This window comes from Equus asinus, chromosome 12 (assembly GCF_041296235.1).
Source record: "Equus asinus isolate D_3611 breed Donkey chromosome 12, EquAss-T2T_v2, whole genome shotgun sequence".
NCBI classification, from domain to species: domain Eukaryota; kingdom Metazoa; phylum Chordata; class Mammalia; order Perissodactyla; family Equidae; genus Equus; species Equus asinus.
Genome location: NC_091801.1, coordinates 43,009,371 through 43,153,185, shown reverse-complemented (window position 1 = coordinate 43,153,185; position 143,815 = coordinate 43,009,371). Strand labels below are relative to the sequence as shown.

The 143,815-nt window shown below is 46.0% G+C and overlaps 2 protein-coding genes, 1 long non-coding RNA gene and 1 pseudogene across 3 annotated transcripts; 3 read left to right on the top strand and 1 right to left on the bottom strand.

Annotated features, from left to right (window-relative positions):
- Positions 1 to 45,294: 45,294 nt before the first annotated feature.
- LOC139039848 (ral guanine nucleotide dissociation stimulator-like) lies at positions 45,295 to 48,077 on the top strand. The gene is made up of 6 exons (XM_070480943.1): positions 45,295 to 45,536; positions 45,955 to 46,029; positions 46,594 to 46,626; positions 46,995 to 47,116; positions 47,323 to 47,426; positions 47,752 to 48,077. Exons 1-6 carry the CDS (start codon positions 45,495 to 45,497, stop codon positions 47,907 to 47,909), a joined length of 534 nt encoding a protein of 177 aa, XP_070337044.1. The 5' UTR covers positions 45,295 to 45,494; the 3' UTR covers positions 47,910 to 48,077.
- Positions 48,078 to 67,616: 19,539 nt separating this feature from the next.
- LOC139039727 (ligand-dependent nuclear receptor corepressor-like protein pseudogene) lies at positions 67,617 to 124,161 on the top strand (annotated as a pseudogene).
- Positions 101,666 to 115,628, bottom strand: LOC123283988 (uncharacterized). The gene is made up of 2 exons (XR_006524813.2): positions 109,935 to 115,628; positions 101,666 to 109,556 (listed from the first exon to the last, which is right to left on the bottom strand). It is a non-coding gene; the product is annotated as an uncharacterized lncRNA (long non-coding RNA).
- LOC123283869 (large ribosomal subunit protein uL15m-like) lies at positions 123,720 to 131,244 on the top strand. Its single transcript, XM_070480900.1, has 6 exons — positions 123,720 to 123,797; positions 124,318 to 124,469; positions 125,226 to 125,384; positions 125,984 to 126,149; positions 128,672 to 128,795; positions 129,295 to 131,244. The coding sequence occupies exons 1-6, from the start codon at positions 123,720 to 123,722 to the stop codon at positions 129,630 to 129,632; spliced, it is 1,017 nt and encodes a 338-aa protein (XP_070337001.1). The 3' UTR covers positions 129,633 to 131,244.
- Positions 131,245 to 143,815: the final 12,571 nt, after the last annotated feature.

Sequence of the window (143,815 nt, the reverse complement as noted above, 5' to 3'; positions counted from 1 at the left end):
GCTGAATGCGGACACCTGAGTGAGCCCAACAGAGCTCGGCAGAGCCCGTCCGAGACCAGCGCAAGCAGCCAGCTACCCCCGAGACTGTGCAGAAATGGTCAGTAACAGGTTTTTTGTTCTACCCAAGTTATGTTTTGAAGTGGGTTTATTATGCTCGTTATTGTGACAACAGATGCCTAACATAGAGGGATGCATTCTTTGTTTTTGTTTTTATTAATGAAAGAAAGAAGAGGAAAAACAGCTAAGAATTAGGGAAATATGGGAAATGTAATAAAATGAGCCCTAAACTTCATAGACATTATTCAAATACTGTAGTGGGCTGCACGGTGGTCCCCAAAAGATATGTCCACCTCCTAACCCCTGAAATTGGTGACTGTTACCTTATTTGGAAAAAGGGCCTTTGCAGCTGTAGTTAAATTACGGATTTGAGATGAGATCATCCTGTAGGATCCAGGTGGGCCCTCAATCCAGTGACAGCTGTTCTTATAAGACACACACAAGAGAAGACAGACATAGAAGAGGGGGCGACGTGAGGACAGAGACACATTGGAGGGATGTGGCCACCAGCTGAGGAAGCTTCAGCCACCAGAAGCCACAGGGGCGTGAAGTGGATGCTCCCCGCAGTCTCTGCAGGGAACGCGGCCCTGCCGACAACTGGATCTGAGAATCTTGCCTCCAGAGCTGGAGGAGAGGACGTTTATGGTTTTTTTAGGCACCAAGTTTGTGGCAACTTGTTACAGTGACCCTAGGAAATTAATGCAGGTACCCAGAAGTAATTTGTAGTCAAAACATTTTAGATTCTGACCAAGCCGCTGCCTCAGAAACCACACGAGCCTCTTATTGTCTGTGATGGTCTCTAGGGAATGAGCTGGTCAGAGTCAGGAAGGAGGGGCTCGAGACCTTCCCATCTGTTCACCAGCAGCGATGCCCTGACACTCACCTGAGCAGGGGCCCTGGGGGGCCCAAGTCCAGGCCTGAAAATGACCAAGTGGTCCCTTGTGAGGGGGCTCAGAGTCTGGAGGAGAGAAGGACAAATGCACAAAAGCAGGGACATGTGAAAGAAAAGAACAAGTGCTAACCCGAAAATGAAGAGTGTGTGAGGGAGGGCTGGGCAGTCACTGGGTGGGAGAGTCTGAAAGGCCTCACTGAGGTGACATCTCCTGGGGCCAGGAAGAGAAGAGGGAGCCAACCCTGCCCAAGTCTGGGAGTAGCGTGGCGGGGAGGAGGCACCACTGGGCAGAGACTCACAGGCAGAAGTGAGTTTGATCAGAGGAGGCTAGAAAGGTGGCCAGTGTGGCTGGAGGGAGCCTGGGAAGAGCGAACAGCAGATGGGATGGATGGTAGGGCCAGGGCCTGGGGCCTGGTGGACTGTGTTGGCTATCTGCTCCTCTTTGGCAACATTACTCGAAAACTTAGCTCTTAGAAAGCACCATATCTAATAGCTCACAATTGCTGTGGGCCTGGACTCCAGGCACGGCTTAGCTGGGTGTCTGCCTCAAGGTCTCTATGGAGTTGGGGCTTTGGCCTCAGCTGAGGCTCCGCTGTGGTGGGATTTGCTCCAATGTTGCTCACATGACTATGGTTGGGATTCAGTTTGGACTGGGAGCCTGAGTTCCTTTCTGCCTGTCGGCATGGGCGCTCTCTAGGCTGCCGTTTTGCTGACCAGCACCTGATATTCGATTCCGTCTGCTCCGCTCCTTCTCCTCAACACACAGTCAAAAGGAGGAAATAATACTCTGCAGACAGCGCACTCAGCGTTCAAACTTGAACACGGGTTAACAACAGAGGGAAACTGGGTGGTTGTGAACAAGCGTGGTAAGGGATTGCTAAGAGAATTTCATCCTTTTTTGGAATCTTTCAAAGTTTTATGAAAACTTTAATGTGTTTGAAAGTGGAGAAAGTAAAGAAACGATTCCTCGTTGCTCCCTCTGGTCCAGCCCTCTCCGTGCTCCCAGCCCCATGCTGCACACCTTCCACCCCAGCGCCTGTCAGCCTGGGTTGGTTGAACTCACCTGGTGAAACATCTGGGTCCTCATGTGCTTCTGCTCTCACTCATGTCTGTGGCCTGTGTCCACCGCAGGCCTGAGCCCATTGCCTCCCGTGCACAGTTAGAGAGAGAATCCTCCCCACACCGAGACCAAGGGACGGAGGACAAAGCCACCATCTCCCACACTTCCTCTCTGCAAGAGCATCCTGAATGGAGAAGGGAATAAATGAATCAATTAGTGAAAATGTTGGGAAGGGGCTAGTTTCTTGACTCCCTGATCTGCCATGTGAGGACAGGGCACTAATATTTCCTGGTGCATTTAGAAGATCAAGGCCAAGAGGAGAAATCTGCCCAGCTGGCAAAGACGGACCAGCTCAGGAGTGTGAACAAGTACCTACTCACCTGTGTGTCGGTGTCAGGAGCTCAGCCCCACCTGTCTCCCTCTGTGTCCTCATCCAGGGACAGTCTGAAAACCAAGCAGATAAAGCAAAGAAAGAGAAACATGCCATGAGAATCCAGGCTTTAATAACATTGCTAGAACCAGCAGTCATGAATCCCCCCCCAGACATACACCTGCCAGTGACCCTGCCCAACCCATGCACCTGCAGGTGACCTGAGACAAACAGGACAGCCTTCTCCTCTCCCAGGGCTAGGGGTAAGAAGGCTTGGACACTGCTGCTCATAAGGAAGACAGTAATAGCCCCACTTGTAGGTAAGATGATATTCAGAGCCTTTTAAACTTGAATTAGACCTCCCATTTGGAAGTATTATTTAATTAATATTTAATGCCTGGGATTAACACCAAATCCTAGGAAACCCTCACAATTATCACTTGGGAATTCTTGTCTCTACAAGGACACCGCTCTGGAATTTCTGAGGCATTAATTCTTGGTTAGGTGCACACACGTTTCTTCTCCAGCACCCGCCCCAGCCCTCTCTAGCCCCCACCCTCCCTGCCGTACCCTGCCCCCTGCTCCCTGACACACCCATCCCCAACTATCTTGGCTCTCCTCCAGGTGGGATTCAGGCAACATGAGGACATTGACCCTGACTTGCCCGCCATGGCCTTGGACATGTGGCCAGGCCACTTTGGGATCTCCTAATGGTGGGTGAAACATGTCAAGGACTCACATCGTGTGAGAAGGTTCACTGACTCTCATTGTGCATATCAGGGACTAAAGAGCCCTCACACAGGAAAGAAGCAGGAGGACACACGTCATAAGTCTACTGGTGTGTGCCACGATCCCAACAGGGCAGATAGGCTCAGCAAATGCAGAGTGCAGGAATTTAATTTGGGGAGTAATTTAGTTGACTTCTTCCTGAAACTGAGGATGAAGAGGTTAAAAAATCTTTCCTGGACTAGAAGTAGAGAAAAAACCTTTGAGATAATCTTTGCTAACTGCAACTGTGCATACTCAGCGTAATCAACTGTTGTTCAAAGCTAACCAGATCTTTCTGTCCCTCCCTAGTATGTGAGCGAGCGAGTTGTCTTTCCCAGGAAGTAAAGGTCCAGACATCAAGATTCAGCCTCACAAGGCCAAATGCAGGCTGAAGATGAAAACTAACCAGAAAAGTCCGGAGAGTCAAAGGAAAAAAAATCTCAGCCTTCAAGGCCAAGTGCAGGCTGACGGGAAGGAACCAACCAGCAAGGCAACATGCTCCCCCTCCCCTGCCTAAAAGCCCAGCACAAGCTGCCTCCTCTGTCTAAAACCCCAGATAAAAACCCCTATCTTCTTCCCTTCGAGGAGGTGGATATGAGTTCTATCTCCCATCTCCTAGTCTGCTTGCCTTTTGATAATAAACCTCTTTCCTTGCCACAAGCCTGGCATTTCCAGTTTTGGGCCTTTCAGTGTAACAGGTAATGAACCTGTGTTTGCGTTCAGTAATATTCACATATCTTAGTGAAATGGTGTCTGGAGATCTGTCTTTGTAATTAACATCACCAGGATTATACCTTCTTCTCACAATTTATGTGTATTAAAGCATGTGTCACCTCCAAAGTACTACCCACATCAACGTTAATAATTCTAAATACGGCATGGACGAATAATGCAGTGTGTCAGGAACAGGGGTGGGGTACAACCTTTAGATCCCGAGCTCCTGAATAGAGAAACCATGTCTGGTAGTACGAATTGAAACCCAGTGAGTGGGAAATACACGTATTGGCTCATATAATATTTCCCTGAGGTTTCCGGAGGTGTTACCCCTTTGACAAGTGAGGTGACCTGCGCTCAGAAAGCTTTAGTGATACCCCAAAATTCCATGCTACAAAATGAAGAGCTAGAGTGTAAACCTACCTCTGTTGTCTCTGAATCTCAAACTTCGAAACGTGCTAGTCTTGAGGGAGTAGGTCCCAGACCCAAGTTGTACCTGGGTGTCCCCTCAGATGAACGATCAGACACTCTTCCCTCTCACCATGACTCTTCTCCTTTCAGCAAGTTCCCACAGTTACTCCCCATGTTAAGCTGCTCCTAATTCAGGGGAACTTTCAGTGCATTGACCCAAATTCCCAAATATCAGCCCTCTGCTCTCCTCTGTTTTACGGATGTTTCACCTCCACTTACTCATGTCAGCACATATGCACCAGGAACAAACGTGCTCACGGCCCTCCAACCTTTTACCGCATCTGATGATCCCAGCTGACTCCAAAAACTGGATCGCCCTTCTCGTGGCTGCATCTGCCGCAGCACGTGATTAAAGCACTGACCAGGTCTAATTGTGGCGTCACAAATCTCCCAGTGGCTTTCAAAATGATGAGACATCCTACGGTGCCTTGATAATTGACGGGTCCTTCCGTGCTTCATAAATATTTCAGACCTTCACCGAGCCTTTCGAATCTAAAAAGTTCTTGCCTTTCCTCTCACTTTCCACCAATGGGATCATCTCCTACTATGTTGATGAATTAGATCATTACAAGAAATACTTGAGCTCACTGCCACAAAGTCTACAAATATCCCACCATTCTTAACCATCAATGACTCCTCTCCTGATTCCATTGAAAATAACATCTTGATCCTTGGTTTAGCCTAATTGTCTCCCTTCTTCCTCTTCTCTAGAGAAGTTTTATTATTGATTCCAAACGTCATGTTCTCTGCTAGCAACCTCCCCTCCCCCATCGAATTCCTTTCACTCATTCAATCTCTTCATTATTGAAACAACAGCCTCTCCTGAACCCATTTCTCTCTAGTTCTCGCCCCACGTCTTCCTTCCCCTTCACAATGAACCTGAAGGATCAGTGTTCATGGAATTACCATCTCCTCACTCCCCCACACTTCAGACTTACTGAATCACCAATGGTCTGTGTATTAATCAATCTTGATAATATCACAGCTATCTCCCCATAATTAAATGCAAAGAGTGTTTCTGCATCTTTCTAATACTTGGAACAAAAGCAGAACTGGGCCACGATTGTCTTTTGGAATGATTCCCTGTCCTCGGTTTCTCGACATCTCAGGCTGCTGACTGCCTGTGAACCAGCTCACACTCCCTGGTGTCCTTCACAGGGTCCTTCTCACACAGCACTATTGCGAAAGCTCAGGACTCAATGTGAGCCCTATTCTCTCCATTGACCCTACTTTGTCTCAGTACTCTTGTGCATTTCTTCTATTGCTTCAATGCCTTCCACTGTTATCTCTATGATGACGATGTCTAAAAACCCCGTCCAGATCTTATTTCTGAGCTATAATGCTACAGGTGTATGTTATAGGCACCTTAAGCAAACATATTTCCAACGGAAGCTGTTAACTCCCCCTCGCCAACTAGACACCCCTTCACCTCTCGGTCTCCGATCTCGTCTGATGACTACAGTTGACATCCAGGGAGTGATGTTTAACGCAAACTCTCAGAACCACCTGACAGAACAAGCACTGCTGCTGCCAGCACACTGAGCAGTCACCCTTCATCTCCGCCCCAGGATCCACACACGTATTCCTACTCTATACTCCGTTTCAGTTCAAAACGTCAGGTCCTCCGAGATCCCTTTGTTCAAACTGCTGCTGAAGTAAGCCTTCCCTCCCCGCCTGTTGTCTGGTGACTTTCCCTTCAGGCCACTGTGGAACAAATTAGGACATTCTTTTCATTGCATATTGTGTAACCTTTGAAATTGTCTCAAATAATAGTAAAATGATTATAATCACAGTGGATATTTGACAACTGAGATATGAAAGTAGAGAGCAGAATCCTGATTTTATAAGAACAAATGCATGTTTACCTCTGCAGGGAAAGTTCATCCTCTATCGCACCAAACAGCATCCTCCCAGGGGATGAGACAGTGAAGCACGAGGCCTGTGCTCATTAAAGAACAAGGTTCCTGCCAGGAGGCCAGTAAGTTTGTTTTTCCATTGTTGCACCTCACAGTTAGACGCTTTGCGTGCCCTACGTGAGCAATTCATTTGATTTTTTTTGTTTCTTTTCCAGATTGGCGCCTGAACCAACATCTGTTGCCAATCTTTTTCTTCTTCTTCCCCTTCTTCTTCTCCCCAACCTCCCCTCCCCAGTTCATAGTTGTGTATCCTAGTTGTAGGACCTTCTGGTTGTGCCATGTGGGATGCCCTCTCAGCATGGCCTGATGAGCCGTGCCATGTCCCTGCCCAGGATCCCAACCCTGGGCTGCTGAAGCTGGGCACGGGAACTCCACCACGCGGCCGTGGGGCTGGCCCCCCAACTCATTGAATTTAACATGTGCTCTCTCTCTCTCTCTCTCTCTCTCTCTCTCTCTCTGGGTTGTCTTGTTTCAGTTTCGATGGGCTGGGGAGTAAGGTGAACATCCCTGAGGACTCCCCTTGCTGAGTGGACATGTGTGGTCCTGGTGAAAGCCCTCACCCAGTGGGGCTCCTAGAGATGTGACTCAGGGGCACTAATTCCCTTTTGGTGCCTGGCAAACTGGGACTCATCTTCCTCTGTCTGCTATTTGCTCTGTATTATGTCTGCTCCTTTGGAAGACAAAAATTTGTGTCCAAAGGGAAAGTTCCAGAAATGCTTCCAGGGATGATGATGGGACTTTGATTTCCAAGTGAGTATTTCTGGCATCTGATTCAATTCCGTTGTCATTAATCAAAAGCTGGCTCGTTCTGGATTGGTTCCATCCTTTCACAGCGATAGCACCATCTTCTACGGTCATTACCAAAAGTGATCATTTCGTTTGAAAGCTCTTCCCTTAGAAGCCACTGCTGTGTTAGTACTTTATCAAGTTAAAACACTTAATTTTACATGCCTGGGTTTCTGTTTTGGTTTTTTGGTTTTTGAAAGCAGCTGAGCATGTTTGAACTGAAAATGAAAAGTATTTATTATGGAAGTACCCATGCTACCTCATTAGGATAGAAGAGGACATACCATTTATTTGTTATAAGATGCGAAAATTCAGAAGTTTTCCCTTGATCGGTAAAATTGCCCCTCTCAAGAAAGTTTTTTTTCTTGATGTTCAGTAACTTATTTTGGAGACCCACGGGGTCATGTCCAGTGAGATAGTTCTGTTGGAGTGAGGATAGTGCTTCTACAACCTGTCCTTCATGCCACCTGCGACATGCCCTACTCTGCACCAAAGACCAAGGACGGTCCTTCTGAAGACAGGGCTATGTTTGCATTATGAGTTGAGAGATGCTGCAAAGACCTCCTATGGTTTCCCTTCTACCCTACACTACACAAATAGACACTTAGGCTTTTAAGTCTTGGCATTTCATCTCGAGTGTCTGTTAAAACGTGAGTATCTAGGATAGAAAGCGGCTGTCTTCCAGAATCTTACCAGGGTTTCCTGCTGGCCACTTTGGAGGACAGAGCAGAGTGACCCAGTAGGGGAGGGGCGCATGACTGCCGGGCCTTGGGGAAGAGCTGACCGGAAGCTGACTCACCAAGGACCGTCCATGCTTGTCTTGGTTGGCAGTGACAGCAGCTGAACGCAACTTAAAGGATTTTAATTTGCATGCAGCTTTGCACAACATCTTTCCATCTTACTTCATCCTCCTTGCTTCCTGTGACATTTGGGGATAGGATAGTTTCAGGGATTCACTGAACTTGTTTACAATGTTCAAATAGTCTTGTATGATGTGTGCGCTTGTTAATTGAGGCATAATTGACATATACTTTATATTAGTTTCATTTGTACAATATAATGATTTGCATGTATCGTGAAATAATCACCACGATAAGTCTAACTAACGTCTGTCCCCAGACGTAGTCAATATTCATTTTCTGGGTGAGGACATGTTGTGTTTTAAGGTGCAGAAGAATCAGTAATGATGTCATACTTTTCCGTATACAACTTGATGAATTTGAACATAAGTGTCCACCCATGAGACCATCACCACCATCGAGGCCATAAACATATCCATCATCTACCAAAGTTTTCTCCCACCCCCTTTACTATTATCATTATTTTGCTTTAAGAACACTTAACAGAATATATACTCTGTTAGAAATTTTAAGGACAAAACACAATACCGTGAGATTGCTACATTATACGCTAGGTTTAATTTTTAGAGGAACCTCCAGACTATTTTCCATCATTACAGTATTAGTTTACATTCCCATCAACAGTTGCAAGGCTTCCCTTTCCTCCACAACCTCACCAACATTTGTCACCTCTACTTTTTTTGATAATAGCCGCCCTAACCGGTGTCAAGTGATATCTCCTTGTGGTTTTGATTTGCATTTCCCTAAAGATTAGTGATGCTGAGCACCTTTTCATGTGGCTGTTGGCCATTTGTGTGTCTTCTTTGGAAAAATGGCTATTCTACTCCTTTGCCCATTTGTTAACTGAGTGCCTTGGTGTTTTTGCTATTGACCCGAGAGATGAAAAAAGAAAAAAAATGTCCAGGCATTATGGATGCTTCCCAGTTGATGCAGATGATTTTGTCTTTATGGTGATGACAAAATATCGTGTTGTGTGCTTTTTCTTCAGCAGTTATCATAAGACTAGCAGTAGAATGGCAAAGCAGATAATCAGGATCTCCCGGGTTTCCAGTTTTACAACACAAATAAGACGAGTGGTAAGGAATTTTTGATTATTTCAAGGAAATTATTGAGATCACAGTCCGTGGAATGTAGGACTGACAGGTCCACGAGGAAATTAAAGTGAGGACATGGTGGTCTGGCATCACTTCCGATCTGAAGGAACAGGTATCTTCTGTATGAATGTTTGAAGACATATTGGAAATCAGGAATTTGTGGTGGATGAATACATTTTCTGAAGGGTTTATTTCTTTATTTAGGAGGAAGATTACCCTGAGCTAACATCTGTGCCAGTCTTCCTCTCCTTTGTCCGTGGGATGCCTCCACAGCGTGGCCGATGAGTGGAGTAGGTCTGCACCTGGGATCTGAACCCGCAAACCTCAGGCCCCTGAAGCAGAACACACACAACTTTAACCACTCAGCCATGGGGCTGGACTCTAACTTATTTAGTTGTGAACATGACCGTTTGGGTTATGTAAATGTCAGGACCTGGGAGTGAGTCGCTAAGAGTGGGGTAGTTGATAATGTCACAATTGATTTAGACCCTAAAGAGGCTAAGAGCAACAACTGGCCAATGGGTTAACCAAAGGAATAGTCAGAAAACACAGAAAGGATGGGAATGGGGATCTATAGTAAGCTGGGGGATCACGTGTCCTCAGAGAGAGTGCCAGGACTTGCACAGAGGAGAATGGCAAGAGCAATAAAAGAGAATAAAATCACACTGAAACAAGGAGGGGGTGTTACGAGATGGGGGAGGAAAACTGATCTGGAGCAGTCCTGAGTTTTGACCTTGAGCTTTCTGTCCTTGACCCAAATCTGCTTGACGATGTCCTGGGACACAGGTCAGAAGAGCTCCAGAGGGAGAGAGGAAGGGTGGAAGTACAGGGAAACTGAGATAATTGTCCTAAGAAGCCATGCTTCATTTCTCATTTGGGTCCAGTTTCATGATTACTTTTACAGGATGAGAGGAAAAGAAGTGAGGATGGTCAAGTCTTCGCAGAGGAAGCTGCGTGATCGTGGGAATCAACCCAAACCAAAGCCCGGATTAAGAATTCCCATCTCTTTGAGGATGCGCAGTTACATATTCAGAAGGCCAGTTACTAGAATGCCATCCCACCCAGCAGTGAGGGGTCACTGGGAGAGCACGTGGCACCAGCCCCAACAGGTCTGCTGGCAGGAGAGAAGTGGCAAGCCCTTTGGAACTTGCCGTAGCCTTGCAAAATTGCACCTTGCAGCAGAGGTGAATTCCTGCGGGGTGCGCTCGCATGGGGAGCCCCGTCCAGTCCCATACACACCCCTGCCCTTCCTCAGATTTGGCAGAGATGATTCTGGGAACTGGTCTGGGCATCCCACAGCTCCACAGCCAACAATTGCTGGTGACTGTGGAAGATCTGAGGAAACAGGAGGGGACAGGGAAGAGGGCGGGAGAGAGCAATTGTGGACAGGCTCAGCAGCGAGGCAGAGAAAGTGAGCGCCCAAGAAGGATGTGCTGACAGCACCAGGAAAGAGAGGAGACGCTGGTGCCCCTGCGATGGAGCCCGGCACTTCACTGACGTTTCCTTGAAGGGTCCCACGTTTTCTTGCTTGAGCTCTTGCAACTTCAAGACATACCAATCCTTTTCTTTTATTAAACTCCTCTGTGGGACATAGGAAGCATAGACAGGGATTTCTTGTGGAGGAGAGACTGGATTTCAGCTGAGTAGAGCAAGGAGGGCTTTCCGTTTCACGGTGCTCTCGCATTTTCCTTTCCGAAGTATATTATTTATCTGCGCTTGAAAGTCACAGAGAGTTACCGATTCGCGGGATGATTCCGTTGTCGCCCTCACAGCGACACAGTAAAACCTACCTAGTCGGAATGGATCATTCCTTCTGTGTAATACTCCGGTAGATTCCAAAGATCATTTCAAAAGCGCTGGTCTATCTCTGTTCTCAAATAAGAGGTCTGCTTCCAGGTCTCCATTTTTCTGCTCTTTATTTGATGTTAATTCACAGTTGCAAGGAGGAAATACCACATTTGCCTCAATCTTTAGATCTCTATGTGCTGGAAATTGGATTCACAGAAATGGACAAGGCCTTTGGGGGATCGTGCTGTCAACAGAGACCTTTTCCGGTATCAGCAACGTGACGATAAACCGCTGCTTGTGAGGACTTGATTGTCTATTGGAGGGATGGAGCTTGCAGTATTATGGAAATCCTCTTTAGAATTGCTTACCTTCACGTGACAGATTTATCAGTTTCTGAGAGTGATGTGTTAAAAAATGACCTAGGGTGGCGCAGGGCTTAAACTGGCCCACTCCACTTTGGAGGCCCGGCACTGGCACGTTCGGGTCACGGTTGTGGACATTCACACCGCTTATCGGGCCATGCTGTGGCAGACATCCCACATGTTAAATAGAGGAAGAAGGGCACAGATCTTAGCCCAAGGCTGGTCTTCCTCAAGGGGGAAAAAAAAAAAACGAGGAAGGTTGGCAATGGATGTTAGCTCAGGGTGAATCTTAGCCCTTGGGCATCTTCAGCTGTGGTCATTTGCAAAATATGTAGACCATGCATGTACTGGGCAAGCCCAGGCAGGACAGCGCAACCGGCCTCCCGCCTGGATGCTTGGGGCTGCTTGTTGTGGAGCCTCTGCTGGAACCGTCTGGGTGGATTCAGTGCAGAGAATGATGACAACGGACTGCCTGGCTTCTCCCTCAGAGTTTCCCCTGAGTTTTCTCCATCTTGACATGCAAAGCAGACACTGTGTGGAGCCCTCGTGTTCCTCTGGGACTCGGGCTTCCCTCTGCTCCTCAGCCTGGAGAGGAGGAAGCCCACGTGTGGACTTCAGGAGATTCCTGACCGCGTTTTGTGGGCTAGCACGTCCTGGGCTTGAAGTCCCCAGGGAATGAGCAGAATCCAATCCAGGTAGGACTGCCATGACCCGGACCCTTCAGGAAGGCAGGTTATGGTCCCCTAACCAGGCAGAGCACCATGACCAGCCGCGGGGTTTGTGGAGGGCGAAGGGAAGATGAAATGGGTCCTGGAAGAAGGTGCTTATAAATACCAGCTACCGAGAGGGAACCAGCTGCAAAAGCGTGCATTTGAGGAGTATGAGTATTATTTCTTGATTCTGTTTGGAATAAGTTAGAGTGCATGATATATTTGTGTGTGAGTGAACATATATATATAGCTGTCTCTCTAAAATTTATATCAAAGTAACATAAAGACTGATGAGATACAGGTGCTGCACATGTGGGCCTCTTTTTGTTGGCGATCAGTTCATTTTTGGCCATTGGAAGCCCAAAGAGGCAACGAGTTATTGTCCTCTGCCGTCTGGTAGGCTCATGACAAACAAAGCGCTGCAACCAAAGGGTCGGCTCTCAGGAGCCTCACGGCCCTGTGAGGGAAACCCCTTGGACACGGTGTCTTCCTCCTGGGCCTGGACTAGCCTTGGGACTTGGCACTTCTCTTTCTCTGTGGCGGGAAGGTACAGCCGGCTCCGGCTTCCATTTAGAAAGTCACCTTCCTGGATGGCTGTGCCATACCAAGAAGGGCCTGGGCTGCTGGGAACCAGCATTCCTCCTCAGCTGCTGGCCGTACTGAGGAGGCCTCCCTGGCAGGGTTCACGCTGCTGTGTGTCTGGGTGACACTTGCAGCCATCAGAAAGGAGGGGAGAACTCAGAAGGGCCAAGCACTTCCTGTGGTCCTAGTCTTACAGGGGCTTTCCCGGGGTGGGTTGGGGGGGGGTGGGCGTTCAAAATGCCAGGTGGTAACCCTCTAGCTCCTGGTCACCGGGTGGGTTCTTGGAGTGAGCTCGGAGCAGTGTCTGCTCACCACCAGACTGGAACCATTTAAGTGTTTTAATTTTGTCAGGCTGTGTTTACCCGTCATCCGTTTGCTTGCGTTCCCTGCTGGACCCCTCAACCACCCTCCTCTCACGACTCATCTCTGAAAGCTTCCAACGGGAAAGATTCACACCCACACCATAAACGGAGCATAAGGCTGGGCAAGAGAACACAGCCCTCCGAGGGGCTGCATGGACCGAGGGGCTCAGGTCCTCCTGCCCCGTTAGGATGAGTCAGAAACAACATGCCTGAGTGTGTGAACAGGTCATTGCCTGAGACCACACACCTCAGAACCACAGGGGCCCAGATGTCACCCTGGGCAGCGAGGGAGAGTATAGGTCATTCTTTGGCCAGGATTAGGGTATCTAATGTTTGCAAAGCAGACTCCACCCGTGATCCGTCAGACCCTGCCAGGGAGGAGTGGCCACGAGGTACGGGACAGAGAGGCCGAGGCATTCGAGGGAATTTCTGCCCTTCCAAGAATTGTAGAAGGAAGTGCACGGAGGCAGGGAATCCTGGTGGACAAGGAGCAGTGATGCGTCGGGAAGGAAGCCCAGATGCAGCCTTCAAAGCGGCATCACAGATCTGTCCCCCTGGATACCAAACTTGCAGGGAAAGGAATTCAGAGCCGTGGACCGGGATCCCAGAGGATTCCATCCAGGTGAAGGGTGAACATGGAGCCCCCAGAGGGACCGGGGGAGGGAGGGTCCTGCCTGCCCTTAGTCCATCTGCACATGACCTTCTCCGGCCTTGACCCTCCACATGCACGTTTTGAGCTTTTACATCGTTCTCTGCACTTAGAGCTGCTGCTGTCCAGAGCCTGATTAGAAAACGACAAGTTCCTAACATCTGGTGAAGAGGAACCTCCACAAGAGAAGCCGAAAACGTGGCCTCTCCTCCAAAGGGGTGGAAAAGCAGCCACTGTCCTGGGGCAGGTCGTGGTGCTGGCCCGTGCCATTTGAAAGACACCCGCATTCCAGTGGTTGTTGCTCTGCCTGTGAAAGTACCTCCACCCTCTAAATGCCAGGAGTTCTGGGTGCTGTCTCTGCTCCTGGCCCACGTGAACCACACTGAAATGAACCCGTCCTCTGAGTAAGGGGGGGCGCGGAGGTGTCCTTCAGTATCCAGGGAGGGGCCTGGCCCTTCTCCCTTCTCTCACATACAATAAGCCGAGACCCTGCAAGATTTCTTCATTCCAGGAGGAACGCGAGAGTCTGTGTCTCCTTGACACGAGCACAGGAGGGGAAAGAACCAGACCGTGACTCGCAGGCTGGAACAGAAACAGGATTTTAACATCAAATTCAAAACTAGCACTAACTATTAACACGAAAGAAATACGGCCCCTTCCCAAGTGGTAAACAGGCGCTGGGGTGGAGATGCCAGGCCTGTGGGGTGGGGTCGTCCCCTCCCTCTTGGGCTCCAGGGGTCCCAGGAAAAGGCTTAGAATGTTCTTCTCCCCATCAGCATGGGAGGAGCCGGCCTGGGGCCCCGCGTGTTTCCCAGCTGTGTCCCCGCCGCTGAAGAGCAGGCTGCACTCGAGCTGTTGGAAGGACCGGGATCTGCCACTGTTGCTGGGTTCTGCGTCGGGGGTCTGGTGACTGAAGAGAAGACACTGATGACTGGGGGGGTCACACCAGTATCCCAGCCCAACACCTCAGCCCCACTGCATTCTGCTCCAAACCTTGTCCTGAGTGTTCAGTCAACACTACCCCATTGTCCCTGACATGGGAGCTGGCATTTCGCTTCACCCATTTCACAGAAGAGGAAGCTGAGTCCCACAAAGGTCAAGGGAATTGTCCCTCACAGGCCTGGGCAGCAGTGGAGCTGGGATCCCCGTGCCGGCTGTCCATCTCCCTAGGCCCGCGCTTAGCCCGAAGCTTTCCGGAGCCCCTGGCTTCAGTCCCTGCCTGTCTGGACACTCACCGAGCCCTGAGCTGAGAGATGCGCGGTTCTTCCTGGGCAGGAAAAACCGGCGCATCTTGCCGGCCCTCTCCTGTGGGGGCTCCAGGTGGCAGGACAGGCTGTAGCTAAAGGACAGAGTGGACTTTTCAGCTACCGGGAGCCACACCTCAGGTGACCCTCCCAGAGACGGCCAGCAGTTGGAGTCCCAGGGCCCCACGGGTGACCATGCGACAAGCCCCGGGACTGACCCGGAAGCCACGGGCACGGGCTCCCTGGAGCTGGCCATCAGAGAGAGTCCGCCTTGCCCTCACCAACTCCTGCCCCGCCTCACCTCTCATCCTCGCTGAGGGGCTCCATGGCCTCGAACCAGGCCCCAAATCGCTCCTCAGCCTCAATGTGGTAAAGATGGACTGCCTCCTGGAGCAGGAAGATCTGCTCAGTGACTTTGAATTCCTGGGAGAAAGGGCATGATGCAGACGGGGCCTGGGTGGGGGACCGTGCTGGGGACTCAGACAGGTTCTGAGAAGAGGGTCAAGGAGCTGGTCTGGGGTCTTGGCCCACATGGGAACCCTCCTTCCCTCCAATTCCGTGCAGGACTTGCTCGTTCTCACACTTGGCTTGAAATAGCTCCTCCTGCAGGAAGGTGTCCTTGGTGCCAGCCCCTTCCCCCACGCACCAGTGGGACGGCTTTCCCAGCTCTGGGTGCCGAACTCTCCCAAGAAAAGCAAGGCCCAAGGCATCGGGCCAGAGAAGGTCTTCCCCGGAGGAGTCTCTGATTGCCACAGCCCCACCCTCCGCACGGGGAGGCCACAGCTGCTCACCTCACTCCTTTTCTCATAATTGATCTCATTTCCCTGGAAGGCAGAGAGCCAAAGTCCATGAGCAACAGCCCCCTTAGCCCATAGCTAGCCCCCGTCTCCACCCTTTCTCAGGTTGCACTACCAGCAGGGTCGACCAGGGAGCAGGCGCTACCAGAAACAGGAATGGGTCCCGGGCAAGACTCTGAGCTCCAGAGCAAGGAGGCCACGGGGCTATGGCTCAGGGACATTCTAAGACAGCCCTCTCTGACAGACAGACAGACTGAGGCCTCAGGCAGGAAGGGATGCTCAGCCACTCGTGTGCTTCCTGCCTTGGAGGGGCCTGGCTTCACTCCCTGCAGGGGCGGGGCCTGAGGGAGAGGCTGAGTCCAGCTCAGACACACCCTCCAGCAGCTCCGCAGTCAGGCAGCCTGGACTGGCGGCTCACCTGGATCCTATATTCACTCATCACTAAGATGGGCATGACACCCAGCTCCCGGGGTGGCTGTGAGGCCCTCACGAGAGGACTCTGCCAAGGGTTGTGAGCTCAGGCCTCAGTGCAAGTCTCTCCTCCCAAATCTCCGAATCCTGATCCCCAGCCCCACCTCCAGGCTCACTCACCTCCAGGTAATCCTCCATGTTGGTGTCCAGCAGCAGCAGGTAATTGAGGAATGTGCCAAGGAAGGGGATGAGCCCCTGTGCCAGCGGGGTGGAGACGGTGATGAGATCCCGCTCTCAGGAGCCGTCAAAGACCTCTCCTCCACTCCTCACCCCAGCCTCCTGCCCAGCCCAAGCTACCCACCTAGGCGGCCTCCCCCCAGTTTCCTCCTCTTCTCTCCTCCAGGAACCCCAAACTCCTGCAGGCACCTCCCAGCAGCCGGCTCTGGCAAAACCCAGGGTACGTGGTCCCCGCCCCTCCCTGTCCCAAATCCGTTGTGCGCCCATCCGTTCCAGGCCTCCTCCTGGTCACTTCCAATGCAGGCATTTCAGGTCTGTGGCACCAGGAGCAGGGCTGGAGGAGAAAGGCTCCCTCTCTGCTGGTAGAGACCTCCGGCTAGGAAGGGGAGTCCCCTCTCCTGCGACTCCTGGGCCCCTCCTCCACAGGCACCCTTACCTTCTGGGCACCTATGGGGCCCGTCTCCAGGCTGGTCAACATAGAGGTCGCCTCCTGCCAGGGTGTTGACAGGGCCAGTGAGCCGATGCTCCCCTCCAAGTGTCCTCCCAGATCCCTCCCAGATCGGGGACCCTGGACATGTGGCCCCAGTCACCTGGTGCCCCTGCGGCTCCCACCTCCAGGGTGCTCTGCTTCCAGAGCCATCCCAGCTCCAACACTCACTCCTGTGTGACCTTGGGCCCGCCCAGGCCTCCCTGAACCTGTTACCTCGTCTGGAAGGTTTGACGAACTCTGTCTGCCTCCCACAGTCTCCTGAGGCCCAAGCGTCATCTGACCGTCATCACTGCTCTCCGCTCAAGCCTGCCTTTGGAGCCAGGTCCAAGCTCCCCACATTCCTCCCCACCCTTGAGCCTCGTCACCCACTGTGAGGCCTGCACCACGGCTCATCTCCCTCTGGCTCCCAGATGAGGAGACCAAGGCCCACACAGGGGCAGGGACTTGCTCAGGGGGCCCCAGAGGAGAGGCTGCTCCCCCTCCCAGCCACAGGCCCTGTCTCCTCTGCCCTTCACACCACCCTCTGCCCAGCCGCTGACCACAGTGCTGTCCTCGGGACTCTCAGGCTGTGTTCGGGCCCCCAGCTGGGCCGAGCCATGGATGGAGGGAGATGAGGTGTCTCAGGAGGCCTGGTCAAGTGGCTTCTGCCAGCCCCAACCCCCAGGAGTCTCTGATCCCAGGCCGAGGCCAAGGCCTTGCTAAAGCCCTCAGCTCCCTAGGATCCCCTCAGGGAGTTCCCCTGCACAGAATTCTTTCTTCATCCGCTCAGGATGGGGACCCCGAATGCCACGTCTGACTAGCAGGGGAGGGGGCGACCAGGGCACTGCGGGGTGGCATTTCCTTTCTGTTTTACGAGGAAACTTCTGACGTCTGGGCAGGAAGGATTCCTGAAGAAGCCATCAGTTCCCTGGGCACTTGCCCTTGCCCTCCGGGGCACATGTCATCGCCAACAAGGACCTGGGTGAGCATCCCACTGGGACTGTCTGCAGCGCCCACTTTAGGGGCCAGAGTGGGGAGTCACCGAGGGGACACAGATCTGTCCCAGGTCCAGTGTCCGTCCCAAGGCTGGGAAGCCCCTGAGTGCCCCCGGCCCGTGGGATCCGGCAGTGCCCATCCCTCAGGCAGGCAGGGTGCCCTTCTTGCGAGGCACAGTGAAGACAGAAGGAGCAGTGGGGCCCTGGCTTCCTGAGCACAGACTGGGCTGACTTCGGAAGAAAGGAAGCCCGCCCACTCGCTCCAGCCAGTGGCCAGGAGGAAGATGCAGGGCAGCTGATGGAGCAGCATGGAAGCCAGACACCGGCACCTTCTGCCAGGTCCTCAGCCTCCTGGAACAGTCCAGCCCGCACCATTCTATCCCATGCCCCTGGCCTCCTGTCCCAAGCTGCCCCCACCTGCCCATGGAGCTAGCACATCCCTCTTCCTGTCCATCTTTTCCTGACCAACTTCACGTGACAGGAGAACCAAAGCTCATCCTGCCGGGTCCCCTCCCCTCTCGCTCCCCCTCCTTCCAGATGTGCAGCCTCCGTCTTACCTTCACCAGCTGCCTCCTGCTCACCCACTGGTCTTTGATGAACCTCTTCAACTTTCGAGAGCTCTTCCTGAGGGGAGAGGAAAGGAGGAAAGGAAACCCGGGGCGGTTGAAGGGGAAATGCCTTTTGTTGAGAACCCGGAAGGTTCCAAGGGCCTGGGGCCTGGACGAGGGTTTTCCCTGGGTTCTTCGGAGCTCTGAGGTCACCGTGGGACTCGGGTGGAGGCTCTCCTGCGGTCACCTGGGGCCTCCATTCCCACTCCGACTGAGCACACTGTTTCTAACAGTGTTGGTTGCCGATGAGGGCTCCGTTGCTGCGAAGTACACCCTTGGAAATCTCCAGTGTGGCTCAATCCAGGATGTGACAAGGGGGGAACCTGACTCCTGAAGCAGAACCACTGCCTAGGGTCTCAGAGAGTCTCAGAGACCCGAGAAAGGAGGCCAGTCCCCATCCCTAGGGTCCGCTGCCTCCCAGATGGTCCTAGCTGAATGAGGGGTCCATGGCAGTCGTACGGGGGATGTCTGGTCCGCCCTGGTGGTGCTTGGATGGAGCACGGCCTACCCACCTGGCAACTCGTCCCCATGTCTTTTGCAGACGGCTGATGGAGGGGCTCTGCAGAGCAGACACGATGGCACGCAGGGACGCATAATTGCCAAGGACTCGGCACTCCTGAGGAAGGGAAGGGAATGAGCTGCGACGGCGGGCTGGAGCCCTGCTTCCTCTGGCTTGTGTCCCCTCATGGGCTTCTGCTGTCCTGGATGAGGCAGATGCCCAGGGAAGCGAGGGAGGGCACACCTGGGAGCTGATGAGTAATGCTCGCGGGCAGGAAGATTTTAGCTCAACCCAGGGCGGGAAGGGAGCTTCCCACCACTGGGACCAGCACTCAAGGTCAGCAGGCCCTTGGCAGCAAGGGGCCTAGGACTTTGCCGAGGCCCAGACCACCGACTTCAAGGCTGAAAGCTGCGAGAGGAGAAGGGGCAGTCCCCCTGACTCCAGGGAGGGGCTCCCTGGGCCCTGCCACTACTGACCTTGGCCACCTGAATCCACAGCTCGACGACTCTGGCCCTGTCCTGGGCCGTCATGCTGAGGTCCCCAAGGCACGTCGTGATGACGCAGCCGGACACGTGAAGAAACTGGTTGATAGTGGCCCGAACGGTGGGAGCCAGGTACTCCTGGCTCCCATTGGGCCGCTGGCACCACACAAAACCCAGGCAGTGGCGGGGCTCCACCTTCTTGAACAGCTCCTGGGGAGGATGGAGACTGTCACCTGACCCTGCCACACCCGAGCTCAGAGTCTGCAGGCCCCCGCAGCCCCAGGCAGGAGGCACTGGTCAGCTGCAGCTCAGGAACCTGAGGAGGTGGCCTGAAGCTTCTGGGAGTCTCTGGGTTTTGTCTGTGTCCGCTGAGGCCGCCCAGCGCAGGATGACCGAGGACCCAATAGGGGCGGGGAAGAGAAGTCCCATTGGCTCGCAGCCCAGTCTTGCTTCCCCCAAGCACCAGAACACGGCTCACACCTGCCCATCTCAAGGGGCATCTTCCACCCGTTCTCATCACCCCCTGGTCCCACTCCCCTTTCAGATGCACGTTCCCCCGAGGCAGCAACAACCATGGGCTTTGTTTGCCTGTTTTCCATGTAGGTAAGGACGCACTAGGTGTCTAATAAGTCCGGAGGCTGTTGAGGCCTCCTGGGCCGATGGGTGAGTGACCCAGGACTTGGCAGCACTCCAGTGAGCTTCCCTCCCCCACCAGAGGGCTATTCTCTGCCCCGCTTCCTCTCTGTTCGACCTCATCCATCTGCCCAGCAGGTGCCCGCCCTTGGTGTGCTCTCTACTGTCCATGTGGGGACAGCAAGGACTTGGGGGCCAGAAGGTGGCCCAGGTCACCCGGTGGGTAAGTGGGGGAGCTGTGACTTGCACCCACATCGTTGGATTGCGGCTGAGGGAACAGGAGGTCTGGGGCAGCTGATGGCCCACCAAGGCGGGCCCCACCTAGCCCAAGAGCCCCGCTGCTCACCGCATCCATCCGGGTCAGCTGCTCGGCCACCAGCTTCGGAGGGAAGTCCAGCAGCTTAGGCCTCTCCTCTCTCAGCTCGGCGCTCGCTTCTGCGGTGACTTCGGCAGCTGGAGGCAGAGATCGTCCAAAAGTCAATGGCGCATCTTGCTCCAGCTCGGAAGCTGGCACTGGGGCTGAAGCTGATGGCGCTCGCTCCGGCCCTGGAGAGGCCGATGGAGGTGAGGCTGCTGGAGGTGAGGCTGCTGGTGGTGAGGCTGCCTCCAGCTCCGGCGCGGACGGTGGAACTACAGCTGGAGCTGCCTCTGGCCCCGGAGCTGGCCCTTGCTCTGGCTCTAGAGCCGGCAGGAGCTCTGGAACTGGCGCTGCAGCAGGAGAAAGAGAAAGTTTCACCTACGTACCCGACTTTACAAGACAGGAGAGACTCCGCTGTCTTGAAGGGAACCCCCGCCCGTGAACCCCACCGCAGACAGTCTTCCCAGACTGCTGTCCCCTCACCTTCCAGCTCTGCCCTCCTGGGCCCCAGATGTTGCAGCTGGACCTGGGGAAGGTAGGCAGGGCCTCCCAGGTGCGACCCAGGCCAGATGACACGCAGAGAGGCCAGCCGCATCCTGAAAGAGGGAAAGGGCGTGGGCTCCCAGAAATCCTGCATTGGGTCCAGCCAGGTGCCCACCATAGAAGACGCGGTACTGGGCGGAAGCAGTTGGGCCACAGAGCCAGAGGCCTGGCCGTCACTTCCACACTGTCCTCCCAAGGCACCCTGCTTTGGGTCTGGGCCCTGTGCCTGCCCCTTTCCACCAGGGGGGAATCCCACCCCGGCGCTGACTCCTGTGTGGCCATCCTGGCAGTGGCAGGCCTGCTCATCCAGCAGGTGGAACACGGGGTTTGTGTGAGTCTCTTCTTCCCACTGCCACTCTTCTCGCAAAGAGGCTGGACACAGTCCAGCCCAGCCCTCCACGCCCTTGTGCAAGTGGACTGAGGACTGAGGCCGATGTGTGAGCGGCTCGCTAACACCCCTTCTCTTCTGGGCCTGCTGGTGGTGGTCAGAAGGGGTGGATATGGAGAAGGGGAAGCGGAGGGAGACGGGACTGTGGTGGGGATGGGTCGCCAGGGAACAGCTCAAGCCAGCCTCCCCTCTGGTTCCCAGGGGCTCTGGGACCCCACCCACAGCTCTCTTTCACTCCTATCCCCTTGCAGTAGAAGCCATCAGACCTCAGCCCTCCCAGAGGAATCAAAAGATGAGTGAGATCAGAGTTGTGCCGGGCCCGCCCCAGCCACAGTCCTCTGTCCTCTTGTTCTCCCCCAGCCCTGTTCTGTGGAGACAGGAGGCCCTCGTCTGGCACTCAAAGAACACTCAGGTCTTTAGTTGGCGCTGGGGTCCATCGTGCATGAGAACGTGGGAAGAGCCCTCCAGTCGTAAAGGAGCATAGGAGGGCATCCCCTGGGACAGGCGGGGGACAGGATCTGTGGATGATATGGTGTGTGACTATGTGAGTCTCAGGCTGCTGCGGGGGTCCAGGGGCTGTGTCTGCTTCATTCACTGCGTTGTGCCAAGTGTCTCTAAAGCTCCTCTAAAGCATGTCACAGGTGCTTAATATACAGTGTTCTCGAATGAACTCCAACCAGAAGCATCCCCGGTAGCTGAGTGGGCCTGGGGCCCCTCTGCGGCCCCGGAGACCCCTCCTTGGCTACTCCAAGGACCCTCCCCACGACCAGCTGGATGGAATCCCACACTCCCTGCCAGAGTGCTTTCCGTGTGCCTTTGCAAACTCAGAAAGGCCCCATCCCAGCGATGGGGGAGCAGACTGCTCTTCATCGGGGACAGGGAAAGAATAACCAGGAACAACCACGGCACGTCTCTCAGCCCCTTCTGTAGAGCCAGGCCCCAGGGAAGCACCTGCCGTGGCTCATCCCATTCGTGCCCACCAGAACCCGATGAAGTTTATCCTCTCCCACTCCACTTTGCAGAGGAGCAATCGAAGCTCAGAGAGAGGGAGGGCCGTTTCCAAGACACACAGCTGGCAGCGGGCAGAGTCACCACTGTGCTGAGGAGGGGCTGGGCACTCACGTAGCAAGTAGGTGGTCCAGGACCCCGTGGGAGGTGAGGACAGCCGCGCAGTCGAACATGATGGTGGTGACGTTGGCCACGTTTCGAGGCGCCAAGGCTGGTCCTATGGACGGTGGCAGCCTCTCCAGCAGGCCTGCCTGGAGGGCCCGCATCCTGCAGGCCTCATTCCGCTGCCCGAGTGACTCTCCGCGCTGGGTGAGATGAGGAAGGACACAGAGTCACCAGCACCAGCGTGAACCTCCAGGAAGTCAAGGTCTGGAGGTCCCCCAGGAACTGTGAGCCCCTCAGGGATGTGTGCAGAGGAGGGACAGGATTGCCCACAGCCAACCGGTTTCCAGGCTTGAAAAGTCCAATTTGAGTTTGGGCGGGGGGAGGATTATACGATGAGTTCCTCAGGACACTTGGCTGGCTTGGCAAGGACAGACCGCCCCGCACCAAAGCGTGCATTAAGAGCACTGACCAGCGAATCCAACACAAACATCCCCATTCTAGAGATGAGAGGATGGAAGCTTCGGGCTGCCAAGTGGCTGCTCAGGGTCCTGTGGGTCGGAACTGTGAACCGCCCTAAGCCAGGGCTGCAGGACTCCCCCGCTCCCCCACCTGAGGCTTCATGTGCTCCTGACATGAAGGGAAATGTCTGGTGGGAACCTCAGCCCTCCCCAGTCGGGAGACAGAGACGCTGTGAGGATCTGGCTGACTACAAGAAAGGACGCTGGTTTTTCTTTCTTTGACACGAAAGGGAGGTTTGAGACCCTCGTTACAGAGGTTTCAGATTCAGAAAATGGCAAATTTCAAAGATGCCCCTGGCCGAGTGTGAAGCGCAAACATCAGTGTTTTGTCTACTCCGCCTAGGGTTAGGAAAGAGCGACTTCCCACCCTCCTAGGTAGCTGGTGAGGAGGCGTGGAAGTCCAGATTCCTTTGGGACTGGGCCCTTGGGACACTCCAGTGGGAAAGCCCTGGGCGGGTCCAGGGGAGGGCTCCAGATTTGACTCTGGATTGTGGACACACCCCGGTGATCTCAGGGCCCCGGGTGTCACTCACTCTCCCCTCAGTCCAGCCCCGGGCAAGGTCGGTGGTCTGCTGCACTTGCCCCCTGTCCAGGGAGATGGAGCCGTAGGACCCATGCGCCAGCTCCTGGACCATCTCCTGGGTGGAGCTCTGCAAAGACAGCGTCCGGTGGCCGCGGCGGCAGGTAGCAGGGGCCTGCCTGCACTTGCCCACAGGGGGAAAACTCTCCCGCACACCGAGCACAGACAGAGGGGCATCCGCATAGACCTCCAGACAGGGAGCGAATGAGATGACACCTCACGGGCTTGGGATTCACCTACGGGTAGGGCAGCTTGACTCCCAGCACTCACCTTCCATCCTGCCAGCCACCACCTGGGATATGAACACGACATACCGCCAGGCTTCCAAGCCCTAACCGTCTGCTCCCGTCCAGGGTAGCTCCACGCTCATCCCTGCCTTCCGTCACTCCATGCCCGCCAACACACACACACAATAAGGGTCAAGGGGTGTGGGGCTGCCCGCGTGGGAGGGTGGGATCACACTTGTGGCCTGACCCGGAGTGGCCCGCCCTGGGCTGCCTTGTGTTACCTGAGGGTTCCTTCTTCCGAATGGCCTGAGGTCTTGGAGGTGCGGTCTCAGCCAATGTCGACAGCGACGGAAAAGACTGTCATTGTTGGCTTTCTGTGCGCCAGAGCCTCGCAAAGAGGGGATACATGAACACATCCTCCTGTGTCGAGCGTCTCTGGTCAAATGGGCTATGTGTACAAAATGGCTGCCTGGTGACCAGAGTTCTAAGCTCTGTTGGGGTCGGTCGCCAAGGAAGTGAGGTCATGTCTCCAAGGTTCCAGGATGGGGGGCCCTTCCCTCCATCAGACCCACCCAAAGCCCCCTCGGGGCTGTTGACCGCTCACCCTCCTTGCCCGTGTCATCTCCCGAGCTGTACAGAAAGTTCCATCACAGCCCTCCCCACAGCTCCTTGGGATCGGAACCAGCGCCCCAGCTTTGAAGAGAGAGCGCCCAGTTCGGATCGCCTTTTTCCTAGCAGTTCTGTGTCCTGGAAAAGCCACTGTGCCTCTCAGGGCCTCCCCAGTCTCCCAACCTGCACGATGGGATGGCGCTAGAAACACATTCCCAGGGACGTCTTCGGGTGGACATGTGATAACGCCTCCCATATCTGGGAGGTGGTGCCACCTGGGTCTGGTCCCCGAACTTAGAGGTGGAAGAATTACAAGAAGGGGTGGATGCAGTCGGGAATACCTCTCCAAACAGGCCTGGATGCCAGCCGTGTGATTTGGGAAAAGTCACTGCCCCTTGGGGGCTCATTGTCAGGTCTGCACCTTCAAGGGTTGGAAGTTCGAGGAAATTCAGATATTGTCATTCACTAGCATTCAACCTTTCCCAGTCTCCTGTTGGCCTTAGAACCAGACCCAAGCGCCTCATTGTCGGCCTATGTGGTGGGCAGCCTCCACCAAGGCTCCCAGCGCTCCCTCCCTCCTGCTGTGCACATCCTTGTGGAACCACTACATCCCGAGTAACTGGTTTCTGAGCAATAGAATACAGCCCAGCTGATGGAATGTCACATCCAAGTTTTAATTACCAAAACTCTGTCACTTCCCTCTTGCTTGCTTTCCTGAGTTCCCTCCCTTTATCTCCCCCTCTGTTTCCATCTCTTGCGCTCTCTCTCTGTCACATTTCTGGAAATGAGATAGCAAGTGGCGATGATTTCAGTTGCCCTATGTAGAGGCCAAGGGAGGCGAGATCTGAGGGAGCGCCCAGCCAACAGTCACACGGAAACTCAGACTCTCAGTCCCAATGACTCCTGACACCACCCGTGTGAGTGACTTGGGAGCAAATCCTCCCCTAGTCTAGCCTCAGTTGAGACTGAAGGTCCTGCTTCGCGGAGACCTGGAGGCAGAGGCTCCCAGCTAAGCCGTGCCCAATGCCTAGACCACGGAAACCGGGAGAAGTTCAATATTCGTACTTCAGAGGTGCAACTTTTGGGAGCAGTGTTGTGAGAGAGAAACCCAAATGAACGCAGACTCCCGGGTTCCCTGATCTGGCCCCATTAACCGCCGCCCCTGCCGCAGCTCCTGTTGCTTCTCAGGCTCCCTCCAGCCGCCTGGGCAGCTTTCTGACCTCCTCTGCTCACGCTCACTTCTGCCCCAGAGTCTCTGCACCAACAGCGCCTTTCCCCCTGACTCCCTGTTCCCGGACCTACGCAGGCGTGGCTCAGTCTTGTCCTTCTGGTCACAGCCTAGGTCACTTCAGTGAGGCCTTTCAGAATCTCCCAGGCACAGTCTCTGCCACCACACATCTCACATCTGGAAGCGTCTTCAATTGTTTCCTCCTTCTTGCTCCCATTTGGATAAAGCGAGCCCAGGACGAGGGGCTGTCTGCTTTGGCTGAAGGAGACGTAATTCCTTCTGGTTACCCCGGGCACACGGCTGTCTCCTCCAGGCTGAGTTTTTCCCACCACCAGTCCATCGGGAAGGCACACTAGCCTTCCCTCTCTCCCGTGGGGCTGGTGTCCCAGGAACACGGTGAGCCGTCCTCTCTCCCTGTCATGCAGCACCAGCCCCTCACCCCACGGCCAGAGAACTAGCACCCAGTCTGAGACTCCACCACATCCTGAATTCAGTTACTGCTGAGACCCTCCCATCCATTTGGGGATTCCCTGGTACCTCCTGAGGGCGTCTTTCCCTGAGACCCCACTCCCAGCCTGCCCTTGCTTATTCCAGTAACAATGGCCTTTCCTCAGAGCCCTCCCAGTCTGGAGAAGAAATGTGTTGAAAGGTTCTCTGTGTTAATTTTCAGGGCCAGGGGAAATTGGTAGAAGTAATTTGGGTGTTTCTGTGCAATAGTTCCCAGGAAGAAGATTCAGCCCTAAAAAGAAATGAACTTCTGACACATGGTACAACATGGATGAACCTCGCAAACCTTACGCTCAGTGAAATAAACGCAACCCAGAAAGACACCTATGATACGGTTCCCCTTACATGACGTGCCGAGCACAGGCAGATTCATCGAGATGGAAGGAAGAATAGAAGTTCACGGGGGCTGGAGCTGAGGGTCATGGGGAGGCAGTGTTTAATGGGGACAGAGTTTCTGTTTGAGATGATGAAAAGAAGTCTTGGAAATGAACACAGTGATGGTTGCACAGTATTGTGAATGCATTTGATGCCACTGAATTGTCCACGGAAAAATGGTTCAAATGGCCAAGTCTAGGTTATGCATACTTTGCCACAATCAAAAGGCACTTAAAAATGCAGCGGGGGGTCAAGATGCAGGTTCTGGGGCCCTCAAGTCAGCATATGGGCCAGGTAGGTGTCCAGGGTCTGAGATCTTGGACCCTGGTGAGGCTCTGGAGTGGTCCTGATTGATGCTACTTTACAAGTTCAAAGTAACAGGATTGGAACAATTTCACCGATTGGGGGATAAGAAAGGAAACAACTGCATTCAGTCCCATCCAACGTGGAAGAGACCTTTTTCTTAATGGGAAGCAAATGTCAGTCCTTCAAGGAAGTCACTTCTCAACGTCTCTACCCCTCCCCAACCCCACCCGCTACTCCCAGAAAGACGCCGCAGTGCAGAGCTCGGGTACCGTGGTTGTGGCCTCATCCGTGAGTCATGTTTGGGGTCAGATCCCCTGTTTTCCTTCCCCAGCCATGTGACCCTGGGCATGTCACTCAACATGACTGAGCCTCCATTTCTTCAACCATAAAATGGGGAGAATCATCCTGGTAGGGAAATTATGAAGGTCACAAGACTTTCTCAGAGGAGGTAGCACATGGCAGAGGCATTATGCTGAGAGCCGCGCCCCACAGGTCACACGTTTTCTGATTCTGTTGATACGACCTTCTCAAAACAACAGCATTATAAAGATGGAGAACAGACGAGTGAAGGCCAGGGGCTGGCCGGGCAGATGTGACTATGAAAGAGCAGCACGAGGGAGGGCCTGTGGGGATGGGACAGTTCTGTGTGTGGATTGCGGTGGTGGTGGCGCAAATCTGCCTGTGTCATAAAATGGCATAGAACCGCGCGCACACACACACGCACACACACACACACACCCCAGTGAGCTCATGTCAAACTAGCGACCTCAGAAGTCTGCGGTCTGTGGGTTTAACACTGTCGATTCATGTCCTGGTCGTGACGCTGTACTAGAGTCCCGCAAGATGTTAACCCCCGGCAGAAGCTGGTGGAAGGGTCCAAGGCACTCTGTACTATTTTTGTTGCAACTTCATGTGCTTTCATATTTATTCAAAGGGAAAAGTTAACAGTGAAAGACACAACAGGACACAGCCTGGCATGTAGTAAGTGGCAAACAACACGGTTCTCGGTGACAATTCTTTGCGATTGTAATTGCACGTTCATTTCCAGTCTCTCTCGATACACAGTGACCTTGGTGAGGGACGGACACACCTCACTAACGTCGTCTGCCCTCTGCCCAGCACAGAGCATGCGCCCACTCAATATTTGTCCACTAAATCCCCCGTGGTTCCTGCGCCAGGTGTTCTTACGTCCATGTTCACTGACCCTCCACGACAACCTTAGGCAGTGTTATTCTTCGTGCTTGGCAGGTGAGGAAACTGAGGCACAGACGGGAAAGTAAATTGTTCCAGGTCAACACACTGGACCGACGAGGAGGTGCCATGCCCTGCTCTGGAGGAGAGCAGAGGCTGTCCATGGCAGCTCCAGGGTCCCTCACGGCGGCTCCTCTCTGCGACTGCCAGGTCCTAACTTTGAGGCCAAATAGCTTGACTTCCTAGAGGGAGCTGGAGAGAGAAGTCACCTACCTGTGGCGCTGAGGGGGTCGGTGGCACCAGTGGGTTCTGTGGGAGGAGCATGGAGGTCACAGCAGCTGAGGAGAAATGGTCTGGAGTGAGACCGGGGACTCCGAGGGGGGCATGGAGGCCACCGCGTGCATCTTTCCTATCCAGCCTGAGCCACTGATTGCGGGTCCTCTGGCTTCTTCTCCCGTGGGTGCCCTGGGATGAGGAGATCAGTCGCTCTCCCTAAGGGGCCTGCAGCACACGGTCATCAGAGCCCTGAGGACTCACCGCGGGGAGTGAGGGCTGAGGTCCGATGTGTAACCTGCTGTGAGAAAAGGAGACAGAATTGGCATGCAAGAGGGGCACGAATGTCCAAAATACAGCCCGAGGACCACCAGCCCCACCCACAACTGACACTTCCAGTCTACACGCTTCCACATTATGATTTAGGAGCAACTATCTCTTATTCCTAAAAGGCTGACAAATCAAAGATCCAGTCCCTGTTTTCATGAGTTTGCAATTTATGTGTGAGATCAATGCACTAACCTTGCTCGAACATGGGTTTGCAAATTGTGCTCTTCAGGTTCCAGAGGTATTTAGAGGTGCTGGCAGGGAGAGAGAGGAATAGCCAGACTCTTGAATGCCCATTGGCTTCAGAGGGATACTCTCTTTCATCTGACTGGAGAAAGGCTTCTGTGCCTCAGGCAAGGGGACGAATCACAGCCCCAGAGTGCAGAGCTGCAAAGGGAAGAGAAGGATTCACAAAGTGCAGGGCCTTGGGGTCCCTGAGCCTTGTTGCTCAGCTGGAAGACTAGACACACAGGATGGCTCCTGAGGAACACTGGAGAGTGCACATCCTCCTGGGGCCCATCCTTAGCTTCAGTATGGGGTTACTAAATAGATGCTCCCCAACGACGTAGAGGCTGTCGCTGTCCAGGATGAAGGAGCCCAGCTGAGTGCCCCCACAGGTCTCATGTCTCAGCTTCCGTGACAGCCCCTCTTTTTCCAGCTTAAGGCCCACAGTGTCAGGATGGTGAGTGAGGACAGTATCATCTCCGCCGGCTGTTGCAGTTTTCTCAGGCCTGGAGCTGGAGGGACACAGGCATGGGGAGGTGGGGACTCCAGGCAGGGGCGTTGAAACGCCTCCCTGAGGGAGGGGACAGAGACAGCAGGAAGACTCATGGGCAGCTTGGAACAGCCTTGGTGCTGGGGGAGGGTTGTAAGTGAATAGGACAGCCAAGGTCCCTGAACACAGAGGACGTAGCACCTCCAAATGTTGATGTCGGTGCTCAACTCTGAAAGGACGTTCATGATACGGCAACGCACACCCTAACAACAAAGCATGCGGCAGCGAGCGGAGGAGGACTCTGGGCACAGGACCAGGTGAAGCAAGGCAACATCAAGTTGCTTAAATTGCAGCTCTGCCACTCACTTTCTGCATGCCTCTGGGTAAGTCTCCCAACCCCTCTGGCTCCTTTTCTTCATCTGTCCAGTGAGGTGAGAGTTCAGACCTCACAGCACTTAGCACTGGTAACTGTTCGATGAAAAGCGGCCATTTTCCTTAGGTATTAACAGGGCCCGCATTCTTGGTGTCAATGGACCTGGCAGGGAGAGAGACTGAGCCTTTTGAAGGCAACACTTAGGGCAAGCAGCCGTCCTGGGATGGAGGCGGCGATTGGGCTGTGTGGGATCTCAGAGCCAGAAACATCTCAGGGCCAGTGGAAAGGGAAGACACGCTGCATCACGGCTGCAGGACAATGGCGAGGACCTTTGGAGCTGGGTCATTTCATCCTCAGACAAACGGGTTCATGACTGGGAGGTTCACACGAGGGCTGAGGCCACCCAAGTGCTCATGCGGGGGTTCCCACGTTGAAACAATAGATAATGCTTCTAAAAGATTGATCAACATGCTCTTGTCCTGAGAAGAGTGGGGAGAGGCTCAGTAGCTGTGCACTGTTTCCTCATGAGATGCCTCTGTCCTTAGTAGTCCTTTTGGGGTTGCTTAACACTTGTCGTTTCAGCAGGTGCCCTTGCCCTGGAGGGAAGAGATAGCAGGGCTGCTGAGCGTTGGGCTAGAGTTTCAGTCTAGGGGGCCGGGCCCGTGGCCAAGTGGCTGAGTTTATGTGGTTTGCTTTAGTGGCCCAGGGTTTCACCCGTTTGGATCCTGGGTGCGGACCTGGCACCATTCATCAGGCCACGCTGAGGCCGTGTCTCACATAGTGCAACTAGAACGATCTGCAACTAGAATAGACAGCTATGTACTGGGAGGCACTGGGGAGAAGAAGAAGAGGAGGAAAGAAAACAACGTTTAGCAAAAGAATTTCAGTCTTGTCTCTCCTGTGTGTGAGGACCTCCACATTCCCAATCTTTGTTCCTCATAGCTGTCTCATTTCATCTTTTCTCTCGGTTTCTTTCTGTCGTTAACCACTTCAGACACTTGTCTGTTCTACTAATGTCCTAGCCTCTATCAGGCCTTTATCCTACCTCTTCCTGCAGAGCAGCTATGCCTGGCACCTCATTGCCGTTCAAATCTCAGCTCAACCATCAGCTGCTCTGAAAGACCTTGCCAGACCACCTTCTATGAAGTAGCACTTCTGAATACACACCTGGCCCTCAGGTTTTCTCTTCCCATATCACCCTGAGTATTTCTTTCATGGAATTTACTATCATTTGCTGTATTCAGTCTTTAGGCATTTGTCACCTTGGCGCCGAGTACCTAGTTGACACTCGCTTTATGCTGCTTGCTGGAATGAATGCATGAATGTAGCAATGTCTGTACGTGTCCACATTTGTGGGTTCTATTTGAACAGACAGAAAATCTTTCTGGATCTTAGTCATGACTTTGATTCTAGCCCTGTCTCCTCATCTGGCCCCAATGTGGATCTGAGAGCCCCTGAGTTTCCAGGAACCTGATATAGAGGCTTGATTGATGCCGTGGAACCTGTCGTACCCCAGCTCTGAAGATTCATTTTTAAAATTGAGTCCATGGGGGCTGGCCCGGTGGCGTAGCAGTTAAGTGTGCACACTCTGCTTCAGCGGTCTGTGGTTCCGGTGAACTGGCCCACTCAGCTCCCAGGCGTGGACCTATGTACCACTTCTCAAGCCACGCTTTGGCAGGCATCCCACGTATAAAATAGAGGAAGATCAGCACAGATGTTAGCTCAGGGCAAATCTTCCTCAGCACACAAGGAGGATTGGCAGTGCATGTTAGCTCAGGGTTAATCTTCCTCAAAAAAAAGAAGAAAAAAGTCAAGTCTATGAGTCTTTTTCATGCTTGTGTCCTGACCCAGGCTGGGCCTCCCCATCCCTTAATCCTGCCATGTGAGTCTGGAGTCATGGGATATAAACTGGAGTCCTGAAATTTGAATTCCGCCTTCAGGAATTCTTTGTTTCGTGAGTCAAGACCCTGCACATTTTCTACATGCTGTAGACATGATGCACACTCTCCACTTCCTCACCGCTCCGTCCTGACCAGCTCAACCATTTGTGTAACATGCCTAGTTCCAGCAGAGTGTTAAATATGTGACATGTGCTACAGACCAAGTTATGTCTGTGCGCCCCCAGATGGATTCCTGAGCAGTAGAGCACAGTGGTCACATGGTTTTTGGGGGGTCTGACAGGCCTGTGTTCCGATCCTAGTTCCCTGCTTCAAGACTGTGTGTCCCTGACCAGTTGCTAAACATCTCTGTGCCTCGGCCACCTCATCGGTCAATCGGAAGGGCTCAGTTTGCTTTTCTGCAGAACAAATTTAGCCCACATTCTGCTGGATGGTGATTTGCTCTGAATGCTGCTGGGAAGTTCTCCTGCCGGGGCTGGCTCAGCTGATCTCAGCTGAGGCTCACTGATGTGCCTGCTGTCGGCCGCTGGCTGGCGGACCTCGGGTCTCCCACACATTCTCTCATCCCCCAGTGGGCACCTTGGGCTCATTGAGCTGCTCCGAGTTCCAGGAGCAGCAAGAAATGGCAAGCCCTAGTGTACACGTGCTTCCCAAGCCTCTGCTTCCGTCACATTCACTAACATCCATTAGCCAAAGCCTGTCATGTGGCCGAGCCCAGATTCAAGAGATGGGGAAGCAGACTCTGCTTCTCACTGGGGAGAGGAATTTGTGTGAGGATGGAAATGAAAAGTGCTTAGCAAAGGTCCCGACATGTAGACAATAAGCGGTAAAGGACTCGCACCCTTTCTTACACCCAACTGTGAGAAGGACCCCAGCACGTGGGAACCCCCGCATGAGCACTTGGGTGGCCTCAGCCCTCGTGTGAACCTCCCAGTCATGAACTCGTTTGTCTGAGGATGAAATGACCCAGCTCCAAAGGTCCTCGCCATTGTCCTGCAGCCGTGATGCAGCGTGTCTTCCCTTTCCACTGGCCCTGAGATGTTTCTGGCTCTGAGATCCCACACAGCCCAATCGCCGCCTCCATCCCAGGACGGCTGCTTGCCCTAAGTGTTGCCTTCAAAAGGCTCAGTCTCTCTCCCTGCCAGGTCCATTGACACCAAGAATGCGGGCCCTATTAATACCTAAGGAAAATGGCCGCTTTTCATCGAACAGTTACTAGTGCTAAGTGCTGTGAGGTCTGAACTCTCACCTCACTGGACAGATGAAGAAAAGGAGCCAGAGGGGTTGGGAGACTTACCCAGAGGCATGCAGAAAGTGAGTGGCAGAGCTGCAATTTAAGCAACTTGATGTTGCCTTGCTTCACCTGGTCCTGTGCCCAGAGTCCTGCCTCCGCTCGCTGCCGCATGCTTTGTTGTTAGGGTGTGCGTTGCCGTATCATGAACGTCCTTTCAGAGTTGAGCACCGACATCAACATTTGGAGGTGCTACGTCCTCTGTGTTCAGGGACCTTGGCTGTCCTATTCACTTACAACCCTCCCCCAGCACCAAGGCTGTTCCAAGCTGCCCATGAGTCTTCCTGCTGTCTCTGTCCCCTCCCTCAGGGAGGCGTTTCAACGCCCCTGCCTGGAGTCCCCACCTCCCCATGCCTGTGTCCCTCCAGCTCCAGGCCTGAGAAAACTGCAACAGCCGGCGGAGATGATACTGTCCTCACTCACCATCCTGACACTGTGGGCCTTAAGCTGGAAAAAGAGGGGCTGTCACGGAAGCTGAGACATGAGACCTGTGGGGGCACTCAGCTGGGCTCCTTCATCCTGGACAGCGACAGCCTCTACGTCGTTGGGGAGCATCTATTTAGTAACCCCATACTGAAGCTAAGGATGGGCCCCAGGAGGATGTGCACTCTCCAGTGTTCCTCAGGAGCCATCCTGTGTGTCTAGTCTTCCAGCTGAGCAACAAGGCTCAGGGACCCCAAGGCCCTGCACTTTGTGAATCCTTCTCTTCCCTTTGCAGCTCTGCACTCTGGGGCTGTGATTCGTCCCCTTGCCTGAGGCACAGAAGCCTTTCTCCAGTCAGATGAAAGAGAGTATCCCTCTGAAGCCAATGGGCATTCAAGAGTCTGGCTATTCCTCTCTCTCCCTGCCAGCACCTCTAAATACCTCTGGAACCTGAAGAGCACAATTTGCAAACCCATGTTCGAGCAAGGTTAGTGCATTGATCTCACACATAAATTGCAAACTCATGAAAACAGGGACTGGATCTTTGATTTGTCAGCCTTTTAGGAATAAGAGATAGTTGCTCCTAAATCATAATGTGGAAGCGTGTAGACTGGAAGTGTCAGTTGTGGGTGGGGCTGGTGGTCCTCGGGCTGTATTTTGGACATTCGTGCCCCTCTTGCATGCCAATTCTGTCTCCTTTTCTCACAGCAGGTTACACATCGGACCTCAGCCCTCACTCCCCGCGGTGAGTCCTCAGGGCTCTGATGACCGTGTGCTGCAGGCCCCTTAGGGAGAGCGACTGATCTCCTCATCCCAGGGCACCCACGGGAGAAGAAGCCAGAGGACCCGCAATCAGTGGCTCAGGCTGGATAGGAAAGATGCACGCGGTGGCCTCCATGCCCCCCTCGGAGTCCCCGGTCTCACTCCAGACCATTTCTCCTCAGCTGCTGTGACCTCCATGCTCCTCCCACAGAACCCACTGGTGCCACCGACCCCCACAGCGCCACAGGTAGGTGACTTCTCTCTCCAGCTCCCTCTAGGAAGTCAAGCTATTTGGCCTCAAAGTTAGGACCTGGCAGTCGCAGAGAGGAGCCGCCGTGAGGGACCCTGGAGCTGCCATGGACAGCCTCTGCTCTCCTCCAGAGCAGGGCATGGCACCTCCTCGTCGGTCCAGTGTGTTGACCTGGAACAATTTACTTTCCCGTCTGTGCCTCAGTTTCCTCACCTGCCAAGCACGAAGAATAACACTGCCTAAGGTTGTCGTGGAGGGTCAGTGAACATGGACGTAAGAACACCTGGCGCAGGAACCACGGGGGATTTAGTGGACAAATATTGAGTGGGCGCGTGCTCTGTGCTGGGCAGAGGGCAGACGACGTTAGTGAGGTGTGTCCGTCCCTCACCAAGGTCACTGTGTATCGAGAGAGACTGGAAATGAACGTGCAATTACAATCGCAAAGAATTGTCACCGAGAACCGTGTTGTTTGCCACTTACTACATGCCAGGCTGTGTCCTGTTGTGTCTTTCACTGTTAACTTTTCCCTTTGAATAAATATGAAAGCACATGAAGTTGCAACAAAAATAGTACAGAGTGCCTTGGACCCTTCCACCAGCTTCTGCCGGGGGTTAACATCTTGCGGGACTCTAGTACAGCGTCACGACCAGGACATGAATCGACAGTGTTAAACCCACAGACCGCAGACTTCTGAGGTCGCTAGTTTGACATGAGCTCACTGGGGTGTGTGTGTGTGTGCGTGTGTGTGTGCCCGCGCGTGGTTCTATGCCATTTTATGACACAGGCAGATTTGCGCCACCACCACCGCAATCCACACACAGAACTGTCCCATCCCCACAGGCCCTCCCTCGTGCTGCTCTTTCATAGTCACATCTGCCCGGCCAGCCCCTGGCCTTCGCTCGTCTGTTCTCCATCTTTATAACGCTGTTGTTTTGAGAAGGTCGTATCAACAGAATCAGAAAACGTGTGACCTGTGGGGCGCGGCTCTCAGCATAATGCCTCTGCCATGTGCTACCTCCTCTGAGAAAGTCTTGTGACCTTCATAATTTCCCTACCAGGATGATTCTCCCCATTTTATGGTTGAAGAAATGGAGGCTCAGTCATGTTGAGTGACATGCCCAGGGTCACATGGCTGGGGAAGGAAAACAGGGGATCTGACCCCAAACATGACTCACGGATGAGGCCACAACCACGGTACCCGAGCTCTGCACTGCGGCGTCTTTCTGGGAGTAGCGGGTGGGGTTGGGGAGGGGTAGAGACGTTGAGAAGTGACTTCCTTGAAGGACTGGCATTTGCTTCCCATTAAGAAAAAGGTCTCTTCCACGTTGGATGGGACTGAATGCAGTTGTTTCCTTTCTTATCCCCCAATCGGTGAAATTGCTCCAATCCTGTTACTTTGAACTTGTAAAGTAGCATCAATCAGGACCACTCCAGAGCCTCACCAGGGTCCAAGATCTCAGACCCTGGACACCTACCTGGCCCATATGCTGACTTGAGGGCCCCAGAACCTGCATCTTGACCCCCCGCTGCATTTTTAAGTGCCTTTTGATTGTGGCAAAGTATGCATAACCTAGACTTGGCCATTTGAACCATTTTTCCGTGGACAATTCAGTGGCATCAAATGCATTCACAATACTGTGCAACCATCACCTTGTTCATTTCCAAGACTTCTTTTCATCATCTCAAACAGAAACTCTGTCCCCATTAAACACTGCCTCCCCATGACCCTCAGCTCCAGCCCCCGTGAACTTCTATTCTTCCTTCCATCTCGATGAATCTGCCTGTGCTCGGCACGTCATGTAAGGGGAACCGTATCATAGGTGTCTTTCTGGGTTGCGTTTATTTCACTGAGCGTAAGGTTTGCGAGGTTCATCCATGTTGTACCATGTGTCAGAAGTTCATTTCTTTTTAGGGCTGAATCTTCTTCCTGGGAACTATTGCACAGAAACACCCAAATTACTTCTACCAATTTCCCCTGGCCCTGAAAATTAACACAGAGAACCTTTCAACACATTTCTTCTCCAGACTGGGAGGGCTCTGAGGAAAGGCCATTGTTACTGGAATAAGCAAGGGCAGGCTGGGAGTGGGGTCTCAGGGAAAGACGCCCTCAGGAGGTACCAGGGAATCCCCAAATGGATGGGAGGGTCTCAGCAGTAACTGAATTCAGGATGTGGTGGAGTCTCAGACTGGGTGCTAGTTCTCTGGCCGTGGGGTGAGGGGCTGGTGCTGCATGACAGGGAGAGAGGACGGCTCACCGTGTTCCTGGGACACCAGCCCCCCGGGAGAGAGGGAAGGCTAGTGTGCCTTCCCGATGGACTGGTGGTGGGAAAAACTCAGCCTGGAGGAGACAGCCGTGTGCCCGGGGTAACCAGAAGGAATTACGTCTCCTTCAGCCAAAGCAGACAGCCCCTCGTCCTGGGCTCGCTTTATCCAAATGGGAGCAAGAAGGAGGAAACAATTGAAGACGCTTCCAGATGTGAGATGTGTGGTGGCAGAGACTGTGCCTGGGAGATTCTGAAAGGCCTCACTGAAGTGACCTAGGCTGTGACCAGAAGGACAAGACTGAGCCACGCCTGCGTAGGTCCGGGAACAGGGAGTCAGGGGGAAAGGCGCTGTTGGTGCAGAGACTCTGGGGCAGAAGTGAGCGTGAGCAGAGGAGGTCAGAAAGCTGCCCAGGCGGCTGGAGGGAGCCTGAGAAGCAACAGGAGCTGCGGCAGGGGCGGCGGTTAATAGGGCCAGATCAGGGAACCCGGGAGTCTGCGTTCATTTGGGTTTCTCTCTCACAACACTGCTCCCAAAAGTTGCACCTCTGAAGTACGAATATTGAACTTCTCCCGGTTTCCGTGGTCTAGGCATTGGGCACGGCTTAGCTGGGAGCCTCTGCCTCCAGGTCTCCGTGAAGCAGGACCTTCAGTCTCAACTGAGGCTAGACTAGGGGAGGATTTGCTCCCAAGTCACTCACACGGGTGGTGTCAGGAGTCATTGGGACTGAGAGTCTGAGTTTCCGTGTGACTGTTGGCTGGGCGCTCCCTCAGATCTCGCCTCCCTTGGCCTCTACATAGGGCAACTGAAATCATCGCCACTTGCTATCTCATTTCCAGAAATGTGACAGAGAGAGAGCGCAAGAGATGGAAACAGAGGGGGAGATAAAGGGAGGGAACTCAGGAAAGCAAGCAAGAGGGAAGTGACAGAGTTTTGGTAATTAAAACTTGGATGTGACATTCCATCAGCTGGGCTGTATTCTATTGCTCAGAAACCAGTTACTCGGGATGTAGTGGTTCCACAAGGATGTGCACAGCAGGAGGGAGGGAGCGCTGGGAGCCTTGGTGGAGGCTGCCCACCACATAGGCCGACAATGAGGCGCTTGGATCTGGTTCTAAGGCCAACAGGAGACTGGGAAAGGTTGAATGCTAGTGAATGACAATATCTGAATTTCCTCGAACTTCCAACCCTTGAAGGTGCAGACCTGACAATGAGCCCCCAAGGGGCAGTGACTTTTCCCAAATCACACGGCTGGCATCCAGGCCTGTTTGGAGAGGTATTCCCGACTGCATCCACCCCTTCTTGTAATTCTTCCACCTCTAAGTTCGGGGACCAGACCCAGGTGGCACCACCTCCCAGATATGGGAGGCGTTATCACATGTCCACCCGAAGACGTCCCTGGGAATGTGTTTCTAGCGCCATCCCATCGTGCAGGTTGGGAGACTGGGGAGGCCCTGAGAGGCACAGTGGCTTTTCCAGGACACAGAACTGCTAGGAAAAAGGCGATCCGAACTGGGCGCTCTCTCTTCAAAGCTGGGGCGCTGGTTCCCATCCCAAGGAGCTGTGGGGAGGGCTGTGATGGAACTTTCTGTACAGCTCGGGAGATGACACGGGCAAGGAGGGTGAGCGGTCAACAGCCCCGAGGGGGCTTTGGGTGGGTCTGATGGAGGGAAGGGCCCCCCATCCTGGAACCTTGGAGACATGACCTCACTTCCTTGGCGACCGACCCCAACAGAGCTTAGAACTCTGGTCACCAGGCAGCCATTTTGTACACATAGCCCATTTGACCAGAGACACTCGACACAGGAGGATGTGTTCATGTATCCCCTCTTTGCGAGGCTCTGGCGCACAGAAAGCCAACAATGACAGTCTTTTCCATCGCTGTCGACATTGGCTGAGACCGCACCTCCAAGACCTCAGGCCATTCGGAAGAAGGAACCCTCAGGTAACACAAGGCAGCCCAGGGCGGGCCACTCCGGGTCAGGCCACAAGTGTGATCCCACCCTCCCACGCGGGCAGCCCCACACCCCTTGACCCTTATTGTGTGTGTGTGTTGGCGGGCATGGAGTGACGGAAGGCAGGGATGAGCGTGGAGCTACCCTGGACGGGAGCAGACGGTTAGGGCTTGGAAGCCTGGCGGTATGTCGTGTTCATATCCCAGGTGGTGGCTGGCAGGATGGAAGGTGAGTGCTGGGAGTCAAGCTGCCCTACCCGTAGGTGAATCCCAAGCCCATGAGGTGTCATCTCATTCGCTCCCTGTCTGGAGGTCTATGCGGATGCCCCTCTGTCTGTGCTCGGTGTGCGGGAGAGTTTTCCCCCTGTGGGCAAGTGCGGGCAGGCCCCTGCTACCTGCCGCCGCGGCCACCGGACGCTGTCTTTGCAGAGCTCCACCCAGGAGATGGTCCAGGAGCTGGCGCATGGGTCCTACGGCTCCATCTCCCTGGACAGGGGGCAAGTGCAGCAGACCACCGACCTTGCCCGGGGCTGGACTGAGGGGAGAGTGAGTGACACCCGGGGCCCTGAGATCACCGGGGTGTGTCCACAATCCAGAGTCAAATCTGGAGCCCACCCCTGGACCCGCCCAGGGCTTTCCCACTGGAGTGTGCCAAGGGCCCAGTCCCAAAGGAATCTGGACTTCCACGCCTCCTCACCAGCTACCTAGGAGGGTGGGAAGTCGCTCTTTCCTAACCCTAGGCGGAGTAGACAAAACACTGATGTTTGCGCTTCACACTCGGCCAGGGGCATCTTTGAAATTTGCCATTTTCTGAATCTGAAACCTCTGTAACGAGGGTCTCAAACCTCCCTTTCGTGTCAAAGAAAGAAAAACCAGCGTCCTTTCTTGTAGTCAGCCAGATCCTCACAGCGTCTCTGTCTCCCGACTGGGGAGGGCTGAGGTTCCCACCAGACATTTCCCTTCATGTCAGGAGCACATGAAGCCTCAGGTGGGGGAGCGGGGGAGTCCTGCAGCCCTGGCTTAGGGCGGTTCTCAGTTCCGACCCACAGGACCCTGAGCAGCCACTTGGCAGCCCGAAGCTTCCATCCTCTCATCTCTAGAATGGGGATGTTTGTGTTGGATTCGCTGGTCAGTGCTCTTAATGCACGCTTTGGTGCGGGGCGGTCTGTCCTTGCCAAGCCAGCCAAGTGTCCTGAGGAACTCATCGTATAATCCTTCCCCCGCCCAAACTCAAATTGGACTTTTCAAGCCTGGAAACCGGTTGGCTGTGGGCAATCCTGTCCCTCCTCTGCACACATCCCTGAGGGGCTCACAGTTCCTGGGGGACCTCCAGACCTTGACTTCCTGGAGGTTCACGCTGGTGCTGGTGACTCTGTGTCCTTCCTCATCTCACCCAGCGCGGAGAGTCACTCGGGCAGCGGAATGAGGCCTGCAGGATGCGGGCCCTCCAGGCAGGCCTGCTGGAGAGGCTGCCACCGTCCATAGGACCAGCCTTGGCGCCTCGAAACGTGGCCAACGTCACCACCATCATGTTCGACTGCGCGGCTGTCCTCACCTCCCACGGGGTCCTGGACCACCTACTTGCTACGTGAGTGCCCAGCCCCTCCTCAGCACAGTGGTGACTCTGCCCGCTGCCAGCTGTGTGTCTTGGAAACGGCCCTCCATCTCTCTGAGCTTCGATTGCTCCTCTGCAAAGTGGAGTGGGAGAGGATAAACTTCATCGGGTTCTGGTGGGCACGAATGGGATGAGCCACGGCAGGTGCTTCCCTGGGGCCTGGCTCTACAGAAGGGGCTGAGAGACGTGCCGTGGTTGTTCCTGGTTATTCTTTCCCTGTCCCCGATGAAGAGCAGTCTGCTCCCCCATCGCTGGGATGGGGCCTTTCTGAGTTTGCAAAGGCACACGGAAAGCACTCTGGCAGGGAGTGTGGGATTCCATCCAGCTGGTCGTGGGGAGGGTCCTTGGAGTAGCCAAGGAGGGGTCTCCGGGGCCGCAGAGGGGCCCCAGGCCCACTCAGCTACCGGGGATGCTTCTGGTTGGAGTTCATTCGAGAACACTGTATATTAAGCACCTGTGACATGCTTTAGAGGAGCTTTAGAGACACTTGGCACAACGCAGTGAATGAAGCAGACACAGCCCCTGGACCCCCGCAGCAGCCTGAGACTCACATAGTCACACACCATATCATCCACAGATCCTGTCCCCCGCCTGTCCCAGGGGATGCCCTCCTATGCTCCTTTACGACTGGAGGGCTCTTCCCACATTCTCATGCACGATGGACCCCAGCGCCAACTAAAGACCTGAGTGTTCTTTGAGTGCCAGACGAGGGCCTCCTGTCTCCACAGAACAGGGCTGGGGGAGAACAAGAGGACAGAGGACTGTGGCTGGGGCGGGCCCGGCACAACTCTGATCTCACTCATCTTTTGATTCCTCTGGGAGGGCTGAGGTCTGATGGCTTCTACTGCAAGGGGATAGGAGTGAAAGAGAGCTGTGGGTGGGGTCCCAGAGCCCCTGGGAACCAGAGGGGAGGCTGGCTTGAGCTGTTCCCTAGCGACCCATCCCCACCACAGTCCCGTCTCCCTCCGCTTCCCCTTCTCCATATCCACCCCTTCTGACCACCACCAGCAGGCCCAGAAGAGAAGGGGTGTTAGCGAGCCGCTCACACATCGGCCTCAGTCCTCAGTCCACTTGCACAAGGGCGTGGAGGGCTGGGCTGGACTGTGTCCAGCCTCTTTGCGAGAAGAGTGGCAGTGGGAAGAAGAGACTCACACAAACCCCGTGTTCCACCTGCTGGATGAGCAGGCCTGCCACTGCCAGGATGGCCACACAGGAGTCAGCGCCGGGGTGGGATTCCCCCCTGGTGGAAAGGGGCAGGCACAGGGCCCAGACCCAAAGCAGGGTGCCTTGGGAGGACAGTGTGGAAGTGACGGCCAGGCCTCTGGCTCTGTGGCCCAACTGCTTCCGCCCAGTACCGCGTCTTCTATGGTGGGCACCTGGCTGGACCCAATGCAGGATTTCTGGGAGCCCACGCCCTTTCCCTCTTTCAGGATGCGGCTGGCCTCTCTGCGTGTCATCTGGCCTGGGTCGCACCTGGGAGGCCCTGCCTACCTTCCCCAGGTCCAGCTGCAACATCTGGGGCCCAGGAGGGCAGAGCTGGAAGGTGAGGGGACAGCAGTCTGGGAAGACCGTCTGCGGTGGGGTTCACGGGCTGGGGTTCCCTTCAAGACAGCGGAGTCTCTCCTGTCTTGTAAAGTCGGGTACGTAGGTGAAACTTTCTCTTTCTCCTGCTGCAGCGCCAGTTCCAGAGCTCCTGCCGGCTCTAGAGCCAGAGCAAGGGCCAGCTCCGGGGCCAGAGGCAGCTCCAGCTGTAGTTCCACCGTCCGCGCCGGAGCTGGAGGCAGCCTCACCACCAGCAGCCTCACCTCCAGCAGCCTCACCTCCATCGGCCTCTCCAGGGCCGGAGCGAGCGCCATCAGCTTCAGCCCCAGTGCCAGCTTCTGAGCTGGAGCAAGATGCGCCATTGACTTTTGGACGATCTCTGCCTCCAGCTGCCGAAGTCACCGCAGAAGCGAGCGCCGAGCTGAGAGAGGAGAGGCCTAAGCTGCTGGACTTCCCTCCGAAGCTGGTGGCCGAGCAGCTGACCCGGATGGATGCGGTGAGCAGCGGGGCTCTTGGGCTAGGTGGGGCCCGCCTTGGTGGGCCATCAGCTGCCCCAGACCTCCTGTTCCCTCAGCCGCAATCCAACGATGTGGGTGCAAGTCACAGCTCCCCCACTTACCCACCGGGTGACCTGGGCCACCTTCTGGCCCCCAAGTCCTTGCTGTCCCCACATGGACAGTAGAGAGCACACCAAGGGCGGGCACCTGCTGGGCAGATGGATGAGGTCGAACAGAGAGGAAGCGGGGCAGAGAATAGCCCTCTGGTGGGGGAGGGAAGCTCACTGGAGTGCTGCCAAGTCCTGGGTCACTCACCCATCGGCCCAGGAGGCCTCAACAGCCTCCGGACTTATTAGACACCTAGTGCGTCCTTACCTACATGGAAAACAGGCAAACAAAGCCCATGGTTGTTGCTGCCTCGGGGGAACGTGCATCTGAAAGGGGAGTGGGACCAGGGGGTGATGAGAACGGGTGGAAGATGCCCCTTGAGATGGGCAGGTGTGAGCCGTGTTCTGGTGCTTGGGGGAAGCAAGACTGGGCTGCGAGCCAATGGGACTTCTCTTCCCCGCCCCTATTGGGTCCTCGGTCATCCTGCGCTGGGCGGCCTCAGCGGACACAGACAAAACCCAGAGACTCCCAGAAGCTTCAGGCCACCTCCTCAGGTTCCTGAGCTGCAGCTGACCAGTGCCTCCTGCCTGGGGCTGCGGGGGCCTGCAGACTCTGAGCTCGGGTGTGGCAGGGTCAGGTGACAGTCTCCATCCTCCCCAGGAGCTGTTCAAGAAGGTGGAGCCCCGCCACTGCCTGGGTTTTGTGTGGTGCCAGCGGCCCAATGGGAGCCAGGAGTACCTGGCTCCCACCGTTCGGGCCACTATCAACCAGTTTCTTCACGTGTCCGGCTGCGTCATCACGACGTGCCTTGGGGACCTCAGCATGACGGCCCAGGACAGGGCCAGAGTCGTCGAGCTGTGGATTCAGGTGGCCAAGGTCAGTAGTGGCAGGGCCCAGGGAGCCCCTCCCTGGAGTCAGGGGGACTGCCCCTTCTCCTCTCGCAGCTTTCAGCCTTGAAGTCGGTGGTCTGGGCCTCGGCAAAGTCCTAGGCCCCTTGCTGCCAAGGGCCTGCTGACCTTGAGTGCTGGTCCCAGTGGTGGGAAGCTCCCTTCCCGCCCTGGGTTGAGCTAAAATCTTCCTGCCCGCGAGCATTACTCATCAGCTCCCAGGTGTGCCCTCCCTCGCTTCCCTGGGCATCTGCCTCATCCAGGACAGCAGAAGCCCATGAGGGGACACAAGCCAGAGGAAGCAGGGCTCCAGCCCGCCGTCGCAGCTCATTCCCTTCCCTTCCTCAGGAGTGCCGAGTCCTTGGCAATTATGCGTCCCTGCGTGCCATCGTGTCTGCTCTGCAGAGCCCCTCCATCAGCCGTCTGCAAAAGACATGGGGACGAGTTGCCAGGTGGGTAGGCCGTGCTCCATCCAAGCACCACCAGGGCGGACCAGACATCCCCCGTACGACTGCCATGGACCCCTCATTCAGCTAGGACCATCTGGGAGGCAGCGGACCCTAGGGATGGGGACTGGCCTCCTTTCTCGGGTCTCTGAGACTCTCTGAGACCCTAGGCAGTGGTTCTGCTTCAGGAGTCAGGTTCCCCCCTTGTCACATCCTGGATTGAGCCACACTGGAGATTTCCAAGGGTGTACTTCGCAGCAACGGAGCCCTCATCGGCAACCAACACTGTTAGAAACAGTGTGCTCAGTCGGAGTGGGAATGGAGGCCCCAGGTGACCGCAGGAGAGCCTCCACCCGAGTCCCACGGTGACCTCAGAGCTCCGAAGAACCCAGGGAAAACCCTCGTCCAGGCCCCAGGCCCTTGGAACCTTCCGGGTTCTCAACAAAAGGCATTTCCCCTTCAACCGCCCCGGGTTTCCTTTCCTCCTTTCCTCTCCCCTCAGGAAGAGCTCTCGAAAGTTGAAGAGGTTCATCAAAGACCAGTGGGTGAGCAGGAGGCAGCTGGTGAAGGTAAGACGGAGGCTGCACATCTGGAAGGAGGGGGAGCGAGAGGGGAGGGGACCCGGCAGGATGAGCTTTGGTTCTCCTGTCACGTGAAGTTGGTCAGGAAAAGATGGACAGGAAGAGGGATGTGCTAGCTCCATGGGCAGGTGGGGGCAGCTTGGGACAGGAGGCCAGGGGCATGGGATAGAATGGTGCGGGCTGGACTGTTCCAGGAGGCTGAGGACCTGGCAGAAGGTGCCGGTGTCTGGCTTCCATGCTGCTCCATCAGCTGCCCTGCATCTTCCTCCTGGCCACTGGCTGGAGCGAGTGGGCGGGCTTCCTTTCTTCCGAAGTCAGCCCAGTCTGTGCTCAGGAAGCCAGGGCCCCACTGCTCCTTCTGTCTTCACTGTGCCTCGCAAGAAGGGCACCCTGCCTGCCTGAGGGATGGGCACTGCCGGATCCCACGGGCCGGGGGCACTCAGGGGCTTCCCAGCCTTGGGACGGACACTGGACCTGGGACAGATCTGTGTCCCCTCGGTGACTCCCCACTCTGGCCCCTAAAGTGGGCGCTGCAGACAGTCCCAGTGGGATGCTCACCCAGGTCCTTGTTGGCGATGACATGTGCCCCGGAGGGCAAGGGCAAGTGCCCAGGGAACTGATGGCTTCTTCAGGAATCCTTCCTGCCCAGACGTCAGAAGTTTCCTCGTAAAACAGAAAGGAAATGCCACCCCGCAGTGCCCTGGTCGCCCCCTCCCCTGCTAGTCAGACGTGGCATTCGGGGTCCCCATCCTGAGCGGATGAAGAAAGAATTCTGTGCAGGGGAACTCCCTGAGGGGATCCTAGGGAGCTGAGGGCTTTAGCAAGGCCTTGGCCTCGGCCTGGGATCAGAGACTCCTGGGGGTTGGGGCTGGCAGAAGCCACTTGACCAGGCCTCCTGAGACACCTCATCTCCCTCCATCCATGGCTCGGCCCAGCTGGGGGCCCGAACACAGCCTGAGAGTCCCGAGGACAGCACTGTGGTCAGCGGCTGGGCAGAGGGTGGTGTGAAGGGCAGAGGAGACAGGGCCTGTGGCTGGGAGGGGGAGCAGCCTCTCCTCTGGGGCCCCCTGAGCAAGTCCCTGCCCCTGTGTGGGCCTTGGTCTCCTCATCTGGGAGCCAGAGGGAGATGAGCCGTGGTGCAGGCCTCACAGTGGGTGACGAGGCTCAAGGGTGGGGAGGAATGTGGGGAGCTTGGACCTGGCTCCAAAGGCAGGCTTGAGCGGAGAGCAGTGATGACGGTCAGATGACGCTTGGGCCTCAGGAGACTGTGGGAGGCAGACAGAGTTCGTCAAACCTTCCAGACGAGGTAACAGGTTCAGGGAGGCCTGGGCGGGCCCAAGGTCACACAGGAGTGAGTGTTGGAGCTGGGATGGCTCTGGAAGCAGAGCACCCTGGAGGTGGGAGCCGCAGGGGCACCAGGTGACTGGGGCCACATGTCCAGGGTCCCCGATCTGGGAGGGGTCTGGGAGGACACTTGGAGGGGAGCATCGGCTCACTGGCCCTGTCAACACCCTGGCAGGAGGCGACCTCTATGTTGACCAGCCTGGAGACGGGCCCCATAGGTGCCCAGAAGGTAAGGGTGCCTGTGGAGGAGGGGCCCAGGAGTCGCAGGAGAGGGGACTCCCCTTCCTAGCCGGAGGTCTCTACCAGCAGAGAGGGAGCCTTTCTCCTCCAGCCCTGCTCCTGGTGCCACAGACCTGAAATGCCTGCATTGGAAGTGACCAGGAGGAGGCCTGGAACGGATGGGCGCACAACGGATTTGGGACAGGGAGGGGCGGGGACCACGTACCCTGGGTTTTGCCAGAGCCGGCTGCTGGGAGGTGCCTGCAGGAGTTTGGGGTTCCTGGAGGAGAGAAGAGGAGGAAACTGGGGGGAGGCCGCCTAGGTGGGTAGCTTGGGCTGGGCAGGAGGCTGGGGTGAGGAGTGGAGGAGAGGTCTTTGACGGCTCCTGAGAGCGGGATCTCATCACCGTCTCCACCCCGCTGGCACAGGGGCTCATCCCCTTCCTTGGCACATTCCTCAATTACCTGCTGCTGCTGGACACCAACATGGAGGATTACCTGGAGGTGAGTGAGCCTGGAGGTGGGGCTGGGGATCAGGATTCGGAGATTTGGGAGGAGAGACTTGCACTGAGGCCTGAGCTCACAACCCTTGGCAGAGTCCTCTCGTGAGGGCCTCACAGCCACCCCGGGAGCTGGGTGTCATGCCCATCTTAGTGATGAGTGAATATAGGATCCAGGTGAGCCGCCAGTCCAGGCTGCCTGACTGCGGAGCTGCTGGAGGGTGTGTCTGAGCTGGACTCAGCCTCTCCCTCAGGCCCCGCCCCTGCAGGGAGTGAAGCCAGGCCCCTCCAAGGCAGGAAGCACACGAGTGGCTGAGCATCCCTTCCTGCCTGAGGCCTCAGTCTGTCTGTCTGTCAGAGAGGGCTGTCTTAGAATGTCCCTGAGCCATAGCCCCGTGGCCTCCTTGCTCTGGAGCTCAGAGTCTTGCCCGGGACCCATTCCTGTTTCTGGTAGCGCCTGCTCCCTGGTCGACCCTGCTGGTAGTGCAACCTGAGAAAGGGTGGAGACGGGGGCTAGCTATGGGCTAAGGGGGCTGTTGCTCATGGACTTTGGCTCTCTGCCTTCCAGGGAAATGAGATCAATTATGAGAAAAGGAGTGAGGTGAGCAGCTGTGGCCTCCCCGTGCGGAGGGTGGGGCTGTGGCAATCAGAGACTCCTCCGGGGAAGACCTTCTCTGGCCCGATGCCTTGGGCCTTGCTTTTCTTGGGAGAGTTCGGCACCCAGAGCTGGGAAAGCCGTCCCACTGGTGCGTGGGGGAAGGGGCTGGCACCAAGGACACCTTCCTGCAGGAGGAGCTATTTCAAGCCAAGTGTGAGAACGAGCAAGTCCTGCACGGAATTGGAGGGAAGGAGGGTTCCCATGTGGGCCAAGACCCCAGACCTGCTCCTTGACCCTCTTCTCAGAACCTGTCTGAGTCCCCAGCACGGTCCCCCACCCAGGCCCCGTCTGCATCATGCCCTTTCTCCCAGGAATTCAAAGTCACTGAGCAGATCTTCCTGCTCCAGGAGGCAGTCCATCTTTACCACATTGAGGCTGAGGAGCGATTTGGGGCCTGGTTCGAGGCCATGGAGCCCCTCAGCGAGGATGAGAGGTGAGGCGGGGCAGGAGTTGGTGAGGGCAAGGCGGACTCTCTCTGATGGCCAGCTCCAGGGAGCCCGTGCCCGTGGCTTCCGGGTCAGTCCCGGGGCTTGTCGCATGGTCACCCGTGGGGCCCTGGGACTCCAACTGCTGGCCGTCTCTGGGAGGGTCACCTGAGGTGTGGCTCCCGGTAGCTGAAAAGTCCACTCTGTCCTTTAGCTACAGCCTGTCCTGCCACCTGGAGCCCCCACAGGAGAGGGCCGGCAAGATGCGCCGGTTTTTCCTGCCCAGGAAGAACCGCGCATCTCTCAGCTCAGGGCTCGGTGAGTGTCCAGACAGGCAGGGACTGAAGCCAGGGGCTCCGGAAAGCTTCGGGCTAAGCGCGGGCCTAGGGAGATGGACAGCCGGCACGGGGATCCCAGCTCCACTGCTGCCCAGGCCTGTGAGGGACAATTCCCTTGACCTTTGTGGGACTCAGCTTCCTCTTCTGTGAAATGGGTGAAGCGAAATGCCAGCTCCCATGTCAGGGACAATGGGGTAGTGTTGACTGAACACTCAGGACAAGGTTTGGAGCAGAATGCAGTGGGGCTGAGGTGTTGGGCTGGGATACTGGTGTGACCCCCCCAGTCATCAGTGTCTTCTCTTCAGTCACCAGACCCCCGACGCAGAACCCAGCAACAGTGGCAGATCCCGGTCCTTCCAACAGCTCGAGTGCAGCCTGCTCTTCAGCGGCGGGGACACAGCTGGGAAACACGCGGGGCCCCAGGCCGGCTCCTCCCATGCTGATGGGGAGAAGAACATTCTAAGCCTTTTCCTGGGACCCCTGGAGCCCAAGAGGGAGGGGACGACCCCACCCCACAGGCCTGGCATCTCCACCCCAGCGCCTGTTTACCACTTGGGAAGGGGCCGTATTTCTTTCGTGTTAATAGTTAGTGCTAGTTTTGAATTTGATGTTAAAATCCTGTTTCTGTTCCAGCCTGCGAGTCACGGTCTGGTTCTTTCCCCTCCTGTGCTCGTGTCAAGGAGACACAGACTCTCGCGTTCCTCCTGGAATGAAGAAATCTTGCAGGGTCTCGGCTTATTGTATGTGAGAGAAGGGAGAAGGGCCAGGCCCCTCCCTGGATACTGAAGGACACCTCCGCGCCCCCCCTTACTCAGAGGACGGGTTCATTTCAGTGTGGTTCACGTGGGCCAGGAGCAGAGACAGCACCCAGAACTCCTGGCATTTAGAGGGTGGAGGTACTTTCACAGGCAGAGCAACAACCACTGGAATGCGGGTGTCTTTCAAATGGCACGGGCCAGCACCACGACCTGCCCCAGGACAGTGGCTGCTTTTCCACCCCTTTGGAGGAGAGGCCACGTTTTCGGCTTCTCTTGTGGAGGTTCCTCTTCACCAGATGTTAGGAACTTGTCGTTTTCTAATGAGGCTCTGGACAGCAGCAGCTCTAAGTGCAGAGAACGATGTAAAAGCTCAAAACGTGCATGTGGAGGGTCAAGGCCGGAGAAGGTCATGTGCAGATGGACTAAGGGCAGGCAGGACCCTCCCTCCCCCGGCCCCTCTGGGGGCTCCATGTTCACCCTTCACCTGGATGGAATCCTCTGGGATCCCGGTCCACGGCTCTGAATTCCTTTCCCTGCAAGTTTGGTATCCAGGGGGACAGATCTGTGATGCCACTTTGAAGGCTGCATCTGGGCTTCCTTCTCGAGGCATCACTGCTCCTTGTCCACCAGGATTCCCTGCCTCCATGCACTTCCTTCTACAATTCTTGGAAGGGCAGAAATTCCCTCGAATGCCTCGGCCTCTCTGTCCCGTACCTCGTGGCCACTCCTCCCTGGCAGGGTCTGACGGATCACGGGTGGAGTCTGCTTTGCAAACATTAGATACCCTAATCCTGGCCAAAGAATGACCTATACTCTCCCTCGCTGCCCAGGGTGACATCTGGGCCCCTGTGGTTCTGAGGTGTGTGGTCTCAGGCAATGACCTGTTCACACACTCAGGCATGTTGTTTCTGACTCATCCTAACGGGGCAGGAGGACCTGAGCCCCTCGGTCCATGCAGCCCCTCGGAGGGCTGTGTTCTCTTGCCCAGCCTTATGCTCCGTTTATGGTGTGGGTGTGAATCTTTCCCGTTGGAACCTTTCAGAGATGAGTCGTGAGAGGAGGGTGGTTGAGGGGTCCAGCAGGGAACGCAAGCAAACGGATGACGGGTAAACACAGCCTGACAAAATTAAAACACTTAAATGGTTCCAGTCTGGTGGTGAGCAGACACTGCTCCGAGCTCACTCCAAGAACCCACCCGGTGACCAGGAGCTGGAGGGTTACCACCTGGCATTTTGGACACCCACCCCCCCAACCCACCCCGGGAAAGCCCCTGTAAGACTAGGACCACAGGAAGTGCTTGGCCCTTCTGAGTTCTCCCCTCCTTTCTGATGGCTGCAAGTGTCACCCAGACACACAGCAGCGTGAACCCTGCCAGGGAGGCCTCCTCAGTACGGCCAGCAGCTGAGGAGGAATGCTGGTTCCCAGCAGCCCAGGCCCTTCTTGGTATGGCACAGCCATCCAGGAAGGTGACTTTCTAAATGGAAGCCGGAGCCGGCTGTACCTTCCCGCCACAGAGAAAGAGAAGTGCCAAGTCCCAAGGCTAGTCCAGGCCCAGGAGGAAGACACCGTGTCCAAGGGGTTTCCCTCACAGGGCCGTGAGGCTCCTGAGAGCCGACCCTTTGGTTGCAGCGCTTTGTTTGTCATGAGCCTACCAGACGGCAGAGGACAATAACTCGTTGCCTCTTTGGGCTTCCAATGGCCAAAAATGAACTGATCGCCAACAAAAAGAGGCCCACATGTGCAGCACCTGTATCTCATCAGTCTTTATGTTACTTTGATATAAATTTTAGAGAGACAGCTATATATATATGTTCACTCACACACAAATATATCATGCACTCTAACTTATTCCAAACAGAATCAAGAAATAATACTCATACTCCTCAAATGCACGCTTTTGCAGCTGGTTCCCTCTCGGTAGCTGGTATTTATAAGCACCTTCTTCCAGGACCCATTTCATCTTCCCTTCGCCCTCCACAAACCCCGCGGCTGGTCATGGTGCTCTGCCTGGTTAGGGGACCATAACCTGCCTTCCTGAAGGGTCCGGGTCATGGCAGTCCTACCTGGATTGGATTCTGCTCATTCCCTGGGGACTTCAAGCCCAGGACGTGCTAGCCCACAAAACGCGGTCAGGAATCTCCTGAAGTCCACACGTGGGCTTCCTCCTCTCCAGGCTGAGGAGCAGAGGGAAGCCCGAGTCCCAGAGGAACACGAGGGCTCCAGACAGTGTCTGCTTTGCATGTCAAGATGGAGAAAACTCAGGGGAAACTCTGAGGGTGAAGCAAGGCAGTCCGTTGTCATCATTCTCTGCACTGAATCCACCCAGACGGTTCTAGCAGAGGCTCCACAACAAGCAGCCCCAAGCATCCAGGCTGGAGGCCGGTTGCGCTGTCCTGCCTGGGCTTGCCCAGTACATGCATGGTCTACATATTTTGCAAATGACCACAGCTGAAGATGCCCAAGGGCTAAGATTCACCCTGAGCTAACATCCATTGCCAACCTTCCTCGTTTTTTTTTTTTTTTTCCCTTGAGGAAGACTAGCCTTGGGCTAAGATCTGTGCCCATCTTCCTCTATTTAACATTTGGGATGTCTGCCACAGCATGGCCCGATAAGCGGTGTGAATGTCCACAACCGTGACCCGCATGTGCCAATGCCGGGCCTCCAAAGTGGAGTGGGCCAGTTTAAGCCCTGCGCCACCCTAGGTCATTTTTTACCACATCACTCTCAGAAACTGATAAATCTGTCACGTGAAGGTAAGCAATTCTAAAGAGGATTTCCATAATACTGCAAGCTCCATCCCTCCAGTAGACAATCAAGTCCTAACAAGCAGCGGTTTATTGTCACGTTGCTGATGCCGGAAAAGGTCTCTGTTGACAGCACGATCCCTCAAAGGCCTTGTCCATTTCTGTGAATCCAATTTCCAGCACATAGAGATCTAAAGATTGAGGCGAATGTGGTATTTCCTCCTTGCAACTCTGAATTAACATGCAATAAAGAGCAGAAAAATGGAGACCTGGAAGCAGACCTCTTATTTGAGAACAGAGATATACCAGCGCTTTTGAAATGATCTTTGGAATCTACCGGAGTATTACACAGAAGGAATGATGCATTCCGACTAGGTAGGTTTTACTGTGTCGCTGTGAGGGCGACAACGGAATCATCCCGCGAATCGGTAACTCTCTGTGACTTTCAAGCGCAGATAAATAATATACTTCGGAAAGGAAAATGCGAGAGCACCGTGAAACGGAAAGCCCTCCTTGCTCTACTCAGCTGAAATCCAGTCTCTCCTCCACAAGAAATCCCTGTCTATGCTTCCTATGTCCCACAGAGGAGTTTAATAAAAGAAAAGGATTGGTATGTCTTGAAGTTGCAAGAGCTCAAGCAAGAAAACGTGGGACCCTTCAAGGAGACGTCAGTGAAGTGCCGGGCTCCATCGCAGGGGCACCAGCGTCTCCTCTCTTTCCTGGTGCTGTCAGCACATCCTTCTTGGGCGCTCACTTTCTCTGCCTCGCTGCTGAGCCTGTCCACAATTGCTCTCTCCCGCCCTCTTCCCTGTCCCCTCCTGTTTGCTCAGATCTTCCACAGTCACCAGCAATTGTTGGCTGTGGAGCTGTGGGATGCCCAGACCAGTTCCCAGAATCATCTCTGCCAAATCTGAGGAAGGGCAGGGGTGTGTATGGGACCGGACGGGGCACCCCATGCGAGCGCACCCCGCAGGAATTCACCTCTGCTGCAAGGTGCAATTTTGCAAGGCTACGGCAAGTTCCAAAGGGCTTGCCACTTCTCTCCTGCCAGCAGACCTGTTGGGGCTGGTGCCACGTGCTCTCCCAGTGACCCCTCACTGCTGGGTGGGATGGCATTCTAGTAACTGGCCTTCTGAATATGTAACTGCGCATCCTCAAAGAGATGGGAATTCTTAATCCGGGCTTTGGTTTGGGTTGATTCCCACGATCACGCAGCTTCCTCTGCGAAGACTTGACCATCATCACTTCTTTTCCTCTCATCCTGTAAAAGTAATCATGAAACTGGACCCAAATGAGAAATGAAGCATGGCTTCTTAGGACAATTATCTCAGTTTCCCTGTACTTCCACCCTTCCTCTCTCCCTCTGGAGCTCTTCTGACCTGTGTCCCAGGACATCGTCAAGCAGATTTGGGTCAAGGACAGAAAGCTCAAGGTCAAAACTCAGGACTGTTCCAGATCAGTTTTCCTCCCCCATCTCGTAACACCCCCTCCTTGTTTCAGTGTGATTTTATTCTCTTTTATTGCTCTTGCCATTCTCCTCTGTGCAAGTCCTGGCACTCTCTCTGAGGACACGTGATCCCCCAGCTTACTATAGATCCCCATTCCCATCCTTTCTGTGTTTTCTGACTATTCCTTTGGTTAACCCATTGGCCAGTTGTTGCTCTTAGCCTCTTTAGGGTCTAAATCAATTGTGACATTATCAACTACCCCACTCTTAGCGACTCACTCCCAGGTCCTGACATTTACATAACCCAAACGATCATGTTCACAACTAAATAAGGTAGAGTCCAGCCCCATGGCTGAGTGGTTAAAGTTGTGTGTGTTCTGCTTCAGGGGCCTGAGGTTTGCGGGTTCAGATCCCAGGTGCAGACCTACTCCACTCATCGGCCACGCTGTGGAGGCATCCCACGGACAAAGGAGAGGAAGACTGGCACAGATGTTAGCTCAGGGTAATCTTCCTCCTAAATAAAGAAATAAACCCTTCAGAAAATGTATTCATCCACCACAAATTCCTGATTTCCAATATGTCTTCAAACATTCATACAGAAGATACCTGTTCCTTCCGATCGGAAGTGATGCCAGATCACCATGTCCTCACTTTAATTTCCTCGTGGACCTGTCAGTCCTACATTCCACGGACTGTGATCTCAATAATTTCCTTGAAATAATCAAAAATTCCTTACCACTCGTCTTATTTGTGTTGTAAAACTGGAAACCCGGGAGATCCTGATTATCTGCTTTGCCATTCTACTGCTAGTCTTATGATAACTGCTGAAGAAAAAGCACACAACACGATATTTTGTCATCACCATAAAGACAAAATCATCTGCATCAACTGGGAAGCATCCATAATGCCTGGACATTTTTTTTCTTTTTTCATCTCTCGGGTCAATAGCAAAAACACCAAGGCACTCAGTTAACAAATGGGCAAAGGAGTAGAATAGCCATTTTTCCAAAGAAGACACACAAATGGCCAACAGCCACATGAAAAGGTGCTCAGCATCACTAATCTTTAGGGAAATGCAAATCAAAACCACAAGGAGATATCACTTGACACCGGTTAGGGCGGCTATTATCAAAAAAAGTAGAGGTGGCAAATGTTGGTGAGGTTGTGGAGGAAAAGGAAGCCTTGCAACTGTTGATGGGAATGTAAACTAATACTGTAATGATGGAAAATAGTCTGGAGGTTCCTCTAAAAATTAAACCTAGCGTATAATGTAGCAATCTCACGGTATTGTGTTTTGTCCTTAAAATTTCTAACAGAGTATATATTCTGTTAAGTGTTCTTAAAGCAAAATAATGATAATAGTAAAGGGGGTGGGAGAAAATTTTGGTAGATGATGGATATGTTTATGGCCTCGATGGTGGTGATGGTCTCATGGGTGGACACTTATGTTCAAATTCATCAAGTTGTATATGGAAAAGTATGACATCATTACCGATTCTTCTGCACCTTAAAACACAACATGTCCTCATCCAGAAAATGAATATTGACTACGTCTGGGGACAGACGTTAGTTAGACTTATCGTGGTGATTATTTCACGATACATGCAAATCATTATATTGTACAAATGAAACTAATATAAAGTATATGTCAATTATACCTCAATTAACAAGCGCACACATCATACAAGACTATTTGAACATTGTAAACAAGTTCAGTGAATCCCTGAAACTACCCTATCCCCAAATGTCACAGGAAGCAAGGAGGATGAAGTAAGATGGAAAGTTGTTGTGCAAAGCTGCATGCAAATTAAAATCCTTTAAGTTGCGTTCAGCTGCTGTCACTGCCAACCAAGACAAGCACGGACGGTCCTTGGTGAGTCAGCTTCCGGTCAGCTCTTCCCCAAGGCCCGGCAGTCATGCGCCCCTCCCCTAGTGGGTCACTCTGCTCTGTCCTCCAAAGTGGCCAGCAGGAAACCCTGGTAAGATTCTGGAAGACAGCCGCTTTCTATCCTAGATACTCACGTTTTAACAGACACTCGAGATGAAATGTCAAGACTTAAAAGCCTAAGTGTCTATTTGTGTAGTGTAGGGTAGAAGGGAAACCATAGGAGGTCTTTGCAGCATCTCTCAACTCATAATGCAAACATAGCCCTGTCTTCAGAAGGACCGTCCTTGGTCTTTGGTGCAGAGTAGGGCATGTCGCAGGTGGCATGAAGGACAGGTTGTAGCAGCACTATCCTCACTCCAACAGAACTATCTCACTGGACATGACCCCGTGGGTCTCCAAAATAAGTTACTGAACATCAAGGAAAAAAACTTTCTTGAGAGGGGCAATTTTACCGATCAAGGGAAAACTTCTGAATTTTCGCATCTTATAACAAATAAATGATATGTCCTCTTCTATCCTAATGAGGTAGCATGGGTACTTCCATAATAAATACTTTTCATTTTCAGTTCAAACATGCTCAGCTGCTTTCAAAAACCAAAAAACCAAAACAGAAACCCAGACATGTAAAATTAAGTGTTTTAACTTGATAAAGTACTAACACAGCAGTGGCTTCTAAGGGAAGAGCTTTCAAACGAAATGATCATTTTTGGTAATGACCGTAGAAGATGGTGCTATCGCTGTGAAAGGATGGAACCAATCCAGAACGAGCCAGCTTTTCATTAATGACAACGGAATTGAATCAGATGCCAGAAATACTCACTTGGAAATCAAAGTCCCATCATCATCCCTGGAAGCATTTCTGGAACTTTCCCTTTGGACACAAATTTTTGTCTTCCAAAGGAGCAGACATAATACAGAGCAAATAGCAGACAGAGGAAGATGAGTCCCAGTTTGCCAGGCACCAAAAGGGAATTAGTGGCCCTGAGTCACATCTCTAGGAGCCCCACTGGGTGAGGGCTTTCACCAGGACCACACATGTCCACTCAGCAAGGGGAGTCCTCAGGGATGTTCACCTTACTCCCCAGCCCATCGAAACTGAAACAAGACAACCCAGAGAGAGAGAGAGAGAGAGCACATGTTAAATTCAATGAGTTGGGGGGCCAGCCCCACGGCCGCGTGGTGGAGTTCCCGTGCCCAGCTTCAGCAGCCCAGGGTTGGGATCCTGGGCAGGGACATGGCACGGCTCATCAGGCCATGCTGAGAGGGCATCCCACATGGCACAACCAGAAGGTCCTACAACTAGGATACACAACTATGAACTGGGGAGGGGAGGTTGGGGAGAAGAAGAAGGGGAAGAAGAAGAAAAAGATTGGCAACAGATGTTGGTTCAGGCGCCAATCTGGAAAAGAAACAAAAAAAATCAAATGAATTGCTCACGTAGGGCACGCAAAGCGTCTAACTGTGAGGTGAAACAATGGAAAAACAAACTTACTGGCCTCCTGGCAGGAACCTTGTTCTTTAATGAGCACAGGCCTCGTGCTTCACTGTCTCATCCCCTGGGAGGATGCTGTTTGGTGCGATAGAGGATGAACTTTACCTGCAGAGGTAAACATGCATTTGTTCTTATAAAATCAGGATTCTGCTCTCTACTTTCATATCTCAGTTGTCAAATATCCACTGTGATTATAATCATTTTACTATTATTTGAGACAATTTCAAAGGTTACACAATATGCAATGAAAAGAATGTCCTAATTTGTTCCACAGTGGCCTGAAGGGAAAGTCACCAGACAACAGGCGGGGAGGGAAGGCTTACTTCAGCAGCAGTTTGAACAAAGGGATCTCGGAGGACCTGACGTTTTGAACTGAAACGGAGTATAGAGTAGGAATACGTGTGTGGATCCTGGGGCGGAGATGAAGGGTGACTGCTCAGTGTGCTGGCAGCAGCAGTGCTTGTTCTGTCAGGTGGTTCTGAGAGTTTGCGTTAAACATCACTCCCTGGATGTCAACTGTAGTCATCAGACGAGATCGGAGACCGAGAGGTGAAGGGGTGTCTAGTTGGCGAGGGGGAGTTAACAGCTTCCGTTGGAAATATGTTTGCTTAAGGTGCCTATAACATACACCTGTAGCATTATAGCTCAGAAATAAGATCTGGACGGGGTTTTTAGACATCGTCATCATAGAGATAACAGTGGAAGGCATTCAAAGAATAGAAGAAATGCACAAGAGTACTGAGACAACGTAGGGTCAATGGAGAGAATAGGGCTCACATTGAGTCCTGAGCTTTCGCAATAGTGCTGTGTGAGAAGGACCCTGTGAAGGACACCAGGGAGTGTGAGCTGGTTCACAGGCAGTCAGGAGCCTGAGATGTCGAGAAACCGAGGACAGGGAATCATTCCAAAAGACAATCGTGGCCCAGTTCTGCGTTTGTTCCAAGTAATAGAAAGATGCAGAAACACTCTTTGGATTTAATTATGGGGAGATAGCTGTGATATTATCAAGATTGATTAATACACAGACCATTGGTGATTCAGTAAGTCTGAAGTGTGGGGGAGTGAGGAGATGGTAATTCCATGAACACTGATCTTTCAGGTTCATTGTGAAGGGGAAGGAAGACATGGGGCGAGAACTAGACAGAAATGGGTTCAGGAGAGGCTGTTGTTTCAATAATGAAGAGATTGAATGAGTGAAAGGAATTCGATGGGGGAGGGGAGGGGAGGTTGCTGGTAGAGAATATGACATTTGGACTCAATAATAAAACTTCTCTAGAGAGGAGGAAGAAGGGAGACAATTAGGCTAAACCAAGGATCAAGATGAATTTTCAATGGAATCAGTAGAGGAGTCATTGATGGTTAAGAATGGTGGGATATTTGTAGACTTTGTGGCAGTGAGCTCAAGTATTTCTTGTAATGATCTAACTCATCAACATAGTAGGAGATGACCCCCTTGGTGGAAAGTGAGAGGAAAGGTAAGAAGTTTTTAGATTCGAAGGGCTCGGTGACGGTCTGAAATATTTATGAAGCATGGAAGGATGCATCAATTATCAAGGCACCGTAGGATGTAAAGGGAAGGAAAAGGAGGACATTACGCTTCTCTCCTGTCAGGATGTGTGTCTGCTGGCACAGCCTGAGCCAGCAGCTGGGACGGCTGCTCCGTGTCCTGAGAAAACAGGGTCTGAGGTGGAAACCTACACCGTGGAGCGGGCCGGGCAGTTCTTCGGGAGATGTGCAGTGACATGTGGAGAGCCCGCGCTGCTCAAATCACAGCCTAATTTGCTAATGACATCTGAATCCCCCAATACACAAACACACACTGTGGTAATGTCTGGTAACACCAGCTAAATTGACAGGAAAAATGTCACAGCTCAGTGTCATAAGTGGACACTGAGCATCCTGGCTGCTAGAGTATTTCGGGTCTTCGTTGTTGTCAATCTGGATGTTTCAGACATGCATCTCTCTTCTCACCACTGAGACTGTGCCTGTCGCCTCCTACTCAACCTCTGAGGCCCCACTGTGATGCAGTCGTCTTCCCTGACGCTTCCTCCTTGGCTGGTTCACTGTGTGCTCTCTGTGCTCCTGACGGTTTGCCCCTCTTTAGAGCTCTTTGCACGTGGACCCAGAGTTATTTCTTTACCCTGCATCTTTCTGGCTGGTTTGTGAGCAGGGTCTGTCTCTTATTCATCTTTGCAGCTCTGTTCTTCCACACAAGAATGCCAGCAGAAGCTGAGGGACATACCCTAAAGGGAAGACTTAGTGATTGTATTATTGGCGGTACTTTGATGTTTTGTTTTGATTTTGGTGAGGGTGCTAGAGGGTGGACTGCCAATCAGTGCAAGTCCCAATCACTCAGTGCTCAGCTTATTATTTTGACTTGAATTTTACTAATGAGTTTGTGTCATTTACTCAATGTACAACATGCTTGATTGGGCTAAATGAGGAGAATTCCATAACTCAGGACCTGCAGGGAGGCTGATGCATGCACAACAATCTGCAGTACTGTCCCCAAAGTGGGATTACACAAGTCTGGGCAAAGTCCTCGGAGGACCAGGAGAGGGGGCCCAAGGAGGATGTGGTTGAAAACCAGAACAGTGATGACATTGCTTCACATTTTGCTGCCTTGACACCCTCAGACCTCAGGGCTTTGCTGTCTATGATCATTCTCAGAGTGCTGGGAAGCCCGTTAGGTATCGCACTACTGCCGTCCCCACTACTGTAGATTTTGGTAGAGTGTTTACCTTGGCTTTAATTGTGTCTCTACAGAGCCAGCCACCTGGTGGTCTGCTCATGTCGGGTCACACTTGATATTTAGCCTTTTGTGGTCAGAGACAGCGCTGTCCTGTGTATTCATTCCTCTGGGGCCTAGAACACAGCAGGTGTCCAATCACTAGGTGGAAGGCATCCATCCTCACAGAGCCTTCAACTCTGTGCTTTGTAATTATCGACTTTAACAGAAAGATTTGAAAGTACAGTGCTTCGCAGTAATTTTCTGATATTGTCAAGAAAGACTGTCCCATCAAGAATATGAAGCGTATCTTTATGAAGTGTCTTTACTTGAATGGGGATTAAGTTGGCTGCCCTGGAGACATTTTCCTGTCATTTCTGTTCGTCTACTTGCTAGTTGCATTGTATCTTTGATAAGTACTTTCTCAAGATATTGAGCAGTGTTTGCTAAATCTTGACTTCTGTTTCTTTTATAGATAGTCACTGATGATTTTCCCCCATTCCTCTTGGTCCAAAACTCTTTCATAAAGAACAGATTTGAGTATCTTCTTATTCACTGTGGAGGCTTTTGTGGTCATGATGTATATCTCATAGACTAGACCTCAGGGATATTATGCTTTTGATTAAAGATGAGTATTTATTATATTATTATGGTGTATGTAGGAGGAGAAACATTGAGAAGGAATGATGGTTTTCAGTTTCTCAGGTATGTATATATATATATATATATATATATATATATAAAAACATATATATTGAAAATTTTGGGGGCCGGCCCAGTGGCGCAGTGGTTAAGTTTGCACGTTCTGCTTCTCGGCAGCCTGGGGTTTGCTGGTTTGGATCCCAGGTGCGGACATGGCACCGCTTGGCAAAAGCCATGCTGTGGTAGGCATCCCACGTATAAAGTAGAGGACGATAGGCACGGATGTTAGCTCAGAGCCAGTCTTCCTCAGCAAAAAGAGGAGGATTGGCAGTAGTTAGCTCAGGGCTAATCTTCCTCAAAAAAAAAGTTTCTTAATAATGAACGTGTTACTTTTTAACTCAGGATAAGATAAAATTTAAAAAAAGAAGCTTGTTTATGATATAAAGGTGGAGTTGAGAACTGGGATATAATGCAGGTAAGTCATACCCAATGGAATTTACTGCAGAGCCGTGTGTTTTCATCCCTCCATTGACAAGGCGGACATTCACGCGGGTCCAACTCAGGCTGAGTTTGCCTGGTGACCAGCTCTTTCTTCTGACCATCACCTCTGGGATGTGAGTTGTTGTCAGTGGCTCTGCTGTGGGCACCAGGGCCGGTCACAAGGTCTGCTGCAAGCCCAGGAGAGTCCCCCATGATCCTGCTCCAGGGCCAGAACATCAGCATACTGGTGACTCCATGTGGCTTTGTTTCCTGGGTGTATCTTGTAGGTAGCCTTGTAGACTCATCGGGTCATATTCTGATCCCTGGAATCTATGACCACGTGGCTCCTCTTACTGAAGAGGAAAAAAAAAAAAAATGTACGAAGCCATTGACCTGGACCTAGAAGAATACCGGAATAGCAGCCAGGTTAAGAAATTTCTGTTTGACACCAAGGTATGATCACAAGCTGATGGATAATCTGAACAAAGAATGATGGTAACAAATATTTTCCCAAGGCTTAATTTACCGTGTCCTGTTTATCTGCACATCTTAGAACTGAAAGCAGATGTTAATTCCAGGGGGGACTTTCACTTTCAAGGCCACTTCCCTGTGGTCTAGACCAAGCAGACCTTTATCTGGGGTCCCACTGGCACCGGACTCAGGCACCTAACCGTGGAGCAATTGCTCATTTCACAGATGCGTTTTTCCAAATCAGTTTTCTGGACTCAATCCCAAGCCGGCCTGCAGCCGGTGAGCTGGGCTCCCTAATTGTTTAAAGATTGAGAATAGTCTGAGGTTATTCCAGCTCCATGACCCTAATTGTTCACTTTTCTAGACAAAACCAAGAGACTTAGGGGCTAATCTGTAGACTGCTACGTCACTGCTGCCTTGGTGTAATAAGCAGACCCAAAGCCGAAAGCGTTACTGGCAAATTTAGATTTTTTCCTTTTCCCTTCTCCTCCTCCTCCCCCTCCTCCTCCTTTTTAAAACGCTTGCCTGCTAGGGTGTTTGCTAGCTATGGCTGGTTCCTGGGGGAACAGCCAAGAGAGGGAGAAGCATGCAGAAGAGAGTGATAGAGTTTATTATCATGAAGCGTAGCTCTTCCTCAGACTAGCTCTACAGCGGCCATAGCAAGATTGAAAACTGGCTCAAACATCTGCAGAGTTCTTTGAAGCCTTCTGAAAAATAAAATACATTTAGCACACAAATTATCATTGCAATGACTGGGATAGAAATTTATAACTGAACCCAAGTTTCTGAAAGGGCCCCTTTGCCATCTAGTAACTGCAAACTTCAGCGACGAGGGGCCCTCGCCAATGGGAGTGGCTTGGGCAGGCGAAGGCAGCAGAGATCTCGTGTCCTGAGGGGAAAGTCCACTTGTACTGTTTGTCCAGACATATCTAAGTGAGGCGATAATTAACTTGCCATTAACCGTGTCACAGATGTACAGAAATTGGTGATGCAAGCAATACAATTCAACTGAGTTTTAATTAAACATTCTTTCATACAATAAAATACTTTTATTTCAATTTAGGAGGAAATTCTAATGCACCTATGGAGGTACCCATCTCTTTCTATTCACGGGATTGAGGGCGCCTTTGAGGAGCCTGGAGCTAAAACAGTCATAGCTGGCCGAGTTGTAGGAAAATTTTCAATCCGTCTAGTCCCTCACATGAATATGTCCGTGGTGGAAACACAGGTAACAAACGTGCATTGTTCTTCTGTCCAGCAGCGCCGTTCCTGAGAGCCACATGCCACACAGTAGTGAGCAACTCAGTTGTTAGCATTGAAGTATCACTTTTTTCCAATACAGAAGGGACTGGAGCAAATGTCAAGAAACCAATAGGATTTTTGTTCAGTAAAAATCTCTTTCCTCAATTATATGCAATTACAGTCATCAGACAAATAACCATTTGGAGTTGGAGTGATGGGAAATTTTTGAAAACTAAATGGTGCATAAAAAGGCAAGATGGGTTTTACACACAGACGGAGAAGCTACTTGTCTACGGCTGGACTGAGCCGGAAAATCTTTACCCCCAGCGTTAGTTTGTCCATGATGTCTGAAATCAACCCCCTGAAAGCAGCCACCTTAATGAAAACGTTTGTGTCTGGAAGGAGGTGTGTGTCTGAAGTATCGACCTATCATCAGTGCACCTCAAGTTGCACAGAAGGTAGACTCCGAGGAAGGGAGCTCAAGGAATACCTCGGCGCCCTCTCTCCATCCACTGTCCGCTTTTATCGTCGTCTTAGCGCTAATTACATTCTCAAAGATCCTCCTTCCCCTCTGCGTCCCTCCGTTTTTTTGTTTCCATCTTCCTTCCTCCTTCCCTTTCTGGATGGACTGTTCCTCCTCCTCACAGCACACACTTTACATGAGCGCAGGATGGTCTTCGTCTTGCTCACAGCTATGTCCCAGCACCTAGAACAGTTCCTGCCACGTGACAGGTGTGCCTTAAATGTTTGTCGAAGGGATGAATATTTCAGAGTATGGAGTTTTTCTCTGGTGGATCTCCATAATGGCAACCGGAATGGAGCCCAGGGGAGAGAGAAAGATGCTGTCAATGAGCCTCCTTCACAGCTTAGCGTGAAGTTGCTCCCACTTTTTGGAAATTTCCAAGTGTGTAATGTTCCCAAAATATTCCTTAAGATACTGATAAGTCCAAAAAGAGGGATATTCAAATTGAGAAGTTCTACTTGTACTGTGTTTCATAATTACCTCAAACATTCATCATATTTGTATGACCCACAATATCATTCAAGGTTTCATAATTACCCAAATTCATAATAAGCCGACATTAACAGTGAGACACTGTGGTCGGGGAGGGGTGGGGACAGGAGGGGGGATTGGAGGGTCTCGGGAGGGGTGGGAGTGAGAGCCAGCATTCCTCACACTGGGCGCAGCTCTCCGTCCTGGAGACCCGGCTCACTCCGCGTCCTCCCTGTGGAAGAGCTGAGGGAAAATCAGAACGCTTGAATGCGTCAGCTTGGGATTCCAATCAGTTTCTTGATACAAGGCTATGAGAGCTACTCAAAATTTTCTCTTACAACTGAAAATGTTACCTTTAGGTAAAGCAGCATCTTGAATATACATTTTCCAAAAGAAATCGTTCCAACCAGATGGTTGTTTCTATGGCACCAGGACTACACCCACGGATCACAAATGTTAAAGATAATCAGTATCTTGCAGCAAAAAGAGCCATCAAAACAGGTTAGACTTATGCTATTTTGATTGCTGGTCTACACTGGGAACAAGGGGTGGTACCCCGTAGGGCTGTAGATAAAGCAGACACTTTTAAACCTTCACTGTGGACTCTCCTTTTATATGGGCCGCATTACTGATGGTGAACGGTGTGGTTCAGGGCTCTTTACACACACTGTCTCATGAATCCTCCCAACAGCCTTCCCCGGGGTGCAGATTAAGGCGCGAGGAGATTAAATAATTTGCTGGAGGGCACTCAGCTAGAAGTAGCAAAGCCGGGGTTCAAACTCACGTTCTGGAGACCTGAATTTGGGGGAAAATGATGGACTTGGAAACCTCCCAACCCTCCTTCTGCAAAACTCATGGAAATATTGGCCGATACATAAAAACTTTTAAAAGCACAGCTGAACTTGCACGAAAGTAAAGGAAGTCCTCTGGGGTTAAAAATGAAGAAGCTAAACTGTGGTGGAGCGAGCAAGCTGGCACCGCGCTGCCCTGTGGGGACTTGCTCTTCCCGGTCACAGAGGTCTGGGTTTAATGGCCTCCAGACCTCCTTGGAGCACTAACTCTCTGCGTCTATGAGTACAAGGGACACAGACATCAAAAATTAGAGGACAAGTCCAACACCGAGAGCCCTACTTCTCTACACAATCATCCCCACTGCCCTCAATTGTAGCAGTATTTTACCAGTAAACTTTGGGGGTGAAGAAATGAGGAAGAAGAGTTAGGAAGTTAAATGGAATGCCAGCTGAAGAGAGATGTGTGATTGAAATGTCAAATTCAACAGTAAAGACACGAAGTACAGGAAAATGCAGGAATGCATAAGGCACCTTTTTGTCTGTCTGTGTGCTAAACCAGTCCTGCCAGCAAAGGACAGTCGTCTGCCACATAATGAGTTTTTCGTCAACAACGGACTGCATGTATGACAGTGGTCCCATAAGATTAGCACCATATCACCTAGGCGTGTGGTAGGCTATACCACCTAGGTTTGTGTGAGTACACAACAATTAAACCATCTAACAATTAAATCACCTAACGATGCATTTCTCAGAATGTATCCTGTCATTAAGCAATGCACGAGCGTACATCATCTTTATTCACATTCACACCTTGCTCTGTGGATCCAGAAGACACGGCATGTTCCCTTTTGTGCCTTCATTTATTTTTCATTCCCACTCCATCTCTGGCAACTTTCCCTATAGCCTAGAAGGTTTCAACTCATCTCTTTCTAAACCCCAGGATATCCATTAAAACTGTTTCCTGGGATACCTTGAAAGTTGAGTACAAACACTGCAACATTCAGGTGAAAGTTGAGTACAGCGATTTATTCATATGTTGGTTACAAAACACCCAAGACATGTGTTCCTAATATTTAATAGTAGTGTTTCTAATACTTAATTCGTGAAGCAACCATAAAAGTAGGTAGGTACATCTTCTTGTGGTACTCTGGCCAAAAACACGTGACCTCTTCCAATCGTGAAAAAACGTCAGATAAACCCAAACTGAGGGACATTTTACAAAACAACTGATCAGTACTCTTCAGCAGGGTCAAGGTCATGAAAGACAAGGGAAGACTGAGAAACAGTCACAGACAAGAGGAGACTAAGGAGCAATGACAAAATGCAGTGTGGGATTCTGCATTGGATCCTGGTACAGCAGAAGGAAAAGAGTGAAATTCAAATAAAGTCTGAGTCTAGTTAATAATATTATCCAATGTTAATTTCCTATTCTTGATAATTGTACAATAGTTATGTAAGATGTTAACATTAGGGGAAGCAGAGTAAGGAATATATGAGAACTCTCTCTGTACTACTTTTGCAACTTTTCTGTAAGGCTAACGTTAGTTTAAAATATTATTTAAAAATATTTTTTAAAAGTAGATAATAGTAAGTAAGGCAACCACAGTTTTCTTCTTGACTCTATTGACTATTTTAGAATATAAATTGCATGATATCAAGACGCTTACTTATCCCAGCCACCAAATTTCATGGTGGGAAAAAAAAAAAAAAGAAAGAAAGATAAAGTGAACACGACATTTGCGGAGATCACTGGGGGTAGTCTTCTCATTAATTTATTCAATGCCTTCTTTTCCTGTGTTTCAGTGTTTGGAACAGAACCAGATATGATCCGGGATGGATCAACCATACCAATTGCCAATATATTCCAGGATGTCATCCAAAAGAGTGTGATGATGCTCCCGCTGGGCACTGTGGACGATGGAGAGCACGCGCAGAAGGAGAAAATCAACAGTGAGCAGGTTCTTGAGGGGGCTGATCTCTCAGTGTGCAAACCACAGGGTGTCCACATCAGTAACCTTCCGACATGCCGCGTATTGTAGATTGAATTTATGTCATCAAATCTTCCTGTTTAAATTGTAGACTACTTTTCCTCCATTATTTGAATGGAAATAACAGTTTCTCTTTATTTCTTCTTTTGTTAGGTGGAACTACATAGAGGGATCCCAATTATTTGCTGCCTTTTTCCTAGAGATGGCTAAGCTGCATTAACAATGACGGGAACCTTCCAGCTTACATCTGAGCTGCTGACATATCCCCTCTCTCACATCCCTGGACAGCAATAGAATCTAAATATCCAGAGAATTTCTGTCCAGTAAATAATATTTTCCCTCTTTAATACGTCTTTGGACATTTGGACCAGTAATAAACTATTTTAAAGGTAGAGACACCGGAAATGGCTTAATGTCTCTGTTGCACACCTCTCTAAAGTCACAGCTACCTTCAACAACTTGATTTCCCCAAGTCTGGCCGAAGTAGTCCCCGGACTGGACTCATTCTGCCCTTCCAGCACAAGGATGGTTCTTCGATTAGACTTCTCTTGCCATTTGATTGGTGGAATTGCTCTAGTTTGCTGTGTCCTGAGGTGCTCAGGACACATAATCATTCATCCACTGACTGTCAGTACTTATGTCACCGTTGCTTTCACCACACATTCCTTTTATATTGTTAATAAAAACATTGGTCTACCCCACCGACTACCATGATTTCCCTGGGGGTTCATTTTCAGATGAGTTATTGAAGCGTGATACATATTAACTTCTTGCCTCCCCTTCACTTTTTCCTTTCTTGAAAAGTTTTGAAACAGAAATGACCAATATTCACACTCTTATGCCATTTGGGATTCCTTGTGAGAAGATGCGTCTATTTTTATTCTAAGCCTCTTTACCTTTGCTGTGAGTGACGCCAGCCCACCGCCCCTCCTGCATCCTGTTCTGTCTCACTACCCCATCGGTAGAGGCCACTCTCCCTCTGACACCTGCGCACATGGAAATTCACCACAGCAGAATCAGCCCTGATGGAATTTCTCTCACCCCGTTGGAATTTTACTCAGTGACTACATCTAAATTGTTCAAAGCTTTAAATAGCATCAATTTTAGACAGAGAACTGATCAACCTGACATCAGTAACACATCCCAAATTTGAAGCTGTCAGCTCAGGTTGCATTCATCAGTCATTTCAGTCGACCAGCTTGTTTGGCTCGATTGGATTGGATGGTGTAAACAAATAAACAAAAGCATGTAATTTTTCTACAGCTAAGTATAAGTAAACAAATCACTTCAGTCTTTATGAATTCACTATTTAAATAGCATTAATGGAGAAGAAGTTAAGGGTTTATTAAAAATGTTTCTCTTATGATTCCAAATAAAAACAAAGTGCCACACATTCCATCTCTTTGTGGGTGCTTGAAATGTCAGTTTTAAAGCTTGCTGCGTCATGTCTAAAACGGCTGGATCATGGGGCCAGCTTACCCTGCCTCTTGTCACAGAAACGGGACCCACCTGTGGCATCAGCCTCGCTGAGGCATCCATAAGGAGCCACTTCTTCTCTGGTGCTGGACAACATCAAGTCCTCTTGGTTAAATATTCGCAGGTGTTTGGTACTCTTTACTATTTAAGCACAGTCCACGCTCGCCAGATTTGGTTGAATCTTGTGAGGTTTTCAGATTCCGTGGACCTACCTGATGTATTTGGCAGAGGTCCCAAGGACTAACTGTACACGAGGTTTCTGACGCCAATTTATATTTTAACAAGGGTGTTCATAGTAGTCAATTAACAAAAGTTGGTTGTAAAATAGAACCATTTCTGAGCAAGGGAACATCAGTTTTACCAAGTCACCAAATAAGAAGATGTATTTGCTGATCTTCATTCCTGCTGAATCTCTGAGACCTGCAGTGTCTTGGTCAATTATTCAGCTGCCACCAGGTGAGGAGAGGAGGAGGACGAATGAGGTCATTGAATCTAGGAGATTCCAACCCTGGGATGCCTGAGTCCAGAGCCGTGGTTTTCTGCCTCCCCGGGTCACGATGGGTCTCCCCAGCTCTCATTGATGGGTCCACGTTTTCTACCCAAACCCAAGCCATGTGGCTACCTGGGTCTTGCTGTGGTTTGGGAGCCAGATAGGAAGTATTTTCCAGACAGATTACATTCAGAGGGGTGACAGAAATCCGCCCAGTTATTAGTCACAAGACCAATTAACTAGTAATAAGAAGACAAAGAGGTTGGGGATAGAGAAATTTAAGTATTTGCTTTAAAAAATTTTACCAAAGAAGCATATGCACATGGATAAAGATGACCACCCAGTGATGACTCCAGGAATGGAGAGGGAGGAGGCGGGATCGCCCGGGGGTTACCCGCTCGGGGAGCCGCTGGAAGCGCCAGGTGGCCTTCCCGGTCAGACGCCGCCAGCCTCTCAGCCTGACGCGCGTCTCCCCTTCCTTAGATTGACTCCTTCGGCTTTCCGTTTTCCTCTTGGGGAGGGGTGGGACTTCCGGTTTCATCTCCGGAAGACGACGAGCCGGAGGAGTCAGTCCGAGGGGCCAGCGGGAGCGATTCCGTCGGCAAACGGGTAAGTTATTCTCTGGTCGGGCCGGGGGGGAGGTTTGGAGGCGGGGACCGTGCAGCGTCTGCGCGGGTCCTGGGGGCGGTGGCTTGAGGGCTCAGGCCCGGGCAGTTGGGCGCCGGGAGTCCCGCCAGGGCCCTTCGCTCTTCCTCCTCCCTCCTCCCCCCGCCTCCGCCCCTCCCCGCTCGCCGGTCCCTCCCGACGCCGCCCAGACTCGCCCGCCGCCCGCCCGCCGCCCGCGCGGCGTCGCAGCCGCCCTGCCCCCGCCGTCACCTGCTCGCTCCGCGAGCCGTGCTCTCGGGGACCCGGCGGGCCTCCGTTTCCCCGCGGGCCCGGGCTCTCGGCGCGGGAGCGGCGCCCCGGGCGCCCCACGCACCCCTGCACGCAGTCGGGGCGCTTCCGACCGCCTGGCTTCTCCGACTGGAACGCGGGCGCCCAGGCGGGGAGCTGCCCGGTGTCGGTTTCTAGTCCGGGCGGTGGTGTCCGTGGCTGCCCGCCCACTCCCTGTTTTCCCCAGCGCACCGATGCGCTGCTGCCACCCGCGCCTCCTTCGGTTGAGGATGCTGGTGCCCGAGAGCACCACGCCTGGAAGTGGACGGTCCTGGCCACTCAGGGTCCCGCTGCTCTCAGCAACTAGCGGGAGACCCCAGGCTGCCGCACGTCGCTGTTGGCAGCAGCGGGATCGTCCCTGGAGATACCCACCTCTTCCTAGTGGGCGAGCACGGCCTGAGGGTGCGTGCCCGCTTTCTGGAGCTTAGTCGGGGGGAGGTGGGTGCTAGGAGCTGCTGACCCCTGCGGTTGCGTTGAGTTTTGAATAGCCTGTTTATTGGGGTGGGGGGTTCTGGACTAGGACATCTTGGCAGGGTTGGCATCTGTGGACACATATGTAGGATTATTTTCTAGGTAATCATAGCCCGAATGGTGATTGTGTCGGGACTTTACAGTCCGTGCCGGTGGAACTAGTTACAGTATGCACCTGGTTTGCGGTGAAGCGTTAGTCCAGATGCAGCACTGCCTGGGGAAAGTCACTAACACGTATTGATTAGAACATCGTTAGGAGAGCTCATTTGATGTATACTCTGTAGACTTCATGTAGCACGGCAGCCTTGTAGGGTCGGAATTACTATTCCCTTTTCACAAACTGAGACTAAAGTTAAACAGTTTCACCAAAGTTAAGGTCAGGATTAGCGTCTCAAGTGTTTGTGACTCATTGTTTTTCAAGTTTGCTACATGTAAGGTTACTGACTCCTGCTGGCACGTGTGAAAAACACTGAGGCAAGGCTCTCTAGTAGCTGGTGTCTTCTTGCGTGACATGTAAGGCAGGTGTGATTATTACTGATAATACAGTGGCTCCTGGTGCCTTTTTTAAAAAACCTGTTTATTTTGGAATAATCTCAGATTTACAGAAAAGCTGTGAGATAGCACAGAGAGTTCCACTTGTATTCAGCAAAGCAGAGTGGCTCCACTTGAGCAAACTGCTTCATGCCAGTCACCATTCTAGGTGCTGGAGAGAGTAACACGCTGCCCTAGATGATTTCAAGGTGTGGTGGAAGAGACAGATCCATAAACAAGTATAGTGCCTTTTGCTCAGTGCTGAAATGGAGAGAGGGGAGCACAGAGTGATTTATGTCTGACTGCCTGGGAAGGAGTGGCGCGAGCTTGCAGGATACAGCATTTGAGTTAGGTCTCAAGGATTAGTGGGTATTCACTTGATTGATGGGACATTTCTGCCCACATTCATGCTACCTAGGTTTGTGTTCGAAGAGAACTCTCTAACCTTTATAAAGCGGACTCTTCTTATTTGATTCTCCTCTGTCCGTCTTTCTCACATCTCCTCTGAGAGGTTTTTGTCATAGTTTCCACAGGCTGTGAGAAGAATCGCGGTTTATAAATCCATGACTAGGAGATGAAATTAAGCTGTGTTTCTTAGTAATGGAAGTATCTAGATCTGTACGTTTTAAAATTCTTTCTCTTTCATAGCTGCTGAGTACTTCAGTGGTCTGATCACACACATTCTTTATGCGAGGTTGGAGCACAGTTCTTCTGAACTGTGCCCACCGCAGAGGGGTATTTTGAGTGAGTGTGTTGGTCGTTGTGGGCTGCTCTAGGAAAACACCATAACCCCAGGTGGCTGAAACAACAGTCATTTACTTCTCCCAGTTCTGGAGGTTAAGTCCAAGATCAAGGTGCTGATTCCTGGTGAGGGCTCTTCCTTGCTTACAGCCAGCCACCTTCTTGCTGTGTCTTCACATGGCAGCGATGGAGAGAGAACTCTGGTCTCTCTTCCTCTTCTTCTAAAGACGCTGATCCCGTCTTGGAGACCCTACCGTTCTGACCTCATCTAAACCTAAGCACCTCTCAAAGACCTCATTTCCAAATACCATCACATTGGTGATTAGGGCTTCGGCATCAAAATTGTGTGTGTGTGTGTGTAGGGGGGGCGGGGTGCACAATTCAGTCTGTAGTAGGTGGGTTTCTTGGAATTTTTGTTATTATGAGGAATTGCTCCAAAATAGGCTTGATAGAGAACTAAATAGGAAACTGTAAAATTAGCATTTATATGGCTTTTGCTACAGCAAAGTAGTAAACACAATTTTATTTAAAATCAGAAGAAATTATTGTAGATACGTTAAGTCTGATTCAGAGGCTGGTGGATGCCAAGAAGAAATTTTAATTGTTTCATTTGGATGAAAGAGAGAAATACGTGGTGAAATACTGCAGTGGTGTTTTCACTTTTAGGCCTTATACAAATGAATGCTTTCATGGTTATCAAATTAGGGTGTAAGGACTGTGGTAGTGAGCTATTGCAGTTCCCTCACTGATCAGGAGGCTGAGCCCCACAGAAGCTGAGCGGCTAATGCATTGTAGAGGTGAGTGGAGAGCAAAGATTGGAATCAGGCCTCCAGATTCACGGGGCCAGTCTTTCTGCTGTTCCATCAGTGGTTCTCAAACTGATGGTGCATCAGAGTCAGCTAGGGGGGCTTGTGAAAACGCAGATGCTGGGCTGGGTCTCTGAATCAGCGGGTCTGGACTGGGACTGAGAATTTGCATTTCTGACAAGTTCCTGGGTGATGTTAAAGCTGCTGACTCTGAGGGCACACTTTGAGAACCCCGGCCTTATGTGATGTTGCCTTTGACCTCTTCTAAGAGGCTAGTAAGTAAACGTCTGTGGGTTTATACCAGCTTGACCCTTCCTTGACGTTCAGAGAATCAAGTTCTTTAATTTTGTGTACTGTAATGCACCAACAACATAATGATTAGATGGAAAAATGTACTAGAAATGGAGTATGTTTTAGAGTCATTTTGGCATCTTCAGGGATAATTTTTGGAGATAATTGTAGAGGTCAGAACCGCTTATGCAAAGGGGATACACTTGAGCTCCCAGCAGCAATCACACTAAAAAGGGTGCCGGTATTGATTGCTAGATTGTATGGGAGTGAAAAGTTCCTTCCAGTTTTGTTACTCTATGTTTTTCTTTCTCATTTTGTGTACTGAAATGTTCTTAATGTATCAAAATCTTATCAGGCCCCAGCGCAGTTCCATGCCCATAGTAGATGTTAAATAAATATAAGTTGAATTAAAAAAGATTAATAGGGAAAATGAGGTAGATTATTTATCTGGAGAGACTTCAGTGCCCTAGGAAAGTTAGTCGGCTCTCTAGATTATCCCAATCACAGGTTTTTAGTGAATACTTACAGATTATTCTTGTTTATGCCTTATTTGCAATTCTTGGGTTTTTTTTTAGCACAATTATTGGAGGAGGTAGCATATTTTTTTTTTTCCTTTTTCTCCCCAAAGCCCCCCAGGACATAGTTGTAGATTCTTCATTGTAGGTCCTTCTAGTTGTGGCATGTGGGACACCACCTCAGCGTGGTTTGGTGAGCAGTGCCATGTCCACGCCCAGGATTCGAAGCAACGAAACACTGGGCCACCTGCAGTGGAGCGCACGAACTTAACCGCTCAGCCACAGGGCCAGCCCCGAGGAGGTAGCATATTTTATGTAAGAGTTATTGAGTGATCCCCCATATCTCTTTATCATTCATCTGAAATTATTTTTACAAACTTTTTACTTTGAAATGATTATAGAAGTAGAAAAAAATGGCAAAAATAGCGCAGAGAATTCCTATATACCTTAGACCCAGCGTCCCTTTGTTAGCATCTTATGTAACCATAGTGCGGTTATTGAAACCAGGCAGTTGATACAGTTAATCTAAAGTCTTTATTCGGGTTTCACCCCGATATCTTTTTTCTGGTCGAGGATCCAGTCCAGTAGCCCACACTGCATTTAGTTATGGTGTCTCCTTGGTCTCTTCCAATTTATGACAGTTTTTTATCTTTCGTGACCTTGGTACTTTTCCAGAGTACCGGTCAGGTATTTTGCAGAATGTCCCTCAGTTTGGATTTATCTGGTGTTCTTTCATGATTAAATTGAGGGTTAAGCATTTGTGACAAGAATACCACAGTGGTGAGGTTGTTCCCTTCTCAGTGCATCATATTGGCACATGTGTGATGTAGATAGGTCTTATCGCTGGTGAATGTTAACTTTTAATCTCTTGGTTGAGGTGTCTGACATGTTTCTGTGCTCTAAAGAAAATAATTTTCCCTTTGTAATTAATGACTCTCGTAAGTTTACTGATTGTAGTGCAGATGTTTAAATGAAATGAATATAGAATGTCAGAATCCTTTGAGCCTGACCCTAATTATGAGATCTTTCTTATCTTGGAGGCTTCATTATTATTTGTTAGATCCCAACATAGTAGGGAAGGGTAAAGCTGTAGACTTCTAGAAGAACAGTTATTTGTTCAAGAACTTGTACCTGATCTTGGTCAGTCTTAGTCTTGAATTGTCAACAGCGGAAGCTCTTTGTTCCAATTCTTTTTCTGTGGTTCTGCGATCTGTCTCGCATCTGTCTTCCAGTGGATGACTTTCCATAACTACATTGCGTTTCTTCAGATTCTCCCTAGAGCATTTTTGTAGAAGATTTGTGTGCTTCAGTTCATCACAAGGCAGTTGCTCCAAGTATCCTCTTGTTGACCCACTTCCTAGTCCATACAGCTGAGTGTGTGTGTTCTCTTTGTAGACTATGCTGATGAAGTGCTGGAGATTACATAGATACATAGACACATATAAATTGTCTCTATTTTCAAACTGTATATCCCTTTAATATCCCAACAGGAGTCAGTTGGAAGATATGTATGTGGCCTGTCTCCCTCCCCCTCATCCCCCTCCAAAGCTCGTAAGCTCCTTAGAAGCAGGGAACAGATCTCTTTTTGTTTACCAGTCACTTGCTTGGTGCTTGGCATACACAAGGCACTCCATAAATATTTGAGAATAAAAGAATATCATATGTGCATCTTGTTAACTGGTTTTAGAAATTACCAGACTATTGGAAACATCTTTCCACATTAACACAGCTATGTAATCATCATAGTATTCCACTATAGTCATGCCTTGCTTAACAATGGGGATACGTTCTGAGAAATGTGTCAGTAAGTGATTTTATCATTGTGCAAACATCATAAAGTGTACTTTCACAAACCTAGATGGTCGAGCTGTTGACACGAATAATCAATAATCATTCTACAGCGGGGAGTTTTACTCGAGCCAAGCTGAGGACTGCAGCCTGGGAGGGAGTGCAGCCTTCGTAAGTGCTGTGAAGAAGAGTGATTTTTCAGCACCATTGTATACCATTTCCAAACAGACATACATCAAGTGTGACAGGGGTACATTCTTTCAAGGGTTCAAGGAGATACTTTGTTATAGATTAGTACATACACAGTGGGTCAGCATGACCCCAGTGTCATGGGAAAGGACACTTACCTTCAAAAAGTACTGGTGTCATAAGAAGAGAGGCATTGGTTCTTACCTTCAAAGAGTACATTCTGGGGCCGGCTCTGTGGCTGAGTGGCTAAGTTCGCGCACTCCGCTGCGGCGGCCCAGGGTTCGCATCCTGGGCGCGGACATGGCACCGCTCATCAGGCCACGTTGAGGCGGCGTCCCACATCCCACAACTAGAAGGGACTGGAACTAAGATATACAACTGTGTACAGGGGGGGTTGGGGAGATAAAGCAGAAAAAAAATATTGAAAAAAAAAGAGTACATTCTTTATTTTGGGACAATATACAACGAACATTTGACAGGCTGTAAGTCAGGCTTCTTTGGTTTAAATAAAATTTAGTCCAAATCGCATTTAAACCAGAACGGCTTCCCCATACACCTCAATATATAAAATTTTCTTCTATCATAGCCTCCTACACATGTAGGCTCTGTGGTACTAATCTCACGGGATCGCCATCATCTACGTGATCTACTGTTGACTGAAACGTCCTTAGATGGCGCATGACCGTATATGGATGTGCTGCAGTGGCTTCGTCTGTAACCCATCCTGCGTTGTTGGAGATTAGGTTGTTTCCAATTTTTTCTGTTATAAAGAGTTCCATGGTGAATATTCCTAAATATGTATTTTGTTCAGTTGTTTCCTTAAGATAAGTTCTGTAAAGAGTCACTGATAGCTCAAAGAAGATATGTATTTTAAGGCTTTTGATATATTGCAAATAACCCTCTAGAAAGTTTGTATAGATTTATATTCCAGCCAGTACTGTTGAGAATGCTCATTTTGCCACACTTTCCCCAATGTTCAACTTTCAGTTTTTTAGAATAAGACTAAATTTAGAGTTAAAAAAATTTTTTTGTGTGTTAACGATTTGCATCTTTGTTTTTCTTCTTCTTCTCCCCAAAGCTCCCCAGTGCATAGCTGTGTATTGTACTTGTAGGCCTTCCTGGTTGTGCTCTGTGGGACGCTGCCTCAGCATGGCCTGATGAGTGGTGCCATGGCCCTGCCTGCAGCCAGGATCCGAACTGGCAAAAGCTGGGGCTGCTGAAGCCGAGTGTGTAAACTTAACCACTTGGCCACAGGGCTGGCCTCTTTTTTTTGTGTGTGTGGTATTTTTAAGGATTCTTCGTGGAGTATGGTGGGGTGGGGATCATAGTCTGACTAATTTGCTAATAACCCTCCAAGTTTTCCGTATTGAAATTATCCAGTTTTTGGTTTGCCTCGATGAGAGAGCAGAATAAACCTCAATAAGGTAGGGGTTAACAGGAATCATTATCCTCTCTGAAGTTATAGTTGGTCATATCTGTGGGCCTTAGCCAATAGGAAACTTCTTGAGAGTGGGATACATTTCTAATTCATATCATTCAGAAAAATCAACTACAGGGGAATTAAAGGCTTAAATACAGAAGGCAAAACTATGAAATTTTTGGAAGACAATGTAGGACAGTAATTGTGTGACTCTAATACAAGGAAGAGCTGCTTAAACAGATCACAGAAGGTGTAGACCATAAAGGCAAAGATTGACCGCTTTGACAGCATTAATTTGACAGCTTGTGGTTATGAAAAGAAACCATCAAGAAAGTGAGCAGACAAGTCACAAGTGAGAATAGATATTTTCAGTACGTATTATTGAGAAAGGATTGTATCTAGAAAGGTAAACAGTGACAAATCAGTAAGAACAATAGAAAAATGGGCCTATGACCCAAGTAGGCATCTCACAGAAGAGGAAACCTGCATGCAGAGATTCTCGACTTCATTAGTAATGAGGGAAAGGCAGTTTAGGACCAACGTGGTGTATAGTTTCATAACATTGGGTTGGCAACAGTGTAAAAATCTGACAATGTCTGCTGTTTAGGAAGGTCGGAAATAACTGGAATGCTTACACACAACTGGTGGGATTGCAAATTGGTACCATAACTTTGGGATTACCTAGTAAAGTTAAAGATGGATGTACACTTTGACCCAGTGATTCTACTCCTGGGTCTTTATCCTGGAGCAGTGCTTCTAAATTGTGTTTTCAGCATCTCACAGGAACTTACTATAAATGCAGAATTGGGGGCTCCACCCTAGACCTATTGAATCAGAAGCTTTGGGGATGAGCCAGCTTTCAGTCTTAACAAGCCGTTCAGGTGGTTTAATGCATGCTAAAATTGGCAAACTGCTGCCCCAGAGAAACGCATGTATGTGAGTGCCTGAGGACATGACAAGAATGCTCACAGTTGCACTGTTTGTAAAAGGCAAAAACTGGAAGCAGTGTCCATCAGAGGAGAATGGATAAATTGTATTCCTATAGGAGTGCAACTGAATGGATTTTAGCCACATGCACCACTGAGGATTATTGTCAGGAATATCATATTGAGGAAAAAAAGCTATTTCCAGAAGAATGCACATAGTGTTTTTCCTTTTTTAAAGTTTTGAAACATGTAAAGCAAAAGTCCATACTGTTAGGAATACAGATATGGCAAAGTAATGAAACAGATTAATTACAAACACATTCAAATTAGTGGGTAGCTCTATTAGAAGAGAGAAGGTGATAGGGATCCCGAAACGGAACTGAAAGATTAGGAATTTAATTTTTTTTTTTTTTTTTTGGTGGGGAAGACTCGTCTCGAGCTAACATCTGTTGCCTGTCTCCCTCTGTTTTGTGTGTGGGATGCCTCCACAGCATGGCTGATGAGTGGAGTAGGTTTGTATCTGGGATGCGAACCTGTGAACCCAGGCTCCTGAAGCTGAGTGTGCAGAATTTTAACTGCTTGGTCATGGGGCTGGCCCCCTGAATTTAATTTTCTTAAACTGTGATCTGTACTCAGGGTTTTGTTATGTTTTGCTTAGTGCCTCGCACATATTCAAATTATTTTTTGTACCTGCCAAATTTTTAAAAAACATACACTTATGTCTTGTCTTTTTGCGAAGTCTGTCTACACAGGGACTATTCAGTTTGTATGAAAAAGATCTGGTGGGGGTGATGGTGGGGAAGATATGTTCTTGCAGCATTATGGTCTGAAGTACTTTCAGCAGTAGGGATATCAAACAGAAGATTGTTTTTGATGATGATGATGGTTAATACTTGCTGAGCACTTGCCAGGTGCCAAACACTGGTCTAAGGACATTACATACTGAGTTTATCCTCAGATAAGTGAGGATTGAGCCTCACAGTGAGCATATGGGGGTTGGTACCACGACTCCTCCTGTTTCCTAGGGGAGGAAAGGTGTGTGTGGATACAGAGGTGAAAACGGTAGAGGCTGTCTGACTCCTAAACACTCTGTCAGACCTGGTCAGAGGGAGAGGACAGCCAGACAAGAGTGTTATGCCTGAGAGCGTTGGAGTTTCGAGACAAAAAGGAAAAGTCAAAATAGGAATGGGAGTGTGGAAGACTGTGGAGAGGGAAGGCTGTATATACCCGCATTTTTGAAGTTGCTTTCTTTATCTTAGTAGGTTTGTTTCTAAACCAGCGTATATGACTGTCATTCTAGCAGATGCTGAGTCCCTAAAGCAGAAAAGTAATTGCATTTTGTTTTTAGTTTTAAGGATTGCATCTTCCAGTTCATTAGAAATTGGTAAGATCACACCATAGGATTTGGGAAATCTTACTTCTTTGCTTAGGCAGTTTGGTTGCTAAAAAGGGCACTTTTGGGGACTCTCCCTTTGCCTATTGTTTTCTAGCCTTTGATAATTTTTTTTGTATCATAATTATCTCATATTATGAGGACTATTTCTTAGATAAACATTGGTTATATTGTAAACTTTATTTTAAGCCACCGTAGTATGACAGTCACTCCTTAAAATTAACAAATACAGAAAAAATTAAAAGATGTTCCAGAAGCCATAAGTCAAATTATATGAAACCAAATAGCACTGCTGTTTTTGTTGGTATTCAATTCAGAGTGCTCAAATTGTCTAAACCACATGAACTGTCAAGCATTTGTAATTGTATAATGTCATACTTTGCAGCAGAGTCAGCCCCTTACTGAGCTGACAGCCTTCCATAGCAGGGATGTCTGCATTTGAGACACATGTAGTGCTTGTTGGAGATCCGAACATAGGCTTCTTGAAACAAATTTTAAGTACTTCAGCTCTTCTGGTTTCAGATGCATTTTGCTGAAGCTGGATAATCTCAGTCTTAATTGCCAGTGCTTTTCAATGTGTTGCATGTTCCTATTTCTCTTTTATTTTCTCTTATATGCTTTTTCCCCCCTTTAAACAAAAACACAAAAAGTTTTAAATAAAAACAAGTAAGGTAATAGGAAGCCTAATAGGAAAAAGATATTTATTGTTTGATGCATTTGGAATAATATCAGTGTAATCATCAAATGTAGCCAAAGCCCAGCATGCTTGTCAGTTACTAAGGATAGTGGAAACTTTGTGTTTTAAACCTAGAGCAAGCAACAAACCACTTCTTTCAAAGTGTGTAATTCACTTGTGATTTCTGCTGATCGTGGATTCCGGACCAGAATTTGATGCGTATTATTGGATCAATTATTCTAGAATGAGAAATCACAGTTATAGAAGTTCATATAACTATAAAACCATTAGAATTTAAACTAAGGTGGTAATCTACTTTTAAAAATAGCTTAGACAATTTAGATCATTCGAGGAGAGGTAGTAGGAATTATAGTCTTTCAAAAAATGAGACCAAATGGTTTTCATTAAGAATCTTCAGGGTCTGTAATCTGGTTTTCCATATGGGTGGTGTTTAACACCCTAGGATTTCAGGGTGGGAGGTGGAGGCAGTGTTTGCTAAAAGTGACATTCCTCAGAGTCATTTTGCATGAGAGATTGTTTTGGAATCCCTGTGTGACATCCCTATTGAGTGCAGTTTGTTTACTCTCCTTCCTGATTCACCTTTCTTCTCCTTTTTTCCCCTCTTCTCCACACTTCAGCTCTCTGTCTAGTAAATATATGTTAGGTTTATATTATTTTTTTTTGAAGTTAGAAGGGACTTTACTCCAGGGGGTCCCAAATCTGGCTCATCAGAATCACTCAGGGAGCTCTCTGAAACTACAGATCCTTGTCCTTACCCCAGACTCTCTTAATCAGGATCTCTCCATGGGTGGGACCAAGGGATTCATGTTTGGCTGATTAGCTAAATTGATAAATGATTGGTATTGTCTGTGGTTCCCTTGTGTTACAGACGTGGAGGTAGTAAGTCCAGGCATGCTCTTCCAGGGACAGTTGCATTTCTCAGAAAAGGTTGTCGAAGGTCTCGAAAAGCCTTCATTAATGGTAGAGTGACAAGCGATATGATAATTTTTGGGCATTGGTATGTGGCAGAGATGGCTAGCTGTCCATCTAAATCAGTTCTGTCCTTCCATAAGATACAGTTCTACAGCTCCAGGTTTCACTTTTCAGATTCCCTTGCGGCGAAGCAGGTATGAGTGGAAGTGGTAGATGCCCCTGTCCGGGAGGGGGAAATTTCCCCCTTATTCCTCTTGAGTTCTTGTGGCTGGCCTCATAGTAAAATTAACACAAGACAGATTAAAGAGAAAACTCGAATTTAATGCGTACACGTGGGAGATCATAAAATTAACGCTCAGAAGTGACCAAAGCAGGCAGCTTTTATACTTTTTACACACAGAAACACTAAATTTGTGAGGATTTGACAGGACAAAGATACTTAGGTTTGGGTGCTTCATTAGTAAGCAATCTAAGCAGAGTTTGGACTTGTGGTGGTAAATTAGTAAAAAAGTAACAAGGTGTGTTTATACAGGCCTCTCCGCCCTGAATTCCACCCTCTCCCAGCCCCACCCTTTTTGCTTGAGGAAGATTGTTCCTGAGCTATCATCTGTGCCAACCTTCCTCTGTTTTATGTGGGATGATGCTACAGTGTGGCTTGATGAGCGGTGCTAGGTCCGCCCCGGGATCCGGACCTGCAAACCCTGGGCCGCCAAAGCAGAGCACGCCAACTTAACCCTTATGCCATTGGGTCAGCCTCGTGAGGAAGCTGTTTTTCACATGGGAGATTCGTTTGCTGCTTTCAGGGGGAAATGGAAAGGGTCAAAATGCAATTTTTGCATCAGCTGCTTCTCAAATAACTAAGTCAAAATAATCAGTGTGCCATTGTAGCATACTTTGGGGGCGGTCTGCCCTGGGTCCCAGCACTGCTTTTGAGTCAAGATTGCAAGACTACTGTTAGTTATGTCTGACCAGATGCTGAAAGTCAAAGGTCAGCAGATGGAAGCAGAGCTGGTTGGGACATGGAGAAGAATTGTCTCAGAGCACGTCTCGATGATATTTTACCAAGAGTCTGCTGCTTCCAGGCTTGCTTTCTTCAGTCAGCTGAATGCAGGGAACGAGGAAGCTCCAGGGCAGAGCTGCAAGATGTAAGGAGCCAGGATCCCTGAGTCGGCCTGGAACAGACCGCCTGCTGACCAGGAACACCTGCCGGGGAAGTTTACCAGAGCGAGAGAGAGAGACTTCTGTTGTGCTTTGGCCAGTTGTCAGTGCACTTTTTATACCAGTATGGTATTAGGGCATTATCTTCTTGTTAGATGGATTCTAGCCACTGTATCCAAATCTCAAAGGAAAGGCAGGTTCTGAGTATGTAGAAAATTAGTATTCTGCAGTTTTCCTTCTCCACGTGTATAATTCTGTTATCTATTCCTCAGAATGTAGACGTGTGATGTGACAGAGTTGGGACATTTTATTAGGCTGCAGTACTTTCTTAGAGGTGTAATCTGAAGGAGGCTACTACTCATGTGAAAACTGGTGAATGAGGATTTGTGATGCCAACTATGAAGGTTGCCAGCAGTGGAGGAGAGACTGATCTTCAGAGCACTCTCGTTTAATAATGATCTTAGGGCTAAGAATTATTAGTTTTTATTGATTTCCTAGAATTTACATAATTGAAAAGTTAGCAAATGTATAAGGTGTGTATGATGTGGCATTTTCCAAACTTAAGTCATTTCCCTACTCCTTCATCGTTTCTGCTGTGTTTTATACCACAGCATTTTATCTCGCTCTTGTTTTTTGTTTGTTGTTCTGTTTGTTTGGTAACGTCTGTTGCCAAGCTTCCTTTTTTTGCTTGAGGAAGATTCTCCCTGAGCTAACATCTGTGCCGGTCTTCCTCTATTTTGCATGTGGGATGCTGCCACAGCATGGCCGATGAGTGGTGTAGGTCTGCACCTGGGACCCGAACCCACGAACCTGGGCCACTGAAGTGGAGTGTGCCGAACTTAACCACTACACCACAGGGCCGGCCCCTTTCTCACTTTTTTTTTTTTAAAACTTAGCATTGTCATAAGAAGTAATACATGTGGAGTCATAGGTTGGTGTGTTACTTTTTCCTAATATCTATTTGAATAATACATACTTATTTAAAAATCCCAACATGTGGTAGATAACTATTTTAAACGCCACTAGTGATATTTCTGTCATACTTGGGAAATACTGTTCACATAATGAATATTATTTTTTAGGATCTTCAGTGCTTAATCCATAAAATTCTAATAGAAATAGATGCAGTCACAGGAAACTAGCGGACGTACTGTGTCTAACAGGGCTTTGGTTACAGCTTTTTCCTATCACAGATTAGTATTCTGTTTGATTAATATCTACATTTGTTTGTGACTGAGGGACAACGAAAACAGTGTATTTAAATAATTTTTGAACAGTGTTAAGCAGGATGTGCTTCTAAAGTTAGTGAGGAATGGGCCTAAGGAAGTGCTAATGAACGTGAAATTAGGGTAAAAAAATCTTGGAAAATACTGATACTTGTGGTAGAGAAAGAATTTGATAATCCCGTGATCCGAGGGTGAAGAAGATAATGAGGCTTGAACGGCCCCGGGGAAGCGTTGTTAGATTACTGACTTAAATTTCAGGTATTGAGGAAAGAATTCCAGTAGGGAAGTTTTTCGCATTTTCCTCCTCTTCTCCTTTTATTTGCCCATATCTTTTTGTTCACTTGAGAGTATGTAAGATGTTGTCCTGGGGACATTTCCTATCAGTGTCAGCAGGAAAGAGTACTTTGTTGGAGGGGTGCCCTGGCGATCCTTGGTAGCTGAGGAAGTACCCACGTGCTTCTTCTCTCCCCTCTCAAATGGTTTTAAAGTTCTAGAATTTGCCTAAACCATTGGATTTATATATAATTTAAATGTTAACTTCTTCCGTCATTTTGGTAAGTTTGTCCCTTGGTGTATAAATTAATACTTTAAATTTGTTCTAAAACATCTGTGTTTAAAGTTGAAAAGCAAGTTGCTTATTTCAGGTGTTCCAGAACTTTGTAGATGAGTCTTATACACTATAGACATTGAGCACATTGAAACTTAGTCTTTTTGGTTTTCCTTTTGAAGAGTCTAACTTCATATATAGTCCTGTTTTTGCTCCTGACTTCCTTTACCCATTTTTTAGGATTTGAATCATTAACACCCTATACCAGCAGGCAGGATAGTAAAAGCAGGCAAGGTAAATAAAGGAAAAGTGATAGAACTTCAGATGAGTTAATTTTGTAATTTGTGTTAGATCAGTTAAAACAGGAGTATGTTAAAATAGTCAAAGAACAATCATTTAAACTTTGGAGATTTTTTGCCCTTTTCTCACTTATAACAATTAATTGACAGTGAGATGTGAGAGACACTGACAGAGCTTTAGTGAAAAGCAGCAAAATGGAATTCAGAAGGAGAATTTAGAGGGAAAACTTGAAAATGAAAATGCAGTTTTGCTAGGTGAAAACTAAGGAAAAGGGGATCAGGAAAGTTACAGAAAAATGATAGCATTCTCGAATGAATGGCATAACGTTTATAGAGAGAACCTGCTGAGATGGTGAAAGAATCTAGAGATGTGTGTGATTGCAAACCTCCCCCCTTTTTTAGCGAATAGACCGTTTAAACTAAATTAAGAAAAGGATATAAAGTCTGTTGTTTGTTTTAATATTTCAGGACTGATTTTATAGATGAAATTATATTTTACAATAAATAGGAAGAAGAATTTATGTAGCCTGTTCTATTTGATGTGAAACAGCAAATCTCGTCTCTCTGTAGCTGTGAAGAAAATTCGTTATAATGTCTTTAGTTGTAAGAGATGGTTTCATTGTGATCAGTTCCATTGATAATAAAACAACCTTTTCAAATGGCATACGACACGAATGATCGTGTGTGTCTGCTTTTAATGGCATTGAAATTTTTCATTTTCTGTTTTACTCATAGAATTTTCCTTTTTTTATGCTGTTTTCCTGTTCCAATAAGAATTTTCTTCCTTTTAAAAATAATCAAAACAATTAGATGGAAATATTAACAAAGCATTAATGTTAAAAATACATTTTGAAAGGAGATATATGGAATTTTAACTTTTTGTGTAAAATCTTTCCTACTACACAAGATAGCTTTGTCAGAGGTGGTTAAGATCGCCATAAAATTGACTTTATTACTGGATCAATTTAATGTATTTGGAAAATAGTACTTGAAGTGTAGGACCATTTTAATAAAAGAAACGGCCTAGTAAGAAAACTGGGCTAATGTTACAGTTTATTTTTGTCCCATGACTTGTCACGTTATGTTGCTGTTAACTACATCCTCACGAGTAGTGTTGGGAAGGGGAGAGTCTTTGATAATGAAAGGGGTGAGGTCTGTTTATTCTGTTACAGTCACCATGGCTTGATCCCTATTAGTATGGCTTTTTAATGATTGTTTTAGCTCTAACTTGAGCACTAAACAAATATTCTAATTGTTAACTTGCAGGCAAAATCAAATTAGGTATTTGAAACAGAACATGTGTATCCCCTGGAATAGGAACAGTATTCTCTTCTGACTTGAGTGCGAATTTTTTTCTCTCCGTCGATAGTTTTATTTACTCTGACCATTTGGGCTTAAGAGCACATAGTTCTAGCTTGTCTTCGGTTTGTCCTTGGACTCTGGCTGGGGAAGGTTATTTTTAGAAGTAGGCTAGACATGGCATGTGAGATGCTTTGGAGGTGGAACTTATCAGATGTGAGTCCTGTGACCAGAGGCCCCTACATCTCCGAAGTTTGAATGCCTCCTGCTAGGTGAGGGTGAGGAAGTTTTGTATTCTGTGTGGCCAAAAGGAGTGTGACTCATTCAGCCCCAGTGGCATGTGGCTGTATAGGTGTTTACTGCATGGGCTGCCCCCTCAGGTTTGGGGAAGAGTAGAAATAGAGGTTGCTAACATTTCTGAGCTTAGCTGGACAGGAACTCATGGCTACTGTTATCTTTGAGGCAAGTTGTTTGCTATAAATGATTCTAGGGGCCAATAAGAATGAATGCCTTCATCCAAAATGAGGTTTTTCAGGAAACATGAAGACATTTCTTTTATTCCATACAAATCTAAATTTGAAACTCTCTACCTCGTGTCTTTGTTAGTTAGCTCTTTAATAACTCTTGATTTTAGTATCCCAGTTTTTCATTGTAAGCCGTGTCAAGTCTGGTTTTGGTAGTGGGGGAGGCATAAATGTAAATGTCAGTTTATTAAGTTTTGAAATCTTTCAGAAGTTTGATGGGAATTCTTCTCTTCAACCAGTATACTTCATGGACCTCCTCCCGTGTACCTTAATACTATTGTGATAGTATAGAACATTCTTGTTAAAGGTTGGAGGGTATAGGAAAGGAAATCTATGTAAAATATATACAAACGAGGGGTGAACTTGAGCCCTGTCTACTCTTGCCAAGGTGCAAAGGAGAGAGAGGGCATTATATTAGTTATCTACCGATGTGTAACAAATTATGTCAGAACTTAGTGGCTTAAAGCAAATAAGCATTTATTATCCCCCGGTTTCTGTGGGTCAGGGTGTGGAGTAGGCTCATTACCCAGTTGGTTGTGGCTGCAGTCAGGATTTTGTAGGGGCTGCAATCATCTGAAGGCTTGCCTGGGGCTGGAGGAGCTGCTCTGCAGGCAGCTCGCTCCCATGGCTCTTGGCAGGAGGCCCCAGTTCCTGTTTGGCTCTTGGTAGGAGGCTTCGGTTCCTTGCCCCCTGGGCCTCCATGTGCACAGGCTGCAGAAGTGTTCTTGCGACAGGTCCCCCACTTCCCTGGGCAGAGTGATCAAGAGAGGGGGCAAGCAGGATACCGGCACCTCTGTGACTGTGTCTCCAGAGCCGAAAACCCTCACTGCCACTGTTTTCTGTCCCTTGCAAGCACTTGGTCACCAAGGCCAGCCCACACCAAGGGGAGGGAATTAGGCTCCACCTTTTGAAGGGAGTGTCAGAGAATTTGTGGACTCATTCTGAATCGCCACAGGCATTTTCCTGGTGGGGGAAGGTAGAGTTAACAGACTTACCCTCAGGAATGCAATGCAGCCTGTCCCTGGCACTTTGAGGAGGTGGGTTTGGCTGGACCCGAGTGTTCAGGAGCTGATCCCATTGTGAATAAACAACTATGTTACACATCCATTTGTGGTAAAATTGCTTCTGATGTTACCAATAAGTGGTTTTTAGGGTGTTAAATTTTACTCTTTTGTCACGGGAGAAGTTATTCAACTTGTGACCGTTAGCATTTTCATAGAAGAGTGATTTTTTTCTTTGTAGGATCAGATACTTTATTTTGTGGTCTCTGTTACAAAGTGATGTTTCTGATGGGAGAGTGTGGTGAGAGGAGGATTACATAAAGCACAGCTCCCTTTGGTTACCCTTAGGTTATGCACATGGTGTTTTGTAACGACAACGAATACTACAGTTTTCTCCTGAACAGACTATGTATGGACTTGGTGGTACTTTATTAAATCAGGTAATAGTATAAGACATATATTTTCAATAAAAAGTCCAATTGAAAATGGTAGATTAAGAAAGAGATCTGAGCAGTCCGCTAATTTCCGTTTATTCCTGTCTTGCTCAGCTCGCAGTAGGCCTGTAGGAAGTCTTACCTGTCCTACCTTGCCCTTCCAGGAGGAGACTGTGCTGTAGGATCTCCACAACTTCTGGAGTTCGTCCTTTGTTGAGCTCCTCAAAGGGAAAGGGCAAAAGAGCATTGGGAGCTTTTATAAATGCACGTGTGTGCACGCCAGCCATGCTGCACACTATCCCCTGTTGTGACTTTACCATGGGCCTGGTGCCAACACGTGCTAACTGCACACTGCTTGCACCACTAATTTGGGTAAGTCTAGGAGGGGTGAAGGGTGAGATGGCGTGGGATGGAGGCAGGGAGAAGGTGGTTTCCTGTGTGGGTGGCCTTGTACCAGTGAGAGAGGATGTCTGTGAGTGTGCGTGTGTGTGTGAGGGTGTGTGTGTGTGTGTGTGAGTGAGAGAGGGTGTGAGAAAGAGACAGAAAGCAAGCTCAAGCTGCCTTAATGTCTACTGGTTAGAAAAGAGAGAAGAGATGAAAAGAGAAGTGAAGACTGGAACAAAATAAGTGAAAACTGGAACAAAAAGGAGGGAAATGAGGGGAGAGACTTCACGTGTGCTGCCCATAGTCAAGATAGCATGTGAAGTGGTTGAGAAGTTAACGTTTCCTGGAATAATTTCTTTAAAATGCTGAAAGAAACTTCCTGTGAGAAGCGGCCACCAGGTGTCATCAGAGGGCTGCTAGTGATTTGTTTTGTTCTTGTTCTTAAAGAGTATTGGAGTGTTTCGATTTCTTTCTTGCAAGTGTGTTTTTTTTTTCTTCTTTTTAAACCATAGCAGAGACTGTTTCAGTCAGAGCGGGGACTTTCTTTTGGGAGTTTCTTGCTGGGCTAATAATTTTTTATGGGTAACACTGAAGATCAAGTTACATGTAACTTTTTAGTCAAGGAACAGCTAGTTGAGAATCTGGATAAGAGTTGATAGTCTAAGTGGAATTGCATATTTGAAAATCTTTGTGGAGTTGGATGTTGTTGAATTTGCATAGGCAGCATGTGCTTTAAGATTTGGGAATAACGTATCTCATTATTGTAGTCTGAACACCTGCTATGTCTTGTGAGTCTTGAAACCTGACTATGGGAAGAAATTCGAGGCTCATTTTCTTTCTCCAGTGGAACAAGTCCCAGTTCTTTCAGAGAGGACAGAGATGATGCCTTTCTTAAGGGCCAACAGTGAATCCCCTGCTTGTTCTGTTGTTTGCTTTGTTCTTGAGGGAATTAACGATGCTTTCTGGTACACAGTAGGCTTGCGATAAGTGTTTGTTGAATGAGTAAACGAAATCTGTCTCCAGAAAAATGAGCCCTTAAACTGTCCCAATTGGGTGATTTTTGAATTCTTCTTTAAGAAAGACCCCATCCCCTGTCTCCGTTGGTTACAAGGTACTTGTTCGAATAAGCTTTCTGATGAAGATTTTTCTTTTTAATTTATATTTGCATAAATTTCCTCATTTCTGTTTCATCTCCTGTAGATCACTATAAGATACTTTTCTAGATCACTTTAAGATACTTTTTACATCACCTTGCACTCCCGCTTACTGACATCATTCTAGTTCTGGGCTTTATCAGTTAAACTATTAGAATGTACTTTTTCTGTCTCGAGGCTTTCTCGACCTATACTATGTCCTGTGTACTGAAAAATTAACCTTCCTAAAGCGGTGCTGTGTTTTGGTGACTCCCCACTGACGCTACTGGATAAATCCCAGCTTTGAAGTCAGAGCCTTCTGTGATCTGGTCCGGGCTGGTCATTTGCCTTTGTTTTAAGTTGCTGTGCAGTAGACAGCCAGTGCTGTCGCTGTCTGGACTGCTCACAGCCTTGCACACTCACTGTGTGTGTTTTTGGCTTTGCTTAATCCCTTCCTTCTACTTGAGATGTTTAACTCTTCCTGTCTGCTTCCTCAACAAAAGACAAAAACGGTTTTAGTTTCTTCAAGGTTTAGCTGAAATAACATTTCTACTATTTTAGCCAGCTATTCTACTTGGGAGTAGGATCTCTTGCTCGTTATACTGCTGTAGATCTTGGTGTGTATCACACACGTGATCCTGTTTGGCCTTGTGTGAATTCCTTTGCGTATATGTCACATGGCTCCTAATAGAATATGAGCCTAGTGAGGGCAAAGAATGGGTCCATATCAGTGTACTTCCTTTCATATGCTAGGCACTCAATATATATTTGTTGAATGTTTGTTCTTTCTTGATATAATGAGATGATGAATTGACGACCTCAGATGTGTATGGATGAGATTTGTGCACCATACAGCTTTGCGAAATGTGAAATTGCCCTATAGATGAAGCGCAATCTGTTCTTTTGTGTATTTTACTAAAGAATGTCAACTGAATTCCTGGGGAAGGGGAAATGCTGATATGTCCTCCCCTGTCTTCAGGACACAGATGGCCCAGACGTGTTTGTGGCTCAGTGAAGGTGAGGGAGCTGCTGAGCTGCCAGTCCACAAAGATTGATGAAATCTGAGAACTTCAGAGGAAAGAGCTGGCGTGGCACCAAGGCCATTAGCATATGGAATCCTTATCAAGTGTATCTCGGCTTACTTGCACATTGAATTTTCAGTTAGACTTCTTTTAGTTTACTTAATTACCTGCTTATAACAATTCAAATAAATCCTGAGAAGTTATGTTTTGTGTAGCTAGGGAGCTGACTTCATGTAGATTAACACTGGAGTCCAAAATCGGAGAGAAGGGAAGAGTCTCACGTATAAACTTCACATTGTGTCTTTGTACTCAGTTCACTTTGGGTTCTGTCTAATGGAATGCAGTGCCTTAAAACATTACATGGTTGTGTTTTCAACTAGTTTTATCTTCTGTAGTATATTTATTTTCTAGAAGGATATATTTTAAATGTTTTGGCACCGATAAAATGTAGAGAAATGTAAATATAATAGCAATTAGACAATTTCATTTTTAAGATTAGTAATTTCTCTTTCAGTGAAGAGAAGGTGAGTCATGTATGGTAATTTTTCTATTTAAAATGGGGTACTAGCATTATAGCATATGCATATATATTTTTCTTTAAAATCAATGAGTATTCAGTATTGGTACTAAATTTAAACCTGGTTGTTCTTTAACATTTTCTAAAATTGATCTTCCCTTAATGGGCTTTCCGTAGATAGGACAGAAGTTGAGCCTCATGTTCAGTGATTTCTCTCCTATTTCGGAGCCCAGTAAATCTTCACTATGGCCATCACTCCGTCACTTAATCCACTTCATGTACTTACACTCTCAGCGATATCCTAGATTCAGTGTTCAAAGCCTAAAGTTCAGCCAAGTTCCCTCATTAGAATTCCCACCTTTGGTTAGTCTCGTCATAGAATTTTGAGAGAAAAATCCCGAAGCTCACTCTTCTACATGAACCTCATAAAAGTTAGCATTTCCTAGCTTAGAATGGAACCAGGGACACGGTATGAATGTCAGAGCCTTAGGACTTCTCCCCTCCTCACGCCTGAATTGTTGTAAGTCATTCTAGTTCTTCCACGTGGGATGCTGCCACAGAATGGCTTGATGAGCAGCGTGCAGGTCTGCGCCCAGGATCGGAACCGGTGAACCCTGAGTCACCGGAGCGGAGCACATGAACTTCACCAATCGGCCATGGGGCTGGCCAGCTAATCTTTTATGTAAACTTAATTCTCAGTCAAGATGTCCTGGATGCTCTTGGTATTTTTAATCTCACATTGTTCATTTTCACTCTTAACTTCAGTCTACAGAATATGTCAAAATGGGGGCCCACAGAGAACCTTTCTACACTGAAGTTTTTTTTCTTGGACTGATTCTTCAGGCCTAGAAGCTCTCTTTATTGGGCAAGTGACAGGGTAGCAAGTTCCTCCCCGGCTCGCAGTATCAAGAAGGGTTTGATTATAAAAGAGAGCTTCTCTAAATCTGTTCAGGAAAATAAATAGTAAAATATAAGTCTGTCATTTTCATAGGACTACCTCATTGCCAGAAAGAGTCCTACAATCTTTTCCGTGTTGTCATGTACCTCTACTTAAAGGGCATAAAAGAATATCAGGAATCACTTTGAAGAATTAATCTAGCCCAACACACCCTTATAAAGAAGATTTAATAGTTTATTTAATAGTTTATTTGACCACCTACTCAAAATTTGTTTCTCTTCAGTTTTCCTCTAATTCTGCAATTTTGTTACAGTTTTACCTAAGTTTCAAACAGATAATCACAATTTAAATTAAAAACAAACACTTCACAATATAGGAAAAGCCTGACTGAAAGATAAATTGTACATCTCAAGTTAGCACAACAAAATCTGTTTGATAAACTGCCAAATAAATCTTTGAGTTGCCTCCCCTACCCTTGAACTGATTTTTTCTCTTAAGGGCATAATTCATTCAGAATGCCGTATACCTCACATTGCGATTATTGCTCTTATCAAAATCAACCAGTTGTTCTCCTCAACTTGCCCTGAAATTTTAACTCCTCCGGAAAGCTCTCAGTTGCACACTCTCTACAAACATTCCACCCATCTCTGGTATCCAATGCCCACAGCAACTCAAGGAGGAGTTTGCAATTTTAATACGTTCCAGAAACAGGAGTTGAAAAATGACGAATTCACGATGATGAGAGGAAATTCTGGAGGTTTTTAAAAAAGAAAAGATTCTATCATATTACTGGACTGTAAGAAATATCACTAGCAATCTTTTTTCATACAATCCTAGAGTTCATTAACATTAAACCTTTGATCCTGTAAGTAGAGTTGCATGACCCCATTTCATTACTGTTATTAAAAATAATGGTACCTACCCTGTATCTCCCAATCCATGAAGGAAAATCACCTACAAGAGAAAAAATTAATAAACAATGCCCAAATAAACCCACACAGAATCGATACACACTAGCGTTGGTCAATTCTGGATGCCAGAATTTCAGAACACTACCTTCAGCAAATCAGACTCCATAGAGCTCTCTTCAGTGGGAAAAATACTTACTTTCTCTCACTGTAGTTCCGAAGATAATTAATGTGCGGCTTTAGCACTTAAAGAGGTCCCAGTTAGACATTCTTAAGTGCAAATAACATTCTAGGAAAAATAGTTTGTTTCAAGTCAAACCATGCAAGTCTCATGTAAACTGTAGACTTTTTCCATCACAAAAAGGAGCTTCCGGGGTTAAAAAGACATTTGAGCTCCTCGTACACGGTTTTCTAAAGAACAGCACCCTGTGATGTCATAAGTTGCCAATCTTCAAACTTCTTTAATTCAGGACACGAGTGCAAGGTAAGAAAATAAAGTCATTTTCTTGAGGACTTCAGACTTCCCTCACCCACAAACAAGAGAGAAACGAGCAGCGGAGCCACCTCGAGTTAGGGTGCCTGGCCGCTAACGCCGGTCCCTACAAGCTGGGGCCGGCGGCGGGGTCCCGGGGGACCCGGGCCGCACTCGCTCCGCAATGCAGAGGGCTCGGGGCTGACGGGGGCGGGCGCGCTGATCCTCCGGCCCGGCCGCAGCCCCGGCGCCCTCCCGACACCGACCACCCCACCCCAGCCAGCCCACCCCGGACCCGGCGGAGGGAACCCACCCACCGGCCGCCAGGCGGTCAGCGACGCCAACCCTGCGCGAAGGGCAGTGGTGAGCAGCGGGCCGAGGGTCCCCTCCGAGCCCCGGCTGCCGCCACTCACCGCAGCAGTGGCCTTCCGGGCGGCGGGGATGATGGCGGGAAGCGGGGCAGACATGTTATTACCGCACATACACCGGCTCGACCGACAACGCGCGTCGCAGGCGGAAGGGAGAGAGGGCTCCCGGCCCGCCCCACCGGGCGCGCGCACAGGTGTCGGCGGCCCGGCGGCGCTCTTTCCTGCCGGGCGTCCGGGACACCCTGGGGGAGACGCTCTCAGCCCCAGCGGGACTGCGTGGTCCCTGGAGCCTGGGCTTGCCTTCCGCTCCTGGGGCGCGGTAGTGAAAAGAATGAGCCCCAAAGCCAGTCATCCGCAACCCCACATACTCCTTTGTTTCCTGAAGCCGGGGTGGACTCGTTTGCGCTGGGAGAGGTCGGTCGAGCTTTCGCTGTATTTCCGTTTGGGGCTACACCAGTGTGCAGTTTTGGAGTCGACTCCCCTCCTCCTTTAAACTTCAGCTGAAAGAGAAAACATTCAGTTGTCACCGAGAATGCACAACTTATTGATCGATGGATAGTGACATAGTACTGATTTAAGCATGAGACTAGACGGTCCCTTTTCTGCACAGGTGGGTCAATGCATATTAAATACATGGTATGATCTGGGAAAGCGCAAGAGATAGAAACCCCGTAGAACCAAAATGGCCAGACCTTCTGAACTTTATCGTTCAATGGAGAAAGTTAAATGATATACACAGTCCTTAGGGAGTACAGTGTAAGATAGGGAAAGAAGCTGGTGAACAAAAGGCTTTAAAACACACACACACACACACACACACACACGCACACACACTCCACTTTAATTCATATGATAACCAGAATGCAGTCGTACTGTTTTTTATCTTTCTTGTCTTGGATTTGAGTGCTGAGAATTTGGGGGGCTCTCAAAAATGTTAAATTGATGCTGATTTATTGAAAATGATAATGTGACATTTCACTTATGAGTCTACAATTATGTCAGGCTTTTAAGTACTTGGTTGTGATTTAAGTATTTGGTTGTGATGTTAATAGAGACTAAAACTATCTTTAGCTCTTATGTCAACCTAAATGAAGCTGTCTAGGGGGCAAGCTCAAAAAATGAGTTTATTTGGGAATAGCCGAGGAATTGCAATTCTGGACGTGCAAACTATGGTGAACCATAGGCAAGTTGGAAGAGACAAGGGGAAAGTTAGTTTTTATTAGGTGTTAGGAGGAAATTAAGGAGGGTTATTTAGAATAAAAGTTCATGGGAGAAGAACAAGAGTGTAAGGTTGTGACAATGCGTTGTCGCTGCGGCAGGGACGGATCTTCCTTCCTTTTCTTAAAAGCAGGAGATGAAATTCCTAGGTGAAGATGTCCTCCGTTGCACCAGCAGAAAAGTTACATTCTTATCATCACGGATAAGAAGTTGGGACTGAGAGAATTTTATACAAATAGGCCTCGTTAAAATAATTCTTATCGTCCATCTTCCTGCCAGTTAGGCAGCAGTGAGTGGTATGTACGTGAGAGGTCCCCCTTCAGGGTTTCATGACTCCATTTTAAAAGAGGTTTTCCTTTATTTTCACACTTACTATGAACAAAACATGTTCCAAGACACTACTAGTCTGAGTTTTTCTGTGATGTAATATGTAGAGTTCCAGGCGCCACCAAGCGGTTCTATCAACTGACTTCCGTTAGTTGGGAGTAGGACAGCTCAATTTTATCTAGAGACATGCACAGCATAACAGCGTTTGGGTCAAGGACGGAGGGCATATAGGAGGGTGGTCCCGTAAGATTAGTACCATATAGCCTAGGTGTGTAGTAGTCTATACCATCTAGGTTTGTGTGAGTACACTCTGATGAATTGTGTAAGTACGCTCAATGATGAAACTGCCTAACACATTTCTCAGAATGTATCCCCATCATTGAGCAATGCGTGGCTATATTTCTGTCATCCTCCCCTCTTAGCCAGTCCAAATGCTGCTATTCCTGCAAGATTCACTGAAGTCTTACATCCTCTAAGGAACCTTAGTGTTCTAATTAATCTCTTTGTCCCCCAGATAAGAGAAAGAAAGAAATATAGTAATAGAGAAAAGACAAAATTAGCATTATTTTCAGAGGATGATTATGCTAAGGTGTTTAAAGCAAAAGCCAACTGAGTAAATTTGAAGATCGAATTGGCTCTATTCAACAATTCATGAATTGAGCAGCATCCCAGCTAGCAAATAGAAGGGAGGTCCAAGGAGCTATGCAGAGTGGAAGGCTGTTATGGGCAGAAGGGACAGAATAAAGGAAGTTTCTAGCAAAGAGCAGATTCGGGCAAGATCACCTTCCTTCGGGGAAGAGTAGTGTGGGGATCTATGAGGCAGATTACTCACTCATGCCGACCAGGTAATTCCAGATTGACTAGTTAAAGGTCACATTCCTGTGAGAGACTGAAAGTGCAATTAAGTCTTGATTTATTGATGTGGGACTTAGCACAAGTGACACCATTTTGTTCCTGTTTTTTCTTTTTTAACAGTTCTCCCCCTTTGCATGAGACTCTTAGCATAACTTGAAAGATGTGATCAAAATTTAAGGCATTAGTGCCACTCTCAGCTACCGCTCTGTTGGTCTCGCAGCTTTTACTGTTTCTCCGTGTTATAGTCACAGGTCATGAGGTTTTCTGCTGAATCCTGTGGTATTCACAGGTCACGACTTCACATTCATTTGCTTGATGGTTAGCAGCTGCAAACACGCATTTAAAGCTTTTGAGAGAATGCAGTGCATCAGGGAGATTACTATGACTGTTACTGGTAGGATAATTCCCATGTCTGGAGTGCACTTCAGAGCCATGGTCCCCAAGACCCAAACCAATCAAAATCCAATAAGTGAAAGAAATACTCTGTTGAAGGAGTCACCTTTTTAAGCCAAGTGGCGTACTCAGTGATTTTATGTAACTAAATTTCAGCTTCCCCAGAAGTGTTAATCCAGGTGCAGCGGGTGGTGGCCACAGCACAGACACATCCTTGCTCAGCTAACAAATGATCAAGGGCTGTCGTATTATCAAGAACTACTTTGAGCTGAGAGTCTAGAGATTTTCATTGGGCAGCTATTGCTTTAGCAGCGAATTCTGCAATACTTTCAAGAGTTAAGGAGGGATTTCTGATCACAGCCTCATTTGTACTCACTCCTAACAAAGGAAGTAGGGACCTGCCGAAAGAAGCACATCCTGAATCATGAAGGCCTCCTGGCAGGTCTTTTCGAATTGGATGATTAGGGGAGTTGACCAATGAAGTGTCTTAGCCTATTTGAGAACAGTTGAGTGGCACAGTTAGATAACCTAAGGGGCATTGCCCAGTTATGTGTTAGCCATCTAAGCATTTATAGGTCCAAGGAGAATGATCACCACCACCGATGAAATTAAATCCTGTTGGGGCATAAACCATTACTGCTCAGGTGGCATTGTTCATGGGTTCCAGCATCATGAACAGATTGGAGTTTTTGATGATGAATCCAGCTGTCTGAAAGGTTGCTCTCCCTTAGTAATGGCTTGGGAGATATGATGGTGGCATTATCTTGCCAGGCCAATGCCAGAGTAAAGGAAAGAAAGAGAGGAAGACAGTGTTTCATGTTTAGTTACAATGGGAAATCTTGATCTGGTGTCTTGGGTGGAAGCAGTCTACGTCAATGTCAGCTGCTTCTCCTGCTCATCAGTTTGATTCAGAGGTCTTCAGTGTTTGTAAAGGACCAGAGGTCAGGAGGAGCTTTCTTCCACTGTGAGATGTGTAGCCAAGGTTTAAGTCCTGGAGGTTTGGCTGCCATCTGGGTCGGGAGGAAGACCTAGTATAGTCCTTCCCAAGGAGATTCAAGGACAGTCTTTGGTCTCAGTGATTCCAGATCAGAAGGATGGGAGGAAATGGGAAACATTAGGTTGGAGAGTGGTAGCCAGATATTTGAGAAAATTAGAAGAATTTAGGATCCAGTTCAGTTTACAGGTATATAACAAAACCTCAAAGACGATTAACAGGGTTAGAATCTAAATATCTACAAAGGTGCAAACATAATTTTTCTCTCTACAATTACCCCAATTTTTACCAAAGATAATCAGAGTAAAACTAATTTGTTTGTATTAAACTTGGCCTGATTATTTACATGAGTGTAGCAAGAATGGTGATTGACCACATAAGCTCTTTTAAGACTGCTTTGCTGGAACTTTTTATAAGGAATCTCAGATTTGACTCTTTCAAAGCCTCTGAGGCCAGGAAGCCAAGCCAAGTTTCAAGCAGTTCCTTACAGCTGTCTGGTCATGTCTGAATCTATGCATATCTCTCTCAACTATGACATTCCAGTCAAAGCCTTGGTAACATAGCCAATGTTTTCAATTGTACCCTGTTAGAAGGAGAACAGATTCTTCTTGAAATTATGCAAGTAACTTACTGTATTGCCATGAAAAGAACACTTGAGTTTCTAAATTCTGGAGGGATCATACAGGGAGAAAAAGTAAATGTTTCCTCTTTGTTTACAAAGGTATACTTTACCAATTGTAAATCATAGGTAGCTTAAGAGAAAAAGTTTCCTTAAATGTGGAAAAACAAAACACTAAAGAACCAGAAATGTTTCAAACAAGAAGTCGTAAAAATTATAACTATCCTTCTCAGCTTATTCAGTCCCAGGTTATTAATTCTTGTTCTGCTTGAACCCAGTTGTTTCTTTTAGTTCTGGAAATTCTTTTAATCTTAAAAACTAATTCTAAAATTCATAAACATGTAGGAGTATCCAGGAATGTTAAAAAAGAAATAGAGTAATTGGCAGTTTATTGAAGGGGATTAGAATGCACCACCCAAAATATGCCATATGGATTATTTTGAGGTAAGGCCATTGAGAATCAACAGATACAGAAAGAAGCCTTCTTGGAGATTCTTTCTCTGACTAAGAGCAGAAACTTCTAAAAACTGAGGGCTGCCATAAATCTCTTCTCCTAAGGGAGTTTTATGGCTATGAAGAAGACAGAAAATCGGCACCAACATGAGCCTGCACAAACAAATTTTAATAAATAACCTTTATCTTTCCTTAGTTTCCCCCTATATTTACCTCCTCACAATTTACCACCCTTAGAAGCTCAAACCTCTTTTCCTTTGTCTTGTCGTTTCTTCACAAATTTATTACCCTTTGTTAAAATGGTAACAGTCTGACTGCCTCTTTAGGATTTTCATGTCATTTCTGAGGCCCCTCCACCATATGCATATGAAATAAACCTTTTTCTCCTGTTAATCTGTCTTTTGTCAGTTCAATTTGCAAGACCCCAGTTATTGAACCTGAGAAAGTAAAGGAAAAAATTTTTTCCCTCCTCATCAACATCATCTAGAATTACAAAAATTACAAGAGTAAATTACCAATGTAGGAAAGGATAAGCAGATCAGGTCATTTACTGAATGCCCTTAGTTACTCAGATTTATTTCTAGAACAGAATTAAAACTCCAGGGAAAAAAAAAAAGCACACGGGAGAAATAAGTACATATTAGAGGTGGCATTTCAAATCAGTGGAAAATGATAATTTTTCAGCAAATGATATTAAAGTAATTGGCTACATTTGGGAGAAAATTCAGGTGGTTCCTTCATTATTCCTCCCACCAAATTTTAGTCAGTATCCAGAAATTCAAATGACTAGCATTTACAAGGAAGTGCCCAACTTTTCTAATAATTAAAGAAGTACAAATTAAAACAATTTATTACTTTAGATCCATGATATTGGAAAGAGTGGAACAAGCTTAAATTGCGTACACTGCTAATGGTGTGTGGTATAAAAGGGAATGACCCTGAAGAACAATTTGGGAAGATCCAGTAAAGTGGCAGATGTGCATAGCTATGACCCAGCAACTCTACTCTGGGGGCCTACTTTGGAAACCCTCACATGTACGTACACAGAGAGACATATAAGAATATTAACTGCAGCGCTCTTTCTGAATTGAAAACTGAGAACAACCTAGACACTCATCAACAAGAAAACAGATAAATTCATTTATATGTGAAAACACGTTAAAGTACCATATATTGTTTCTTTCCGATGTTTTATTAAGATATGTGATGTACAATGAACTGCACATACCTAAAGTGTACAATTTGATAAGTTTTGTTTTATTATATACTACTCAAACTATAACCACAATCAAAATAAGGAACATATCCATCACACACAAAACTTCTCTTGCTCCTTTGTAGTCTATCCCTGTCTCTTCCCTCTGTGCCCCATCCCCAGGAAACCTCTGATTATTTTGTCACAATAGATTTGTTTGCATTTTCTAACACTTCTTTCTCTCAGCATCACTGTTTAGAGATTCATCCATGTTGTTGTATCAGTTGTCATTTCTTTTATTGCTAAGTAGCACCCATTATATAGATATAACACAATTTGTTTATCTGTTCCCCCGCTGATGGGCTTTTGAGTTGTTTCCGGTTTGGGGCTATTACAGATAAAGCTGCTATAAAGAATCTTGTACAAGTTTTCATGTGCATGTATGTTCACATTTCTCTAGGAGTGGGACTACTGAATCAACTGGAAGGTGAAGTCTTGACTGTTTAAGAACCTGCCAAAATGTTTTCCAAAATAGTTTGTTTAAACATCTGATCAAATCTTTTGCCCATGTGATAAACTGGATTGTCTTATTATTATTGAGTTGTAAGAAGTTTATGTCTATTCTAGATAGAGTTACTTTGTCAGATAGATGATTTGAAAACACTTTCTGTCAATCTGTGGCTGGATCGTCTATTTTCTTATGTGTCTTTTAAGGAACAAAAATTTTTAATTTTCATGAAGTCAAATTTATTGACTTTTCTTTTATAGTTTATGCCTTTTATTTTAGTTTATGCTTTATTTAAGAAATTTTTGCTTAACCCAACATCACTAAGATTTTCTCCTATATTTTCTTCTAGAAAATTTATAATTTTGGCTCTTATATTTAGACACTTATTATGATCCATTTTGAACTAATATTTCCATATGGTGTGAAACAACGATTAAGACCTTTTTTTGCGTATGGCTCTCCCATTTCCTATCACCATTTATTGAAAAGATGATCATTTCCTCTTTGAATTCTCTTGGCTTCTTTGTCAAAAATCATTTGTCCACAGGGTAGCCACATAAAAAGAATGAAGTTGTACAGCTATCTCATACCATATACAAAAATTTACTCAAATGGATCAAAGAGCTAAACGTAAGAGCTAAACCTATAAACTCTTACAAGACTACGTAGATTTAAGTCTTTGTGACCTTGGATTAGGCAATGGTTTCTCAGATTTGAATAGACATTTCTCCAAAGAAGATATACAAATGGCCAATAAACACATGAAAACATACTCAACATAATTAACTAATAGGGAAATGCAAATTAAAACCAAATGAGATACCACTTCACATCTGCTTGGATGGCCATAATCACAAAAGACAGGTAAGTGTTGGCTAGGGTGTAGAAAAATTGGAACATTCATGCTGTTGGGAATGTAAAATAGTGCAGCTGCTTGGGATATTTTCCAAAGTCTGGCAGTTCTTCAAAAGGTTAAACATAAAGTTACCCAGCAATTTCACTCCCAAGTATATAACCAAGATAACTGAAAACGTATGTCCTCGCAAAAACTTGTAAACAAATGCTCATAGCAGAATGATTTGTAAAAGCCCCAAAGGGGAAGCAAATGTCCATCAACTCATGAATAAATAACCAAAAGGTGGTATATCCGTACAATGAAATATTACTAAGCAAGGAAAAGAAATGATACATGCTACAACATTGAAAGCATTCAACTAAGTAAAGAATCCAGTCACAAAAGACCACATATTGTATGATACCATTTATGTGAAATGTCTAGAATAGGCGAGTCCATTGAAACAGAAAGTAGATTGGTGGCTGCCTAGGGCCAGGGAAGGAGGATTCAGGAGGAAATGGGGAGTGACTGCTAATTGATACAGGGTTTCTTTTGTGGGTGACCTAAATTTTCTAAAATTAAATAGTAATGATGGTTGCGCAACTCTCTGAATATACGAAAAACCATTTAATCGTACATTTAAAATGCGTGAATTGTATTGTATGTGAATTATATCTTAATAAAACTGTTATTTTAAAAATCTATTGTCCATAAATTTGTGAGTCTACTTCTGAACTCTCTATGGTGTTCCACTGGCCTGTGACTATTCCAATACCACGTTGTCTGGATTACTGTCTCTTTATGATAAGCTTGGAATCAACTAGTTTTAGTCCTTCTACTTTGCTCTTCTATTTCCAAGTTGTTTTGGCTATTCTATATCCTTTGTAGTTCCATATTCATTTTAGGGTTGACTAATTTATTTCTTCAAAAGAACCTATTGAGATTTTCATTGAGATTCTCTCAAATCTACAGGTCAATTTGAGGAAAAATGACAACTGAGTCTTCCGATCCATGAACCAGTATCTCTGTCCATGTATTAAGGTAATCTTGGATTTCTGTCAGCAATGTTTTACACTTCTCAGTGTATAGTCCTGAATATCTTTTATCAAATTTATTCCTAGAAAATCCATGTTTACGTTATTGAAAATGGTACTTTAAATTTCAGTTTGACCATTTATTGCTAGACATAGAAACGTAACTAATTTTTGCATATTGACCTCATATCTGCAATCTTGCTATACTCACTTAAAAGTTCTAGTAGCTTTTATTTGTAGATTCCTTAGGGTTTTCTTAGACAATTATGCACTTGAAAATAAACACAGTTTTACTTCTTTTCCAAGCTGCATGTTTGATTTTTTTCTTTTGCCTTACGGTACTGTCTAGGACCTCCAATAGAAGTGGTAGGTAAACATTGTTGCTTCATTCCAGATCTTAGGGTAAAAGCATTCAGTCGTGCATCCTGAAATATAAGGTCAACTGTAGGGTTTTTGTAGATACTCTTTATCAGGTGGAAAGAATTCCCTTTTATTCCTTGTTTGCTGAGAGTTATTGTACTGAATGAATCTTTGTGCATCGAATGTTTTTATATATATATTAAAATGATTATTTTTTCTTTAGTTTGTTAATATGGTAAACTATATTAATTGACTTTAACATTAAGTCAACTTTGCATTCCTGGGTTAAACCCCACTTGGTCATGATATATTTTGTTTTTTCACTCAATTCATGATAAGTTGTTTGTTCAAAAATTGTGAAGAATTTTTCCATCTATTTTCATGAGGGATATTGGTTTATAGTTCTTTTTTCTTGTAATGTCTTTATCTGGTTTTGGTATCAGGATAATGTTGGCTTCATAAAGTGAGTTGGACGGTATTCCTTCCCCTTTAAAAGTCTGGAAGATTTTGCGTAGAACTGGTATACTCCCTCCTGGGATGTTTGGAAGAAGGTTGGGGGGGAATAGGGAAATGCTTGTCAAAGGGTACAAACTTGTAGTTATAAGACAAATCACCTTTGGGTCCTATTGTACAGCATAGTGATTATAGTTAATAATACTGTATTGTATACTTGAAGTTTTTTAAGAGAGTAGTTTTGTTTGAGGAAGATTAGCTCTGAGCTAGCATCTGCCACCAATCTTCCTCTTTTTGCTGAGGAAGATTGGCCCTTAGCTAACATATGTGCCCATCTTCCTCTACTTTACATGTGGGACGCCTGCCACAGCATGGCTTGATAAGTGGTTCCCATGTCCGTGCCCAGGATCCGAACCGGTGAACCCTGGGCCGCTAAAGCAGAGCACGCAAACTTAACTGCTATGCCACTGGGCCAGCCCCAAGACAGCAGATCTGAAGTGTTCTCACCACACACAACAAAAAAGTAACTATGATGGATGTGTTAGTTAACTTGACTATAATAATCATTTCACAATGTATATGTATATCAACTGTTTGCATTGTACACCTTAAGTACATGCAATTTTTATTGTCAATTATACTTCTGTAAAGTTCGAAAAAAAACGTTTAGTAGAATTCAGCCATAAAGTCATCTAGGCCTGAAGTGGAAATCAATTTCCTTAGTAGGCATAAAGCTAGTTATGTTCTTTATATCTTTTTATTAAGGGTAAAAAAACCAGCTTTATTGAGATATAATTTACATACCATACCACTCACCCATTACAAGTGTACAATTCAGTGGGTTTTGATATATTACATTATTGATTTTTTAAAATTGTGGTAAAATATATTCAACATAAAATTGGTCATTTTAACCATTTTTAAGTGTACAATTCAGTAGCACTAATTCCATTCAAAGTGTTGTGCAGCCTTCACCACTGTTTTCAAAACTTTTTCATCACCGCCAACAGAAAGTCTGTAATTGTTAAGCAATAAGTCTCCACCCTACCCTCTCTCTAACCCCTGGTTATGTCTACTCTACTTTCTATTTCTATGAATTTGCCTATTCTAGATACTTCATATAAGTGGATTCATACAGTATTTGTCCATTTGCATGGCTTATTTCATTTAGCATAATGTTTTCAGTGTTCATCCATGTTGTGTCATGTATCAGATCTTTATTCCTTTTTATCATTGAATAATATACCTTTGTACATATGCACTACATTTTGCTTATCCTTTCATCTGTGGATGGACACTTGGATTGTTTTCACCTTTTGGTTTTAGTGAATAATGCTTCAGTGAACATTGACATAAAAATATCTGTTTGAGTCCCTGCTTTGAACTCCTTTGGATATATACTTTCAGCTTTCAACATCTGACCATGATGCGTCTTGGTGTAGCCCTCCTTTCATTTATCCGACTTCGAGTTTGTTGAGCTTCAGGGATATATATTGTTTTTATCATATTTGGGAAGTTTTCGATCACTACATAGTCAATATTTTTCTGCTCTTTTCTCTCTCTCCTCTCCTTCTGTTACTTCCATTACACATAGGTTGGTGTGCCTAATGGTGTTCCACAATTCTCTAAGGCTCTGTTCATTTTTCCTCATTCTTTTTTCTCTCTGCTCCTCAGATTGCATAATCTCCATCAGTCTGTGTTTAAGTTTTCTGGTTTGTCCATCTTTCGGTTCAGATTTATTGTTGGGCTCCTTTAGTGAGTGATTGTCCAGCCACACCCTTGATGTTCTCTCCAGAACAGATTTTCTCATTTTTTTGTAATGTAGATAGGTTGAGAACTTTCAAATCTTCAATTTTGGTTTCTTTTTCTACCTTGCACCTCAAAACTCTTCCAGCCTCCACCCATTCCCCAGTTCTAAAGCCACTTCCACAATTTTAAGTATCTGTTACAGCAGCACCCTACATCCTGGTACCAAAATCTGTATTAGTTTGCTAGGGCTGCCTTAACAAATTACCACAGACTGGGGGCCTTAAACTACAGAAATTAATTTTTTCACAGTTCTGGAGGTGAGGAGTCCAAGATCAAGTTGTGGGCAGAGCTGTTTCTTCTGAGGCCTCTCTCCTTGTTTTGTAGGTTATTGTCTTCTCCCTGTGTCTTCACGAGGTCTTGCCTTTAGACGAGTCTTTGTCCAAATTTCTTCTTCTTGTTTGGACGCCAGTCATCTTGGATTAGAGCCCATCCTAATGACCTCATTTTAGCTTAATTACCTCATTAAAGACCTTTTCTCCAAATACAATCACATTATGAGGTACTGGGAGTTAGGACTTGAACATACGAATTTTTCAGGAACACACTTCAGCCCGTGACATACTTCCTGGTATGGAACCTGCATCCTGTCAGCAAGCTGGGGTGTGGGTGCTCAGGGCCCGGTGTTTTCAACCTGCTCCTACCTGTGGTAGAGTTCCACCTTCCAAGTAGGGGCTACTTGGGGGAACAGAGCCCCAGTCCTCTTGGCTACATTTGCCTGGAATAGAACTTCTGCAACATGAAGCTGAGAACGTTAGAGACTCCAGCAGCCTGCTCTCCCAGGGAGAAACTCTCACCCTAGACTGCGAGCTAAGAGGAGAGAGAGGGTCTCATTTTCTTGTAAAGCTAGATCACTCCGACTTGTAGGAGGGGTGGAGGTAGGAGTGGGACATGGCTCAAATGGCACAGACTTGCTATTCTTACCCAGATTTACTAGATTCTCCTGAATAAATGTTTTTTAATTTGCTGTATGCCATTAGGACAATTTCCAGAAAATTTAAATTTAAAAATAATAATGATTTTTACCATTTTTTTTTTTTTGAGGAAGATTATCCCTGAGCTAACATCTGCTGCCAGTCCTCCTCTTTTTTTGCTGAGGAAGACTGGCCCTGAGCTAACATCTGTGCCCATCTTGCTCTACTTTATATGTGGGATGCCTACCACAGCATGGCTTGCCAAGTGGTGCCATGTCCACACCCAGGATCCGAAGCGGCGAACCCCGGGCCGCCAAAGTGCAATGTGCGAACTTAACCACTGTGCCACAGGCTGGCTCCAATTTTGATCATTTAAATGATCGTTTCATGGGCAAATGTTCTGCCGAGCTCCTTATACCACCATTCTGGAAGTCCTGTCTCTATTACTTCTTGAGTCCACTTGGCTAGTTTGTGTCTTTCAAGGAATTTGTCTATTCGATCTAAGTCATTAGTTTGTTGGCGTAAAATTGTCTACTATATTCCCATATCACTTTTAATGTTTGAAGGTTCTGTAGTGATGTCTTCTCTCTCTTTCCTGATATTATTTATTTGTGTCTTTTCTCATTTTTATCCTTATAGGACTTGCTTGAGATTTGTCAATTTTATTGATCTCAGACAAATCGTTTTTGGTTTAATTGGTTTTCTCTCCTTTTTGTCGTTTTTGGTTGTTTTTTATTTTTATTGATTTCTTCCTTTTATTTACTTTTTTCCTACTTATTTGGGTTTATTTTGCTCTTCTTTTTCTGGCTTCTTAAGCTTTAACCATAGTTTTGAGAATTTTCTTCTCTTCTAATATGAGTTTTTAATGCTATAAATTTTCCTCTAAGAACTGCCTGGCTATACCCCACAAATTTTGATATGTCATGCTTTCATTTCCATTCTATTCAAAATATTTTAAAATTTCTTCTGGGATTTGTTCTTTGATGCATGAGTTATTTAGAAATACGTTTAGATTCCATATATATGCGGATTTTTCAGTTATCTTTTTTTTTTTAAGATTTTATTTTTTTCCTTTTTTTCCCCAAAGCCCCCTGGTACATAGTTGTATATTCTTCGTTGTGGGTCCTTCTAGTTGTGGCGTGTGGGACGCTGCCTCAGCGTGGTTTGATGAGCAGTGCCATGTCCGCGCCCAGGATTCAAACCAACGAAACACTGGGCCGCCTGCAGCGGAGCGCGCGATGTTAACCACTCGGCCACGGGGCCAGCCCCTCAGTTCTCTTTCAAATACTGTTTTCTCTGAGTTTGAAAATTTTTGTAATTGAGGTCACATTGGTTTTTAATATTGTGTAAATTTCAGGTGTACATCATTATATTTCAGCTTCTGTATAAGTTACATCATGTCCACCACCAAAAGTCTAGTTTCCATCTGTCACCATATATATGTGCCCCTTTACCCCTTTTGGCCTTCCCCCACCCTCTTCTCCTTTGGTAACCACCAATCTGTTCTCTGTTTCTGTGTGTGTGTTTGTTTGTTTGTTTATATTCCACATGAGTGAAATCATACAGTATTTGTCCTTCTCTGTCTAACATTTCACTTAGCATAATACCCTCAAGGTCCATCCATGTTGTTGCAAATGGCACAATTCCGTCTTTTTTATGGCTGGGTAGGATTCCATTGTGTACATATACCACACCTTTATCCATCATCTGTTGATGGGCACTTAGGTTGCTTCCCGGTTGTGGCTATTGTGAATAATGCTGCAATGAACATAGGGGTACATGTATCTTTTCAAATTAGTGTTTTCGTCTTCTTTGGATGTCTACCCCGAAGTGGAATAGCTGGATTGTATGGTAGTTCTATTCTTAATATTTTGAGAAGTCCCCATACTGTTTTCCGTAGCGGCTGTAGCAGTTTGCATTCCCACGAGCAGTATATGAGGCTCCGCTTTTCTCCACATCCTCTGCAACTCTTGTTATTTCGTGTCATTTTAGTAATAGCCATTCCGATGGATGTGAGGTGATATCTCATTGTAGCTTTGGTTTGCATTTCTCTAATTATCAGTGATGTTGAACATCTTTTCTTTTCTTTCCTTTTTGGAGAAGATTAGCCCTGAGCTAACTTCTGCTGCCAATCCTCCTTTTTTTGCTGAGGAAGACTGGCCCTGAGCTAACATCCGTGCCCATCTTCCTCTATTTTATGTGGGATGCCTGCCACAGCCTGGCTTGAAAAGCATTGTGTAGGTCTGCCCCCGGGATCTGAACTGGAGACCCCAGGTTGCCAAAGTGGAAGGTGTGAACTTAACCGCTGTGCCAACGGGCCGTCCCCTGAACATCTTTTCATGTGCCTGTTGGCCATCTGTAAATCTTCTTTGGAAAAATGTTCATATCCTCTGCCCATTTTTTGATTGGATTGTTTGTTTTGTTGTTGTTGAGTTGTGTGAGTTCTTTATATATTTTGGAAATTAACCCCTTATTGGATATATGACTTGCAAATACTTTCTCCTAGTTGGTGGGTTGTCTTTTCATTTTGTTGATGGGGAGGACTTTTAGTTTGATGTAGTCCCGTTTGTTAAATTTTTTCTTTGTTTCCAGTGCCTGAGGAGACATGGTATTCAAAAAGATACTGCTAAGACTAATGTTGAAGAGCATACTGCCTATGTTTTCAGCTAGGAGTATTATGGTTTCATGTCTTACATTCATCTCTTTAATCCATTTTGAGTTGATTTTTGTGTATGGTGTAAGATAATAGTCTACTTTCATTCTTTTGCCTGTGGCTGTCCAGTTTTCCCAACACCATTTATTGAAGAGACTTTCCTTTCTCTATTGTCTGTACCTAGCTCCTTTGTCGAAAATTAGCTGTCCGTAAATGTGTGGTTTTATTTCTGGACTCTCAGTTCTGTTCCATTGAGCTGTGTGCGTGTTGTGTACCAGTACCATGCTGTTGTGATTACTGTAGTTTTGTAGTATGTTTTGAATTCAGAGATTGTGATACCTCCAGCTTTGTTGGTTTTTCTCGAGATTGCTTTGGCTTGTTGTTAGTTTCTAATGTAATACCATTGTGGCCAGAAAGCATAGTTTTTATTATTTGAATTCTTTTACATTTATTGAGACTTTCTTTACGGCCAATCTTACCGTCTATCTTGGTCAGTGATCCAGTTGTATTTGGGAAAATGTTAGGTAGAATGTTGGTTGATAGAGTTATTCAAGTCTTCCTTTACTGATTTTTCTGTCTACTTCATTTGTCATTTATTGAGAGAAGGGTATTGACATCTATAATAGTGGCTATAATTGTGGATTGGTGCAGTTCTTTTAATTTTATCATTTTCTGTTTTATGTATCTTGAAGTTCTGTCATTAGGTGAATATGTATTTAGTGTTGTTCTTCTTTTCCATAGAATTTGACAGTCTCTACCTTTTCATGACAGTCTCTATCTTTTCATGTTTCAAAAATCTCTACCTTTTGATTTTTTTTACAGCATTCACAGTTAAAATGATTACTGGTTGTTGTGATTAAAGTGGTTAAATGTACCATTGTGCTATTTATTCATTCTCTCTCTTATTTGTGATCTCTTTGTATTTTTTTCTACCTTCTTTTAGAAGGCAGAAAATTTTACATTTTCTAATTCCATTTAATCTCCTTTATTCACTTGTTAGGAATAAGTCAATATTCTTTTCATATTATCTGTACTCTTTGTTTTCTTTATTTTATAAGTTGTTTTAGGGTTTATATTAGACATCTTTCACTTATTACGCTCTACCTTCTGATCATATTATTATCCTTCATGTATAGTATAAGCTCATTACAATAGTTTACTTTCATTTCACCTTTCCTAGATTTTAGGTTATTGTGGATATACATTTTATTTCTACATATATTAGTAACCCCACATGCATTGTTACATTTTTGTTTTAACCAGTCAGTAATGTTTTAAAGATATTTAAAAATTAGGGAAAAGTGTATTTTCTATTTACTCACAAACTTTCCGTTTCCAGGGCTCTTTATTTCCTTGTGTATATCCAGATTTATAGTTGGTATCATTTTTCTTCTGTCTGGAGGATTTTCTTTAATATTTATTATAATGCTGGGCTGCTGGTGATGAATTTTAGCTTTGATATGTCTGAAATAGTATTTATTTCATTTTCATTTCTGAAATGTATGTTTACTGTATATAGAATTCTGGGCAACCATTATTTTTCTTTCAGCTCTTTAAAGGTGTTGCTCCATTGTCTTCTGGCTTTCATTCAATCCAGTGAGAAGTCTGCTGTAATTCTCATTTTTCTTCTGTACACGTGTCTTTTTTTGGGCTGCTTTTAAGTTTTTTCCTTATCACTGATTTTAAGCAGTACGATTATGATGTGCATTGGTGTAGTTTTCTTTGTTTCTTCTGCTTGGGGTTCATTGAGCTTCTTGGAAATATGAGTTTATGGTTTTCATTAAATTTGGAAAAATTTCATCCGTAAGTCCTTCAAAATTTTTTGTCCTATCCCTCTCCTCCTTTTTGGGAGTGCAGTTATATCTGTATTAGGGCACATGATGTTTTTCTATAGCTCACTGACATTTGTTTTTTTCCAGTCTTTCCTCTCTCTCATTTTAGATGATTTCTGTTGTCTTTAAGTTCATTAATCTTCTTCTACAGTGTCTAACCTGTTGATAATTTTAACCATACTATTTTTCTTCTCAGACATTGTATTTTCACTTCTAGATGTTTATTTGTGGTTTGTTTTGTTTGTTTCCTTTTAGATTAAGAAAGGTTCTTTTACCATGCTAAAAATATAAAATATACCATCTTAACCATTTATGAGTGTAGCACAATTCAGTAGTGTTAAGTAAATTCATATTGCTGAGGAATAGATTTCTTTTACATCTTCCATATCTCCTTAAAATGCTCATCTTTCATCCTTTTTGAACATATGAACTATATTTATACTAAGTGTTTAAACATTCTTGCCAACTATTTCTGTCATCTCTGGGTCTGTTCATATTGATTGATTTTTCTTTTCATTTTAGGTCTTATTTTCCTGTCTCTTGCATATCTGGTAATTTTTTTTTGTCAAGTGCCACATAGTGTGAATTTTATTTTCTTAGTTGTTGGAGTTTCTGTGTTTTTTTTCTAAAATATTTTCAGGCTTTGTTTTGAGATTCAGTTAAGCCATTTGTAATCAACTCTGCCATTTTGAGGCTTGCTGTCTTGCTTTGTTAGGTGGGTCGAGTACAACTTTTAGTACAGGACTAATTTGGTCACAACACTGATGTGATACCCTTTTGAGAATGTCCTTGTATTAGGAGGTTTTTTTTATTTGGCTAGTGGGAATATAGAGTATTACCAGCCCTGTGTGAGTTCTGGGATGGCTAGCTTGAATCTTTCTCATGGTCTTTCACTGGCCTTGAATCTTTCTCATGGTCTTTCACTGGCCTTGAATAGTTTCCTCACACACCTGCATTGATCAGTACTCATTTGGAGCTCTTCCTCTGCAGATCTGTCTTCTCTCATACTTCATCCCATAAATGCTCGTAAGATTTCCTTGTATGAACTCTGTATCTTTAGCTCCTGGAACCAGCAGGCTCCGTTTGGGTACTTCCTGCCTGCACACAGCCTAAAAATTCTCTCCAGGCTGTAAGCTGGGGCAATAATATGGCTCACATCTTTTGTTTCATTTCTCTCAGAGATCATTATCTTTCACTGACTGTTGTCTAATATCTGGACACCACTGTATGTTTTGTCCGGTTTCTTAGTTGTGTGTGGTGGGAGGATAAGTCTTGTTGTTTTCTTTTTAATCCAGTTGTTTTCCCCCGTCATTGCTAGAACCCCAAATCTCAAAAATACCGCATATTGATAGCAGATACATACAGATGTAGTAAAACTACAAAGAAAAGCACAAGAAGGATAAATTCTCAATTCAGAATAGTGGTTACTTCTGGGGAAGCTGGGAGAAAGGGGAATGTGATTAGGTATAAAAAGAGACCTATAGGGGGCCAGCCCCATGGCCGAGTGGTTAAGGTCATGCTCTCCACTTCCACGGCCTGGGGTTCGCTGGTTCGGATCCGGGGCATAGACCTACACACCGCTCATCAAGCCATGCTGTGGCAGCCTCCCACATAGAAGAACTAGAATGACTTGTAACTAGGATATAGAACTATGTACTGGGGCTTTGGGAAGAAAAAAAAGAGGAAGGTTGGCAACAGATGTTAGCTCAGGGCCAATCTTCCTCACCAAAAAGCGTGCAAAAACAAGACCTATGACTATTTTTATAATATTTTATTTCATAAGCAGGGTATTGGGCACATAGGTATTTGGCTTAGTGTTAGTCACATTTAATATCAGTCCTGAAATATTTCACAATTGAAAGATTTCAAACAGAACAAAGGATTAAGTTTTTTAAAAAGACAAACTGGAAATACTAGAAGAAAAAGCAGGTATGTCTTAGTGGTGTCTATAACCTTGATTGAACCTTTTACTCCCTCTACAAATGGATGTATAATATGTAAGAAACAGTCTTCAAATTAATATTATGAATCATTCATAAAAAAACATTGAGCCGGTCTTGTGCCCGTTCTTTGATTTTTGCCCTGAGAAGTTGATATGGGGAATATATGTATTTCCAGACTGTTCTTGACTTTTAGAAAAGTTTAAGGCAACTTGACTGAAGTGAGCCAACTAGAATCCTGAGTAGGGAGAATGAGGTCACATTCTGTGGATTCATTCTTCCAGGTCTGCAAAACAGTAAGAAACCATTTCCTCAGTATTAGAGGGATCAGATAGCAGCAAGACTCGGAAAGCTTCACCAAACTGTCTTCTGTTTCTGCCATATGCCTCCCAGAGGAACCAGAACTAGCAATTCTAATGGCCTTGCACAGTTGTAGGAGAACTCCTGCCACTACCATGCATGTATCTATGACTTTCTCTCCTTTATATTTTCCCCTGTGAACATGAAGGACTATAGTAGTAGTTAATTATGTTTTCCGAATATTTCTGATTCTTTGCCTTCCAGGACGTGGTAGGACTGCAATTCCCAAATTCTTGGTTTGGGTGGGGTCATGTGAATAGTTCTGGTTAATAAAGTATAGGTGGAAGAAATCTGTGTCACTTACAGACTAGAGCTTTTCATTGCTGGTGTGAGGCCCTTCAGAATCTTACTTCCTTTTGTCACAGCAACCTGCAAGTTTCAGTTTGGTGGCTGCTCTCTCAGCCTGGGTCCTGGAATTAGATAAAAACTAGAGTTCCCAGATGATCCTTGATGAGATTATGATATAATCAAGAAATAAACCTTTGCTTAGAAAGTGCTAAAAATTCCTTTGTATCATTCAGTTCAAATGTCCCTTCAGAGAGGCAATCCTTGACCACACAGTCTAAAACCCACCACAAATATCAGTTGCTGTCCAGCACAATCCCCTGTTTAATTGTCTTCATAGTACTCTTTACTTTCAGAAATGGTTTTATCTATCTGCACTTCTTTATTCTATTCCCCACCCCCTGCCCAAAAAAGCCCCCAGAATACTCCATGAGAATAGAAGACTTGCCTGTTTCATTCACTGCAGTATTCCCAGCACTTTGAGGATAGAGAGACATGAAAGAATCAGATTAGCCTAATTTTTATAGGCCATGGTAAGTGCAGTGTGAAGTCACTGAAGGGTAATGAGACTCTGACTACTTTTGGAGAATGGACTGGAAGCGGGCAACAGTGGAAGTGAAAGTAGACCAGTCAGTAAACTCTAGCATTGTTCTAGGCAAGATAAAGGGGGGTTGAACAAGTATGGTGTTTGTAGATCAAAAAGATAGGTCTTGTTTATGTGGGAATTAGGGAAGAGAAGCATCAAGAAGACTCTTAGGTTGCTGGCTTTAATAACTAGATAAATGGAGGTGCCATTTAATGAGATGGGGAATATAAGGGAAGAGCACTTTGGGGGGACTGTGGCAGAGAGTTGGATATCTAGAATTTCCTTCTGACTATGTTATGAAGACATCCTAGTCAAGATGTCAATTAAACAGCTAGATACTGTCCATGAAAATAATCCATAACCAATCTATAAACGAAAATTTGGGTGAATTTGTTCTGAGCTGAAATCTGAGGACCATGGCCCGGGGCCTTTCTTCCCACAGGAAGAAAGGGCACCAAAGAAGTGAGGTGTACAGAGTGGTTATATACCCCCAGGCAGGACGTTTCACATATGATTGAAATGTCCCTCCCACAATAGTCACAAGATTGCCCTGTCAGCACAGCACTTGATGGACACAGCAGGTAGTAGGTCTGCTATCTCAGAGGGCCTAGCAGGAGGCAAGTCTGTTGTCTCGAGCTGGGCAGTCACAGGTGAGCACAGCAATCAGTTTCTAGCCTAAGGAAAGACGCTTAAGCCTTAAGGAGATGCCAACTTTGGGAGAGGGAGGGAAGTTGCACCTTTATCTCAAGGGCCTTTGTTCTTGCCATAGGGAATATCTAAAGCGGATATACAATGCATGCTCAACAGCCACGGTCAGGCCCTTTTGGAAAGACAAGGTCAGGCCGAATTAGGTTTACACCAAATGGCTTCCTCATATTCTCCAATATATCCTATTGCTTGCCATTTTTATTTGTCAATACAAACAAGTTGAACTCAGATTTGGGATGCAGATATAAACCTGAGAATTTATAAACCATTTAAGATCACCTGTGTTGGGGAAGTGGGAGAATTCCCCCCCTTTTCCTTAAGGTTCTTATGGCTGGTCAAATAATTTAAAAGGCAGGTTAGCAGGAGAAAAATCAAACAAAGTTTAATAGCATGTATACATGGGAGAAACTCAGGAGAAACAGTAACTCAGTCATCTGGCTGAGGCTGCCTGTTTAAATTTCTTCAGCTACAGACAAGGAGGATGTTGGGGGTAGTGATTTGGAGCTTCAAAGGGGAGGAAGGCAACTCCTGGAAATGGAAAAGCAAATGTTTGGTAAATAGAACTTTGATAAGAATGGGCTTAGCAAGGATCCTCCCAGTCTACCAGATACCCAGAGTTATCTAAGGTGATGGCTTGTCCTGGGGACTGGCCTTTATTTTAAATTTCTTTTAGTCAGTTGGGGAGAAGGTGGAATGTTCTTCCTGAGTCTTCTGAGCCTTTATTTTCTTCAGCTTGAAATAATCCACATACCAGAGTGGTGCATCTTGCGGGGGGGGGGGGGTGGGTCATGCCCTGAACCCCATCACCTGCATAGGAAAAATAGATTTCAACATTTAGGGGTTAGATAGTATAAGAGGAGCCACTAAAAGTGAGAGAAGCATGGGCTATCCAGAAACCCAACAAGAAAAGTATTTCAAGGAGCAAGTGCTCAACTGCTTTGAATGCTGCTAAGAACTCATTTAAGAGAACAGAGAATTGATATTTTTTTCAGCTTTATTGAGGTATAATTAACATTAAAAAATTGTACATATTTAATGTATACATTGTGATGAAGTTGGACAATATGCTTACACCCATGATACCATCACCACAATCCTGGTAATAAATATATCCATCACCTCCAAAAGATTTCTTACGTCCCTTTGCTTTTGTGTGTGTGTGTGGGAAGAACATTTAACATAAGACTTATCCTCTTAAGTTTATAATGTTGTAGATCTCTAGAACTTATGTATCCTGCATAACTAAAACTTTATGCTGAACAACAACTCTCCATTTTCCCCACTCCCGTCCCCTGCTTGTCTAAGTTTGACTATTTTAGATACCTCCTATAGGAGAAATCATGCTATATTTGTCATTCTGTGACTGACTTGTTTCAGTTAGCATAATATCTTTTTTTTTATTGAGTTAATGATAGGTTACAATCTTGTGTGATTTCAGTTGTACATTAATGTTTGTCATTCGTGTTGTAGGTGCACCATCTCACCCTTTGTGCCCGCCCCCCACCCCACCTTTCCCCTGGTAGCCACTAATCTGTTCTCTTTGTCCACATTTTTAAATTCCTCCTATGAGTGGAGTCATACAGAGATTATCCTTCTCTAACTGGCTTATTTCACTTAACGTAATTCCCTCAAGGTCCATCCATGTTGTTGCAAATGGGATGATTTTGTTCTGTTTTGCAGCTGAGTAGTATTCCATTGTATATATATACCACAACTTCTTTATCCATTCATCTGTGGATGGACACTTAGGTTGCTTCCATGTCTTGGCTATTGTAAATAATGCTGCAGTGAACATTGGGGTGCATAGGACTTTTGGGATTGCTGACTTCAAGCTCTTTGGATAGATACCCAGTAGTGGAATGGCTGGATCGTATGGTAGTTCTATTTTTAGTTTTTTGAGGAATCTCCGTAGTGTTTTCCATAGTGGCTGCAGTAGTTTGCATTCCCACCAGCAGTGTATGAGGGTTCCATTCTCTCCACAACCTCTCCAACATTTGTTACTATTAGCTTTAGATATTTTTGTCATTCTAATGGGTGTAAGGTGATATCTCAGTGTAGTTTTCATTTGCATTTTCCTGATGATCAGCGATGATGAGCGTCTTTTCATGTGCCTATTAGCCATCTGTATATCTTCTTTGGAGAAATGTCTGTTCATGTCTCCAGCCCATTTTTTGATCGGGTGGTTTGATTTTTTGTTGTTGAGTTGTGAGAGTTCCTTATATGTTATGGATATCAAGCCTTTGTCAGATATATGACTTGCAAATATTTTTTCCCAGTTAGTGGGTTGTTTTTTTGTTTCAATCCTGTTTTATGTGCCTTGAAGAAGCTCTTTAGTCTGAAGTCCCATTTGTTTACTCTTTCTATTGTTTCCCTTCTCTGAGAAGACATGGTGTCCGAAAAGATCCTTTTAATACTGATGTCAGAGAGTGTACTTGCCTACGTTTTCTTCTAGAAGCCTTATGGTTTCAGGTCTCACCTTTAGGTCTTTGATCCATTTTGAGTTTATTTTAGTGAATGGTGAAAAAGAATGGTCAGTTTTCATTCTTTTACATGTGGCTTTCCAGTTTTCCCAGCACCATTTTTGGAAAAGACTTTCTTTTCTCCGTTGTATGCACTCAGCTCCTTTGTCGAAGATAAGCTGTCCATAGATGTGTGGTTTTATTTCTGGGCTTTCAATTCTATTCCATTGATCTGTTCACCTGTTTTTGTACCAGTACCATGCTGTTTTGATTACTGTAGCTTTGTAGTAAATTTTGAAGTCAGGGATTGTGATGCCTCCCGTTTTGTTCTTTTCTCTCAGGATTGCTTTAGCAATTCGGGGTCTTTTGTGGCCCCATATAAATTTTAGGATTCTTTGTTCTAATTCTGTAAAGAATGTCATTGGGATTCTGATGAGATAGCGTTGAATCTGTAGATTGCTTTAGGTAGAACGGACATTTTAACTATGTTTATTCTTCCCATCCATGTACATGGAATGTCTTTCCATCTCCTTATGTCGTCATCCAATTCTCTCAGAAAGGCCTTGCAATTTTCATTATATAGGTCCTTCACTTCCTTGGTTAAATTTACCCCGAGGTATTTTATTCTTTTTGTTGCGATTGTGAATGGTATTCAGTTAGCATAATATCTTCCGGGTCCATCTATGCTTTTACAAATGGTAGTATTTCCTTAATTTTTAAGTTTGAATAATGTTTAATTGTGTGTATATCCCACACTTTCCTCATTTTCTTTATCCACTTGCCTATTGATGGACATTTGAGTTGTTTCTCTATCTTGACTATTGTGAATAATGCTGCAATAAATGTGGGAGTGTAGATATCTCTTCACAATCCTAATTTCAAGTCTTTGCATATATACCCAGGAGTAGAATTGCAGGATCATGTGGTAGCCTATTTTAATGTGGTTGTTTTTGGTGAGGAAGATGGACCCTGAGCTAACACACCTGTTGCCAATCTTCCTCTTTTTGCTTGAGGAAGATTGTCGCTGAGCTAACATCTGTGCTAATCTTCCTCTACTGTATGTGGGATGCTTTCACAGTGTGGCTAGACGAATGGCACTAGGTCCATGTCCAGGATCTGAACCTCCGAACCCCAGGTCGCCAAAGTGGAGCACACGAACTTAACCACTATGCCATCGGGTTGGCCCCAATCTTCCTCTATTTTTTGTACGTGGGATGCCACCACAGAGTGGCTTGATGAATGGTGTGTCGGCCCACACCTGGGATCTGAACCCATGAAACCCCAGCCGCCAAAGCGGAGCGAATAACTTCACCACTATACCACCAGGCCAGCCTCTATTTTTAATTTTTCTTTTTTTTGAGGAAGACTGGCCCTAAGCTAACATCTGCTGCCAATCTTCCCCTTTGTGCTTGAGGAAGAGTGGCCTTGAACTAACATCTGTGCCAATCTCCCTCTATTTTATATGTGGGTTGCTACCACAGCATGGCTTGACAAGCGGTGAATGTCTGCACCCAGGATCTGAACCTGCAAACCTGGGCTGCAGAAGCGGAGAGAGCTGAACTTAACCACTACACCACAGGGCCAGCCCCTACTTTTAATTTTTTGAGGAACCTCCATACTGTTTTCCATAGTGGCTGCACCATTTTGCATTCCCACCAACAGTGTACAAGGGTTCCAATTTCTCCACATCCTTGCCAACACTTGCCATTTTCTGTTTTTTGGTAATAGTCATCCTAACATTTGTGGGTGATATCTCAATTGTGATTTTGATTTGCATTTCTTATCAGATTTGGCAATATGGAGGTTATTCATAGGAAAACATATGAATCAAAGAGGAGGAAAAGAGAGTCCACGTAGAACTCTCAAGAAGTTTTGCTATGAAAGCAAGCAGAGAAATAGGCTCAGCTAGAGGGATTACGGGGTAAAGAAAAGTGGTGTTTTGTCTTTGTTTTTTTAAGATGAGCGATATTACAACATTTTTTATGATGAAGAGACCATCCAGCCTGAGGAGAGATTGATGATGCAGTAAAGAGAGGGGATACGGAAAACAACTAAACCCCTAACTAGGTGGCAGACGTAGGAGTCCAGATCGCAGCTGGAAAGACTGAACATTAACAGAGGAAAAGCCACTTCCTTCTCTTTACTATGATGCAGAAGATAAATGCAGTTGTAGGAAGGATTGTACATTTCGTGGTGGGATGTGGGAGAAATTCCCTATCTCGTGACTTTTTTCTGAAGTATAAAGGAAAATCATTGGCCAAGAGAGAACATACAAAATAGTCATCGCGGAGAGTGAAAAAGTAAGTTTTCTAAAACCCTGGAAAAGGATGACCGGCTTAAGGTTTGTGATCATGAATTTAAAGAAAGCTTGTCAGCCTGAAAGCCAGTTCTTTGTGGCCAGGAAAGAGGGCAATAATGAAAAGTGTTCTAGAGAGAGCAAATACAGTAATTGTTGTAGCTTCTTATTTACCCTAAATGATCACTTAAAGTGTATAAGTACATTATAATCTATAACAATGTTAAAGAAAATATATAGCTAACAGAAGTTGGCAAGTAGAAGGAGCAAAGAAGTGTGAGAGGTTAGGTGTGTAAGTATCTTCATCTCGCACAGAGTGAGGAGCTAATGTATAATTTTGACAGTTGAAAATCCAAAAAACAGATGTTTGAAGTACTTACCTTATTTAAATTATACGGTTTATCATAAAATAACTAAAATACTAAGAGGAAATAGTTTAAATTTAATCTAAATCCTCACCTGTCATAAGATAAGTGAATCCACAATGTCAAAAATTGATAAAACAATTAGTGATTGAGATCCTTTAATTTATAAATATGGAGGCAGTCCCCGGAAGAAATAAAAAAAAAAAGTGAAAAGTAATTACCTGTGGAGAACTTTTGTTCCTCATTATTATTTTGTATGACTTGATTTTTTTCATAACAAATGTATGCGTTAGTATACTTTAATAAAATTAAAACAGAAACTATTTAGCTGTGAATGAAGGCCTTGAAGTCAGGGCCAAGCTTTGATACAACTGGGTAGGTTTTGTCGAGGTGACATTTATTTCCAGCCCCTTCCCGTGCCCTCTGATTGGCTCTCTCGGAATTGGTTTTCTCCCAGTATCAAAGGGATTCACTGCCCTCCTGCCCCTGGCTTCCTCCCGCCTTCACTGAGGAAAAGCACATCTCTGGTTGTTTTCTGCTCCTCAACTTTGATCATTACAAAATGAGTCTATTCTTGGTCTCATTCTTAAAATGATTTGTTTTTGGCGCTCCGGGGCTCGCGCCCCTGCCTCGTGCCTGCGCCGCTCGTATGTAAATGAGGGCGCGTGACGCGGGACGCGGATGGACAAGGGAAGAGAGAGAGTGGCCGCTGCCCTCGCCGCCCGGTGCCGGAGCCCTCGGTGCGCGGCGGAGAGGAGAGGAGACGAGAGGATGCCGGCGGGAACTCGAGTCTTGGCGCCACCGTCTCATGCACTGTGTAGGTTTTGAGAGTATTTTAGAAGGGCTTTATGGACCACGGCTACGAAGAGACCTGAGTTTATTTGAAGGATTGTCTACCATCTCTTGATTCTTCACAGTCAACACCAACAGAGGAACTGTCATCTCAGGCCAGTCCAACACTGAAAGACTGAATGCCAAGCAGAAAATTACCTAAATGCACTCTTTCGAAAGAAAGACCTTCCTCAGAACTGTGATCCTAACATTCCCCTAGTTGCTCAGGAATTAATGAAAAAGATGATACGTCAGTTTGCAATTGAGTATATTTCAAAAAGTGGTAAAATTCAAGAGAATAGAAATGGTTCAATTGGACCAAGTCTAATATGTAAAAGTATTCAAATGAATCAAGCAGAAAACTCCCTTCAGGAAGAACAGGAAGGCCCCTTAGACCTCACTGTGAATCGAATGCAAGAACAAAATACTCAGCAAGGGGATGGAGTGTTAGATCTCTCTACAAAGAAAACCAGCATAAAATCTGAAGAGTCATCCATATGCGATCCTTCTGAAAATTCAATGGCTGGGAGACTACAGAGAAACAGAGAGGACTATGTGGAAAGAAGTGCTGAGTTTGCAGATGGTTTGCTCTCAAAAGCTTTGAAAGACATTCAGTCTGGAGCACTGGACAGAAATAAAGCAGGCATACCTCAAAAAACTTTACTTCTCCACTTAGAAGCCTTACCAGCAGGGAAGCCTGCATCTTTTAAAAACAAAACTCGAGATTTCAATGATAGTTACTCATATAAAGACAGTGAAGAAACTTGTGCAGTGCTGCAAAAAGTAGCCCTGTGGGCAAGAGCTCAAGCAGAGCGCACAGAAAAAAGTAAACTCAATCTACTTGAAACCTCAGGATTAAAATTCCCAACAGCTTCCAGTTACCTCCATCAGTTAACTCTACAGAAGATGGTTGCTCAATTTAAAGAAAAAAATGAAAGCCTACAATATGAAACTTCACATCCTACTGTACAGTTAAAAATTCCTCAACTACGAGTAAGTTCTGTTTCAAAACCACAACCTGATGGTCCTGGTCTGCTGGATGTTATGTATCAAGTTTCCAAAACCTCTCCAGTCCCAGAAGGATCAGCTCTCCAAAAACTGAAAAATATACTCCCTAAACAGAAGAAAATAGAATGTTCTGGGCCCGTAACTCACTCAAGTGTTGACTCTTACTTTCTACACGGGGACTTCTCTCCTTTGTGTCTTAATTCTAAAAATGGAACAGTTGATGGAACCTCTGAAAATACTGAAGATGGATTGGATCGAAAAGATAATAAGCAGCCCAGGAAAAACCGTGGCCGTTATCGGCAGTATGATCATGAAATAATGGAAGAGGCTATTGCAATGGTAATGAGTGGAAAAATGAGTGCTTCCAAAGCACAAGGAATTTATGGGGTACCTCACGGCACTTTAGAATACAAGGTAAAAGAAAGATCTGGAACACTGAAGACTCCTCCTCCGAAGAAACTCCGAGTACCAGACACTGGGTTATATAGTATGACAGATTCAGGGACTGGCAGCTGCAAAAACAGCAGCAAGCCTGTGTAGATTACTTGTTAGGAAAGTGTTTGTACGTGTGTGTTTGTGTGTTTGTGTGTGTGTGTGCACAGGTGTGTGTTTGTGTGTCTGTATACACACACGTGGGAATTACAGATGCTCACTCTGACAGGAGACATGAAATTTTGCAGTTCAAAAACCACTTACATGCCTTTTGAAAAAAAGTTTTATTCAGGGTTTTCACTGTGGACAGAATTATATAGTTGCTTACTTAATTCTGATAGTTTGTATTTAATCCTTGTATAAATAGGTGAAAAAGATTCAGGTTTTCTTTAGTAGTCAATAGCATAAAGCGTTGTGGGAAAACAAGTAATTGTCAAGTGAAACATTTTTATAGGTGAAAGACCACCCCAGCCATTCAGTTAAACCATCTTATAATGGAAATATGCTATTAATAGTTTTTAAACATTTTTACCTAACATACTTACAGTTACTGTAAGTACGTCAAACAACCAATCAGAGTTTAAATACGCAGCTATCTCCATACTAAGAAAAATTAATATATACAGTATTAGGACACTACAGTGCATTCTATGAATATAGAATATGAATATGAAATGCACTCAAGTGCATCCACCAGGAATAGACAAGAAAACCTTAAATGATATGTATAATGAAATTTAATATTTATCATTTAATAGTTGTTTTAGCAGGAAGTTGGGGTTTATAAGGTATACACTTTTTGAAAAAAACTGACACATTGTTAACCCCAGGAGCTATAAAATCCTTTAACATAAGATGGAATACTAAGAACAAAAAGTAATTTAAATTTAATTATTAAAATAATTTAATTTTGTTTTTCATTTGAAAAATAAGCTCATGCGTAAGATTAGAAAAGAAAGTTGCAATGCAACTTAGAGCATGTTTATAATGTGCACAGACAAAGCTTGAGAATGATCATTTTGGTTTAAATGTGCTGGTTAGTTGATGTTATGACTACTTTAAATTTTAAGGATTGTGATAGACTCCTACTATTGAAAAACCTCAGTGTAACTATAGTATATTTGCTGCTGTGACATTTCAAAACATTTTCAGTTTATCAAAATGAATTACAGATTTCATTTTGGTGGGCGATACATTATCATTTTGCTAATAACCAAATTTGCAGTTTGTTCAGGGTCTTAAATGGATTTACAAATATTTAACACTGAAGCTGTTTTGAACTTTCAGTAATGTAAACTCTACTAATTGGGCAGTTAGAAGCTGGGCAGTGCATTTTAACTTTTACTAGCCTCATAAAAGAGACCAGTAATTTTTATATAGCAGTTTTAAAATGTGGTTCAGAGTATCCATGTTGGATTTATGGAGTATGCTGTTTTAGTGGTAAAATGTTATAAAGCATGTGCCTCCATATAAAGATTGGGGATTTGCTTCATATGTTCACACTTCTCCGAGTGCCCCTTTGCTCTGTTAAAAGTCAGGTTCTGATCATTTTTCTAAGCCAGTTTTCCTAAGTCCAAAAGGAATACTTAAAGCTGAATTTAAAAAATAAGTGCACCTTGTCAAATACTTGTGTTTTTACACTTGTGTTTGTGTGTATCTAATAATCACATATACATGTAATACTAAAGAGATTTTCAGCTATTACATTGAAAAACTGCTTACATATGTATAAGGAAACTGAAGAGAGGAAAATACACAACCAAGTAGATATTTGGTCTCTTCGATCCATACTGAACCCTCTTCAGCAATTAATGTTACCTGCATGCTAGGGTATGAATCCTCTCGCTCTTTTTTATTCCCCCAAGAAAGTATACATAATAGATTGCAAAACAGCAGATGTCAGGGTCATCTTTCTTTTTAAAGAATTAAGCCATATTTTGTGAGGGCCAGAACTTGGATGATTTAATGTATTTCCCCTCCCCGCCCCCCGCGCCCCCAGTGAAAAGCAAAGTTAATGTTTCAACACAATTTTATTGACCTCTTTATACAGAATTTTACTTGCAAAAATTTGGGGGCTTGAAGGCATTACATAATATTTATATTGTATTGAGCTTTTTTATTCCTCACACTATATTTACATTAATAAATTGATTGAGAAGTTTATAGTAAAGGGATACTTACAGAACACTTTTATATCATTTAAAAGATGACCTGACCAAAAACTTGACAGGATTCATAAAATCAGGGATCATTTTGCTATTGACTTCACAGTGCTCACTAGTTTTATAGGTAATATTATAGTTAATTTGCCGCGTTTTAGTACTTGTGTTATTTATTTTTGGTCAGAAATAGTAAATTAAATATTTTTTGATAGTTTGTAGGTAATGATGAACTCCTAACTTTTAAAAGAAACAAAATGTTTCTAGTTATTGAGTTCCCTTTTGATTATACAAACTTGGAAAGGCAGGGAAATTTATGGGTTCCTCTTCCCCCCCAGTGATTCCATTAAGGTATTCTCTATGTTAAACTTTCAAAGTACTTTATAAATTTAGTTACCAGTTATTACTTATTAATTATTTTCTGAAAAATCCAGTTTCAGCAGACTTTTAATGAAGGTGAAAGCAACCATTATGTGCTTTGTACTTATTTGAATGTTCCTCAAGTATTTTATATTTTAAAAAAAGAAAAAAAAAGAAGGCAAAGGAAAAACAGTGCCTCTGTTTTTAGAAAACTCCTGCTCAGTAAAGTTGTTTAAACCATTTCTGGTAGCTAATGATAATTTTATATTGTATACTAACTTTAGTGAGACTGATTTTTTTAGTTGTTTACAGTACAAATACTTGTATTTGTTTTTTAATGGCAGTATTTCCATTGTCGCAGTAATTTAGTAAAACTCTGGCTGCCTTGATTTTGACAGATTTTGTTAATATAAACTGATTGTTAGGCAATTAGTTATATTTATGCATAAATCAATTGCTCTATAATTCATGAATTATTTATTACAGTATTTTCTAATGAATTCATGTATCTGTCTTGTGTTGTGAATGTACTGTAATTCTCTTCCTACTTTGTGGTGTTATATATCTAAATCTGATTGTATGAATTTTAATTGTTCAGTTAACGTGTTTCTAGGTTGTAATTTGTAGTAAAGCTCTTCAATGCTTTTGCACTTAAATTTAAAAAATAAATAAATAAATAAAAAATAAAAATGATTTGGTTTTGGCTCATGGTAAAGATCAGTAATAATCTAATAACTGAAATTCCCTTCCTCCTCCTGTTCCCATCCCTGCCAAATATTATTTAATGTGTGATCTCATTTAGGGAGATTAGATGGGAGAGTTTTATATGCATGTTTTTGTTTTTTAATCTCAGAAACAGAGGGTTAAATTGATCAGATGCTTCACTTCACGGTGTATTAGTATTATGGTTCATACCAAGTACCTCATGTGATAAATTTATCCCCTTTTATTTTCATCCCCCTCTCTCATTCTCTACCCACCTTGAGAATTTTAACTCTAAATAATGAGCTCAAAAGAATTCATCTCTGTTGGCAGACTGTTAAGGCACTGGGATAGGTAGGGGAAAATTATTTGGGAGTGTGTGAGAAAGAGGCCTTCCCAAGGAACTTCAAATTACACCATCTTTACAGGGCTTGTTTTATTCTTTTTACATAATGATTCAGTAGTCACTATCAACTGGGACTGGAATTAGGATGGACTTTAAATCTCTCGTTGAGATGTTTTCTTATGGCAAGGTCTCATTAACATCATTTAAACAGAGTGTAGCACAACACCCCCAGCAGGTGGGTGCTTAATAAGTATTATCATGCAATGACAATGATGCTGTAAAACTATAGGCTTCAGGTAAGGGTTGATGACTTATTCACCACACACCTTAACCTACATTCTTAAAACACAGATGAAACTCATTAAATTATTTTGACAGTTTTATATGCTTCATCAACATGTTGGATATGGGATAAACAAACGGCCTACAGTTAACTACAAACAATTATTTCCACTATTATTAACGGATGTTCACCAATAACATTATATAACCTACACAACAAAGAGCATCTACTTGCAAGAAATGCAGCACATTGTTTTTTATTTCCTGTATCTCATCTATTCAATACACATTTTTTCCATGAGAAACATTATTGGTGTTAACACTCATCCGAAAGTTCATTACTTAATGCAAACGATTTTCTAGGTAGAGAAAAAAATTGTATATATTTCTGTAGATTAGGGCACGTTTTGCAACATATTTTGTAATTTTCCTCTCGGAAGTATGAAAATTCTAAAGAAAAGATTATGAAATATATTGAAGTAAAACCTCTTAAAGGCAGGAACTAGCTTTTTTTTTTTTCAGTATTTTGTACTTCTAAATAGAGTCTGGACTTTATCTTCACATTGTTTGATAGAACTCATATATCTGTATTTTTCTTGAATTTGCATTAGTAGGTCCACAAGAGACGTACTTTTTTTTTTTAACTTTTATAAAATACTCCATTTGGGAAAGTCTGTCCTACTAGATTTCAAACAACGTGGGAGCAAGATCTTGTTTGACTTCATCCACGTATATTTTTCAGTAACAAGTTTCAGTGTCTTGCTCATAAATATTGCTTAAATAAAGCATGAATGCAAATTTTTCTTTCTGTAGTATTTTATACTTGTTTTAAAATAAGTTGAAAAGGGTTTAATTAAACATAGAAGTAGCTCCCCTCCAAAAATTTCTCTCCTTCACTATTTGTGATCACTAAGAGGAACCAGAAAGAACAACTCCCCAGCGAGACAAGTGAAATATAAAAAGAGTAAGAGAAAGAAAAAGAAAGGAACCTTGTCTTCTATACCACATTCACTTAAGACAAAAATAGGGAAGCTATTTTTTAGCTTGAAAATAATGTTATGTATTCTATGCTACAGATATTCAATTTTATATCCTAGGAAACACTACTGTTCTACTAGGAGGCAGTGTAAGTGTGAGTCCTGGCTCTGCCGCTTGTTGTGAGACCTTGGTTAAGCTACCTGACCTTGCCAACCCTTACCGTCCGGGTCCGTAAAAGGTAGTAGCATCTACCTCCACAAGCGATTGATCGAATAAGGCTGACAACACAGCGATGACACGTGCCAAGCGCTCCTATGGCACCTGTCATCAGGAGCAGCAGCTCAGTGAAGTTCGTTATCTCAGCGACTCGGTGGGTCAGTGCAGTACACGTAGAAGCACACTGATGGGAGTGCGTAGGTTGAATTTCATTACACAGGTTAGTATTAGCCAGGCATTTTACTAGCTGGACTCTGAGTATTGTTTAATCTCACTGTGTTTAATTAGCCAAATTCAAAATTAGTAATTCTGCGCTCAGGTTATCTCATTCTCCACGGCGCGGTCAGAGAAGACACTGCCTCTTGAGGATCGCAGACTGCAGCGTTTGCAGTGCGCGTTTGCTGTGGCGGAAGAGAACACCGGACGTTCAAGCCCGGGCTCAAGCCACGATCTCTCAAACCATGAAGACATCTGCAGCGAATTTACCAAAAAAAAAAAAAGGCAGAGCAACACCGACATGTCAATCTTCTAAAGCTTGCGAGGCCGCTGCCGGAGTCCAGGGCGCTGGCGCGCTCGCGGCATTGCGACAGGGGCGGGGCCGCGGCCGTAAAGCAGCGCCCCAGACCACGTGGGTCCAGGGCTCGGGACCTGCTCCGGACCCTGCCCCGGGTTAGCCTGGCCAACTGAAAGCCGAATCCGGGCTCCAGGAAACTGGTAAGTGGCTGGTGGCGTTGCGGGCAAGCGCTGGCGCACGGGGCGATGGAAGCGGCCCTGCACTGCCCGCGCTTTCCAGGGACTGCTTATTCCAGAGGGTATTGGGATGGAGGTAGGGTTTCTGAGTCCCTGTTCTCCTTAACTGCAGAGGAAAATCTTCTCGCGTGGTCTCAACTCGTAATACGGTTTATGCTTAAAAGCATAACTATTCTAGGGCGTAGGAGCGAAGTCGCACTGCAAAATGATTGTCCCGTTCAAAATTGGAATTAAAATGAAGGACTTTTCCAGTATAGCTTCATGGGAAAGAGTTGAATTGATTTATTCCGTTAGATGTCTCTTCAAATCACTAAATACAGCCAGAAAAGCTGTTAGGTGACGTACTGTAATTTTGAAAATCAGTCCGTTGCCTTCGTGAAGTGACAGGAAGTAAATTAAGAAAAATGTTTTCTTTATTAAAAATTAATCTTTAAATAAAATAATATATGGGTAGCAATGACATATTTACAATTCCAAAATAAAATTTCTGAACTATCATGTAAGCTTTGTTTGTTGTGGATGTTTAACTCTAGGTTTTTTTCCGTTCCAGCCTGTTGTAGAATCCTTATCCCCATCCCATCCTTGGAAGTTTGCCTTTGAAACACAGCTTGCACTTTGGTTGCAAGAATTAGGTACATCTTCAGAGGCAAAGATGCTGATTTAGAGTGTTTGGACGCTAGAGCAGCTAGGACAGTGCTTGGCACAAGGTAGTGTTAGCTAGTACTGGTTGGTTGGATGAATAAATAGTGTAACAAAAAATATACAGCGAAAAGATGAGATACAGTTTATAAAAAGGCATCTGTAGATCATAAAACTTTGTTCTTTCCTTTAGGAAAGACGACCGAGGGGGCGGAGAAGAGGTAGAAGATGTGGCAGAGGCGACAGATAAAGGAGAACGACAGAGAGGAACCCGGCCCCGACTGGGCTTTGAGGGAGGCCAGACTCCATTTTACATACGAATCCCAAAATACGGGTTTAATGAAGGACATAGGTAGGTTGTTCTGCTTTTTAAAGTAGAAAGCCCTGTTTTTCGCTGAGAATCACCTAAAAAATAGCTTGGTAGAAATTGATAGTCACTTTGAAGCAAACTTTTGCCCCTGTTCCTCTGAAGTATCTTTAGTCGTGCCATTAGTTTGGAATAGTAGGGAAAAAAGCCCAGACATTGAGCCTGCAAAATGGAGATAATGATGCCTGCTCTCCTGGTTGTTTAGAGGCTTAGCAATAATATATATAAAAACCTGGCTCATTGTGATTACCCAATAAATGACAACTACCATGGTTACTTTGAGTTCCATTAATGCATAATTCAGATAGTGGGTTAAATTTTCCCCAAATTTGTTTGTTGATTTGTGTAAATGAGTGAAGTAAAATGCTTAAGAGGCAAATTATTTTTAGCAAAATAAAGGAAATACTGGTTTTGTTTCATTACCAAAAATCAAGCAGTATAACGTTTCTGTTGTAGTCAGGAGGGTCTTATTTTGTTACCATCTAAATTGTTGGAGGAAAATAGAGAACAAAACTTTTAAGTTGATTTGGAGAACTTAGAGGAAGAGAGTTGAGTTTTCCAACTGTTACTCTCTTGTTTTGTAGCTTCAGACGCCAGTATCAGCCTTTGAGTCTCAACGGGCTGCAGTATCTTATTGATTTGGGTCGAGTTGATCCTACTCAGCCTATTGACTTAACCCAGCTTGTCAATGGGAGAGGTGTGACCATCCAGCCATATAAAAGGGATTATGGTGTCCAGCTGGTAGAGGAGGTAAGTCTGGATTAGTATTTTTGGAGTTAGATAGGAGGCTATTTCTGATTTTCATATAATCTATACTCTGCCTCCTTTGTTTTTATCCCTTTTGAATTGTTACAACCATTACATAGTGGTGATTGTGTTTATACTCAGTTGTGGTTTTAGAAAGCCAGCATGATCACGATACTCAGTTGTGGTTTTAGAAAGCCAGCATGATGACGTCGAGGGGCCTCTGTTCCCATGGTCCGGGAATGCTCTTCTCCCGTGTGTCCGTTCAGCTTGTTCCCTCCCTCCCTTTGGTTCTCTGTTCAGATCTGATAATATCAGAAAGGTCTTTTTTGATTTTCTTTTATAAAGGAACACTCAGCCCCCACCCGCTTCCCCCACAGTCGTACTCTGTCTGCATTACTCTGCCCGAAGTATTTTTTCTTTGAATATATGAACACCTGACATTTATTACTAAGTAATGCATTTATTTTTCATTGTCTTCCTCAGTGTGATGTAAGTTCTTTGAGAGCAGGTACTGTGATTCATTCCTATGTTTGCAATACTGGAAATATTGGCTCATGATAATAACTCAGTATTTATGGAAGAAAGGGATCAAATCCAATTCTAATCGCAGTAAAGGACTTTTCTATTTATAGAAATTGGCCAGGAATTTCATAAGCAAATAAACGTGTTGTTAATTAACTACTCCTCCTTCTTGTTGTCAGTAATGTAACTGTGTGAGTAACTTAGTGTCCACTAGAGGGAGGCATATGTTTACGGAAAAACCTTTTAGATTCCTTTGAAAAAGTAAACCTTACGGATAAAGGATTTTCAAATAAGATGATTTGAAGATAGATTACCAAATATGCGATTAAGTCTCAGTATCCTACTCTGGGTGTATAAGGGAATGCACATGTAAATTGACATGGAAAAATCCGTGACCTCTTCAGCTGTTAAACTGCACATCCCAGCAACTCACAGGTATGTGTCTATTAAACTAACAAAAATAATCCTGAAAACGACACCAGGGCAGTGGTTGTGTAAGTACAGTTCCACATCGTTTACAGCTCTGTAAATTGATTTCAGATTTGTAGTAAATAGTGGATAATAAGACTTTCTGATTCTTCAGCATAAAATTACCAATTTGGAAAGATATGTTTTCAAGGAAAAACAAAATAAACCTAACTGATAGAAAGACATTCCTAAAAATGCTTTTATAATACTTAAAATACTGAAACTAACCCCAATGTCCAAGGATGGGGAGTGGTCAAGCAATCTATGGAATAGTAATTAAAAATCACAAATTATAGGGGCTGGCCCTGTGGCCTAGTGGTTAAGTTTGGCGCCCTCCCCTTCTGTGGCCTGGGTTCAGTTCCTGGGTACAGACCCACACCACTCGTCGACGGCCATGCTCTGGCAGCAACCCGCAGACAAAATAGAGAAAGACTGGCAACAGATGTTAGCTCAGGGTGAATCTTCCTCAGCAGAAAAAAAAAAAAAATCACAAATAATATGACAAGACCTTACTTTATTGAGTCAAACGTACCATAATTATTAAAATGCAGGTGGTATCATAGATGGAAAAAGTGTATCTTAGAATTGATGGAATATTTTTTAAATATATTAAAGGTTCATAATTAATAAAAGGAACTTGATTGGGAGCCAGCTTGTTTCAACCACACCAAAATAGGAAAAAATTCTTATCACTACAAAAAGAATGGTAATGATGCCATCTTTTTATTTTTGTCAGAATCTGTTTTGAAATTAAAATATAGCACATCCTAACTAAAGTGATCAAAAGTAGAACTTAAAAAAGTTCAGGACTACATTTTTCAGTGTTGACCATGGTAGGGAAAGGTAAAGTTATTTTCTGTCAGTTTAGAGGCTGTAATAAAGTCAATAACGAATGCAAAGTGAATTTCTGTTGTCCTTTGCTCCCTTTTTTCCTAGAGGGGGTGACCCCTCCAAAGCTCAGATATTTTATTCTTTCGCTGATTCTAGCCCACTCGTCCCCCTCTTTAACCTTCTCTTGGCCTCTTGCTTATTAAGGGATAGGAAGAGAAGTCATGATCTGTATCCTACAGCATAATGTTGTGGTTAAGAACACATACTGTGGCTGGACTGTCTGGGTTAGAATCCTAGCTTTGTGATTTTGGGCAAGTTATTTAACCTATCTGTGCTTCAGTTTCCCCATCTGTGAAGTTGGTTTAGCAATAATTCTGTCATAGGGTTGTTAGGAGGGTTAAACAGCCAACTATTACCGAAGTACTGGGAATGGGTGCTTATATTGGTGTCTACGAAATACATCAAGTGAAAATATAGTCATCTCTGCTCACAGGGAAGGAAAATGGGTAAAAGAAGGGGGCCTAGAAAATGTAAAAGAATTTGATGTTATTTGATAGGACCTCAAAGCAGAAGTCTTTGAAGTAGAATTGCTGTTACATTGTGGGCATTTTGGAGGAGAAAACACAGTGTAAAAAGGAAGCTTGCCATAGTTAATTTACTTTTAGCCAAGCTAGCTACTCACAGACTATTTTGACGTGTTACAGGGTGCTGATACCTTTAAGGCGAAAGTTACTATTGAAGTACAGTTGGCTTCGGAACTAGCCATTGCTGCAATCGAAGAGAGTGGTGGTGTCGTTACTACAGCCTTCTGTGATCCCAGAAGTCTGGGTAAGCTTGCTCTGCAGTCATTTTCTTCTCTCCCTCTTTGTCTCATGCTGGCTGCATGTGAGGATTGTAAAAGTCCTCATGGCTGTTTGACTTGCCCTTTCGACACCTCTGTTTTCTGTTTCAGGATTTCTTATTAGTGCTGTGGCTTGTGGGGCTCTGTCCTCTGATAGACCTCAGCCAGTAGGTCATAAAAAGGTTTTGTTTTTGTTTTTGAACACAGGGCTTAAATACAATGTTACCTATGTCTAGAAACTCACTAATGGTTGGTAACCCAGGAGTAACTCTGACTTTCAAGATACAAACTTTTGAAAATTAAGCATTTCCATTTGTTTACTTAAAACAAGCTTATTTAATTAAAAAAGTTCTTGGAATTAAGTTCTCATCTTGGTCATATTTAAAAATTAATGATTATAAAATACCGTTATTAAAAGAAAATCATCATGTAAATAAAATAGTCAACATTTGCATTTCTCTTTTTTTAAATTAAAAATTGTTTTAGAAATTCTCTGCAAACCTGTTCCATTCTTTCTGCGTGGACAACCCATTCCAAAACGAATGCTTCCACCTGAAGCACTGGTGCCGTATTATACTGATGCAAAGAATCGTGGTGACCTGGCGGATCCGGCCAAATTTCCTGAAGGAAGACTTGAACTCGCCCAGAAGTATGGTTATATTTTACCTGACGTTACTAAAGATGAACTCTTCAAAGTGCTTACTACTCGAAAGGACCCAAGGCAGATTTTCTTTGGTCTTGCTCCTGGACGGGTGGTGAATATGGCAGATAAGAAAATCCTGAAACCTACAGAGGAGAATGTCCTCAAGTATTACAGCTCATGAATTCCCTTCCAAGAAAGCAGAGTTGGAAAAGAGGACTGGAAAAGGAGGCAATGCGATAAAACAAAGAATTGGTGCGGTCACTGTGTTTGAGTGATGTCTACAACCTGGCTCTCAATAATACTTTCATCTTGGTCATTGTCTTATTTATTATCATAGTCATTATCAAGGAAACTCTGCCTAGCAATGGCTTAAACAAATTAGAGTTTTTTTCTTATTTTTTATCACCTAAGAAGAATTGGTAGTGATGGTAATAGCCATAGCAGTTCAATAATCTTGCAGTTTCTGTATCTGCAATTCTCAGGGCCTCTCCCCAAGACCCTAAGATGATCACCATGGCTTCAGTAAGAATAACCTTAAAGGGCAGGAAGCAGCGGGGAGAATGGTTCAAGCTATAGCTGCCCTGTTCATAAGGAAGCAAAAGTTTTCTCATGCCCACCCCTTGCAGACTTTCATATACATCTTATTATCCATAGCTGTGTCATTTGATTCCCTCTAAGGGCAATGAGGCTGACGCACTGAGACTTAACTATGCCTGCCTCTACAGTTGGTAGATGGGAGAGGCAGAACATCCTTGGAGATGGAAATTGATTAGCCAACCACTAAGGACTGCCAAAGTCATCAAAAAAGTTACTCATTCAGTATATATTTGTTGAATGTCAAGTATTCTAGGTTCTATTTAAATAACATAATATACATATATTTTATAGGGTACTTGATATTTACAAAATATATTTTTATAAATATAAAATAATTAAAAATACTTTAGAAAAGGTGCACTACTTCAAAAAAAGATCATAATAGAAGTTTTCAATGTACATTTTTTAAAATGTGCTTTCAAAAACTGTACCTAGGCATTCTGGAAAATGGAATGAAAACAGGTATTGCAGTTTGAATGGTACTACGCTAGAAAACAAAAGTAGATAGTTGCAGCAAAAACTTGTAGATATAAAGATGTTTCTGTGAGAACATAAAGGGCTGATGTACCCATAATGCACATGACAGAGGGTTTCACAATGTGCTGCCAGGCACCGTAGCTTTTAGATACTCGTCGATCCGTTGCTGCTGCTGTTAAGTTGGTTTTTCTTACTAATGCAATAGGATAGACTTAGGGTAGATGATGATAACACATTGTGTCCTGTGAGAAAATATTGGGCCGTGGAAAAGAGAAAATTAAAAGGGATGATTTAATTTTGAAGTTACATATATGATCCTGAAAGAGAGAAACAATAGGAATAGTATTATCTTATAATAGCACAACTATTTATTTGGTAATTTAAGACAACTGTTTAATATTATCTTTATTATGTTCAAGATTATCATTATTATGTTTAAGATATTATTATTATGTTTTTAAGACATAATTTTCACTCTGATCTCATTAGTAACAATATAACAAAAGTTGAGGCAAATTCATTTTTGTTTTCAATCTGAAAAAAGTCACTTTTGGAAGTTTCAAGAATGGAAAAAGTGCTATAAATGTGTTTCATTAAATTGTTCTTTTAAAAACGTATTTTGAAAGTCTACAACAATGTATGAACACACCATTTTACTATTAATTTCTTCTCCTGTACATATCCGTGAGACCAGAATAAAAATGGACTATTTTCCTGGCTAGATATGCATTTATTTCATAAGGGAGCTCCTAATTGCGAAAATACTTGGGTGAAACCATCATCTCCATTCTGTGGATCCATTCCCAACGTCAGATGGAGAGACGAATGTGACTGGATTTCACCTGTTCAGCTTGTAACCCCAACCTTTGTCTCCACTTGGAATAAAGTTGTGTACTTTCGCCATCAAAAGGAACTTCCCATTCACCATCTGGCCCTTCAGCAGTCCCCTAAGCACTAAAAATAAAAGTAAGACTAAACGGGTGAAATTAATTTTAATGATTTGTTTTAGTTAAGCCAATATTTCCAAGTATTGTCATTTCAATATGTACGTAGTGTACACTTAGTAATGAGATATTTGATCTTCTTTTTTTGTACTAAGTTTTCAAAATCCGGCTTTTACAGCATATCTCAATTCAGACTATGTGCATTTCAAGTGTTCAATAGCCAAATGTGGCTAATGGCTACTGTGTTGGACAGTCCAACTCCAGAGTATCTGGGATTTAGCTACTCTGTTTCCAGTTGACTAAAGCAGCACATCTACCGTGACAATCAAGTTCGGTGGTGGGTTAAAATAGTTCTATATAAATTGATGTGCATAATGAAGATGCATGCCTAATTAAAATACAAAACCACCTCCCCTTGGAGAGAAATCAAGCAGGTACCATAAGCCAAAACATAGACCACACATCAGAAAATATTTAGATAATCATCACAAATCTGCTTTTAATTTTGAAATATTTGAAACATAACCATCCAATATTAGAAGACTAACAGAAAATATTTGAAGTAATCCAATAGTACAAGATAGAGGCAATAAAAGTTATGAGTATTTAATAAATGTGTTTAATAACATGGACAGTATAGCCATGAAGTATCTTTAAGTAAAAAGAGTTAGAAGGCACTGTGTCTGATATTACTTCATTTTGGTAAAATAAAAATATTTATCATTATTTGAACAAATACATAGTAAAAAAGATTGAAAATCTATCGATCAAACTCTTTAAAATGTAATATATAGACGTCTGGTTTATGGAAATTTTGTATCTTTTCCACATGCTTATCTATGTTTTCTAAAGGCACCATTTTTTGTTCATAACAAAAAATAAAATAAGGCATGGCACTGTGCATGAGTAGCTAATCTGAAAAACCTTCCACTGTAAACGCCTGGATATGCAAGACAAATTATATCAAGCATTCTTGTACCTGCAAAATTGAGGTCATATAAAGGAAAGCACAATGCCTCGTTTTCCACAAAGAAGAAGGAGTTCAGAACAAGCTCAATGAGCATCCAGTGCTGAGGCTGGTGTACCGCTTCCCTAAGTTGATGGGTATGTGAGGATGGGTGGGGAGCTTCTCTAGAACCCAGAGGATTGGGTTTTACTATCCCTACAGGAAGAGGAACTCTGTACTGGGACCCTGAAGGATCCGTGTTTCACAATGAAACCCCTACAGTAAAACTAACCCTCAATGAAAAACTTGGCTGAAATATAAACCCACAAACACAGGGAGTTGACAGACAAGTCTTTGTTTTTTTCTTGGACTCCAGCTGGGATTCCTCTAAGAATTTGTCACTAAATGTGTGCCATCCAGTTGGTGTGGCTTCAGTGTCCACCACAACTGTACCTAGGAAAAGTCTAGCCGAAAAATAAATATGAAAGTATATTCTAAATTAATTGCATTTCCGTAGCAAGAGAAACTCTACACCCAGGCTACACAACAGTTTCAAGATAAAGCATTATGAAGTTTTAGCTTCTAGTATAAATATAAATTTACAAATCCTATATTGGGGTTTCTATTGTTAGCTAACAAATTCTTACAAAACTACTGGCTGAAAACCACCTTTCCATATACTTATGGGTTCTGTGGGTTTAGAATTCAGGAAAAGCATAGGAGGAAGGTTCTACATGTTGCACGGTGTCTGGGGCACAGGCTCGTGAACACTTGACAGGTCAGGGTGACTCCGTGGCTGGTGGCTGGAATCAATCAGAGGAGTCTTCACATGTCTGTGAGTTGATTTTGGCTGTAGTCTGGGTCCTCAGTGAGGGTTCACAGGAGCACCAGCATTTGGCCTCTCCACGTGACTTGGGATTTCCACTGCATGGTGGCCCCAAGGTTCCAAAAGCAAGTGTCTTTGCAAACAAGTCAGAATCAACATTGCCTTTTATGACATAGCTTCAGGAGTCCTGCAGCATCACATCTGCTATATTCTATTTGTTAAAAGTGAGTTACTTATATCAGCTGAGATTTGAAGGAAGGGGACACGGAAACTGCCCTCAATGAGAAGAGTGTTAAAGGATTTATGGACATATTTTAAAAACACCACAGTCTGCATTTGGGCTACAAATTATTTAAATTCCTCTCACTTGCAAAACATACTTACCTTCTCCCAAGACCCCTCAAAAATTTTATTTCATTACAGCATTTGGGTCCGGTTCAAGGCCCAGGATCTCATAATCTAAATCAGATCCAGGCCAGATTAAGTTCTTCAGATACAGTTACCCTTGATATGAAGACCTGTGAAGCAAAGAGGTAAGTTTTCTGCCCCCTCTAGCCACACCCCTCTTCCAAACATACACATCTATGGGGATACAGGCATTGGATAACTGCTACTGATATACCCACTTAAAAAGATGGCAAAAAAAAAAAAAAATTGTTCTGTAACAGTGATACAGTGTCGGATACATATGCTGTGTATCCACAGCAATTCTGAGGTACACCCAGCTGCATGCTGGCAGTTCTCTGATGTAGGCTCAGCCCTACTCTCTGGAGGGGTTTTTTTCTTGCTTTTGTTTTGCTTTCCCCATGGTGCTTGGCTTTGACTTCTGGTTTCTTGGTTCTGTACTCTGACAAGCTGCACAGTATTTCCATAGATAAAGCATGACAAATTATGAGCTAAAGATGCCAAGTTATAAGGCCCATTATGAAAAAACCTAACATGATTGAATGTAATTAATATCAACTGAAAGTAGGTTTAGAATGCTAAGAATTTATAAAAGTGTTATGATAAATTGCAAAAAGCATATTTTCAATGATTAAGACACAATCTTAAAATCTGAAAAATAAGATACCACGAAGGGGTAGGTATAAAAAGGTAGAATTTTATAAACAAAAGTTTTATTAAAATTTAAAACACCTTACACGGGTAAAATAACAGTTTAGATACAACTGAAGATAGAATTAGTTAACCAGAAGAAAGGACTAAAGGGAATGCAGATTAGAGTGAAAAACAAATATGTAAGGTTTAATGAGCTTGTGGGATAAAACTATATGGTCTAACATATCTAATGGAATGTCTTTGAGGAAAGGAAAGAGGCAATATATGATGTGAAAATGATTGAAAATATTCCAGACTTATCTTAAATCGTTAGATCCCAGAAGTATAATTACCCCCCAAAAGGATAAATAACAATAAATCTATACCTAGAAATATTCTAAAGGAAATTTCAGAGTCAGATCTTACAAGCAGCCTGGGGAAAAAAGACAGGATAACTACAAAAAACAGTAAGCTTGACGTTAAAGTTGACATCAATAAAATGTCGAAAGATAATATTATATATTCATGGTGCTCAGAAAAATTAACTATCATTCTAGAATTCCAAGCCCAGGTAAACTACCGTTAAGAGTAGGCATGAAATAGACATTTTCTAGAGAAACCACGAGGCAGGAGGTGTCTACCACTTATAGACATTCATAAAAGAACTTACAAAGGGTGTCATTTAGGAGGAGGGAAGTCTCCACACTAGGAAGGAATAGGATACTAGATCCAATGGGGATCGAAGAATCTGTTAGATACATGGGTAAGTCCAATTAAGGTTTACCCAAGTTCTGGAGATATAAAAAATTATGGAAAAGAAAATTGTGTAAGACAGGAGGCAGTGGAGTAACTGGAAGTAACAGATAATAAGCATCTTGTATATCTTGGGAGGAGACTAATCATAACTCACTTTCGACATTCTTAAATGAATTACGGTTATTAAAATTGTTGAAATATCACAAAAGTCAGAGAGAGAAGATAAAACTCTGTTTCAGGAATATAGAAGAGAGGGGACTTTGAAAATTCTCTCATGACAAAAGCACTTAGAATATTGCAAACATCATTGTAAAGGTATACTGAAATGCTCATGATTGAAAGTGTAACACCTCGGCTCCAAAAACAAAAAGTGAATGGACAGCTGGAGTGGAAAGTGAGAGCTGACACAGCCGCTGTGCCAGGAGGCACGTCTGTATAGTGGTGACCGAAGGCTTGGCTGATAGTCGTCCACAAGACAACGTGTAAGTTCTACACTAGGGCTGAAAGGGAGCACCGATGCTTCAGCCGTGCTTGTGGCAACTGTTGATAGTGGTGATCAAAGGGCTTGAGTGCTAATGGTCACATAGGATGTGGGAATTTGAGAAACAGATTTGAGCATGAAGCCTGGACTTTCAAAGGATCTCTGCTCTCCGTGTAAATGTGGACCAAAAGAAAATGCCCACCTTCAATAGGAAATGAAAAGAAATATTGTCTGCTTCAGTTCTGGCTGTGGAAAGGGTAGAAAAAAAATGTTCCCCCTAACATTTTATGACCACATGCTTCCATTCACATGGATTTTTGTGCTAATATTTGTATTGCTTTACTTATGAGGTCTGGGAACTCAGACGACACAGGATTTCTGAGATAAAGTCGCACCAAATGGAAACTTTCAATCTAAAATAACAAAATACAAGAGGAAGCAAGCTATCATGATGTCAGCCGCAGACAGAAACAAATCGCATCATTAATCTGTCAAGAAGAGCAGAATCGAATTATTGGGCGGAGACTATGTGGTGTAGACTGGCTAGCTGTTCTCTCAGTGTGTTTCATCTTCCTCTCGGATTCAGAGATGGAGTCATTACATTTCCAAGTTTCCCTTATGGTTGGCTATGGCCGTATGACCAAGTTCTGGCCTACGGAATGTGTCACTTTCAGGCCTACTTGATGTAAACTTCCAAAATACAATCCTCCATTCTCAACCTTGCAGAATGGAGAGAACAGTATGGGTTTGGAGGAGGAGGATCCAAGATGTATACTCAAATAGGCACAAGGAAGACCACTCAGCCCCAAATACCTGTTGATCTGATTTCTGTTTGCAAGGAATATGTGGCACAGAGACTGATTGCGTTTTTGCAGCAACAGCTAGCACTAAACAAATCAATAAACTATAAAATATGTGTAAGTGATTAAACAGATAAAAGAAGGAATTGAAAATAAGAAAAAGAAAAACTCTTTCAGTAAGGACCAGGCAGATTTGGAAAAGAACCAAAGTGAATACCTATAAACTATATGCATCATCTTGTATATCTTGGGAGGAGACTAATCATAACTAGCTTTAGACATGAATTACAGTTATTAAAATTGTTAAAATATCACGAAAGTAAGAGAGAAAGAAGATAAAACCCTGTTTCAGGAATCATATGAAAGCCTGGGGGAGGGTGTGGTCTTTACTCCCAGGGATCATCATCTGTATTATTGATCCTTCAGCCAGTTGCAGCTATGTGACAGTGAGGTCCAGAGATGGTCCTCTGCTTCAAGCAAATTTGGAAATATTCCCTTTAGCGGCTGCCACTCTGATCCTAGATTAATCCATAAAAGCTATGATCTTAAGCATTTTCCATCAAGCTAATGAAGCTCAGCCATCAGGGTCCCTACACTTGCTTGCACTCCTTAAGGGCCTTGGGATAAAATCTAGCAGTTTGTTCACCTGGTCAGAGATATTTTTGTAATGTTGAAATAGTTTTAAATGCAATTGACTCCTGTCTCCAACTCTCAACTTTCCCTACATCCCACATTCTCTCGTATCAGAAGGCTTGAGAACGACAAAGCTGACTTAGGGTATGACTAAATTTGGCTGAATGGCACTGATTTTTGAGGTTTGCAGTCACATCTGTATTGTTATTTAGAACAGATGTAGCAAGATGACCACTCTCCACTGTGCTGATTCATCCTGCACCGTTGTGACACAACAGTGTCACAAAATACGTCAGGTGCAGCTCATGTCCTTTTTTTCATTGGGGTAAAGGCTTCTACCACAGTTCCTCATGCTGTTGACTATTTCGATATTTTACAATAGTTTACATTTTCTTTGGGAATTTGGCTATTATGTGGAATATGTTGACTACAGAGCAACTTGAGTTTTTCTTTATCATTTAAATGTAATAAGATGCTCATTATACAGCTGTTCAAGCCTTGTAAGGTGAGTACAGCAAGGTTTTGAAAACTAAAACATATTTTTGCTGAATTAGAGGAGAAACCCATTCACAAATGAGATGCAAAATATGTATTTAAAAAGCTAATAAAGTTTGAATCCTCTATCTTAACTGAAATGGCATTTGGAAGAGTTTCAATGAACCCTGTTAGAAGTGGCAGATTCCTGGTTGGGTGTAGGAAGTTGCTGTGGATGGGTGGCACGGAGGCTCCAATATTTCACATCCCTCGGTTTCTGTGCCCTTCGCCATGTGACTTGCAGCGTCTGCCAACTCAGCCCTTCGAAACAGGCCTAGACTTGTGAGCTGCTTTGGTCAACAGAGTGGGCAAATGTGCCAGTGTGCCAGTTCTGACCCTAGGCCTTCAGAAGCTGTGTGTGCCTGTGGAGTTGATTTCCCCTCTGTCGTGATCATGAGAACACGTCTGTGTAGCCTGTTGGGGGATCAGGAACCATGTGGAGGAGCGATGCCTCACTCCCCCTAGAGGACATTCCAGACCAGCCAGCACCCAGCTGACAAGCCAGCTGAATGCGGACACCTGAGTGAGCCCAACAGAGCTCAGCAGAGCCCGTCCGAGACCAGCGCAAGCAGCCAGCTACCCCCGAGACTGTGCAGAAATGGTCAGTAACAGGTTTTTTGTTCTACCCAAGTTATGTTTTGAAGTGGGTTTATTATGCTCGTTATTGTGACAACAGATGCCTGACATAGAGGGATGCATTCTTTGTTTTTGTTTTTATTAATGAAAGAAAGAAGAGGAAAAACAGCTAAGAATTAGGGAAATATGGGAAATGTAATAAAATGAGCCCTAAACTTCATAGACATTATTCAAATACTGTAGTGGGCTGCACGGTGGTCCCCAAAAGATATGTCCACATCCTAACCCCTGAAATTGGTGACTGTTACCTTATTTGGAAAAAGGGCCTTTGCAGCTGTAGTTAAATTACGGATTTGAGATGAGATCATCCTGTAGGATCCAGGTGGGCCCTCAATCCAGTGACAGCTGTTCTTATAAGACACACACAAGAGAAGACAGACATAGAAGAGGGGGCGACGTGAAGACAGAGACACATTGGAGGGATGTGGCCACCAGCTGAGGAAGCTTCAGCCACCAGAAGCCACAGGGGCGTGAAGTGGATGCTCCCCGCAGTCTCTGCAGGGAACGCGGCCCTGCCGACAACTGGATCTGAGAATCTTGCCTCCAGAGCTGGAGGAGAGGACGTTTATGGTTTTTTTAGGCACCAAGTTTGTGGCAACTTGTTACAGTGACCCTAGGAAATTAATGCAGGTACCCAGAAGTAATTTGTAGTCAAAACATTTTAGATTCTGACCAAGCCGCTGCCTCAGAAACCACACGAGCCTCTTATTGTCTGTGATGGTCTCTAGGGAATGAGCTGGTCAGAGTCAGGAAGGAGGGGCTCGAGACCTTCCCATCTGTTCACCAGCAGCGATGCCCTGACACTCACCTGAGCAGGGGCCCTGGGGGGCCCAAGTCCAGGCCTGAAAATGACCAAGTGGTCCCTTGTGAGGGGGCTCAGAGTCTGGAGGAGAGAAGGACAAATGCACAAAAGCAGGGACATGTGAAAGAAAAGAACAAGTGCTAACCCGAAAATGAAGAGTGTGTGAGGGAGGGCTGGGCAGTCACTGGGTGGGAGAGTCTGAAAGGCCTCACTGAGGTGACATCTCCTGGGGCCAGGAAGAGAAGAGGGAGCCAACCCTGCCCAAGTCTGGGAGTAGCGTGGCGGGGAGGAGGCACCACTGGGCAGAGACTCACAGGCAGAAGTGAGTTTGATCAGAGGAGGCTAGAAAGGTGGCCAGTGTGGCTGGAGGGAGCCTGGGAAGAGCGAACAGCAGATGGGATGGATGGTAGGGCCAGGGCCTGGGGCCTGGTGGACTGTGTTAGCTATCTGCTCCTCTCTGGCAACATTACTCGAAAACTTAGCTCTTAGAAAGCACCATATCTAATAGCTCACAATTGCTGTGGGCCTGGACTCCAGGCACGGCTTAGCTGGGTGTCTGCCTCAAGGTCTCTATGGAGTTGGGGCTTTGGCCTCAGCTGAGGCTCCGCTGTGGTGGGATTTGCTCCAATGTTGCTCACATGACTATGGTTGGGATTCAGTTTGGACTGGGAGCCTGAGTTCCTTTCTGCCTGTCGGCATGGGCGCTCTCTAGGCTGCCGTTTTGCTGACCAGCACCTGATATTCGATTCCGTCTGCTCCGCTCCTTCTTCTCAACACACAGTCAAAAGGAGGAAATAATACTCTGCAGACAGCGCACTCAGCGTTCAAACTTGAACACGGGTTAACAACAGAGGGAAACTGGGTGGTTGTGAACAAGCGTGGTAAGGGATTGCTAAGAGAATTTCATCCTTTTTTGGAATCTTTGAAAATTTTATGAAAACTTTAATGTGTTTGAAAGTGGAGAAAGTAAAGAAACGATTCCTCGTTGCTCCCTCTGGTCCAGCCCTCTCCGTGCTCCCAGCCCCATGCTGCACACCTTCCACCCCAGCGCCTGTCAGCCTGGGTTGGTTGAACTCACCTGGTGAAACATCTGGGTCCTCATGTGCTTCTGCTCTCACTCATGTCTGTGGCCTGTGTCCACCGCAGGCCTGAGCCCATTGCCTCCCGTGCACAGTTAGAGAGAGAATCCTCCCCACACCGAGACCAAGGGACGGAGGACAAAGCCACCATCTCCCACACTTCCTCTCTGCAAGAGCATCCTGAATGGAGAAGGGAATAAATGAATCAATTAGTGAAAATGTTGGGAAGGGGCTAGTTTCTTGACTCCCTGATCTGCCATGTGAGGACAGGGCACTAATATTTCCTGGTGCATTTAGAAGATCAAGGCCAAGAGGAGAAATCTGCCCAGCTGGCAAAGACGGACCAGCTCAGGAGTGTGAACAAGTACCTACTCACCTGTGTGTCGGTGTCAGGAGCTCAGCCCCACCTGTCTCCCTCTGTGTCCTCATCCAGGGACAGTCTGAAAACCAAGCAGATAAAGCAAAGAAAGAGAAACATGCCATGAGAATCCAGGCTTTAATAACATTGCTAGAACCAGCAGTCATGAATCCCCCCCCCAGACATACACCTGCCAGTGACCCTGCCCAACCCATGCACCTGCAGGTGACCTGAGACAAACAGGACAGCCTTCTCCTCTCCCAGGGCTAGGGGTAAGAAGGCTTGGACACTGCTGCTCATAAGGAAGACAGTAATAGCCCCACTTGTAGGTAAGATGATATTCAGAGCCTTTTAAACTTGAATTAGACCTCCCATTTGGAAGTATTATTTAATTAATATTTAATGCCTGGGATTAACACCAAATCCTAGGAAACCCTCACAATTATCACTTGGGAATTCTTGTCTCTACAAGGACACCGCTCTGGAATTTCTGAGGCATTAATTCTTGGTTAGGTGCACACACGTTTCTTCTCCAGCACCCGCCCCAGCCCTCTCTAGCCCCCACCCTCCCTGCCGTACCCTGCCCCCTGCTCCCTGACACACCCATCCCCAACTATCTTGGCTCTCCTCCAGGTGGGATTCAGGCAACATGAGGACATTGACCCTGACTTGCCCTCCATGGCCTTGGACATGTGGCCAGGCCACTTTGGGATCTCCTAATGGTGGGTGAAACATGTCAAGGACTCACATCGTGTGAGAAGGTTCACTGACTCTCATTGTGCATATCAGGGACTAAAGAGCCCTCACACAGGAAAGAAGCAGGAGGACACACGTCAGAAGTCTACTGGTGTGTGCCACGATCCCAACAGGGCAGATAGGCTCAGCAAATGCAGAGTGCAGGAATTTAATTTGGGGAGTAATTTAGTTGACTTCTTCCTGAAACTGAGGATGAAGAGGTTAAAAAATCTTTCCTGGACTAGAAGTAGAGAAAAAACCTTTGAGATAATCTTTGCTAACTGCAACTGTGCATACTCAGCATAATCAACTGTTGTTCAAAACTAACCAGATCTTTCTGTCCCTCCCTAGTATGTGAGCGAGCGAGTTGTCTTTCCCAGGAAGTAAAGGTCCAGACATCAAGATTCAGCCTCACAAGGCCAAATGCAGGCTGAAGATGAAAACTAACCAGAAAAGTCCGGAGAGTCAAAGGAAAAAAAATCTCAGCCTTCAAGGCCAAGTGCAGGCTGACGGGAAGGAACCAACCAGCAAGGCAACATGCTCCCCCTCCCCTGCCTAAAAGCCCAGCACAAGCTGCCTCCTCTGTCTAAAACCCCAGATAAAAACCCTTATCTTCTTCCCTTCGAGGAGGTGGATATGAGTTCTATCTCCCATCTCCTAGTCTGCTTGCCTTTTGATAATAAACCTCTTTCCTTGCCACAAGCCTGGCATTTCCAGTTTTGGGCCTTTCAGTGTAACAGGTAATGAACCTGTGTTTGCGTTCAGTAATATTCACATATCTTAGTGAAATGGTGTCTGGAGATCTGTCTTTGTAATTAACATCACCAGGATTATACCTTCTTCTCACAATTTATGTGTATTAAAGCATGTGTCACCTCCAAAGTACTACCCACATCAACGTTAATAATTCTAAATACGGCATGGACGAATAATGCAGTGTGTCAGGAACAGGGGTGGGGTACAACCTTTAGATCCCGAGCTCCTGAATAGAGAAACCATGTCTGGTAGTACGAATTGAAACCCAGTGAGTGGGAAATACACGTATTGGCTCATATAATATTTCCCTGAGGTTTCCGGAGGTGTTACCCCTTTGACAAGTGAGGTGACCTGCGCTCAGAAAGCTTTAGTGATACCCCAAAATTCCATGCTACAAAATGAAGAGTTAGAGTGTAAACCTACCTCTGTTGTCTCTGAATCTCAAACTTCGAAACGTGCTAGTCTTGAGGGAGTAGGTCCCAGACCCAAGTTGTACCTGGGTGTCCCCTCAGATGAACGATCAGACACTCTTCCCTCTCACCATGACTCTTCTCCTTTCAGCAAGTTCCCACAGTTACTCCCCATGTTAAGCTGCTCCTAATTCAGGGGAACTTTCAGTGCATTGACCCAAATTCCCAAATATCAGGCCTCTGCTCTCCTCTGTTTTACGGATGTTTCACCTCTACTTACTCATGTCAGCACATATGCACCAGGAACAAACGTGCTCACGGCCCTCCAACCTTTTACCGCATCTGATGATCCCAGCTGACTCCAAAAACTGGATCGCCCTTCTCGTGGCTGCATCTGCCACAGCACGTGATTAAAACACTGACCAGGTCTAATTGTGGCGTCACAAATCTCCCAGTGGCTTTCAAAATGATGAGACATCCTACGGTGCCTTGATAATTGATGCGTCCTTCCATGCTTCATAAATATTTCAGACCTTCACCGAGCCTTTCGAATCTAAAAAGTTCTTGCCTTTCCCCTCACTTTCCACCAATGGGATCATCTCCTACTATGTTGATGAGTTAGATCATTACAAGAAATACTTGATCTCACTGCCACAAAGTCTACAAATATCCCACCATTCTTAACCATCAATGACTCCTCTCCTGATTCCATTGAAAATAACATCTTGATCCTTGGTTTAGCCTAATTGTCTCCCTTCTTCCTCTTCTCTAGAGAAGTTTTATTATTGATTCCAAATGTCATGTTCTCTGCTAGCAACCTCCCCTCCCCCATCGAATTCCTTTCACTCATTCAATCTCTTCATTATTGAAACAACAGCCTCTCCTGAACCCATTTCTCTCTAGTTCTCGCCCCACGTCTTCCTTCCCCTTCACAATGAACCTGAAGGATCAGTGTTCATGGAATTACCATCTCCTCACTCCCCCACACTTCAGACTTACTGAATCACCAATGGTCTGTGTATTAATCAATCTTGATAATATCACAGCTATCTCCCCATAATTAGATGCAAAGAGTGTTTCTGCATCTTTCTAATACTTGGAACAAAAGCAGAACTGGGCCACGATTGTCTTTTGGAATGATTCCCTGTCCTCGGTTTCTCGACATCTCAGGCTCCTGACTGCCTGTGAACCAGTTCACACTCCCTGGTGTCCTTCACAGGGTCCTTCTCACACAGCACTATTGCGAAAGCTCAGGACTCAATGTGAGCCCTATTCTCTCCATTGACCCTACTTTGTCTCAGTACTCTTGTGCATTTCTTCTATTGCTTCAATGCCTTCCACTGTTATCTCTATGATGACGATGTCTAAAAACCCCGTCCAGATCTTATTTCTGAGGTAATGCTACAGGTGTATGTTATAGGCACCTTAAGCAAACATATTTCCAACGGAAGCTGTTAACTCCCCCTCGCCAACTAGACACCCCTTCACCTCTCGGTCTCCGATCTCGTCTGATGACTACAGTTGACATCCAGGGAGTGATGTTTAACGCAAACTCT

Bases quoted from the DNA above. Each gene is read 5' to 3' on its own strand.
- LOC139039848 (XM_070480943.1), top strand. From the start codon at position 45,495: ATGTTGACCAGCCTGGAGACGGGCCCCATAGGTGCCCAGAAG. The intron at 45,537-45,954 runs GTAAGGGTGCCT...CCGCTGGCACAG, and splicing joins GCCCCATAGGTGCCCAGAAG to GGGCTCATCCCCTTCCTTGG. The intron at 46,030-46,593 runs GTGAGTGAGCCT...TCTGCCTTCCAG, and splicing joins ACATGGAGGATTACCTGGAG to GGAAATGAGATCAATTATGA.
- LOC123283869 (XM_070480900.1), top strand. From the start codon at position 123,720: ATGACACGTGCCAAGCGCTCCTATGGCACCTGTCATCAGGAGCAGCAG. The intron at 126,150-128,671 runs GTAAGTCTGGAT...GACGTGTTACAG, and splicing joins GTGTCCAGCTGGTAGAGGAG to GGTGCTGATACCTTTAAGGC. The intron at 128,796-129,294 runs GTAAGCTTGCTC...AAATTGTTTTAG, and splicing joins CTGTGATCCCAGAAGTCTGG to AAATTCTCTGCAAACCTGTT.